Below are 130549 nucleotides of genomic sequence, written 5' to 3'. Positions count from 1 at the left end.
AATTAGGAACAGCTAGTGCAGATAGTCTTCGTGTAGCTTTGCGCGAAATTCAAAACAAACCAAACCAATCATACTTAATTTTGCCTTAAAATACACTTTTTTGTTTGCGTGTACCAAAAAGTAAGAAAATTATCTTCGTATTTTTTGAAATACTTCTTGATATATCCCTTTACATGTTCTTTGACTAGAAATGTGCACTTCATGTACGATTTTCCAACTGGATCTCTTCGTCAAAACTCCCATGACTTAAGCCTTTATATACTATTGATATTTCAACAAGCTTCGATTTTGTTATACTTCTGAAGAAAAATAGAGAATAGAATGGTTTCAAAAATTGTATTTTTCAATATAAATTCCTTCACCTGGATCATTACGGCTTTCCAAATTTAGTTTATCTGTAAGTTTGTTTTTGTTCTGATCAAGAGAAAAATTGCTTTTCTATCTTTCTAAGCTGTATAATATGTTTCGCTAAAGTTCTAATTTTTCAGTCTTAAGTTTTTATAAGGAATAAACACAGTCGGAGGTTTGAAATTTAATTTTACATTAAAATGCACTTTTTTCGTGTTTCTAAAAAATAAATTTTAAATCAAATTTATTAAGGCTGTACTGTATCCCTGGTATGTTTTAGTAATTTTGTGAACTTGTTTTTTTTTCATTTTATTAGACGAGAAAGGTGTACCAGATGTACTCTTTTCAAAATGGAATATTTTACTCGAACATCTTGTGACTCAAGCCTTCATTTGTCAGAAATATTCCTACTTGCTTCGAATTTACTTTAGTTCTGTAGTAAACACAAACGACACAAGGGCTTCTTAAAAAGTAATTTTCAAAATAAATTAGAAAATCATTACGACTTCTTTCCAAATTTTGCCTATATTTCAGCTATTTTAATTTTGTACAACAGAATTTTTTATCTGTGTACGTGATATAGTATATTATATTAAAGTCCCGAGCGATTTAACTCTTATATTGCATTAAATAGGCTCTTTTTTGCGTGTTTGGAAAAAGAAAATATATATTTTCGACAAATTTATCATGGCTATATTTTCCAAAAAACTGTTGGAAATTTTTTTCATGTTATTCATAGTTTTCAAAACAGAACTTTTTCCATTAAAACCCCAGGTCTGTGTCCACTGACTCATTTAATTCTTCAAAGATATCAGCATTTTTAATCCTGATCTCAATTTGTTAATTATTTCTAAATAATTTTTTGTGTCTTTCGTAACTACAATCTATTTTACTGTTTCTGTTTTATTTTCTAAGTATTTTTACTACTTGTATCCAGATTAAATTAGGATAACTGCTAAATTAGGGACGGCTAGCACAGATAGCCCTCGAGTAGCTTTGCGCGAAATTCAAAAACAAACAAACAAACATAAGGAGAAAACGTTATTGGTACGTTTATTCTAGGCCTTTTGTCTCTCATTAAAATAAAATTAGATTTTTGTGTTTACAAGCTCTCTTTTTTTTCATAACAGGTGCAAAAACAGTCAAGTGCTTCTCTAAAAATGTCTCAAATGAACTAAACATAAATTTTTATAGCTTAGAGTTTTTGACACTTGTGAAAAAAATGTTCGTGGAGACTCGGGTGGTGAAAAACGTCTTCTTGATTTACCTTGTATGTATTTATACAAAATAACTTGTAACGATTTTATTATTCTAGTTTAAAGATTAAAAAACAAAAATTAAAAGAAAGAAATCGAAAACGTTATTTGCTTCTACCATTAAACTAAGAATCAATAGGTAAATTAAGAATAATAAGGAAATAAATAACATGTTTAAGATTAGGTATTAAAGAAACTATTATCGATAAAGATTGTTCATGTTATTAATTTATTAGTAACAGATTAGTATATTACTTACATTTCTTCTATGTAGGTCATACTTCGGAGAGAGCCTCTTCAATTCTACAAATTACAATGGTTATTGTCATTTTACAGGTCCTGGCATAGCCAAGTGGTTAAGGCACTCGACTCGTAATCCGAAGGTCCTGGGTTCAAATAATCATCACACTAAACATGCTCGTCATTTCAGTTATAGGGGTGTTATAATGTGACGGTCAATCCCACTATTCTTTGATAAAAGAGTAGCCGTAATGTAGCTTTATGAGAAATTCAAATTTCTTCCAGGAGTAATAAATACATTTTACGACACATATAAAATCTGATATTTTCATGAAGCCTTGTCCCTTTTTCCAGAGACAATTCTCAATATTTTTCATGTCAAATAATTTTGAACAAGATATTAAATAAAAACAGCACTAAAACTTATTTTGCTCTAAAACTGCGTCATACGTCACCATGGTAACCAAAATCATTTTAGGCCGTTGGTAAGTCCTAAAAACGACATTAATTATTAATAAGTACAAACTAATATTATGAAAAACAAACAAAGACAGAATCCAGTATCGTAATTTATCTAACAAATTAAACGAATAAGCCCCGCTGTTACACGGTAAAAGAAAATAGACTGTAAATCACTTTACGGTATGAAGATTGGAAGGACTAACTTGAAGTTAAATTTTAATCACTTTATGATGCATTATTTTTAGAATAATAATTAACTTGAAGAGCAGTAAATAAAAAACTAACATATACTTTTGGAAGGAGTATCGATCTCTCCCTTCGACTTCATTTGAGTGGTAACACGTGAGCTTTTCGATTGATGCAAAGGTATTTGTGTTTCGCTTAGTGTTAAACGTCACTTTCATTTGGCGTCAGTTTTACACATTTTGGTGATGACTTCTTAACTTATCTGAGTAAAAACTTTCTAACTCAGTTGGGTTTTCGGTTCTGGCGTTAAGGCAGTAAAATTAAAATGGCTGCCGAACCTGATCCACTATTCTGATTATCCATCCATTTAAAGTAAATGTTTGAGTGATACCTCTGAGTACGTTTAACAGATGTAATTGAAATTTATTCAACCAATACTTTACAACAACCTGTGACAAACAAACGGATAGTTGTGCTTCATATTTATAGATGTATTCATACGCATTTCAGCATTATTTCACTGTTATTAGGGATTCTTATTCGAAGGGCTAAACCATGTTTTTTTAGAGGTTCTCTGTAGCAGTAAAACAGAAGCGATCACTTGAAACAGCTCATAGTTTTTACAAATACACATTCACTGACTGTAAGGACAACTAAATTTTCAAAACAAAAATTCAATTGAAAGGTAATAAATAAATTACTTTGAACGTCTACTTACGAAGGAATTATGATGATCCATAATGATTCTAATTTAAAGCTGTTTTAATTAAAATTATGATAAATTAATTAATTTCTTGTTGTAAGTATGTGTTGTTTTAAGTTAAAACATACCTGCTTAACTGTTCATTTCATAATTCAGCTATATTTGGATATTATACCCTAATTTAATTCATGGTTCATAATTACTTATTCTATTGTCCGTTTCGGGCCAGTATTTTGTGAATTTAATGTTCTCAAGATCTTTCAAATTTTACATAATTCACTAAAGTATTTCACTACACATTGGCTTCAGAAATTAGTGTTGAAGGAATAAATGTATTCCGAAATGTTCGACTCGGGTACGGATAAAATGTTTTTTGTCTTAACTACCGTTTTTGATTTCGTTCGTAGACTTCAATCTCCCAACTTATGAATATAATTCACAAATATGTGAGACTTACATAAAGCTGGTTTAGCTTTTTCTGTCCTTTTAAAGCGGCTTCTGGTGTAATTTTGTTTTATGTTTATTATGTATTTTAAACCCAACTGTTTAAAGAAGATAGCGAAGACTCTGAGTATATCCTTGAGGGTGGAAAGGTGTAGAAAGCTAAAGGCTAATGTAGTTCAGTTTTGACTGTATTGTTGCATGATAATACACAGCAAAGAAAATTTGTTCGGTATTCAAATTGCTAAGAAACAATCCATGGTTCATTCAAACCCTTTGTACACTTAACCAATAGTTATTTTTTTGTGTCAAGAAGAAACTCCTTTGTTTCTGCCATCATAGGAATCATCGTAGTTGTCAAATGCAGAAAGGATACGAGTTTGGAAGAACAGATAAATAGTTATATTACAGCAAAATTCTGATCTCGGGGAGTGAAATATGTCAGGGCAGCAAAGTTTAATATGGAGAAAAGTTATGATCCTAGGATTAATGGCCCATGAATCTACCTCTTCCCAGAATGGGAAATCTCCGAGAATTATGAATGTAGATGACAACTAATTCTATACTTAAGGTTATTAGGACCTGTTTGATCATAAACAGAAACAGAGAACAAACTGTGATCATTGCGCTAAAAGAGATGTGAGTAGCAATGACCTTCAGCAGCATATTAAACGAAATGTACATAAATGGTCCATAGTAGCTTAAAGTTGATAAAACATATGTCGTATAGATTTGAAAAAAGAGCCAATTCCTCCTGTGAATAGAGGTTACCAAAATAACCTAGATTAGAGGTTACCATAATTACCTAGATTAGAGGTTACCATAATTACCTAGATTAGAGGTTAGCATAATTACCTAGATTAGAGGTTAGCATAATTACCTAGATTAGAGGTTACTATAATTACCTAGATTAGAGGTTAACATAATTACCTAGATTAGAGGTTAACATAATTACCTAGATTAGAGGTCACTATAAATACCTAGATTAGAGGTCACTATAAATACCTAGATGATTTAAGTAATTTAGGTGGGAAGCTTTGAATTATTTTCCCCTTCGCACCATATTTTGTATTTCATGAGGTTTATTGGCTTTAATGACACCATTAATACTAATTTTGAGGTGAAAGACTGGTTGCTACCGACCACAAGCAATGTTTCCATTAGTGGAGTGACAAAGTTTCTTACAAACGAAAGTCAATACAAATTTGTCTAATGATATTTTCAGAGATGATAAAACATTTATTTGAAACAAGAAAGCCTCAAATGGTGGTACGACTATAGCTTCTGAGCCTCATCTATATCCTTGGAGTACAATACTACAAAATAACATTGCTTAAGACAGTGATAATGTTTGTCTTATAATAACCCCGATGCAAGACTAAGGACTGAGCTTTCTATCCTTTCTAGTAATACCAAGCTACAGTAAGACGACTTTTGTAACTACTGTGTATATTGATAATTAAATGTATTGCATTTTACAACAACCAGTGAAAGAGAAAGAAACTCGAGTAAGAAACAAGACATGAATATTTATATCCTCGAGGGATTAATAGTTCCTTAGCAAATATACACCAATGCTTTGGAATAGGCAAAAAAAGGTCTTTAAAAATATCTTTGAACAATCTGATTTTTAGTATTCTAAGGGTTTATTTTAATTCATTACCAGTTTGTTTGAAATGTGAAATATAACTGAACCATGACGACAGATAATGAGAGAAATCTGGTACATTGACAGTTATTCGGGACTCCATAGAACTACATGGATTGCTTGTAACTAAAACCATGAATATGCATATTTAGAATACAAGATGTTATTTAAGGTTTCGACTCATTATAACTCACAACGATAGAAACCGGGTTTCGATAACTGTGGTATAACTGTATAGCTTTGTGGTTAACTACAAACAAAGAAACTTATTACACCTCCTATGCATCCTTCTATTTCGCGTAACAGAGAGTAAGAAGGATACCAGCCTTAACAATGAACACCAATTAGGTTAATATAGCATTTATTGCTGTCATCGTCCTTGCTTCCTTAACAAGCAAAAGTAAAAGATCCATGGTGAGAGCCCTGGAATTCTGATTTTGTTGGCAGTTGAAACATATACACTGAAATTATAAATATATATACAAAGTAATTAAAGTATCCCACTTTAACAATGACAGAGAAATAGGGTGAAAAGAAACTAAGAAAATACTCTGGTTGGTTCACACATATATATATAACATAGTTTTCTGTTGTTGTTTTATTGACAGAGATCATGTTGACACTTGTGACATTTTAAAATTGCAACTTGGATTGCATAAATGATCTTTCCAGTAATAACAAGAACTCAGATTTAGTAAGAATCATTTTGAGGAGTATAATCTGTTATAAATGGTGACTTCAGTAGGAATTCATGAAGATCTTGAAAGACAAAAACAAAATATTTTAATATTTTCTGGTTTAGATGTTTAAATACTGTATTTTTAATAGTTTTCGAAGATCCATTGAGCCCCTGTAGACCTTCTTATATATCTTTTATATATTTTGAACATGGAATAAATAATCTAACCACACTTGTCTGCAAAAAAAATATTTGAAGGAAATTCATAAGACAAGTCTTTGATTCGAGGAGTTTTCTATTACCTGCTCAGGGATTTAGAAATAAAAGCTTCCATATAAACATAAAATTATTTTGTACTCATCATGGAGTTTACGAAAATTTAATTCTGACTCCAGGGCGTATTGCATACGTTACTTAAGCAGTAATTGAAAGATAAATCCGTTACAAGTGTTCATTTGATCCATCTTCCAGTTGACTGACCTTGCAAGGATCAACTTAAGGCCACCAACCCTCAGGAATTGTCAGGACTTGTTTATAGACGTTTCACTCAACTGTAAGGAACGTCCTTTTCCTTTTATGTCATGACATACACAGCAAAAATGTGGATATAAATTCGGATCTCAGAGAAAAAAATCGCAACAGTAAACAAGAGAAAAACCTTACCACAAACAAAAACCCGTGACAGGGGAATGAAAGCATTGGTAAACTAAGCTCACTGTTAGCTTAAAAGTGACCCTTGGATGAAGTATATGAGCCTTTTCTAACTTTAAAGGAGTGACTCAAGATGATTGTTATGGTTTAACTTATTTTGCCTTTTGAAATGCTTGTAATCCAAGACAGCTCACACAATATCTACTTGTCAGCCAGGAATCACGTTGAGTGATAAGGATTTGCAATAAAGTACATTAGGGGATGTGTGCTGTGTGACAAATTAAGAAGATGTCCACCTAGCTAACTTTTAAACGATGTACAAGCCAAAGACGTGGCGTTTTCACTAATTCCAACCGAGACAGTACTGATAGCTTTATTTATATAGTACGAGATGGCAACAGGCAAGAAATTTTTTAAGTTTTCAGAAGCGGTCTGAAATGTAAAGATAAACTAATCTTTTGAAATAAATTTATGGAAGTTGCAAACGTGCTAAAATTTGGTAAACCAGCCACTGGGTCTTTTAGTGTTTTAAAAATTATAATTAACAAAATGGGCATTTGGACCAGAAACAGTGATATTTTGCACCCAGATGTAGAATTTTTGACAGGAAGAGTACTAGCTTGAAAGTTGTTTCTTTTTATGTCGTGTTATTATTGAAAATTTTGGCCAAAATCCGAAATTTAGTAACATTTTTGTTTTGCACTCACTAAAATGGTTCAAAGTTTAGGTAAATTAAAGACTACAGTAATACATTTCAATCAATAGTTGATGCATTATGTTTAGTCTTAAACTAGACTGTACGTTCATCTCAGATACTGACATCAGCGATAACGGAACTGGCACAGTGTTGTCACAACATTTTATAAAACGGTACATGTTTTATAATTTATCTATATAAAAGCCACTCTGTATTTGTAACGCTTCCATTGTCGGTTTACACTTAACTCTCTATTGATATTCCCACACACCAAACATGCTCGTCCTTTCAGCCATGAAGGCAATATAATGTGACAGTCAATCCCACTATTTACTGGTAAAAAAATAACTTAAGAGTTGGCGGTGGGTGATGATGACTAGCTGTCATCCCTCTAGTCTTTCACTGCTAAATTATGGAGGGCTAGCGTAAATGGCCCTTGCGTAGCTTTGCGCGAAATTAAAAACAAAAACTATTAATAACGTTCGAAAAAAACAACAGAATAAATAGTAATTTACTTTACGGATTGGAATTATTTGTTAGCATTCGATTATAAAAGCTGGATGGTACAGTGGTTGTGGTGTTCAACTATCATGTTGAAATTTCGGGACTTTATGTTAATTTATTTGTATTATGTATTTATTTCTAAAAAAATATGTTTATTTTATACATATATATATATATATTACATATATCTACAAGAAGCAATATGAATGTCAGGAAATATACGAATATAATTACAGATTAAAAACAGGAATATTATCATATTGCATAATAAAAATCAATGACTATATGCGTCAAAACCGACTTAAGTATCTTTCAAAGATAATACATGACACTGCAATATATTATTACTGACGTTTCTACCATCGTTAAGAAATCTGTAAAAAAATTATTCAAAAAATGTATAAGCACCTATTATGAAATGCTTTATACCTTTGTTTATTTACTTTTCTCCATCAAATATTTGCCTTTGACATAACAGTTGCCCCCCAAAGGCACAATGATATGTCTTCGAACTCACACCGCAAGAAACCAGATTTTGATACCTGTGGGGGAGATATAAAACAGTTAGCTCATTGTATAGCTTTGTGCTTAATTCCAAACAAACAAATACACATAACAATTAATAAAGAGCGACTTCAGATATTTAGCCATGCAGAAATATTTCTTCGATAACCAATTTTTGCAAGGTTCAGTCTATAAGGTTTAATAATAAAGCAGATTTAAATAAAGCGTAAAAATATACAAATTTCAAATTTTAATCAAGGACAACTTATAAGAAATAGCCAAATATACACGACAAATGTTGTTTTCGTGGAAGACTAGAAAAAAAGATAAATATTCTTTATACATATATTGTTACTATAAAATAATTAATTTTTAGAAAACGTACTTATAAAATATCTATTTAGATTTCACTTTCAGAAAAAAATGGTTATCATTTACCTTCCTATGACGAGCATTCAGCTAGTTACTTACAAAAGTCACACACTGATGCTGCGGTACCACTATTACACAACAAACAACGAAACGTTGTTTCATTTTTCAAGCACTTGAATGATTATATACATGGTTAAAGGTTTACAAGTATAATGTGCCTATGTGTCACTGTAATGACTTATGAGATTTAAAGTATAGCACGGTGTAATATTATTTTGAAGAAGAATATTCCAAGAGTAAAATTTAGTGCAAGTGCTGTCCGTATTATTACTTTGGAAATACTGGTCATATCATATCTATTTACTGAACGTATTGCCCTAGTAAATAAGGCCATTGTGAAAGTAAAAGCTGCTTAAATGAGGAGTAAACAAAGTGGGAAGATACTAGTAATATTTTACTCTAGGAATGTCTAATAAATAGCTCATGAACGAGCAACTAAAGGACTCACACGTAGCTTTGGTTCTATCTCCTCTATAGCAAACAAATGTGTGACCATTACGGCCTGAAAACAGAAGCCCACAATCTCTAGAATTGTATGAACAATTTTATATTAATTCAACTTGTAGCTTTGTATGCCCCGTTAGCTCGTCACCACTTAAGCATGATGTGGTTTAAGAGAAGGTTTTCAGGGTGGCTGAACCCGAACCTAACATTGTATTTTATATTTTTTCACCCCCTCCGGGATCGAACCCGTGTTTAAAACTTTTCGTACCTCAACTTGGCGCGCGTGCTCTGCTATGCTGACGAGGTGTCGTAATCAGTATTTTTAGGTATGGTCCCTCTTGGGATAACTATGGAAGAACATGAAGACAACACAAGAGTTTTATCAGTTCATTGGAACCTTTGCAGAGGCTGTTCTGTTGAGATGGCATGGAGAGAAAGTTTGACCTCAGCTGGAGAATTCTGCCACCAGCAGCCCAGTCTTAAAACATAGCATTTTGACATTTTTTAAAATTCCCATTAACATGAAAGTGTTATATTTCTGCCCCCCAGTTAATTCTTTACCACTTTATACTCCTAAATAAAAATCCCAGAAACATCACTGAGTTTATGTGAGTATTTAAGGGACATTTGAACCTCATAGTTCTGTATGAGTATTTTATGCTAGCTTCAGATAAAAGAAGTGCTCTACTATTTTATGACTCATCCAGTGCGCACACTATTTTTAGTCAGTGGTCCCTATAGTTGAAAGATTCTTTATATATTACATATATATACAAGTTTGTTTCTTTGCTGAGTTTCTACAAAACTACTCAAGAACTATTGTAAGCCTTCCCTAATTCTGAAGTAACGATTGTCCAGAAAGAGGACAGTTATTCAAATCATCCGCCACAAACTATTGGCTACTCTTCACTGACGAATAATAAAATTGCTTGTCACATTATAACATGCCCCAGCAATAAAAAGGGCGAGAATGTTCAGTGACGGGACTCAAGCCCAAGACCTGCAGACTGCGAGAAAAGTGCTCTGATCACCAGGCTTTGCCAGGCCTTGCAAAAGTTGGAAAGCACCAAAGAGTGTCACACACGCTGTGTTCGAAATGCGGAGGTATTTTTACTGGATACAATCTCACAAATACGTGGAAAGGTAGTGTAAACACTGTATAATGAATGTGTTTTCCAGAAAATTGAAACAAATGGTAATAGGTTCTCTAATGCATGTATTAACTATAGACACTGTCAGACATTCTCACGATAAACAACTTGCTGGTTACAATTAGTTATTATTTTTCCATTGATGTTTGAGCGCAGTTCATGATTTAATAAGTTATCTGAATAATTGCTAATTTACATCTAAAGAAATAAGAAAGATCATGTTGTGGGTCTTAACATATTACTGAGTGCTAGGTTGTGTAATATGTTAAATTTAATGAAAGATGTGGGCTTTAAATTATACTATTTAACCTGAAGGCTCTGTTGAATAACAACTAAGAGGTAAATGTTCTAAAGTTTGATAGGTTAAGCAAAATGGCTGAAGTAATCACTTATCATATAATAATGTAATATAAAGGATAATCTATTGGTTGGTTTCTGAATGTATCGACGTTTTAAGGAAAGAGAAATTGTACTTTCTGTGGATCTAAAGTATGTTTATCCATGTTTCTGCTCACATTCAGGTGCACCATAGTTATTGATGTGCACTAATTCACACGACAACACACATGAAAAGTAACCATGTGTCGGAAAAGATGTCATGATAAGAGTGAGAAAAACTTCCATCATCGAGACTGGATGTGACTATGATTTGTGTAAGCAGGGTAACAAACTCAGAAAGAACGAAAAAATATGGACAGGATTCAAAACAAAGAAAGTTAATGTTTCCCATATTTATTTATGGCAATGAAAACACTCAATATCATTTGATTTACTAACTTAAAATATGTCTTTGTCAAAAATGTCTCTGTTGACTAATACAGTGGGAGATGGTAAGATTGTCCATCCCTAGATGGCAGGAGGTTAGCCTACACATTCTAGCTGCAACAAGCAGTCATCAAGGAGCAGCTCTACTTACTGTTTATGTATTGTATATTTTCCCCCACTTCTGTGTCCGTGCTTAGATATGTGATGTGAAAACAAAAACAACGTGTTTTTTGGCATACTGAGAGATTAACTCTTTTTTTAAGTAGGTTCAACTGACTAGTTTCAGTAACACGATTTTTATTTTTTATTCTTGTGTTTGTTTGTTTTCTAATAGCAAAGCCACATCGGGCTATCTGCTGTGTCCACCGAGAAGAATCAAACCCCTGATTTGAGCCTTGTAAACCCGAAGACTTTCCGCTGTCCCAGCGGGGAACTTTTTATTCTTAATAAACAGTACCACAGCATACGTAAAAATAAATTATGTTATTAGTTGGAGACTAGGATTTTAGCCATTCAAAAATTCAATATGAAACACTTGTTTCCATTTTCTACGTTATAATTTAATTCATATCAGGCAGGTTGAGTTAGAGTTATGCATTATTGACTGGTGTAATGAAAAATGTAATTTACGTGTGTGTGTTTTTCTTATGCCAAAGCCAAATCAGGGTATCTGTTGTGCCCACTGAGAGGCAACAAACCCCTGATTTTAATGTTGTAAATACGAAGACTCGCCACTGTTTTAGATGGGGACGTGTAATTAAAGTATAAATGAAAAAAGGACGAAAATAACTTAAAATCTATTTTAGTACGTATTTGTTCTTAATACTAAAAAGGCCTGGCATGGCCTAGCGCGTTAAGGCGTGCGCTTCGTAATCTGAGGGTCGCGGGTTTGCCCGAGTCGCGCCAAACATGCTCGCCCTCCCAGCCGTGGGGGCGTTATAATGTGACGGTCTATCCCACTATTCGTTGGTAAAAGAGTAGCCCAAGAGTTGGCGGTGGGTGGTGATGACTAGTTGCCTTCCCTCTAGTCTTACACTGCTAAATTAGGGACGGCTAGCACAGATAGCCCTCGAGTAGCTTTGTGCGAAATTCCAAAACAAACAAACTTAATAATAAAATACAATGTTTTGATCAACTTACTTAGACTTTCATCAAATATGAAATAATGGCTCTTTAATTGAGCCGAGGTAATGGAGCAAAAGAATGTTGTAATCGCAAGAAATAGCAACAATAACACGAGCATTTACTATCACTGTTATTATGTTCTAACGCGTCTCTCTACTTGGTAGTTTCGTCTGGTAAACATAATCCCATGTCAAGTCCTAACATAACAATGATGAATAAATTTATTTCTTCAATAAACCTTTGCTGCGCTCACGTACATTTTTAAGCTTTAGTTTATAAATAAAATTTTCAACTTAAACTTTGAAACAAATATAGGCCTAACTTCAAAAACTGCTTTTTAGCAAAATTTCCGAAGATTAATGTATGCCTAACTTACTTATATATTTACTTCTTAGGATTCCTCACGAATCAGTGAATCAAAAATAAATTTATTAAATGGACTACATATAATAAATGAATTAACACTTACATAATTAAATAAATTTCTTACTGATACATCATTAACACATTAAATCCTATATTTATATTTTTACTCGTTTTGTACTTTACGAAATTTCTAGATTATATAATAATACATTCTCTAATTACCAAATACTTAAATTTCAGTATTAAAATACAGCTTACAATAATATCGAAGTGAATGAAAACAGGGAATTATTTAATCTTTAAAGTTTATTCGGACCTGAAAATTGCTAACTAAAGTTCTTTTAAATATGCTGTTTTATTCTGTAATTGTGCTTTATGATTTAATAATCAGTTTTATTTATTCCGTTGTGCATTTTCATTCTCTTAGGTTAGTGCCTGGACTGTGGGTCTAATGGTTCGTGGTTTGTACTTCGCATTTAGGTGCCAAGGTTACATGTTAGTATTGACAGTCTAATTATTCAGTTAATCAAGCTTTACCTAAGAGATGACAGTGGGTAATTATACCTAACTACATTTCTCTTGATCTACTAGTTCAAAATAAGAGAAGAGAAATGGTTATGAGCAAATAGTCTGTATTACATGGTAGCTCTGAAGAAATCAAACAATTTTAATTCTCAGTAGTTCTCTTTTAATGTCCTACCAGTAGTACACCTATGAATCTTTGGACTAAAACCGAAGCACAACTCACATAGCCCAATGTGTAGCTTTGTGCTTAACTATAGATAAATCTATTTTAATTTTGTAAATATTATCATTTTTGTATGCTATTAAATTTGTATTAAGTTTATCCTAATTTGTGGTTTTATTCAAAACAATTATATTTATATTACTAAATGTCTAATACAATTTATGTGTTATTAATTACATTATGGTTGATTTTCATTTTTATTGAGTTTAAATTTTCATCGTTCTTGTGAAAATAACTAAATAACTGTTTTCTTAGTTTGTCTTAATAATTTCATCCTGATTTGGCTTAATTCGTTATGAATTACTTTGGAGCACATCTTGCTTTAATAAAGGTTCTATATAGTGTCATTTTCCTTGTGATCTAAGAAAATGTTACGAAACTTATGAATTGAACTCATTATTTGGTCTTTATTAACTAACTTCAACGCACGGGCCTAAGAAAAAAAACCTTAAGCTAATCAGTGATGACGAGAAAACCCACTTGTAGAGAAAAATATATATGTAAAAACGGCTGGTTTGGGTTGAGAAAATTTTTTTTATGTAGAGGAGCAAACAACATTTCAACCTTTTTCAGTCATCGTCAGGTTCACAAAAAAAAGAAAGAGATAACTGACGATAGCTGACCACATGTTTGAAGAGGATTGTGTAACTGAGTGTAGGAATGTAGAGGGCGTGCTTAGATGTTTGGTTATATTTATTAATATTGGTATAAATATAGGTATTAATATAGGTTGTTAAAACTACTGTGCATCATCCTTTCGTTACTAGGAAAAATATATATATTTATTTGAAGGGGATTGTGTAACTGAGTGTAGGAATGTAGAGGGCGTGCTTAGATGTTTGGTTATATTTATTAATATTGGTATAAATATAGGTATTAATATAGGTTGTTAAAACTACTGTGCATCATCCTTTCGTTACTAGGAAAAATATATATATTTATCTACACATATTCAAGTACTTTTTTATGCAAATGTTTACATGCAGTTTGTTAGCGTTCGTATAGGTATAAAAAGAATGTAGAAGATTGCAAATTTGAACCGATCGTGTATCTTAGAAAGTTATTGCATATTAGACAAATTGTTTTTCAAAAGGAATACACTTCTTTGTACTTTCCACTCCCAAATGGCTCAGCTGTATGTCTGCGGACTTATACTGCTAGAAACCATGATGGACAGAGCATATATAACCCTTTGTGTAGCTTTTTGCTTAATAAACAACATCTTATCTATAAAGTGGAAAAGTGACAGTGATACAGAGACTTATACATTTAAAACGATGTAAATGACCCCGAATTGGCCTGTCATGACCAGATGGTTAGGACGCTTCAATCATAACATGAGGGTCGCGGGTTCGAATCCCCGTCCCACCAAACATGCTCACTCTTTCAGCCGTGGGGCGTTACAATGTGACGATCACTCCCACTATTCGTTGGTAAAAGAGTGGCCCAAGAATTAGCGGTGGATGATGAAGTCTAGGTGCCTTCCCTCTTGTCTTTCACTGATAAATTAAGAATGGATAGCTTTGCGATAATTTCAAACAACATCTAGAAATGTGGAATATTGCACAAAGAACTTTTCATTTGATTTAACATGATTTTGGTTCTGGTATCTGTCAAATTAAAACGTTTTCTTCACCCACCCCAGCAGTCAATGTGTTTAAGCAGATATTGAAGCTTCCTAATATACCAGAGCAGGTAGGTAGCCCTCGTATAGTTTTGCAAGAAATTCAGAACAGACCAAATTTAATATACCACCTCATACGTGTTTTGATAAGATTTTTCTGCACTTAATTACACTTTTGTGGTTAAGTTTTGTTGTGTATTTTCGAGAAATGTTCCTCACAATGATGTTTTTTTAAATGAACAGTACTATTCTTTTTACATACATCAGTATAACTGATCACCAAAAAAACATAATATTTATAAGCCTCTTTTTTATTTTCCCCCTCCCGAAACAATAAAGTGTTTTTGTTTCAGATTGAAGCCAAGACGTTTTCAAGACAGAAAACTTAGTCACATTCTAATGTTCGTTTTGGGTAAAAATATTATATTCTGATACACCTATTTTTTTTACTCATGTACTAGCTGTTTCAAACCAACTATATTTTAAGGACCAAACTTTGTATAAAGGCTTTGATACAAAGAAACTATTTTAATATTCTTCGAGATCTATTTCTGGGACACTATATTCCACAGAATATTAATATGTTCGTTTAACGTTAAAATATGGGTTAATTAGGTTTATTTGCCTCCTCTCGAATTCTCAATTTTTACAGTGTACAAAATCACGACATCAAAGTAAAACTGATTATGAAGCTAAATGAATTAATTTCAAAATGAGTAAAGATTGCTTGTTTTGGGGTTCGAGCAAAACTACACGAGGGCTATCTGCGCTAGTAGTCCCTAATATAGCAGTGTAAGACTAGAGGGAAGGCAGCTAGTCATCACCATCCTCCGCCAACTTTTGGTCTACTCTTTTACCAACGAATAGTGGGATTTACCGTCACATTCTAACGCCCTCCCCCCGGCTGAAAAGGCAAGCATGTTTACTGTGACGGGTATTCGAACCTGCGACACTCAAATTACGACTCAAGTGCTTTAACCACCTGGCCATGCCGGGCCCAAATAGCAAAAAGAAAACAAAACAAACACACACAACAACATTGTCTAAGTTATCTTAAAATACATCTAGATAATTATAGCTACTTATAGGTATATGATTCCAGACTTGTCATAGAACACCTACTTAAGTAGGTTTCTGGATTTGTATTTATAGTACAATAATTCAGGATAGGCTTATGAGTTTTAAAGAGTGAAAATAATGTATACAAAAACTACCTGTCTCAACAAATTAAAGTTTTAATTTAGGTCCTTTTCTAAAATTTTATCTCGAAAATCGTCGGTGGTTAAAAAGACATATAATGTGCTATATACTAGTAATAAGAAAAATCAAACTCTAGTGATGTCGCAAGGCACTGTCTTTTTATTCTACTATAAATAACAAAGCGATTGTAACATTAAACAATTCATTTATATCAACTATTTTGTAATCAATTATTCGTTTATTTTAACACTAAATTAGATACGTAACGTGTTGTATAAGTAGTCTCACCAACTATTTAGTCGCAGCAAGTATCTTGATGGTGAACGAAATAGCTGTATAATTTAAAGTAACGTTATATCCACATTTTATTCCAACGTTTACTTAATACGACTTGATTAATCAGAAGCGAAACGTAATGTTCAAAATTTTTATTTTTTTAAGTTTTGAGATACGTGTGTTTGCACTGTGTAAATAAACCGATCAGCGATACCTGCTCAGTTATAAGTATCTAATCATTCAGATCTATGTACCACCACTAACCAATCACATCTGATCACTCAGCATTTCTTCTTGTAACATATTATTAGGTTTAAAACCAAACTATGAATATATTGAATCACAAAATTTATCCTTAATTACATATTATTTATGTTTAAACCAGCAATTTAGCATAACATACAGAAATTGATTAGGAAATATTTTGTTCTATGATTTAAAATAAAAGGATTTAAAAGGTATTGGAGATTTTGAGAAAAGTGATCTTGGATATCAAGTTTACAGAAGCTCGTTCTGATATAGCATCTTCTGGACACTGGCACCTTGAAGTTTCAAATAATAATTCAGTAAGACCTCATGATAAAGATGTTATCAATGATAACCTACATTTTTCTTGTTTTGATGTTTCTTTTCGCAATTGGAGTGACTTCTCAAGAACCAAAAGGTAAGCTGGTGTAATTTAAGAAAATCTGTTGTAGCCATGTTAGTCATGCCTGCTAACATTTCTATAACTTTATTTTTGTAATATTTTTTGCTTCATGTAATATTTTTGGACTTTAGTTAGCTTTAACTTGACCACTATGTACTAGAACTTTGAGACTGTAACATTTGTCGAGAGGACAACAACCTTGGATATGGCCTTCAAGTTATGGTACTGTCTGGAAATGGTTAGAAGTGTGTAGACGTTTATAAAACAGCCACAGACTTCCGAATCGTATTTAGTTGCTCAGAGTAAATGAAAATACGAGGTATTTATCCTGGTCATTACGTGATATTACACCATGACGCGTGTTTGGTCAGTGCGATGTAAAGCGGTATGGTACTCGTCCATCCATACTGTACTGTAGGGTTGGTCAGTAAGTTTAAATCTTTATAGTTATATTCTAGGATCATAAGAGTGAAGATTAGCATATATTTATTATTTGTTGACCAAATAACTGAAGTATCAGAGGAGTGAGGAGCAAAGATATTTGGTCTAGTGAGGCCAGAGATAGTTTGTTTTGTTTGTTTGTTTTTTGAATTTCACACAAAGCTACACAAGAGCTATCTGCGCTAGCCGTCCCTAATTTTAGCAGTGTAAGACTAGAGGAAAGGCAGCTAGTCATCACCACCCACCGCCGACTCTTGGGCTACTTTTTACGAACGAATAGTGGGATTGACCGTCATATTATAACCTCCCCACGGCTAAAAGGGCGAGCATATTTGGTGCGACGGGGATTCGAATCCGCGACCCTCAGATTACGAGTCGAACGCCTTAACCCACCTGGCCATGCTGGGCCTGACCAGAGATAGCTAAGAACAAATATATGAGGAGAAACGAGGTTATAGATACAAAGTTTTCTCCAATTATGGAACATGGACTTTAGAAGTTTATTGCTTGTCTATAAGTAGACGACGTCCGAACAACTGCTGTAATCAGTAAGACGAAAGTAAAACAGTTACTTCCTGTTATGATATGACCAGTTAAGATAGGACTTACCTACATATAAGTTTTTACTTTGGGAATGCTACATGTTAGGCAACACTAGAATCTATATTTGAAAAAAAAAAACAGCACATAACAAATAATTTTTTTAAAAAATAAGTTTAACTGATGTACGATCACTTACATAAATGGCATAAATTCGTTTTTGTCACGAAATAAAAAATGTTGCACCTAAGTAAGAATTTAAGCTATAAAAATGAAACAAACTTCAGCGCTTCTCAAATAATAAATTTAATTCTGTGATTGCTAGGCAACGCTACACTGTCAGCCAAATCGTTGATCACTTACAGTTCTTTAGCTTACAATTGTTTTAACCAGTTACTTGTATTTACAGATTTTATCTTGCTGAAGTTACACTTATTTATTATTCATGTCACTATGTACAAATATCAATTTAGATTAATAGAATAAAATACTAAAAATGTAGATACTTAAGTATAACTCTCGATTAGGGACCGGCCATTGCCTAGTGGTCAGAATTGCCTATCTGTGAAATTGAAAATACATGATTAACGTACCATTGATTCAAAATTAAGCTGCGCTCGCTCATTCTAACCGTAGAAGCATTATAGGATTGACAACCAAATTATGCTCTCTGAAGAACTGACATTGGATAATTGTAATTAGCCCCATTCTCTTTTGCCCATTGGTCCCCAGTCGACGGTCCACCGGTCACAATGGACCTTTGAAACACGATTTGAACTACACTATGACTAGATATTACAAAAGTAAACAAAACTGTATTTGGCGAATAATTTATTCCTAAACTATCTCAAGCCCACTCCTCAGCTTTACTGGTCTCACCTGAAGTGGCCCTGCTGTCGTCTACCAGTCCACAATCAGTTAGTAATTAAGAAACAAAAATCTAGTGTATATTTAAGCAAATATCCAAACTTCATGTTTCTCTTCACCTTATAGTGACCTTAGCCAGGTATTTTAGAATTATTACATAAAAAAGTAGTACTACGGAAGTTGGATATATATAATTATTTTCTTTTTCGAGTAGACCAACTCGAACTCAAATCTCACAGTGTTGATAGTGAAATACCAGTAAAGTACCAGCCTTTATTATGACTTTCGTACAGTACAGAGTGACTGAGGGATCGGACGTAGTCTTATGGTTAAAGTACCCGACCGTGAATCCGAGGTTCACTTTTCTTGTCCCTTTGTAACAAAAATGCACTCTTCACTAACGAGATGTGATTGTGTTATGAGAGTAACAGTCAACTCATATAATATGATAAGAGCATTCCAAAAATTCAAAGTTAGAATCTGCCACGCTCAGATAAACTTATGCATCTTTGTGCGTGACTCTCAAATAAATGAATTTAAGTTAATTTATAATGTTTTTAATTAAAATCGTGTACCTTAAAAAACTATACACTATGTATACTTATTCCTAACAACCAAATAAAATCTCTGAGAAATGTTGTTTATGTTATGAAAACTAATAGTCAGTTTGTTAAAATAGTAGTTCTAATTTAATTTGTGAAAATAAAATACCATATAGTAAATATGTTAAAGAATAAATAATTGGGTTGTGACACGCATGCTTACAAGGATCTTGTGCTGGATATCTTGGAATGTTTGATAACTCATATATATATATATATATTTTGCTTTGTTTTCTTGTTTTAACTTCAAATCCAGCTTGCTTTAATGCTTCAATTTTGTTCCAGTCTACATACTGCTTGACTGTAGTAAATAATATTTAAGACTTTCTTTAGCACTCCAATTACTGTAATAATATGCCATGATCTATTCATTTTGATAATGTTCTTCTAAATAACACTCATATTGGATTGGGATAGTTCGTTGGAGTAAAGAATTGTCTTTCTTGTATTAAAACTAAACAATGGACTATCTGCGCTGTGCCCTCGACAGATATCGAAACTCAGTTTTTAACTAATAACTTATCAAGTTTCCGGCTGAGCCACTGGAAAGAGAGAATTATGATCTGGACTAGCGTTTCCAAAATTCTTCCATCTAGCGATCGGTTTATTTTTGTGATTTTCCATGAGGCCCAACCACCTCAAATACCTAATTAGATAACCCGCTAAGACATGACTAAGTCTTAATTGGAACCAATAGTTCTATCAACACATTATCGATTATAAAATATATAGCTGTTTTATAATACTGCTGTGTAAAAAGAAATAAAATAACTTATACTTCATTATTATGTAATATTTACATTAACTGTGAATTTATTAAGTTTTTTTTAAGAAATAAATTATCTAATGAGAATGATGATGTTGTTTATCATCACACAACAACTTCAAACCAGTAAGAAAAGAAGTCAGTTTGATCCTCAAATCTAGCTCAACATCTGATCTGTTCCTGTATTTGTTTGTTAAGAAAACCAACGTTCAGAAGCCTGATTCGCATTCATATGTCGTGACAAGTTCTATAATAAATTTCACTGCTTTTTCTGATAAATTTGGATACTCAATACGACAGAATCAAAAATTAATTAACGAGACTTTGCTAAAACGGTCGTTCAGTACAGCGTCACAGGACAGTTCAATAATAGAACCAATTTCTGATTCACTGAGTTGTAATCCTTCCTCATTTTCCGTGTCATCAGTAAAAGGATTTCTGATCTACATTTTACTGCTGTCAATTGAAAGAAAATATTTCTTCAAGCTTAATTTTAGCCCTAAAAAATGATCTTTGATTAATGAGAAAATCTCATCTGGAATATAACTTCTTCATTTTGGTTTTGTAACTTAGTTAAAGTAGAAAAAAACATAATTTATCTCCTCAACTCGATGTATCCACATGTTATTTTTTATAGCTGCTTCTATCTTTTCCTGGATTTTAAAGATATTTATGCTAGCACCTTGTAAATTTAGATTTAATGCATTTGATACACCCAAAATGTCACATAAATAGACCATCTTAATTAACTTATGCAGATTACGAAATATGTCTCTAAATTCAAATATTGCATCCTTTGCTGATGAGGGATGTTACTACTAAAATAATATAACTTTTTTCTTCATTTCGAAGAGTCTTTTTAAGACATTTTCTTTTAATAACCACTGAGCTCTGTGTTCACTTCTTAATTCTTTGGACAAAATAATAAAATTTCTGGAATCAAACGTTCTAGTTTCTATATAGTTTATGAACTTAACACAGTACTGCACAGTTGAATTCAAAACTAAGGGCATTTCCTTCACAGCTAACACCTCTTTGTGAATGCTAAAATGCACCCATTCACAGTTTGGTGCCACTGCTTGGATCCTCTTTAAAACATCTTTATGAAAACCTACCACTGAGCGTGCACCATCGGAACTCAATCCAACACATTTTTTTCCATTGAATACCACACTGAATTATCAAATTATTGATTAAATTAAAAATTTCTTCAGACATTGTTTTTGACTGAAGGTGTTTGTAAAATAATAAATCTTCATGAATTGTGTTGTTATAATCCTAGCTTACAAAGCGCATTCAATTAGCGTTACACTATGTAATAAAAATTTTACTTTTTCCTGTTCCTGGGCCTAAAGTAAATAGAAAAGACCTATTTTTCTCTTCAAACTTTGCTTTTGTGACCTGGATAATGAAATTTTTAAATTTACAGAACATTCCAGGTAGATGCAGTGCTGAGTAGCTGATAGAAAACTTTTTCGAACTTACAAGAATTTTCAAGAACTTTCTAGAATGTTGTCGAACTTACGAGAATTTTCAAAAACCTTTTAGAATGTTTTAGGATTTTCCATAGTAATATATATATACAGGGATCACCACTCATCACTTCAGTTTAGTTCTAGCTGTCTAAGTGAACACATAGACCTACCTGAATTTATCAGAGATGGCATCAAGAAGCTGTAAGCATTCTCCAGGCGCATTCTGCTATGTATGTGGTCAATTTATCAAGTCAAGAGCAAAAAAGTACTCTATGACAGCATCTGCTAAAATGTGTGAAGCCTACAAGGCATATTTCGGCATGCCTGTCGGGATTCAAGACAAACTCTGTGCGTCTCAATTTACCTGTAAGCACTGCAAAAAACCTCTAGAAGATAAGACGGACAATTTGTGTTTGCTTGAATAATAAGATTTTATATTATACAAATCTTAGACCTTTTAAAATTCGGTGCACCTCAAGAGAAGAATACAACAGCGTCAAGACCTTGCTAGAAGCCTTGAAGTATGATGAGAATGACTGGGAGGTTATCAGAGCCTTCAAAATGGTGGCATTCCTGATAGGTCTTCAAGTAGGTTTTACCAAGTTTTCTGTTATCTTTGGCTTTGGTACAGCAGGGACATCGCAGCGCACTACAACAGGAAGCACTAACCACAACGGAACGAGTTCTCTGTGGGGAGGCACTATGTAAAAATGGACAAATTTGCACATTTTAATTTACATAAGGTCCGAATAAAATAACATATGAATCAAGATTTACATGTATTTATACCAAATTTATACAAAAATGAACAAAAACGTTCAGAAGTGAGTAGTTTTCGAGATTTGTGACTGTAATGTAAATCACTTATCAGTCCATAAATATAGTCTCCCATCATGTTTTCGTTATATGCTCCTTGGTAGCGGCGTTTAAAGTCCAGTATATTTTAATGGAAGTGTTTGCCTTGCTCCTCTGAGTATGCTCCCATGTTTTTCTTCAATTTATCAGGATGATCGTCAAGGATATGGACTTTCAGAGACATCCTGCAGCCCTTTTTGCCGTAGTTCTTCACCAGAACCTCAACCAGTTCCACATTATATTCGGCCATGTGATTGCCCAAGAAGCCCCAAACCACTGCAACAAAGCTGCCTCAAGCTTTTTTTCCCTTCCTACTGAGCTTTTTGGGGAATTCTGTGCACTCCAGGATCTTCTTTATTTGTGGTCCAACGAAAACACCAGCTTTGATCTTTGGCTCAGACAGCTCAGGGAAGAAGTCTGGAAGGTACTTGAAAGCTGAAGACTCCTTATCAAGCATATGACAAATTGTTTCATAAGACCCAATTTTTAATTATTAGATAGGGATAGTAAGTTCAAATGATTTTTCTTGTTTTATATAAATACGAGATGTAATTTTTTAGTGTAGGAAGTATTAACGTTTCACCAATAGTATGCAGATAACCTATCTCCGCTATTAGTTTTCAAATTTTATTGGCCATAACCAAGACTACATTGGACGATCTCGTGGAAAAACTATGTGAAATTATTTGTTTGGAAAATTATTTCATTTTTCTTATTTATGAAAAAATCCATTGGCTCAATCGAGTTTTATGGATGTCTGGTAACCAAGTGACGTTTGAATTTCGATTGCTTCATGCTCTCATTTTATAATGTTGAATAAGAAAGAACACAAATTGACAAGTCATTATTGCTTCCACCACTTAAAAACCTATACTTCAAATATTCATCACAATACTGTTGAGTCCAATAGGTCTTTGTTTTCTTTTCTCTACTACCAAGCTGCATATCACTTAAATGTTTATAATTAGGCATATTATTTTCACTAACTTCAGTTTCACTAGAACTAGGCTGCATTTGCACATCACTTGAGGTGTTCTTGTGTGATGCACGTTTCTTCAGTTATCTATCCTAATTGGAGAGGAGTTTTCTTAAAAACGAACAACTTAAATATTTAGTTAGCATAAACTAAGTCACAAACAATTCTCTCTCTTCTCAGAACAAACTGACGGTTCTAGCATCGGCCACCAGCAACTTATCTACTTATCTGCTGCCACCTGGTGCTACCAGAAGTAAGACTCAAGTCTCGCATGCCTGTCAGTTTTCATTACCAGAGTAAGCAAATTTAACACATTTGAAATAAAATTTGGTGTTGAAGAACTGGTTAACTTGAACTAACAGATGATCCTTTTATGTGAGACAAAATCTCTTCTTTGATCTCACCTGCAGCCAGTGGAAGATCAGCTTGGACTGAGAACACATTTAGCTAACATGTGGTTTAAATTTACGGCATTTCGCAGAAATCGCAAGGTTATCAACACCGTAAAATTTAACCATAGGCTCTCTAAATTGCAATAAGTGAGAAAACTTTAATTCCTGAGGAACTGAAGGTATGAAGGCAACCGTCAGCTTGTGAATTCTATAGTTTCGTAGTCTTAAGTACAAACTTTCACTTTTCTTTTCTGTTATATTAGCTAAGAAACACTAAGAAATCAAAATTAGACGAAATAAAGAGATAAATTATAATGTATTTGAAAATATTAATTTTATTACAATATATTAATATTAACTGATTTAATACATTTTTTTAATACACAACAAAGGTTTGTAGAAAGTTTTAAAATGGCGGTTAGTAAGTGAAACGGTTAGAATTAATTTAATTTAACTTTTTCAGTTTTCTGCGGGCAGGCAAGTTTTTTTTTCTATAGACCAGTACCAGTCCGTGGACTACACTGTAAAACACGCTAATCTGGACAATGAAATGTGAACCCTTTGATTTTTTCAAATAATATTTTTGACAGGCCATAATGTTAAAAATCGTAGCTCCTGATGGACAAACACAAAATACAAAATATGAGAGAATGTTTTTGCTTCCATTACGTTGCTACCTGTATTATGGAAACATTTACTGCCGATACACAGTAGGTTACGTTTTCTTGAATGGCTGAATTTAGATTTTTTTTTAAACATTCGTTCTCTTAAGTTGCTTAGACTTAGTTAGTTGTGAGGTTCAACTATGACGTACTATTAATCTATATCTTGTACACAAGCTTTAAAATAAATAATACACTTTAAGAAGGGAACAATCATCACATCAAACTGGGGCCACAGTTAAACAGAAGACAAATATTTGGCTTATCACATTTTTTATAAAAAAAAATAATTTTCTCGTGAAATTAAATAAAACAGATTGTGTATAAAATTTCACGGACCCAAAAATGTACTTTCATACATACACACAAATATGTCTCTTACATCAGTAATTGGATAAACCACAAGCAAGACTAACACAAAATGAAATAAAATATTAAAAGAAAATCACGTATTTTACATTTCTCTTTTGCTTCATACCTGGCTCTTAGTATGACACGTACATTGAAGAAAAAACAATATACCAAATACTTTATATACCAATAAGTTCCAGTAAATAAACTGAATAATTCTTTCTTTTAAGCCATGTCTAATAACACCAAAACAAAATAGTTCTGAAACCCAAAACATATGTAACACTACATGTTATTGCCCTCCCACGATATATAGATAACAAAACTCTATTCTCTTTAATCTATTTTTGAGGCCCGGCATGGCCTAGCGCGTTAAGGCGTGCGCTTCGTAATCTGAGGGCCGCGGGTTTGCGCCCGAATCGCGCCAAACATGCTCGCCCTCCCAGCCGTGGGGGCGTTATAATGTGACGGTCAATCCCACTATTCGTTGGTAAAAGAGTAGCCCAAGAGTTGGCGGTGGGTGGTGATGACTAGCTGCCTACCCTCTAGTCTTACACTGCAAAATTAGGGACGGCTAGCACAGATAGCCCTCGAGTAGCTTTGTGCGAAATTCCAAAAACAAACAAACAAAACTTTAATCTATTTTTAGTGTAATATTTATACGTATATATTTGTATAGCTATAAATATACACGAATGTTCAATTCATTGCCAGGGTTAGAATTTACTATTCAATACTTTGATTAGTTCCTGTATATATGAAGAGCCGTTGACTGAAGAAAAGTGCTAAAGCTGCGAAACTTCTACAAGTCTAGTGAAAAAAAATATACGACATTCAGAACCTGGTAATACTTGAATACTTATATATAGTTAACACACTATAGAAAATTACAACCGTATATACATATATATCTTCTTAAACTAAACATCCTAACACATATAATCTTCATAGACCTTCATTTTAGAACCTAATACGTTCTGTCTAAAATCTAAATCAAGAGAGAAATTATCCCTGTGTATTACATTCTATACTAAGAACTGGTTAAGGATGTTATCTACTGTTTCACGAGATGTTTGTATTGCATCCATCAGTTCCCTGGGTGTAAGGTTATTTTATAACTATCACATGAGAAATGAAAACTTATGAATTCTTGGGTTTCAGTTTTGTAATTCCCCATTTAAAGAAAAAATTGTGAGAGTGTTTTTTTCCGAGGATCTCTTTTATATTTCTGAATTAGTTAGGACGTGTTATGTCTTTCTTTTTAAGTACTAACGTTTCTGATGTTTTAGTGTACATCCAACATTGCAAACATTATCAGATGCGTTCTAAAATTCAATTTGCTTTTGCCCCTAAAAACTGATTTTAAAAATTCTAACCACCTTGTTTTTTTTTTATTTCAACAATACTGACGATCAGCAACAGTTTCAGTGTGATCCTCACTAGTAAAGCTATTATATTCACACTGACTTTTGAAGCTACCATTCAACCTGCACACGTCACAAAGTTTACCAATCAGCCCGTTGTTATTGAGCCAGATTTCGACATGAAAGAGTTTTTCCTTTTTTCCTTAATCATAAAATGGAACTAGTAATTTCATTCTTAGATTTTATATTAATATTTCATACTGGTGTGTTTTATCTTAATGCAATTAGTGGTTAATTGTTGTTGTTGATCTTAATTTCTATTCGTAGACGTAATGTGATTAATCAAACCGTAGATGGGAACTAGAGTGGAGTGTGGATTGTTCTCGGTAATGGAGTTACCAACATTTTTTTACGTCTTTTAATCCCTTAATTTATAACGGCTAGCAAAATATGTTTGATTCTGGTCACAAATTCCAAACGTAATTCAAGTAACTAAAATATTTAAGTAACTTTATAATCATTTATGTTTTTATAGCATTACTTTGATTCGTTTGTTTGTTTGTATTGAATTTCGCATAAAGCTAACACGAGGACTATCTGCGCTAGCCGTCTCTAATTTAATAGTGTAAGACTAGAGGGAAGGCAACTAGTCATCACCACCCACTGCCAACTCTTGGGCTACTCTTTTACCAACGAATAGTGAGATTAACTGTCACATTAAAACGACCCCACAGCTGAAAGGGTGAGCATGTTTCATGCGACGGGAATTCGAACCCGCGACCCTAAGATTACGAGTCAAACGCCTTAACCACCTGGCCATGCGGGGCCAGCACTACTTTTAATATAATATATAAGAGAACGTATTGGAATTTAGTATATAGAAGATCTATGCTACAGAAATTCTATAAACAGGCTTTAAAATTGCAAAATATACTTCCTACAGTTGAACAGTTTGATAACATTCGTATTGTATCTTCAACTTCTTCCAAATAGCTAAGTCTGTAAGATAGTATTACTTGCTTAAGGGAAGATCCGACGCAGAGAAAAGGTAAAAAAAAAAATTAATTACAGCTTCATAGCAAGTTGTGTGCTTAATAAAACTTTTCCTATTAGTGTAGTGATGCTTAAAAAGATAGTATAGAATCAAGGAAAAACAACTTAAAATGTAGACACTACTAAAGAGAATATTAATCCTTTCCATATGGAAAGACTTAAAAATAGGTACTTCTTAAGAGGAGGTTACCTACCCGAAAAAATGTACATCATAGAGGAAGGACTGAAACAAAATGTGTTACTTTTGTAAAGAATTAGATACAGTCGGGAAAGAAGTGAATAATGTATTCTTCTTTAGGGGATGTTACCCCCAAAAAAACAGTTGCCATAGTGATAGGATTAAAAAAAAGTCTTAATTAATATAACACAACTGGCTGAATGTTTTACTAAATTGTTATTGTTGGTCAGCAGATGATTATTCAACAAGATAACAGCAGTAATTACAGTGTACAAAACGAAGTTCAACACTTGAAAACAGGCTGAATTTACGACGCTATTAGTGTTTTAACTGCTAGAATATTTTACTTTCCCCATGGAGAAATCCAAGAAGCTAGAAGATTAAATAAACAAATGATTTCCTTTGATCATATATGATTATGTATATATTTCAAACCCAACTGAGATTCTTCTCTTTGATTTCATTAGAGCAATAAACTTATATTATTAACAGCTTTTAATAAGAAATAAATAAAAACTTTATAATCCGAGCGCTTTCAAACAGTGAATCTTCCTTCTTCAGGGGCAAACGCAAATCATTTTTCTCTCTAAAGAAGAAAGGTCCATCTATATAAAACGCTAGATTTATATCATTAGTATCAAGGCTTCTTGAACCTACGTTTTTTTTCTAACAAATTTTGATAATTATGCGAAACACCACACTGATATTTGTTGCATGTTAGTTAAAGTTACTCTGTACGTGTGATTCTGTTCAGTGTTGTATCGTTATAACAGGCTTTAAGCCTCACTGAATATTTCTATGACAGAAATTACCTTGGAAAAGACTGAAAAAAAAGTGTCTGTTTTGGATACCATAACATAAACAGCAATTTTTGATTCTATGAAGAGATAGCTAAAGACATATAAGTAAAAACTGAAAACATTAATTGTGTGCAGTGTGAAATGATTCACATTCAATCCAGTATTTTGTCAGATAAGTAACAGCTTTACTCCAAACAATCGGATACGAGTTTTTCACATCAGTAATAGCACAGCTTGTGCTCGTTAAACGTAACACAGTGTACTATACGTTAAACTAAGCCCAACGTTACATGGGTCTTTAGGTAAAACTTTCATTCATGCTACTGAAGGCAGAGCAGAGAATAAAATTAACATTTTTATCTTGCAAGTTATTGTTCAAAAGTTTGAAATTGATAATTGTATGAACTTTATCTATATCAGTAGGTTTAACATACTGCGTTTTTTATCAATATTGAGTGACTATTGTAACTAGATTGCGTGACTCTTTGGAACTCATTATGTTGTTATATGTAAAATTCCATCTGTACTCGTTTAATATCTGGTGGCTCCTAACAGTAACTTCACAGATTTGTCATTAAGTGAGAATTATAACAACTTTGACTAACTGTGCTGATACCTCGAACAGTAGATGTTTGTTTACAGAAAGGTAAATAATAACTCTTACAAAGTAACTATCAATGACAAGTTTCAATTTGAATATGTATGGTTTATCATACTAATATAAATCCCGTGAACAATTACTGTGACGTCACGTACACAACAGATAGCGTGTGGCACACGTAAATCAGTTTAAAATTACCAAATACGAAAATGGATTTTGGATTTCGAAAACCAGATCTATATTTACTTTTGTATCAGTGATTAACATATAATTTTCAGAAATAAACTGACAGATTGAATAATAGAAATTTACCAGATTACAATTCATATAAAACTTGTATATCAAATGATACTAGTTCTCACCAATTCAGCTTTGTCGTTGGTAAGTTTTTATTCCCTCATATGTATTTTGGTATAAAAGAACGAGTAGGTAAATACAAAACAATATGTCTACAGCAGTGGTTCTTAAGTGTTTTTACCTTGGGTTCCTTCTATAACCAAACACAATATCACAGATCTCCAAACTCGGATAAGTCCACCTGATCCTTCAGTGTATAAAAGTAGCACTAAAATAAACATATAACTCAAAGAAATTTTCAAACAAGCATTACTTTTAGATAACTGATCCTAGAATCATTTTATTTTTTAGCTGTAATATAGGAACTAGGTCTTTACCGTCGCAGACCAGTTTTAAAATGCCATTAACTTCTTGATGTCCGAGGACTACCTATAGACGTTAATAATCAAGGTTCTACAGGGATACGCAAAATTCATATTTTATGTAATTATAGTTTCTATACATTTTGTCCCCAGTGGGTCACTTTCTAGTACAGCAATGAGTCTACGGACTTACAAAGCTAAAATCAGGGGTTCGATTCCCATCGATGGACTCAGCAGATAGCCCTATGTGGCTTTGCTATAAAAAAAAAAGGACAGCATGTTGAAAGTAGATACAACAATTATATAAATATTATGCTAAATAAATCTTTTGAGTCATTATTTATTTTGAAGTAATGCCACTAACAGGGTAGTTTTCTACCTATAATAAGTTAACTTTTATTTTAACAATTATCCAAACGTTAAGAGGAGGCCTCATATTATGTCGGATTCAACGAGTGGTATATTGAAACGTTTTCTACTTCTTCACTAACAGTGTAGTCTGTAAATTTCAGTGGCATGTCTGTGAACTTACAACGCCAGAAATCGGATTTCGGTACTCGTGTTGGAAAGAGCACAGATAACCCATTGTGTATCTTTGTGATTAACTACAAACAAACACTATAGTTGTTGGTACTAAAGACATTAAACTGACGTTAGGTAGTAAAACAATTCTACATGAACTAATGACATGGAAAGTTTAAAGTATAATGAAAACTTCACTAGAGAAAATATGGCATAAATCCAACTACGGAAGATTTAATAAAAGATAAACAATTTGTATTTATCACAAAGATACTAAGGTTAACTTTAGCTGTCCCTAATTTTGAACTATTGAACAGTGAGAAGGTAGTCAGTAACTTATAACTCTTGAGTCTGTGCCTGCTAAGCTAATATTGGTATCATAAGTCTTAAAATATTTACTATGATAATACTTGTGTGACATAGTTTTAAAGAATAGATAAGTTTTACTAGTTTTATGCTGGTATGGCAAAGTTTAGCGTCTAAAGAAGAGCTAAACCATCTCAGAGTATTAAGTAAACATAGTTTATACATAATGAGCAAAATGCGTAAAGAGAAAACACTACAATGGTTTTGTGCGCTATATTATTTCCATGGTAGTAATTAATGTTTAAAAAGAGATAATTCTTGATAAGTTAAGCTAGTATGACAACGTTTAAGGGAAATATTAGACTAATACAATAATTTTCAAAGAATAACGGAGTCTTTCTACATTACTATTAGTTATTGAATTATAACCTATTAGGTTTTTTAATCTCACTATAAAGACACTAAGAATGGTTTTAATGTCTAATAATTAGCAATATTAATATTTATGTTCAATACATCACGTTGGTGATTATTATATTATTGTTCATTTGAATAACTAAGATACAAAATGTTACAATTGGTTGACATCTGAGCAAATCCTACGTTGATTTTTGGTTGTATGTATAGGGTGCGCTACGCGTTTTGTTAACATGAACAAATGATAGTTTGTGTTTTAATTTTCCTCAGTTTTGAGGAATCTGAAACACAGCTACCATTTTTGTCTTTTATTTCTCAGGTATTTCCAGTAACAGCTGCTCCTTCTGCCATAACAACCTCTCCGTCAGTTTTGTGGCACATTTGACGAAGTTTTTACCCAAAGGTGTAATTCCTATTTTCCTGCTTAACGACAGATGCAGTAAGTACTGACGTTTGATTGATTGACTGATGTATTTAATCGACTGTAACTATTGATTTAGGCTGTCATAGTCTAATCTTAAATTGTAAATCCGTGAAGTATTAATCTTGTATCATTTCCTCTACATTGTTAAACCTATTCAGTTGTATAACATTTGTATGTAACTGAATGTAAAATTATAAACTTTGTTTTACTATTAGAAAAACCTACTCTAGATAAAAGGAAAATCATAATGTAAGCCTATTAAACGTATTTGGCGAATTATCATACCAAGTAAGGCTCAGTAAGTCAATTATGTAATTATAGTTTTACATAAATGTAAATATATAGGAATCACAAATACAATTTTTTGACATTGTATTACAAGGTAAATTCTTTCAACTCAATATAGTGGTTATTCAATCAACACGATAAAATTACAACGAATCAGTAAGTTAATACGCTATGACCAACACTATTTTTTTATGCTTAACACCATAAATATACGGCGATAGAGTGCGTTACTCACAGCGCATTCCAAAATCAGGTAATTGTGCACTAGGATTATCACAATTACCTGATTTTGGAGTATAAGAAAGCTTAGAGACCTATCATGTAGGCAGGTACAGTGATATGACCCAAATTAACGAAATAATCTAAACACGATGGGAACTTAAAGAAACAAATGCTTTATTTTCAAAAATTACACAAGCTAATCGGCTGAAAAAGAGTGCGCTTCAGTTGTGGCCAGATTAAAACAAAAGGATTAAACTGTTTTTAAACACGTAAAGTAAATAAAGCAATCCTGTGTTTGACTAAAGATCAGCATGTATTAAGACAAGGTCTCAACAGCGAGTTTAACTCTTGAAGATCAGAAACAGATCTAACAGAGATCGTCAAATATGAGTTCACAGTTTAGTTTTTCTCTGAAGTTTACTAATCATAAAATTATATCACATGTATCTGAAACTGTTTATACTCCATGTTACGGTCCTGGCATAATATCCTTATTGGAAAGAGTGAATTAACGGAAAATCTGTTTTGATAATATTCAGTATCCCTAAATTAACAAACCTATATCGCTTCATATTCCTTTCCATAATTCCTGAAACTGTTTTATACATCACGGTGGTGGTTTTCACTCATTGTTCGTTAGCATAAGTATATTTGTTTGTTTTGGATTTCGCGCAAAGCTACTCAAAGGCTGTCTGCGCTAGCCGTCCCTAACTTAGCAGTGTAAGACTGGAGGGAAGGCAGCTAGTCATCACCACCCACCGCCAACTGTTGGGTTACTATTTTACCAACGAATAGTGGGATTGACCGTGACATTATAGCGCCCCCAAGGCTGAAAAGGTGAGCATTTTTGGTGCGACGGGGATTCAAACTCGCGACCATCGAATTACGAGTCGAACTCCTTAGCTCACCTGGCCATGCCGGACCTTGTTATAATAAGTAAGATACAAACTTCCATAATTAAAAATGTATTTTAATGGTCTTTTTTTTCAAGTTTGAAATAAAAGACGAAACGTCGTAAAAGCAGTGATTAAAAATAACGAAATATCATAGCTCAAGTCACTGTAGGATAAGATAATTTAACGAAAAATCGTCGAATCAAATATTTAAGTAAGAGAAAGTCGTAATAATAAAGTAACAGAATTACATTACCTCACATAAGTAGTGTGATAACATAGACAGGTGATCACAGTCTTCCCGACGAAAATTTCATAGACCCAGATCATAAAAATGCCTTTAAATTAGGGATTTAAAATTTCCAAGATGGAGGTTATCCCTTGTATTTAATGACATTGTTAAACCATAAAAAAGATGAAATTTGAGTACCAGGACAATTCCTACCCTCAAAAAAAAAAACAATAAGAAACAAACAAGGACTGCAACAAATTGTACCGTACCCGTTAATCCACGAGCACAAAGGTTAGAAGTAAAAGCCTTTTACCTGCTGTGGAACAGTGCACAACCTGATCCAGAGGGATTTTTATCCGAAAGAGCGGCACGAGTTTCGTGTGTACAAGTTGCTTCCAACTCTGAGAATGAAACGGGTTTTCACACTATTCCATACGAAGTCTCCAAACCAGCCCATTTACGTGCTAAGAAACCATCGTTCCTGCACACTAGATGGATTGAAGAATGCATGGAGGAAGAATAGTGTGCTTTCAACATGACACTCTTAAGAAGAAACAGTTTGCGGTGGAAACAACGCTGCAGGAATATCTTCATGATGCAAAGTCATCATATAGACCATGACCATACATGTCGACATGAATTGTAATGATATGGTGATACTCCAAACTCGTTCTAATACAACGTACCCAGTTTTTGCGTACACTGAAAATAAAATATCACCATCCGAAGTGACAAAAAGAGTGAAGAAATTACCAGATCAAGAATTAATATATATATATACATATGTAACTGCATGATAAGGGTTAAAAAAAATCAATAAATCTAGTGTAACAAAATCCAGGAATTGGCACGATAAGAAAAAGCTATAAGAATCACAAAAGAAAAACTATTTAAAAGCGTGATAATTTCTACACTAAGTTTTAATCTGTGTAACAATCTTTAGGACAAGTATTGCACCCAGAAGTATAACAAAAACTGAAAGCGATAAAAAATCCCAGTGTTGGAAGATCTCCAAACCCTAAAACTAAGTGTTACAAAACAAAAAAAAAATCGCTGGATAAACCGTTGCAAAATGAGAAATAACCAGATTAATTAGTGAAAATTAAGGAATTGTTCATGCAAACATATAAAAGAGAAAACATTTATCTTATCATTTGTTGAATTTAACTAAAAGAGTAAATATAAAAATCAATCATTGAAAAATGTACAAAATACAGTATCGAGTTTACAAATTGGAGAAAAAAAAATAGTATTGAAGATATAGAGCCAAATCTTAACGATTGTTTATTTGGAATTTCACACAAAATTCCATGAGGAATATGTGCGCTAGCTGTCCCTAATTTAGCAATCTAAGACAAGTGGGAATACAGCTAGTCATCACCGCTCACCGCCAACTGTTGGGCTGCTCTATTACCAACGAATAGTGGGATTGACCGTCACATAATAACGCTCTCACGACTGAAAGGGCGAGCATGTTTGTTGTGACGGGGATTCGAACCAGCAACCTTCGGATTACGAGTCGAGTGCCTTAAACATCAGGCCATGCCGGGCCACAAACGTTAACGAAAGAAAACAAAACAATTGTAAAAATACTATTATTACCAGAAAAAAATTAGATAATTACCATAACAAGAATTAGAAAAATTAAATAAGAATACTAATCAAGTTGTTTAATGGTGTAGCATATGAAATCAACAGAAAAAATGTTGAAAAGTAAAATATCCCCAGTTTGCAGTGAAAAGCAGAAAATCAACTTTTGAAAGATGAAAACTAACAGATTATATACTGATGAACCCCACCCCAGTGGCACAGTGGTATGTCTGGGGTCTTACACTGCTTAAAACCAGGCAATCTGTGTTCCGCCCACCACGGGTATCAAAACTCGGTTTCTTGAGTTGTAAGAACAATATATTTAAAAAAAAATGAAGTTTTCTCAAAAATAATAATTTTTAAATTTAATTTCAAAATTACAAACAAAAATGGTTCCTCGCTAGTACAGCGGTAAGTCTACGGATTTATAACGCTAAAATCAGGGTGTCCGATTCCCCTCGGTGGACTAAGCAGATAGCCCGATGTGGCTTTCCTATCAGGAAACACACAAATAAAATGGAGTAAGTTTCAGATATGACCAATCGAAAAACAAATATTTGTTTTTCTTTAGTGAAAATCTCATGAATGTTTCAGAAGAAAAGCAAAATACTTCCATTAATAACTGTGACCACAAATAAACATCTTAATAAAACCTATTGTGTAGCGTAATGCTGTGATGACAACTCATTTTGAAAATAAATATTCAATAGATTTTTTTTCATAAATGGCGAACATTATTGAAGGTAAAGTTTAAGTACATTGTTGTAAAATTGTCAGACAATTCCAGAAAAGGTCGCAGGTCCAATAACCCTTCGTAGAAGCTAGCATTATACCTGTCCGGAGGGCGGGTATTTCTGCTAGTGTGTTAAACAAGTATAAAAAACAGTATAATAATGTAATGAAGAATTAAATCATCTCAAAAATTAAATAACGAAAAGGCAGACCGAATTTGAAATAAATCAAAGTGTTCTGTATAAATCTGTTAAAAGGGACAACATGAATCTGGTTAATTACTTGCCACTGAGAAAATATCTGTTAAAGTTTCAAAGGATGAAGTTACATAAATATGACCCCGGCATGTCCAGGTGGTTAAGGCACTCGAATCGTAATCCGAGGGTCGTGGGTTCGAATCCCCGTCACACCAAACATGCTCGCCCTTTCAGCAGTTGAAGCGTTATAATGTGACGGTCAATCCCACTATTTGTTGGTAAAAGAGTAGTTCAAGAGTTGGCGGTGAGTGGTAATGACTAGCTGCCTTTCTTCTAGACTTACATTGCTAAATTAGGGACGGCTAGCGCAGATAGCCCTCGTGTAGCTTTGCGCGAAATTAAAAAACAAACAAACAAGTACATAAACATGAAAATATTTTAGAATGTTTTGAGAAGTAAAATGACAAGATTAAATATCTGATACAATTAACAACATTAAAATTTCACAAAAAAGATAAGAAATACACCAGCTTAAATGTGAAGATATTCAGAACAAGAGCTTTCCAGATCAACTATTAAACTGTTGACTGCCAAGTATTTCAGCTGCTACTATACAACTCTAATGCTTCTTCATTTTGTTAACTTTTTTCGTGACGCCATTTTGGATCGAAAGTGAAACAATTTGTAAGTAGGTCAAATGCATGTATGGTACTGAAATATAACGTTGAAGTTAGGTATTATTGAGAACGAATTAACTCGTCCGTGGCACTGCGTTACCGATCGGCTTGGACGAGTTATCTCGTCTACGACACTGAACAGGTTAAATAATGGAAATATTAAATTAAGTGCTTAATGTTTCAAGGATCAAAACAATGAAAAAAACTGTTGTGAGATGAAGAAATTCCCTAATTAAGAATATATGAAGAATAACAAAATAAACTCATTGGATAGTCAAAAGTATGAAGATTAAGAGATTAAAATTTGAAAGACAAAAACTTATCTTTAAGATTTATACCAGAACTAAGTAAACGTAATTGATACTACAGGTATATCAGGCTTAAAAAAGATAAAAATTAAAGGAGTAAATGTTGAAAAGCTAGAATCTACTTTCATACATTAGTTCTAAGATTTGTTTGTTTCGGAAATTCACGTAAAACTATAAAAAAGAAGACTGCCATAGCCGTAACTAGTTATTAACTGATAAATTAGAGAAAAATTAACTAGTGAGGCCTGCATGGTCTAGCGGATAGGACTCTCAATCTGTGAGTTGTGGGTTGAGCACCTGTCACTGTCATAAGGCATCATTATGTGACGGTCAATCCCATTATTCATTGGTAAAATAGAAGCATAACAGCTAGCGGTGGGTAGTGTTAATTAACTATCTTGCTTCACAATAAGTGACGGCTACTGTAGATAACCCACAACTAGCGTTGTATGATTAAAAAAACAAACAAATAAAACAACCAGTATTTAGCACCTACCGCCAACTTTTATGTACACTAAAAAATTTGACTCTCACTGTTATATCGCATTATTCACTCCTCAAAGTGCGTGACACGAGTTTGGACGTAAACTTTGGACTCTCGGACTCAGAATCGAAAAGATAACCACTTGCTAACTTGATAACAGAGAACAAATAGCTATGTAGCTTTGTGCTTAATAACAAACAAATATTACGAATACAATATATATATATATTCGTGTACTATATTAAGAAATAAAAACAATTACTATACAAAGCACTAAACACCAAAAATTCTTTAGTTTAAGCATTAAAACCTAAAATTTAGGCAAATCATATGTTGAATATACTTAAAAAAATAGAAACTCAAATATTTAAAACAAAATAAATTCAATTTGATAATGAAATGACAAATTCGGCATTTAAAATAGTGGATTTTCAAAACAGTAAAAAACAATAATAATCCACTTTAAATTCTGAGTCAAAAATCCTTTGGGGAAAGTGTTTAAAAATTCACACTTAATGTTGAAAAGTCGCTGGACTTAACAGTCAAAAACTAAAAAAAAAAAACTACAGAATTCAAACTAACAAAGATCGTTATCAACTTAATCGTTGACAGACAAAAATAATCTGAAAAATATTTAGATCACGTGATAGAAAAAAGAAAGTGTAATGGTAAATTCAGTTGAGGGCGTGTACTAATTCAGCTGGGTCCGATATAAACACGTTATTAGGGCGCTTGATTCGTAATCTGTGGGTCACTGGTTCAAATCCCCCTCACACCAAACATGTTTGCCCTTTCAGCCGTGGGGGAGTTAAATTGTGACGGTCAATCTCACTATTCTTGGTTAAAATTTTGAGTAGCACAAGATTTGGCAGTGGGTGGTGATGACTAGATGCCTTCTCTCTAGTTTCACACTGCTAAATTATGAATGGCTAACGCAGATAGTTCTCGTATAATTTTGCGCGAAAGTTAAAACAAACAAACTAACTAATTAAAGCAGCAATTACTTTATATGGCAAAATTTGGTCAAGTAAGTTATTGAATGTGGGACTACAATGCTGTCATACAGATCAAAGATGTATCCAGATACTTTTTAATCAATTCTATGACCGCTCATTACAGACACGGTATGGATCATGAACTGTAAGTGTAGTTTTCATCGTGAATAAGTTAAACCTTTCTACAAAGTCTTCACTTTGTTTCCTCTTTTTATTTTATCTACTGCTGCACGTGCATATTTATATTAAATCTGATTTTGGCCCTAAAAATTATTCTTGTGGCTTTAAATACAGTTTTACTATACTTTTATCATATAAAATGTAGCTTATTACTCTGTAGGAAAAGACGATTTATTTTTGTATGGTATTTAACTATGATACAAGTCCTTTCCAGCTAAATTATCAGCTAATATATGATTCATTATTCTAGCTTTTTATTAATGAAGTGTTCATCTTCATTTAGTTTACTGAATTCTGTTTCTTTTCTTCCATCTGTAACAAAACACTCTAAGTCAAAATGATGGGTCCAAGAATCTCCTGTTGTTGAGGGGATTAAGTCAGTGTGTGCTTGGTAAAACTTGAACTTTGAAATAACACCCAATATTTTGTAAATGTTAAATATTTTGATTCATTGGACAAGCTTATACTCAATATATGAATTGCTCATTCAGCTGATCAAGGTTCAAGTCCATTAATGGAGCAGTTACACAGGACGTTAACAGGAATAGTTTTGCAGTCCATCTCATTCCGATCTTCTGACGAGATTGATTCTGCTGTTACTAGACTGCAATATGTTATCCTAAGATTTTCAGAGCAAACAGAAAAAATTTACATCTTCTGTGTTTGTTTAATTCACCCGGAGCTCGTGCCACTAGTAAGTTATTTTCTCTTTTTCTTCTAATATTGTTGTTCATTCTATTAAGCTATTCTTAATTCTAACTTTATTCAGAAAGATAACAATCCAAGTGGGCCTTTCAGTATTAATGATAACTCATAACTCTACATTGGCCTACAGTACTACATAATCATATTTGACAAAAAATATCGTTACGATAACGTAATGTTAGGTATAACTCTAAGTAATATATCATTAATTAACTAAGAATTAATTCCTATGGTCTAAGGTTGGAATACCACATACGTTTGTGAAGTAAGTATTTACGAAGATAACAAATAAATCATTTTAACAAAATGTCTTTTTCTGTTCGTCTCTGGCATTACCAAGAGGCTTAAAAAATCTATAATATCAAAAAGGTTTAAGAATCACATTATAAAATTTAAAAATAGAAAGTCACTAAAGCTGCATCAAGCTATGAATCATAACTATACTTTTGAAACAAAATCTATTTCCTAGGCGGATCAGTTCTTTTAACGTTAAATTTCAGGGTACGATCCTCAAGTTGGGCATAGCAGTGATAGCATATTTTGTAGTTTTGTACTAAATATTCATTAATTCGAAACAAAATCTATAAACCTGTACAGTTGAGCTGTATATTAAGTGTGGCTGTAGTAGTAGAGTCAAATGACAACACGAAAGCACTTGATTTAATACCCATGACTAATACTTAAAGCACATTTCAGAACGGTTTGATTCGAATAATGTGATCGCATATAAAGTATAGCACAATCCCTTTTAGCATTCTAATTTCTAAGACGAAGTTGAGGCTCACGTATGTTAAAATGGTATAATAATAGGGTTTAATTCGTGGTTTTCACCCGATATATGTTTACCTATCAACCTATCAATTTCAAAATATTAATATTTTGTTTTTATTAATTGCTTATGTTCGGTACATAAAACTTGTTTCAACTATTTATTAATTTGTTTTTGGCTGTTTTTCATATTTAAACGTGAAAACTTTTAATTATTATGAAATTTATTATGAAACTTGATATGATATTAAAGATATTCAGTGGTGAAACTGATGTTTACATATCTTTTCCAGATTGACAAAATATCATTCCAGTTCAAATGGGTAAGATGGGTATTGTTATTACTAGGTCACAATCATTCTTCTATACCCGATCCTGCGTTGTTCCAGAAATATCCAGTGTCAGCTTGCAAAATCGCTATGATGTATGAGGATCCTTTGGACAATATATTTTGTGCGACTGTAAGTATTCGAATTTCCCAGTAGATGCCACTAGTATCATTACCTGATACTGAAAGTTCTGTTCAGATGAGTTTAATGTAAAAAACAAACAAAACACTAATATTTATCAACTTATTAAATGAACAAGCTTTGATAAACGAATCACCTTAAACCATTATTAATATTATTATTTATCTTTAAATATATTCAATTCTTCAAATATATTTCCCTTTAAACTTATATTTATACTTAAATAAATGCTCTCACCTCTGGCTCAAGGGTAAATCTTTTAGCTTATAACACTATAGGCTTGGTTTCTGTAGTTGTGCTGGGCACAATACAGATAGTTCATTATGTAGCTTTGTGCTTAAAATAAAAAAAAGCCCTTAAGTATACGGGTTATATTTCTAAGAATATTTTCCAATTAGCAGTTTTTTTATAAAAATGAAACAACTTTTAAAAGTAACAAAACAGGATACTTTTTATGGACATATTTCTTTTTTGTAAATATTTCGACAACTGAAACTAACTCGTATTCGAACAAAGACTGTTGATAATAAATAAAGAGCAAGTAAAAGAAAGGTTAAAATATACTACAACTATTAAAAGTTACATTGAACTGATATGTAAACTTAAATCCATTTTTCTGCACTAAAAATGTCATTTTGAGTCTAGTGTGGTTTGGTGGTTAACAATCGGGCTATGTGTTGAATCGAAGGTTCGAAGTATTCTTTCGTTTAAAGCAGCCCTCGTTTAAACTGTGAGTGGGTCATAAAAGTAGCAGCTGATTCTATCATTGTTTGTTTTTAAATTTTGCGTAAAGCTACACGAGAGTTATCTGCACTAGCCGTCCCTAATTTAGTAGCGTAAGACTAGAAGGAAGGCAGATGGTCATCACTTTTACCAACGAAGAGTGGAATTGACCGTGACATTATAACGCCCTCAAGGCTGAAAAGACGAGCATGTTTCGAACCCACGACCCTCAGAGTACGAGTCGGGTGCCTTAACCACCTGACCCTGCAGGGCCAACTTTATCATTCGCTTTGAAGAGTCAAACAAAACATTTATAACGACAAGCGCTACTAGCAAGCTGTCTTTTTTTTCTGATTTGTATCTCAAAATTTGGAATGCTAAGCCTGAATCATAGATATAATCCCTGACCTGGAAATTAACCAACGTGTGCATGAGTTGACGTCCAGATAGAAAACTTGTAATTCTACACACTTGTCTATTCAATAATTAGAAAATCTCCAGTGGCTTTTATAACGTTAATTTTTTTAACCCGAGATGAAGTTTCTGATTAATGAAATTTGGAGTCTTGTCAACTAAGGAATTTACCTTTCCTTCTCTTAGAACAGACTTTATTACACATACAACCTGTAAATATCACTCCTGATGTTGTCATTACGATTTACCTTTCCTTCTTTTAGGACAGACTTTATTACACATACAACTTGTAAATATCACTCCTGATGTTGCCATTACGATTTACAAAGGACAGATCTGTTTGTTTATTGTCATGCACAAAGTTACACAATAGACGATCTGTGCTCTTCTCACCACGGGTTCTGTCATTGTAAGTCAGTAGACATCCTGCTGTGCCATTGGTGGCAGACGGATAGGGATCTGCAAAAAAACCACAAATACCATTGAAAGTGGTAAATATTTTGTGCTCTTACTCTAATGATTTAATGACTATTGAGAACAAAAATAACATGATTTATTACTAGAGGACACTACCTTTATTAAAATAACATATTTTTATGGTATATTCATAATGACCACTATTTAGTTGTCTACGATTTATATATTTGTTAAAAATTCGTTTGATTCATTTAGACTGAAGTCTGATTACAAAAAATAATAATAATTTTAGGTTTATAGGTTGTATAACTCCTCAGCTTTGATAGACACAATCTTCTATAAATTTATAAACTTGTCATAATTGCTGTGAAAATCAGCAAATCTTTAATTTCACAAACTGGATAAACTTACACAATAAAGCAGGATTTGTGTCTGAGTGACACAGATACTTGATCACAACAGTCTTTTAAATATTGTCTAAATCCTATATTCCGTTTTTGTTTCATTCAGTATCATTCATAAACAAACACTAAAGCATTTAATACATAAATTCAATCTATACCGGAAATTTTTCTAGGGACGATGTAGAAACATTCAAAACAATGTCATCATCGATGGTCCTGATATTGAACATAATAGTTGTAGCCAACGGGTACAAATAGGAAAGTGGATTTCCAAACGTCAAAAAATTATACCCGGGAAATCTAACGACTTCTTCCGTTTTACAAAACGCCCTCATTTTATTGGACGAGAAGTAGCTGTAGCATCAATTGATGTAAGTTTCAATTTGTATGTTATACACGTTGAAATTTAGTTGTCATGTTTTATTATAAATGTATCTTCTTTATATATACACTTAAATTTAACCAATTAATATATTTACCATTACCTAGAATCTAAGAAGATATTACTTAATTGGTAACGATTAGAAAAAGTTACATACTTAAAGTGAAACTAAAATTGAATCTGGTAATAACACTTTGTCTCATCCATTTGAGTGTCCTTGTTGTTAACGGTATTTTCGGTTATAAACTCAACAATATCTAACTAACCAGCCGTTTCGGCTAGCTAAGGAGACTGAGTTAACAAAGACAAACAATATTTAAAATAGAAGCATAACAATTAAAATCAAAAGTAATAAACTAATTTTATTTAACATTATAATCGATATTGTTAATGAAAGTAACATTAAGAAATAATTGAGTATATTTTACTTACAAGACACACAGACCCTAGCTATGGACTTCAAATACTGTCTCGTACTAAAAACCATATTTGTTGGAAGCAAAATATTTAGAGAGGAGCTGAAGTTTGAAGTGAATCAAGCTTGTCAGAAGTAGAATACAGGAGACATACTTGTGTGGAATGTGTCTACCATCGTAGTAGCATCTGAGATAAGAGATATGCTGGAAATCATGGAAATAAAAACATAAGTTAAATTAATGTGAATAAAAGCAGTTTAATGATCAACTTATTACCTTTCATTGTTTTTAGTATATTTTTGACATTTATCTATAATTACTAAATTGGTTTAAACTCTTCATATTGATCCATCATTCTGAACTAAAATCTCAATTGAAGTTGAGTAAATTATAAACTTGTTAAAAACTATAGGATATACATAGTGGGCGTTAGGTCCGTAACGGTTTAAAATAACACATCGCTACAACCAGGACTCAACAAAAAAAAAGAACTTATTAAACTGTAACAATAGAAATACAATTTGGCACTTGTCAAAAACACGGTTAGTAAACACATACCTGGCCAGGACGTGATATTAATGTGGATGAGCAATAAAAGGTTAAAATCAATATCAATTATTTCAAATTATGGAATCAGGAAAAATAAAGAGAAGACGAACCAATATCTTAGAAAAACTGTGTTTGAAAATCACTTTTGTATATTAATAAAAATAATGAGCGACAAACAACAATAATTCGCTAAACTATCTCGTGACTAATGAATAAAACTTTGTAGAATGGACGGCACTGCCTGTTGTGGAGACACTTGTGTTGAGGAAGACGAAAGGCGGAAGACTTTCGACTCTGCCTAAACAATATATCAAAGAATCTCGTGACTACGTTTGTGACGTTTAAGGCATGAAATTCATAAACTTGTTAGGTCACGAAAGCACACCCCACGTGCTCATAAATTTACATAATCTTTCGCTACGTTAATAATATTTTGCTAGGAAAACTGGTGTCAGTTTCGTAACACGTACATACACAGTCAAAATGAACGTGATTAGCAAGAAGATGAATTAGGGTTTTATTGTAACTAGAAGTTCATAAATAAAGTAAACGATAGAAGGAAAATAAATGAGTGATAAATAAAAATCATAACAAAAAACGATCCGTTACCTCAAAGGCGTACTGGAGATGGAGTCCTGTTTTGACTCCTATATGACCCAGACAGCCACATACATACCTAATAAAGCTATATCCACCATTTATGAAAAAATTAACTATTATTGTTTTTAAGTATGTCGGTTATAAATGGTGAGGTGTGAGAAATGTTTATAACTGTCTGATCTGTAAGACACAACGTTTCCTTTCACTCCTCGAGTCTTTCTTTTTCAAATAATTCTTATCTTTGTTCAAAGAAAAAGTTCATCTATTCACATACAATTTTAAACATTATTTTGACAGACTCACAGAGCTAACGTTTCATTATTTTCATCTTTTTGAGACGCTTCATTGGATTAATGTGGTATTATTGGGTTATTTACATGAAATGTTTAGAACATATATTTTCAGAAGATTACCGCTTTTTAGAAGTTGTAAAAGCAAAATATAAATTTTATGATTCTGAAATTCAGGATCAATTAATATTTTAAAGCAAACTGTCCCTGGTTTTGTTAAGCCACATAATCAATGAGACAGTAAAGGTAAAAAAACAACAACAAACGTTTAGACTCCTAATGTTTAAAGCTAGAATTAAAAAAAAAATAGCAATCTGAAATCAAATTAATAATAATACATTACTCACCTGTATTTCAGACTTTTCCATTTTTTGACCATGAATATGACTCAAATGGCAACTTGCATGCAAAAGATGGTATTGATTTAAAAATTGTGCAAGCTTTGGCTCAGAAGTTTAATATGAGGTATGTTTGCAATTCAAAATTTTATTCATATAAAGTATCATTGTGTTAAGTTTCAGCGAACAAAATATTGATGCTAATTTTCATTGTTAAATGGGATCGAGAATGTTAGAACATACTGAAGTGGTTAACATGTCAAACTGGGGATATGCTGATCCAATGTTTGCGTCTCTTTACCGACAAAATACTGCTCTGCATTTCGGCTCCATGCATGCGTTATAAGAGTGACGATCAAACTCATTATTCAGTCAGACAAGAGTAGCACAGAATTTGGCGGAGAGTAATGTTAGGTAAGTTGTCTTTTGTTTAGTTTATCAATATAAAATGGGACGATTACTAAAAATTATCTTCGAATATCTACACGAAACATAAAAAAAACTGTAAACATCTATAAAATTACTTGATTCACATTAGCTACTAGGTCTATATTACACTCTTACTGTGAAAGTCAAACTTTCACTGTCATATATATAAATGTAAGATTATAATCACTGACACTTGCTATTTGTATGTAGATTTCTGGATGGGCCTTGACCGAAAATCAAACATCCACATTTTATTATAAATTTCTCTTCAATTTCTCGAGCAGTTTATTTGAAAACAAGAATATGTCACAAAAATTAATAAATATTTTAGCGAAAGTAACTGAATAAAAAATAAAATAATTGGGATAATGAAGCAAAAAAATGATAATCGATTTGTGATACAAAACTTGCCCAAATACGTTAATCTTAGGATATCATGTGTGGAACTTTATCTTTCTATTACCATTTGTATGTTATTTGTATCTTATCGCTATCACAATGGTTTGTTTGTTTGTTTGAATTTCGTGCAAAGCTGTACGAGAACTATCTGCGCTAGTCGTCCCTAATATTGCAGTGTAAGATTAGATGGAAGGCAGCTAGTCATCACTATTCTCCGCAATCTCTTGGGCTACTCTTTTACCAACGAATAGTGGGATTGACCGTTACATTATAACGCCCCCACGACTCAAAGGGAGAGCTTGCTTGGTACAACAGGGAGTCGGACCCGCAACCATCAGATTGCGAGTCGAGCCCTTTAATCACCTGACCATGCCGGGCCTCTATCACAATGGAGCTGTATATATAATACCCAGCGATATGTTAGAAGGCTCATAACGTTAGAAATCGGGTTTTGCTACCTGTTGTGAGCAGAGAGCAGGTATCCCATTGTGCATCTTTTCGTTTAACAACAAATAAACAAGCTTATTATGGATTATTATAATGTGTAGACATTACGAGGTTGTTAGTACTGTATTTATGACAGCTAACAAATGTCATTTTTATAATCACCTCAAACAGAATTTTCTCTTTTAAAATATGTATTTGTTTGAGGGTTAGTGATCTTTGGATCCTTCTTCGATATTTACCTGATATTTTGTTTAAATTTTCTTAACTTCTTTATTCTTAAATTTGTATATAATTACTTGCTTTCTACGAAGGGAATGAGTAACGATTTTAAAATATTTTGAGCGTAGATATTTACATGAGTTTATCGTACTTTTAAGTTCAAGACGTAAGTTCACTAAGTACAAAACGTCCGATACATCCAACTTTTACTATTTCCCTATGTTTAGGCTACGGCATGTGACATCTTCAGATAAACGATTTGGTTCAAAGCTGTCCAACGGAAGCTGGAACGGTCTGATTGGAATGGTTGTAAGACAGGTTAGAAATGTTTGGCACGTGCCATTATTTAAAGCATGACATCTTTGTCTTAATTCATTTCTGTTGTTTCTGTTTAAAATTTATTATTTTTTAGATAAATCTTATCATGTTACCGTTTCTCCTACAGGAAGCTGAGATCGCTATAAGTGATTTAGGAATGTCAAATTCACGCGCAGAAGTCATAGACTACACATATCCTTACGTCAATGATCAGATTAACTTTCTTGTTCAGGCTCCTCGTGAGAAGCCTCGCGCTTTAGCTATTATCAGACCCTTCAGTTTGGAGGTAAGTAAAAATACTATCATACGGTTTAAATGTCTGTGCAAATATTGCTTTTCAAACAAAAATTACGAAAAATTATCCCCAAATTTAAAGAAAAGTAAAAACCATATAAAGTGACTTAGCTCTAGTGAACAGAAATAAATCCTTCATATCTGATTTGTTAGCGAATTATGTTTTAAGCATAATTAGCTAAAAACTCTAACTTTCAGTCTTAGTTATAATGTTTTATTCTATTATCATTATACGTCAGCTGTGTTATCGTATTTATAATATGGATATAATGTGAAATACCAAAAAAATGAGATGGCGATCTATACTCGACTCCCAGCCAAGATGGGTTATAAAGAAAAATATTAAACATTTTTATAACATCTATTTAACGCTATTAGAGTACTACATAATTTTGGATGCAAAAACACCACTTCGTTAACATCATTGCAGTTGATGTCGCTTCATGCAGTCATACTCTGATGTCTTCGTTTTTGACAATACCTCTGCACTGTAGTTGCCATTGATAAATGTTTCAGTGTAGTATTTTCATGTCCAAATCATACCATTCGTCCTCACACGCTTTTTATAATCAATCTAGTATTCAGTGATAGTATTCCAGCGTCAGTATCAACATTCCGGTTGCAAAGAAATCTATTAGCTCTGAATTAGACAACTAAACGCTATGTGTTTATGTGAAACAGCATAGCTACCAGGTTCTTCTTCCACATGTTTGAGGTGCGCAACTTCGGAAAGATTATGTTCCGAAGTAATGTTGTGTACGCGTAACTTGTGTAGTGGTTTCAAAAGTAGATCCTTTTTTTATTATGGTGCGTATTTTTGTCTGTAGAATCTGGACGGCTTCTGACACTGAACTTTGTATTTGTACATTCTAGGCTGGACTAATACAATTGTAGTCCTTGCGCAAAGGTTGAAAGTAGGCCTCTACACGCAACTGTATATAGATATTTATAAAGAAACTACAAGTCATTAGTTAAGGAATAAAACTTTAGGCGTGAATGTATTTAGGAAATAAAGTCTGTGACTCAGCTAACACAATTATGTACGTTATTCAAACAAGGAATATATAAATATGAGGCCATTGTATGTTGTAGCCACCGCATATACAAAAAAAGTAAGACCAAAACACGATACCATTAACACAATTAATTTGACATTTAAATTTTATCCCTGTTAATTATCTAAATGCAAATACACATTACTCAGTAAACATTAGTTATTTAAATTATGTAAGAGAAAAGCTAGTAAGAAAAAGAGCAGTTCCTTGACCCAGGTTCTCCATTGTTACAAAACGGCACATTTTGCTTACCACATCTGAGATTCGACTTGTTGCAGGGTTCTTTTTACATGGACCTGGTGCTTCTCAAGTTGATCAGTATTCTTTTATTTTTCCAACACCTTTAAGTTCAATGTGTATCCCTGTATTAGAAATTGTAAATTACCTATATAAACACATTTTAATTATTTGAGTGTGGAGTATAATGTGTTGGTAAAGAACGTTACATATTCTTTCAAAAAACATCAGCTTTCGATGTCATCACAACACCTACGATGTGACAAACAGCGTCAAAAAGTAGTTTTGATACAAATTGTTTCACCGAGACTTTACGTCTGCTGCAGTTGTCATGTGTCTTACTTATCTGCGTATTCACAATCGTTTTAAATCAAAGTTATCATCGCTTTCAGTTTTAAAATCTCCATGATAATACTATCAAAAAGCTTCAAAGTTTGATGTTTACTTTATTATTTACAGTATGAGAAAGTAAGGAAGATTCCACATTCAGCATATTACCTGACGACGATCAATTTACGACAAAAATCATTGAGATGTTTGACAATAACATCGTTATCGTGTTGATAACAGTTTGGTACAGTAAACCTTACTCGCATGTTTGACCTAAATTGTGTTACTTCCGAAGGGAGAATTCATAGTTTTCATTTTAGTTATGCTAGTAAGTTTTTTTTTTCAACTATAAAACTCATAAGTGTTATAAAAGTCCCATTACTCGCATTTTCAAAGTAACTAAGTTCGCATGTGTGTTTTAAATTTCACGGAAAATCGGGGGGAGGAAAATGTGTTTTTGCTGACTTTTCATGTCTAAGAAATCAGAAAAAAATACTATTTTAAAAGGTACTCCGTGAAATTGTGGTAAAAAGTATCCATCAATACAAAGTCGCAATTTACGTTTTTACTAATTCAAATTCGGTGATTATAATTGTTATGTTTGTTTTGAACTTTTGGCGCAAATCTTCAGGTAACTGCCCCTAACTTAGAAGGGTAAGATTAGAAGGAAAGCAGCTAGACATTACCACCCACCGTCAACTCTTCGGATACTCTTTTACCAACGATTCGTGGGATTGACCGTCATTTTATACCTCCAGAGCTCAAGGAGCGAGAGTGTTGGGTGTGACGGAGATTCGATTCCACGACCCTCAGATTACAAGTTGAGCGTTTTAACCATCTAACCATGCTGGGCAGTTTAGAAGTGTTTGTTTAAGATTAATATACTTAGGCCTGATATTGACTGCACATTATTTAATAGTATCCTCATGTATTAAGTTTGTTCCCACGTTTTAATTTGAGTCACCAGTATTCATAACTATTTAAAGATGTTAAAACTAATTAATGATTAAAACAAATAATTACTGTTATCATCAGTTTTATATAACATAACAAAAATTAATTTTAATAACATATATTTCATTATAATTTTCACAATTAAATTTGATATGGTGAAGCTGAATGTTTCAGATGTGGATCACTATCCTAGTGGTGGTTTTTGTAACGTCATTAGTGACTGCCTTGGTAGCAAAAGCGTCCATTGGACCTCAGAAAAACAGTTGGACATTTGGACAATCTCTCTGGCAATATTTTGGTGCTTTGACCTTCCAAGGTTTGATTTTTTTTTCTAATTTATGGTTTAGTCGCTTTCCTTTAAAATGTAACGAATACTGGTTGTGCTGTTTGAGGTAATGTCGTCATTATTTGCAACGGATTCTATTTTTAAATTACTTACTGAGATGTAACATTAAATTTATTTTTGTATTATATGTGTTATATGAAATAATACATCTATAACCTGAACATTTGAACATAGGCCTTCATTTGTTTTATTTTACCATTTGTATATCCGACATTTACAACTTACAGGTCTTAATAGTATTTTATGAACCATGTAATTAATATTAAATGTGTTATTTTAAAAATCAAAATAACTTTCTTTAGGGACTTATCAATGTCGTAGGACTTTTAATATTATAATGGTTTGTTTTCATAAGCCCCCCACTCATCCCAGTGGCACATTGGTAAATCTGAAGTCTTATAACACTAAAAATCAGGTTTTGATTCTCCCATAATGGGTAACGAATACATAACCCATTGTGTAGCTTCGTGCTTGACTACAAACATACATTCACTCACTTTATTCATCTCTTTCTTACTTTTGGACTATGTGCAATAATGTGCAATAATGACAGTTTCGTCATTATTAGGTATTTCCTACAAGTATCACTTTGTAAAACTGTAACAGCCGCAAAATTATTCATTCTCTGTGACCATATTGTTTTAATTCTTCTATATAGAGTGATCATTTTGGGTTCCTTGAACAAAATTGTTGCCCAGTGACATTTTCTGATATAGTATCACATGACAATAACATTATTTAGCGAAAAGAAAAAAAAATCCTTAAAAAGTATGTGTTTATACCTTTTCAATGGTCTTAATCAAATGCTTGATAGTGGTGAAGAACGTCTTACGGTTGATCCATCATATGATTCTTCCTAGCAATCGTGTTATTGTAATATGATTGAGTGTATACAGTTTATTCACGGTTTTGATAGTTATCAATGTTTAACAACCATAAATAATTAAAATCATTCTGTAATGAATTATTACTATTTACGTAATTTGAAATACACGTAATTACAATAAACAAAATCTCCATATGACAACTATGGTATGCGTAGTTTTGTATTCTACCGAAGCAAGTTTTGAGGCCGATGTTTAAAAAACATCAACAAAAACAAATATATAAAACAAGATTAAAACTCCTTAGGTATATGAAAATAAACCTTTCAATAAATATTTTACAATTTGCGTGCTAATATTTTTCGTTTTCTAAAAATTTCTTGTTTTTAGTGACGATACACACCGTAGAAAATTACTTTAAAAAAATAAAAAAGATAAGAGATTTGTAATTTTATAAAAACAAAATTAAAGTGTTAATAATCATAATGGAATTACCACTGCAATTAAATTACATCATACGTAATCAACATAATGCTATCTGGATAAAAAACTTTGGAAAAAACAGTAAAAAAGGAATGCAAGAAAGTTTATGTAAAAAAATCTATCAATTTCTCAGAATCCCCTGGAAAAATAGTTCAGTCGTTTCCAGCGTTAGAAAACTAAACCTAATTCAAATTAATTATTTCAACGTTTTGTACTATCGGTAAGAAATATACTTTCAATTCTTTACCTGAACGAACGCCAATGGCTCAACGGTAAGTTTGAAGGTTTACAACACTAAAATACAAGTTCGAACCATGACAGGTACAAAATAGAGAGCCTATTGTGCAATATTGAATGTAACAATAAAGCGCTATTCGCCTGAAAACTATGATGTAAATTTTAACTAGAATACCAATTGAAAGTTCGAAATACTATTTTATTACCTTATTTTTCTTGGAAAGCTTTTGTACTATAAAAATAATCTATTACAAAATAGTAAACTATCTGTAGTTAGGTGACTTCGGATTACGAAAAAAATTATAAATCAGTTTATTTATTTAACTTTTACAGGTCACATAAAACATATTCGCTAATTAACTGAACAACCATTTAAGCTTTCACATCAACTTAACGACCTAATTTTGCTCACAAAAGTAGAAATAATATAGTTTTTGAAATAATATAATATTTCGAATGTTAGCCATGTGCCTACATGTACATGATTACTTTGGAGTGCTGCAATATTTCAGGCTAAGCTGGACTGAGTTAAGTATTAGGTGACAGTTTCAGAGATTGCTTCTCTCATCATATGGAGACCAGGTTCTTGCAGGAAGCAAAAGAGTGTTCCTTTATTGGTGTTACCAGTAGCCTTCTGGCTGTGAAGTGGTTCATTGATTCCTTGCATTTTGTTTTTACTAACAATAACATACAACACTAATGAAGGCTTTCCGTGGTTGATACGTTCACATTACAAGTGCAAAGGTAGTCGATGTCCTGCCAGAAGAGTTTTGCTGGATTTGACAAAAGACCTTACCATATGAACTTGTCATTTTTATCATTTAACTTTACCGCCCTGGTACTTGAACTATAAATATCTAGGTGATGGTCTTACCATGCAATTTTTAGCTTTCCTCCATTTATCTGAGGACTAACTGCACTGAATGTTATTCTTTACTGCAAATATGATGTTGGTACGTCTGTCTAATTAGGCTTAATTTCTTTCATCTGTCTGGAATAAGCTTGCTTTATGACTTCCAGTTTTGTCCTTGTCCTGTATTAGAAAACTTGAATGCCCCACAAGAAATTCTCATCCAGCTCTCCAACTATATTTAATATGGTAATTGTATGTGTCTATGATGACAAATGATTAACAACCATGGTTTTCAAACAGATGCTGATATGATTTTTTGTTTACTAAAACATTGCCTAGTATCTAAAATTTTGTTTACGTTGATTTACAAGTCCAAGCTGCATCAGATCTTCCTCTCACATGAGGAAACTTGAAATCTGGTGCTGACGAAATATTTCATTGCCTGTCCATCTATGACTACTCTTCAAGCACATTATAGGCAACCTCCTGCTTAGCTACTTTATGCAGCTAGAACGTTCCAGTTTATATTACTAGAACCCTTTTTAAGAATTTTACTTGTAAGTGCTGTTAGTGTTCTGTCTTGCTGCTGCTGAGGCTTGTAAGGTTTATTATATATGGTTTGGTAACTCTCTTTGCACTACATCCAATAATCAGTCTTACACAGGTGTTTGTATCATTTCAATCTTAAATACATACGTACTTACATACGTAGCCCCTATGCTGGATGGAGTGAATAATACTTTGTAAAAACCTATGAAAGTGACGTTCTTTAACTTTATTTTCTGCTGCAACTTTTAATTGATGTTTTTGTTTGCTCTTATTATCATGGTGCTAATACAGCTAGAAAATTAAGTTATGTTTTAAAGATTACCCCTGGTTACGCCCATGTTTCTTCCAAAGTGATGAAAATGACTATCAAAATGGTGATAGCTTATCCCCATCAACAAAGCCCAGAACATGACAAGATATGGGTTTGGTGACTATTCTAGTGCCATTACATTATTGGATAAATCTGGTAAGGGATCAATGTATCTTGCTTTTAATTTTAGCTTTTCTGGAGCATTTGCGATACACAGAATGTAGCCAGCAACTGTTAGTAAATGGCAATCGGTTGAGATAAACTGTGTGGCTAGTTACACCTTGTAGATGTTGAAGCCAACTGGTGAGAGCAGTGTTGTTAGTGATCCGATATCATTGTCTTCATGATGCATTATCTGGTAGCTAATGTAGCAGCAACTCATCATACACATGTAACACTGATGATTATTTTGAGCATTTTATCAGCAAGAATGAATAACTGGATTATACTGTAGGCATCGTCTAGGTTTAAAATTATTACCAGGATGTCCAACTACAAACCATTCTCACGTATCACCTGCAAAATCAGTTGTAATGACCTAGTTGTCTCTTTCAATTTAATAACAATCTAATGATGACAGTACTAGTGGCTCAGTTTACTAAGCACACATTTTATCTGCAGCCCTCTCAGTGATCTCGCCAATGATTTTAAGAAAAGAGTGATTCTTCATATAGTTGAAGAGAGATTGGATAAAGAAATCACTCTGTGTTTCAAGAATGTTTATTGTTACCAAGCTCTGTTGATACTACAACACTGGATTCAACAACTTGTCTTTTTAAAAGTAAAGATTTTCACATAGTCTGAGACAAAAGCTCCATCTTTTAATTTTTTTATAGATCTGTGTATTTTTGCATGCTAAAGATGGTTTCCATATTAGCAAGTAGTTGTAGTTTACATAAGGAGATTTCTGTAACATACCACCATGGTAACATTTATTAGAATAATTAAAATTAAAAAACACGCAAGACAGTTTTCATTAGAACTTCTAATGCAACGTCTTATGTGAGAGGGTCATGCTAGAGACATATAATCATAAAAAAAATCTTTTCAGGAAATACAATATAATTACATAAGAAACGCACACCTGTTTATAGATATATATGCTAAAGTAAGTAACAATAGTCTTCTCCATATAATAAACAAAGCAACTGCAACAACACAATTACACCAGGACGCAAGTTACAGAGTGAAAATAATATAAATATATCTTGGTTTTGCAAGTACCTGAACAAATAGAACTCACATTGTACAGAGATGCACCACTTACTAACCTTAACTTCTTTTCGCCTGTCTTATACAGTACCTCTAGTTTTTTATATATGTTATTTGAATAATACATGTATTCATGTTTAATTTAGAGATATTATAAGTATTCAATTAGGTCTACGGGGGTCGAACTCAGCTTAACATGACCTTAGATTACAAGGCATCAGATGACTAGATTAACAATATGTACTTTTCCTTAAGGAGCTGATGAACTCCCTGACAGAGATTCACAAAAAATCATCATCGGAGGTTATTGGTTGTTTGCTATCATCATCGTAGCTGGGTTTAGTGGAAGTTTAACATCTTTTATGAACGTGCCTGGGAAAGAGTTACCTATAGACACCATATCCGAACTGGCCAGACGGGTCCAAAACAAGCAGATAAAAGTTGGAACAGTACCAAACTCCCTAATATACATAAATCTAATGGTATGCTCTGATGTTTTATTCATGGTTAGTTTCATGACATAAAAGAGTTTTTAGTTTAGATATTATTAATGTTGTTTATTTTATGAATGAATGTGTTATTATTGTTTAGTTGTTTAGTTTTTTATTTCTTTGTTGTTATTATAAGAGGGTTAAAAGCAGACCAGTATTGGAAGTTGCGTTTGCAAGTCATTGATGTTGAGAATATAGTGAACACGATGGGATAATAAATATATAAATAGTATGAGATGAGCAAGAAATAGCATACAGATGAGAAAGTAAAGTTACAGGATGAGGCTCGGCTAAAGTAAAGGGAAATACCTTACGGTTAATACAGGACTAACGATTGGTATGTTTGAGCAAAACTAACAGTAGAAGCAAAAATATATAAGAATAGTAATTTATTTTGTCAAAGATAATTCTAAAGTAATCGAACTAGCCTACGTGGACTTTGATAAATAGATAGACAATTCTGGGAAATTCTAAAAAAGAAAACGGGTCAGGCTGTGGTAACACGACGATAAATTAAGTGAACTATATTCAAACTATTTGAATAGTTTGGGGATAGTTATGGCGAAGATAGTTCAGCTTGTAAAGTGAAATTCTAAAGTAATTAAATAGGCCTAAGTGGACTTTTGACAAGAGGAAGAGTACTATATAAATATAGTGTTTATGATATGCCTTTTATCTCTATTGTGTGAAGAATTTGTTGTACATACGTTTAACTTGTTCCAAATATATATTATTTTGAAAACAAGTGAAGTACGTGTTTTTCAGTTATCGTTGAATTTATCGTCAACAAGGTACAGACACCTACCGTATAAAAATCCCAAGCCCAACAACAAGCATTATATATTTGTACTGTTAAGAAGCATAAGTTAAAATATTTTCATTCTGACAATTAAAGAAAATAATTAAATTTTATACTCCAAGAATTAGCAATATTGTTAGTATTTTCTCTGAACTCCAGTGTGAATAATTATAATGATTATTTCCCTATTTCAATTTTAACATGTTTTTGATCATAAAAGAACACTCTGAATTTTAACTGGTGCCTGTTATAATGTGCCACTTAAATAACATTAAACTTATGGCTTAAAACTTCAGGTCTACATTTCGCATCATATTGAGCAACTGTATGGTTTTCGTATGCTATACTTTTTTTTTACTTTTATGTCACAAAAGACTCTTACCTCATCGTAAGTCCATAAACTTCTTAACTGGCCGGTTCTATTCAATGCTAGTATAAACTTAGCTATACTATAATAAGTTTCATAACTCTAAATATAGATATCAATAGGCTGTAGAACTTCCTACAGAAAATAATCAGGAGACGTGAAAAAAATGTTGGTGGTGACATATGTCAACAGAAGCGTTATGTATTGTGCTTAGCAGAATGATTACTGTGAATTTTGACAAGACCAATTCTTAAAAGAGCTTCATAAGCAGCTTTCTTATATTTAATTTGTGCAGATGTCAATGTATTTTATCTTTCAGGAGAAACACAATAAGCCAGCGACCTCACTATAAAATCCTATCAAGCAATGTGCCACCAATGGTTATGTCTTCTCAGAAAGACATACTATTCTTATACTGTTTCTTCTTCTCCGAACCACTTTTCAATAAATGGTTATTCTTTAATTTCTCGGTCCAATATCCATACACTTTTATTTATTTCCTATTTAGACCTTTATAGTTAATTTATGAAGTTAAATAAAAACAACCTAAAAATGTATATGCTGGGCTCCTGCTATTAAGATAAAAATGGGCATATACAATCATCACATTCATCTAAAAAAGTTGGACTGTAATCATTTTAAATGGGTCAGAGCTCACGAAAAGCATAATTTTGAGTCAAAGTACTCGGTCATTATTTGACCAACTTACATGAAATTTAGTAAAAAATTACTTTTCCAAAGGTCCCAGATATTAATATACAAAAATGGTGGACTTGCCTATTTTTAATATTTATAAGGGGTCAGGATAACATATAAAAATATAATTTTAGGTTCTCTTATTTGCGTCTATTTCGCCATATTTACAAAGATATTCTTTGCATATTCTTTCCTAACAGAGATATAAACAATTTTGATGTGTCTGTATTTGGCTAAATTTTTCAGCTAGAAAAACAAAATTTGGTGTTTCCGCGAACTGTTCGAGTGTGTGCCATTCAATTGACATGGAATTTGGTATGCAGATAGAAACATGTAGATTTTATTAAGTTTTCCGTTTTTCCATTTTTCATTATTTTTATGGTGACAAAATTAGCCTTGTTGGGATTGCATAAAAGGGACATGATGCATTCTCTGTGAATGTTAGCCTCTTTAATTTTGGTCAGAAAACTGAGTGCAAAATTTAAACGTTTGTTTCAATTTCCTGGTTTCAGCACGAAAACTCTCTGTGTTCTCAGTTGGAACGGATTCAACATGACGTGCCCAATCTTAAAGACTGTCATTTATGAGATTCAGCGTTGCTTGTTAATCTTATTAGAACTGCATTCCTCGTATGAATTTTGTTCTGCAACATCCAGTGCTATTTTGTTACTTTCAACTGGCATTGAAGGGCGATCACTTCAATTAAAACCCTAACTTGTTCTCCTCGGTGTAGATTTCTGTTTGTGGTGAGGGGACCTCCTAGAGAAGGGTTTGTGCTTTCAGTTTACCTTTTCTGGGATTTAAACATCCACCTACGTGTTTGCCATGTGTGGCGACCTGTGAAGGGGAGGAGAGGATCCTGGTAGTTGAGGGGTCCAACCGTAACACACCACTTTTCCTTAAATTCCTGTATACCGGCAGTCTTGGGGTGGCCTCCCAGGGTCAATTGGCTGGTCCACTTGTGCTATAGTAAATCAAGTATCAGTATTGAATGCTCTCAGTGGGTGTTGTGGACATTGTGTCTGATGCTGGTGTTTGGGTATAGTGCTCACGAAACCGTAGCACTGCTATAATATCCTTGTTTGGCATTGTAGTGCGTTTCCTGGTAGGGTTCCACGCTGGGTGGGGTCAGTGGGCATCTTAATATTCCTTCTTTATTATGGATTAAAGAAATAAAAATAAAATAGTGAAAAACAGACTAGAAGTAAATGACCTCTTCTTGAAGATTTTGAAGAGCACTCTTCAACTTCTTCAACAACTGTATCTCATTTTCTGATATTATATTCTTTATCAGACAAAAGCTACGTTCTGGGGACATCTTGATAGATTTGTTTGTTTGTTTGTTTTGAATTTCGCACAAAGCCACTCAAGAGCTATCTGCGCTAGCCATCCCTAATTTAGCAGTGGAAGACTAAAGGGAAGTCAGCTAGTCATCACCACCCACCGCCAACTCTTGGGCTACTATTTTATCAACGAATAGTGGGATTGACCGTCACATTATAACTCCCTCATGGATGAAAGAGCGAGCATGCTTGGTGCAACAGGGATTCGAACCCGCGACTCTTATATTACTAGATGAATGCCTTAACCCACCTGGTCATGCCAGGCCCCATCTTGATGGAAACAACTGCTCTCAAACACAGTGAACTCCCCTTATCGTCGAAAGTCATTCGGGATATACCCATTGAGGTTACTCCCCATGCTAGTTTGAATTCAGCATGAACAGTTATTGTTGAGAGAGATTTAGAGAACATCCCTGAGTTAGAAATTCTCACTGGTTTCTCCACCCAAACAGTTTATTCAGTGAGGCATATCTCCACTCACAAAGATGAAATTATGGAGCCGATCAATGTGCTAATTTTTACATTTGCATCACCACGTCCACCTACTATCATCAAGGCAGATTATCTAAATTGCAAAGTGTGTCCATATATTTCAAACCCACTCAGATTTTCTAATGTGAGCAGTTTGGTCACTAAAAAACATCATATCGTGATTTTTGACGTGTGTTTGTTGTAATGGCAAGGACCATGATGTGAAATGGATCTTCATTGTGTTAATTTTAGTGGCTCTATCCCATCTTACGTTTATTCATGCCCTAGATGGGTGGAAGAAAAAGAGATACAGTATTTGAAAATGGTTCACAACATTTCGTACCCCAAGGTTCGAAAGTTACTGTACATCACTCCATCTCGGAAGTATGCCACTGCACTTTGTTCTACTGCTACAGTGAGAATGCAGAGAGATCTCTCTGTGCCTCCGACAGAGTCGTATACAAACCATGTGAAAAGTCTTTTGCCCTCTGTGCTTGAGGAATCAACGTCAATACCCATCTCCGTGCCCACCACCCCTTCCAACAACTCTCCAGATCTACTTCTTTTGGTTCTGAGTTTGGGCATTTCCTTGGGTCCATCTTCTTCTCCTGTCTCGAGATGCAGCATCTATCCAGGACAGAATCTATGGATATCAATAGACCTCTTTCTTTGTATATACATATATATATTAAAGAGAATAAAGAGAAAAGACGTGGTTGAAAGAACTGTCCGGCCAATTCTCCTCCACGTAAATAAAAATGGCTACATTGATAGAGTGGAACCATCAAGGTGTTCGTTCTAATTTAGACGATATTAAGGCAATGATTGATTCCTATTATTCTGCATGTCTTTCCTTACATAAAACGTTTTTGAAACGTACCAATGTAGTCGTCGTTGACAGTCGTTGTTTTTATACTGCAATGGCAGGTTGTGTGATGAACGAGTGCATGGAGGTGTGGCAATGCTGTTTGACTAGTATGTGCCCGCTCTATCTTTGACAATTGATACTCCCTTGGAGGCCATAATCATCCCCTTTCTCTTGGGTCATACTATCGTTGTCTGTTCTCTCAACCCGACTCCTAGAGAGGCCTACGATCAATCAGATCTTGATGCTCTTATTGAATAGTTGCTGTCTCCCTTTTTAATCCTGGGAGACTTTAATGGGCATAATCCCCTCTAGAGAGGTGCTGATATTGATGGGAGGGGTTGTGACATGAGAGAATACATCCTATGGAGCAACCCCTCCCATCAATATCAGCACCTCCCTAGAGGGGATTATGCCCATTAAAGTCTGAACTGCATCACTTTTCAGCAGGCCCATGTACATGCTTGGCAGGTTAAACTTGAAAGTCAGAAGGGATCTTAGATTAAATTCACAACCAGTATCTCTTTTACCACCAGTTACAAAGTTATATGGAACAAGATTCAGAATATTAGTGGGTAGTATACTTCTGTCCCCTTTCGATCTTTCTTTCTAAAGGCTAAGAAGTTGGTGGTGCCCAAAGCATCGCCAATACTCTCAGCAGAAGCTTTTGCAGGGTATCTAGCGCTTCTGCTTCATCTCCACCTTTTCAGTCATCAAAACTTGGATAGAGTGATTGTCTCTTCTCTTTCACGCTGATCATCCCTATGACTATAATTGCCCTTTACACAGGTGGAACTCAAGCTTGCTTTTCATCAGTGTGGTAGTACATAAGTCGGATCTGATGACATACACTGCAAGATGCTACACAATCTCTATTCTACTTCTCTTACTGTTTTCTTCTAATTGTTTTTAACTGGAGCTGACAGGAGGATGATTTTCCTGGTGCTTGGTGCCAAGCTACTGTCCTAGCTTTTCCTAATCCTGGGAAGGACCCCAAGATTCCTTTAAACTACTGCCCAACTGCGTTAACAAGCTGTCTCTGTAAGACCTTAGAGAAGATGGTTAATGCTCGTCTTGTTTGATTCGAGGAATCAAACAATCTCCTCTTGCCCACTCAGTGTCAATTCTTACGACAGCACTGTACTGTGGGCACCTGATTCGACTTGTGACGTCGATCAAAAGAAGCCTTTCTCAAGCGACATCTTGTGCTTCAGTAATCTTGAGAAAGCTTACAATACTACGTGGAGATATGACATTTTGTAGGACCTTCACTCATATGGGTTGTGTGGCCATTTACCCATTTTTATTAGAAACTTTTAATGGGCCCAGCAATTACAAGTTTGTGCAGGTTCGACACTTTCCCATTCCTTCGTGCTCTCATTCGATTAAAACTGAACTATGGATCTTTGATCAGTGGCTCTGCCAAGACATTGGCCTTGAAGATGCTGGACCCCATTCACCATCAAAGGCTTCGAATCTGCACGGGAGCTTTCTGCATTTTCCCAGTCCAGAGTCTCATTAACCTACTCCATTTGTAACTGTCTTCACTGTATGCTTCAAAACTTCGATCCTTATTACAGCATCTCACCTTCCTCAGTGGGCCATATGCTTTCAAAACAAATTGTCTGCCATTGTTCCTCTTCGCCTTTGTATCCATGTGCAGTTGGATGAATTTGGTTTATCCTTGGATGAGATTGCTGTATCCACTGGTCAACCCATTCCACATTAACTTATTACTATCCCCAAGTGTGACCTTCTTTGAGTCATCTGAGGAAGACGGACACTCCCGATTGAAAGTATCGTTTTTTATTTGCCAAACAACTTTTAAACCATTTTTCACTTCTATTTATACGGATGGTTCAAACTCAGATGACTCTGTGAGTTCTGCCATGGATTGTTGTGATTTGGTGGTTGTACACAGAATTCCCTCTACAGTTTCTGTGTTCACCGCCGAATATTATGCTATTTTTCTTGCCCTGGATTACATAGAAGTTTAAGCAGTACATGAACGGTACTATTTGTACCGACTTGCTTAGCTCTCTTCTGACCCTGAAATCACTTCACGTTAGTTTTCATTCTGTTCTCTCCAATATTCAAAACTAACTGGCTAATTTCTCTTTAACATCTACTTCTATTCAGTTCTTCTGGATAGCAGGCCATGTTGGTATTTGCAGGAAAGAGGTCGCTGACATCGCAGCTAAGTCTCTCTTTTCTGGTACTATCGCTACCGTGCCTGTTCCATCCATAAACTATGGTCCTGTATTGAAGGCTCGGCTCCATACCTGTTGGCAGTCGGCTAGGGGTAAGCAACGTTATAACAAGCTTTTCCAGATAAAACCCTCAATTGTACTTCGGCCGTCTTTTTCTCATAAGGATCGAAAGTTGTCCTAACTGTACTACGCATTGGTCACAGTTTTTAACTTACTGTTTTCTTTTATCTGGGACTGATGCATCAATGTGTGGTCTGTGTGACACTCAAGTCACAGTAGTTCGCATTTTACTATCGTGCCATCATTACGACTGTGGACGACAGCAACATTTTAGACATGTTTGTCAACAGGTTTACCCTGGCCCTGGACAGTGTCATTGATGATGGTAACAGTGTACACCTTACAAATGGTTTTAGTTTTGTAAGGATCATTAGCCTTTTTAACGATATTTAAGTTTTAATTAAAGACTTGAGTTTTCTTTTGTTTTAACATGATTCTATTTCACGAATTTTAATAATTTTGTTTTAAATTCTTTTACCGGTTGTTTGGCACAGGCAGCCTAATTACTTTGCGTCATAAAATGCCAATCAACCAATCATGCTGTAATATGCTGTAATAAAGCTTTACAAATTATTTTCTTAGTCATTTCAACAAGCGTGGACGAGAAGCGTTTATTTCTGCTGCTTTTATACTGCCCTATATACTACCTACATGGAGGCAGTTTATATAGAAAAAAGATGAGTTTCGATCAGGGACTTAGAATTTCCAAGATGGTAATATCGCCTGTACTTAATACTTAAATAAATTTATATGGATCAACTTCGTCCATTTTAACTATAACAATAATTTGAATAATGAAAATCCACAAGCACCAAATTACAATTTGGATGGTCCAAATGGACAAAGATACGAATTATCGTTGGTATAAAATCTTAAACAAAAGATGATGTTGTGGTGATAAAAATCACTAAAGTCTTTTAAACAGTGTATTGTAGCTAGAAATAAGGTTAATAAGATTTTGTATAGCATCTATAGACATACTGAAAACAAGATATGGGATAGTACTGTTTCATTGTGTATATCACTTGTAAGGCCTCATTTTTTAATACTGTACACTTCCTCATGAAGGACATTGAATTGTTTGAGAAGGTTTAGAAAAAAGTCATTGGGATGATACTTTGGATGGTGGGATTGTCCTGTGAGGAAAGACTAAAATCTGTAAAACATGTTTTCTCTGGAGAGAAGAAAGGTTAATGGGGATTTGGTTGAGGTGTTTAAGATTGTTAAGGGTATTGATAATATAGAACCACCAATTGTTTATATTTCTCAGTGAAACCAACAGGACAAGGGGTCACAAATTCAAATGTTACCAGTTTAGAAGTTTTTTGAAATTTAAACAGTAATACTTTTCAAACAGGGTAGTGAGCTGCCTTCAAGGGTGGTGGAGTAGGAAAAATAAACTTAGTTTAAGAAAAGATTAGAGGAATACACGAGTAGTAAGGTGGAAGATAGAACAAACGTCCTTGATGAGTTAATAAGTTTCTTTCTGTCCTTTTAAAACTTTATGAAATTTATAAAATTTATTTAGCTGAAAAATTTGGTTACTACGTTTTTATGTATCAGCATGAGAAAAAAGAAGAAATGGATGAATTTCAACCACCAATTATATTCGCTGCTTACAGATGTTGGTGTAACTTCACAAGTAGTTTCTTGTATGAACGACTAAGTTCTTTTGACCCATAACTTGTTTGCACGAACTTGCGCCTTTTCTAGTGTCGTCATTCCTATAGGCTTTATATTGGCAGTCACTTTTTTCTTATGTGCCTTTTCTACATAGACGTTCATTACCGTTTTCATCAATACACACACATACACCAGTATCAAGATATTTTATTTTCATGACCTATAATTATTACCCTTATTTTTTTGTAATATTTTATCACAGAGCGCAACGAAAGGGGACCTTGCAATAATTGGAAATGACATAAAACACGACAACGAAGGGACGTTGGTTCAGAACAAGGAAGAGGGAGCTATCAAAGCTATGAAAGAACCCTATGCTTTTGCTTGGCCCAGCAGCATTATGGAAGGTGTTCTCGTTAACTTCGGAATCACAGAATATCATTTTGGCAAGGGTGTTTTTTCTGACATCTTTTATTCAGTTGTTTTGGCTAAAGGATCGCCAATGACGAGACCATTTTCCAAGGCGTAAGTAGATGTTCTTTTTCAATCTAAATAAAGGAACAGATTTGAACTACAACTTTTTTCCAGACAAAAGTAATAAAAAAACTCTTTTCATTTCCACACTGATTTACTAACCAAATAGATATTACATGTAAAACTTTGGTGTAAATTGTAATTATTATTCACAACAATTTCCAATTTTCTAAAAAAATGGAAACAAGCGACTTTTTCTTGGTGTTGTTCGTATAAAGTTATTCAATTAAATAAGTCCAATAAAAACTACAGTATTACCAAGATGTTGGTGAACACTGAGAGTATAATTCACATAATTGAAATATATGTTATGTTACAGAGGAATAAGTTGACTTTATAACCAACTTGATATCCTGGAAGAAAGCTTGACATAACAATAGAAACTAAAGATACGAATTATCGTTGGTATAAAATCTTAAACAAAAGAATCATTAGCTCTTGTAAATGATAAATCTGGTTATACCATATTAAATTATGGCAGAACAGGTACACAATAATATATGTATCTTCCACTTATACATGTTGGCATTTTGTTATTAATAAGATACATTTTATTATTCTTTTATAATTTATCTTTTACGAAACTAACTGATGAATGCACAAGTCGTTGCGTTATAATTATTTAAGCTATCATTACTGATTGTTTTCCTCAAACGAAATTTGACAATAATGTCATTGTTCAGAATGTTAATTTTAATAATACTCGATGTCACTTTATTGCGAATTTTTATTGATTATAAATGCAAAAGATATCAGAATGTATGTTTGCGGGTTTAACTTTTATGACTGTGATTCTATAATAACCTATATAACATGAAATACTTAATTAAACGCATTGATCTTTGCACATAACCATCTTAGAATACATCCTTATAAAAATAAAAATAGTGTTTGTTTGTCTACGAAGTGTGTCATGGTCTTTTGACCAATCTCAACCAGCCTTGGTAGGAAGATAGATTAGGCCGAGCATGTCATATGGTGGTTGTTACCCAGTCTTGCCTACCGTGGGCCAAATATTTATTATGTTTGTTTGATGCATTTGCACAATATGGTATCACCTGTTGGGAGTTATAATACAGTTACAAAAGAATGTTGTGACGTATATTATCATTATCACAATACAACCGTACAAAGTTACATTTTCAGAATTTAAGTGCACTACCATTGTGTAAATTATATATTTATAAAACACAAAACAGGTTCAATAAAAATATTGAAAACTGAGAAAAAATTAATATAAAGATTAATATACGAAACAAGAGCTGAAGTACATGGCAACTTAGAACTTTCTAAAGTAAACAAGGAAATATTTAGAAAAACGTTATTTGTACCAAGCACCAAAATTAAATAATAATATTCCAAATAATGTAATACCACTGTTCAGTAAAAAAATATTAATTTAGCATCAAAGAAATAGAGAGCCAATGTAGAATAACCAGAAATTATTATTTAAGGTTTATGAATAATACAGAAAATATAAATAGGTTAAAACGTAAAAAAAACATTTTGTAAGGAAATTTAATGATTTATTTATTTTGTAATAATATATTTATTAAGGATTCACATTTGACAAATCTTGTGGATATTGCTAAATTTTATATATTCTTTGAATTACTTGTATGTATTTTGAATTAAATAGAATTGAGTTTCATGTTGGCTGTTCAAGAGACGGAAGAACTTCTTGAGTGGTTTATCAGGAAGTATTCAGAATAACAACAAATACTGATGCTGCATAAAGGGATTAGTTGTTGTTTGTTTGGAATTAAGCACAAAGGTACACAATGGGTTATCTATGCTTGCCCATCTTGGGTATCGAAACCCGGTTTTTAGCAGTGTGAGTCTAGAGACGTACCGCTGTGCCACTGGCGAGCTATGCAAAGGACTGTTGATGTTTTGCCCACCACAGGTATCGAAACCTGGTATAAGTTTGAAGACATACAGCTGATTTAAGTTATTAATTCAAGCCTAACATTCAATCTTTACGCCTTGAACGTAGGATAGGTTCCTAAACTTGTATTCTAAACTTTGACAACCCTTGATTGTACATTATTCACAATTATAGATAAAACAAATTAAAGACTGAGATCTTATAATACAAGCAGCCTATTGCGTAACTTTGCGTGAGTAGCAACTAAACAAAAGGTGGAAAATAGCTGAAAAGTAATATTTATCTACAGAAACCCACTTGTTTTTATTCATAAGATTTTTTATCAATGTTTGAGTTATGAAGTATATCAACATTACTAGTTTTAAATCTAGTTACACAGGATCATATATAACTTTTTTTTTACAAAACATATTTATATATTTTAGTGGATTTCATCAAATCCAGTTACCTCCAGACTTAAAATCTTTTACATATTTGTTTCACAGGAATATTAATGCACCTAGATAAAATCACGTTTGCTGTTGTCTTAGCCTTGAATTTAATGATTATCACGTGAACCCAATTTTCACGTTGGGGACAGCGCAGATAACTGTTTATGTAGTTTTGCCATAAAACAATAAAACAAAGATAAAGTTAACATGAATCTATAATGAAGCTGGCAGAAATATTATTTATAACAATAGACACTAATTTATTCTTAATCAGCTTTACAAGAAAAAAAAAAAAAGAGATGCGCAGAGTTCTAGAACTTTATAAAAGAAAACTGATCTCACAGATGGGCATAAGGAATTATTTAAACCAAACCTTTCTTCCAGGTTGAGACAGTTGAACGAAGGAGGCTTAATAGATAAATGGAAAAGGGACGTACTGGATCGACGAGCTCGTGAAAACGCTTTCTCTAAGAATAATAACAGCTCACCAGTGCTGATCTTAGTGAATCAGGGAGGACCGCGTGCTTTAACTCTAGAAGACGTACAGGGTAGTTTTATTCTTATCTCGGTAGGCCACGGGTTATCCATTGTTGTGTTTCTGTTGGAATTGTTTTATTCTAGACATAAAATGAAATCCGTAAAACAGCTAAAATGAGTACCACCCAAAAACAACCTGTTGGAACGAACAGTAAATATAACAGAAATTATGTGGTTTTGATTCACCATTTACTACATAGCTTTCTAGAAGACACCATTAATATTTGTATTGTGAAAACTTTGAACCGTATAGGGTAAATAAGACAAAACTAGGCGCTCTTGTTTTGCGTTCAATATTATGTTACCATTAATTTCTGTTATGTACTTCTTTAAAAATAGTCCGATAGTGGAAAGCATACAAACTTTATAAGTCACGTGGTACAATAAATAGTTACATTTTACATTGTTGATGTCGAATTAAACAAGCTATTCTCAGATAACTTATTATAGGTTAAAAGTTTATACAAGCAATTTGAAAACAACTATCGGAGAAATCTGTGTCACAAGAAAACATATTAAATATTTGAATGGATTTATTTCTTTTTTTATGATAAATGCATGTTGAAAATTTCAAACAACTTTAGTTTAAATTACATGTGCAAAACAGAAATTCAGTAAAATAAACCAAATGTACAAGTTTGTGTCAGACAATGTTTTATATTTAATTGTTTCAAAAATACATTGAGTTTGATCCATTATGTGTCTAATCTAAAATATGGCCTATTTAAATAGCATGCTGTTCATATCAAAATTTTAACAACATAATTTTTGTACTAGCTAGAGAAAAACCTTCAGTTTACTAAATTATGTTTTTATTTTTCCCATATTACATTTTTCTTGAATTTTTTATTCAGATGTAACGTAAGAGTCTGTAATCTTGTGTATCGCTAAATTTGTTAAACAGTAAATTTACCGCTGTTTCACAGCTTTTAAAGCATAACCCATTCTCAGTAAATTTAGTTCTTAGATTTTTATTGCATTTTAGTCGTTTATTGTTGGTTATATTTTCTGAGCATTTTAAGGCATTATTGTATTGCATTTTCTCTTATTAAATAACTTGCAGTTAAATTATTGAGTCATGAAGATTATTGCTCCTATCACGACATACGTAATTAGTAGACTACATCTCCTATGTCGTTCAGACCTTTGGAAAAACAGTTGCCTTTCACTAACAAAAAATGGTTATGAGAATGAAATGGATTAAACGTTGTCTCTATCTCTTTCCTTTTCTGGATTTTATCTTTTTTCTCTCTTTTGTCATCATTTGAGGTCGTAGACAATATTTGTTAACTTTGCTGTGTAAAATATGAAAGTTGAAAACGTCATCTTTTTTTTTAGATATTTAAAAAATAATCTTTTATAAAAAAAAGAAGAGCAGAACATAACAGTATTTTTTAAATATGTGTTTTATGATTTTTTCATAATGTTTACTATTCACATGAATGTAAGGGTCCCATGTTCTTAGTAAACAGCAGTGTCGATAATAAAATGTTCAAGAATCCATTTTGTGTGGAGATAAACAATAATGAAATTTTCTTGTTTCATCTGATATGGAAAATTAACGTAGAAACACTTTTAACTGAGATTCGAGTTAACTCTGACAATAAGTAATTGAAGCAGATCTTTGTGTGCATTTTATTGTGTTTAATTCAGAAAATAGCTAAGAAAAAATCTTAGCATTGCTTAAACGAAATTAATTTCATCAAGTGAGTGTAGAAACAATCGAGAACTTTGTTTTAGTTTTTAAATGAGTGATTAAGGTTTATAAAGGTGGTGAAGAAAAAATCAACAGGAAACAGTTTTAGTAAGTATGATTATGTAAATCATCAGCAGGAAACAGTTTTAGTAAGTATGATTATGTAAATCATCAGCAGGAAACAGTTTTAGTAAGTATGATTATGTAAATCTTCAGCAGGAAACAGTTTTAGTAAGTATGATTATGTAAATCATCAGCAGGAAACAGTTTTAGTAAGTATGATTATGTAAATAAACAGCAGGAAACAGTTTTAGTAAGCATGATTATGTAAATCATCAGCAGGAAACAGTTTTAGTAAGTATGATTATGTAAATAAACAGCAGGAAACAGTTTTAGTAAATATGATTATGTAAATTATCAGCAGGAAACAGTTTTAGTAAGTATGATTATGTAAATCATCAGCAGGAAACAGTTTTAGTAAGTATGATTATGTAAATTATCAGCAGGAAACAGTTTTAGTAAGTATGATTATGTAAATCATCAGCAGGAAACAGTTTTAGTAAGTATGATTATGTAAATTATCAGCAGGAAACAGTTTTAGTAAGTATGATTATGTAAATAATCAGCAGGAAACAGTTTTAGTAAGTATGATTATGTAAATTATCAGCAGAAAACAGTTTTAGTAAGCATGATTATGTAAATCATCAGCAGGAAACAGTTTTAGTAAGTATGATTCTGTAAATCATCAGCAGGAAACAGTTTTAGTAAGTATGATTATGTAAATTATCAGCAGGAAACAGTTTTAGTAAGTATGATTCTGTAAATCATCAGCAGGAAACAGTTTTAGTAAGTATGATTATGTAAATTATCAGCAGAAAACAGTTTTAGTACGTATGATTATGTAAATAATCAGCAGGAAACAGTTTTAGTAAATATGATTATGTAAATTATCAGCAGGAAACAGTTTTAGTAAGTATGATTATGTAAATTATCAGCAGGAAACAGTTTTAGTAAGAATGATTATGTAAATCATCAGCAGGAAACAGTTTTAGTAAGTATGATTATGTAAATTATCAGCAGGAAACAGTTTTAGTAAGTATGATTATGTAAATAATCAGCAGGAAACAGTTTTAGTAAGTATGATTATGTAAATTATCAGCAGAAAACAGTTTTAGTAGCATGATTATGTAAATAATCAGCAGGAAACAGTTTTAGTTAGTATTATTATGTAAATTATCAGCAGAAAACAGTTTTAGTAGCATGATTATGTAAAAAATCAGCAGGAAACAGTTTTAGTTAGTATGATTATGTAAATCATCAGCAGAAAACAGTTTTAGTACGTATGATTATGTAAATAATCAGCAGGAAACAGTTTTAGTAAATATGATTATGTAAATTATCAGCAGGAAACAGTTTTAGTAAGTATGATTATGTAAATTATCAGCAGAAAACAGTTTTAGTAGCATGATTATGTAAATAATCAGCAGGAAACAGTTTTAGTTAGTATGATTATGTAAATCATCAGCAGGAAACAGTTTTAGTAAGTATGATTATGTAAATAATCAGCAGGAAACAGTTTTAGTAAGTATGATTATGTAAATTATCAGCAGAAAACAGTTTTAGTAGCATGATTCTGTAAATAATCAGCAGGAAACAGTTTTAGTTAGTATGATTCTGTAAATCATCAGCAGGAAACAGTTTTAGTAAGTATTATTATATAAATTATCAGCAGGAAACAGTTTTAGTAAGTATGGTTATGTAAATTATCAGCAGGAAACAGTTTTAGTAAGTATGATTATGTAAATCATCAGCAGGAAACAGTTTTAGTAAGTATGATTATGTAAATTATCAGCAGGAAACAGTTTTAGTAAGTATGATTATGTAAATTATCAGCAGGAAACAGTTTTAGTAAGTATGATTATGTAAATCATCAGCAGGAAACAGTTTTAGTAAGTATGATTATGTAAATCTGTGAAGAAATACTGAAAAACCGAATAGTCTAAAAACTGTGGTAAAGTAAAGGGTTAGGAAATGATCTTTAAAAAAAAGGCCAAAATAAAAGCACAATTTTGGGAAATGACAAGATTTAAGATTATATCGAAGAGGAAACTAATTTCAAACTATAAACATAATTCATGAATAAATATAATATTGACATTATTTTCGAATAAGCGGCGTACGTTTTTATTTTTATTGATATCTAAGTTCTTGATATTAAGTTATCGCTTATAACTGATTTAATTTGTCATGCTGTTACTATATAATTTTGCAGATTTATTAAAAAAAAATTCAGATTTTGATGGTTTGATGTAAGGTAATTTAAAATACTCATCTTTAATAATCTCAGTCTTTATATGTATTTTATAAAATATTAGTTTCTGTTAATCACAAAACACAAGGGGTTATATGTACCCACCATGGGCTGCTTATGAGGGCAACAGATCCTTTGTTTTAACTACCCGAAGAAATATTCCGCATCTTGTTTTTAAGATGGAAAATACAGAATCAAAACTAGCTGTCCAGCTTCGATATAAAAAACTACCACAGGACAACTTACACCCCAGTTTATTACGTTTTCTTGTGTATTTTACTACATTATTATGTATCAAGCCAACTCAAATCATGTGGAATAAAGTTCATCTTCAGATTTATGAGTAGTAAAATATAATAAAATTATAAAGCAATTCTTGATGACAAGAAATCCACTTGAAATAAAAATGTATCTCAGAACGTTGTTCTCTCCTTATCAATAAAAGTGTTAATACTCATACCAGCCGTTCTGAGACACAAATAATAGAGAAATTGATTTTAGCGATGTTCACACCCAGTAAAATTTCAAGTCTGAGTTCAATTTTCTTCAATTCTGTGCATTCTAAAGATGGTTTTGTCGCTGTTTTTGTGGTCCATTTTATGAAAGTTATATTTCTTTAAAAGTCGTCCTCGAAAAAATATTTCTTTTTTCATTTTTAAAGAAGTGTACAACCCTTTATCGTATAAACACAACTAAAATGCACTTGACTGCTAGTATGAAAAACATAAATCAATACGGACAAATCGTTATCGACTTTTAATAAACTCTTGGATTGTGTTATCTGCTAAAACGTCCATTGTGGATAAAACTAAACCAGCCTAAATATCATAGGTTTTGTGGGCAACTAATCTTCTCACAACAATCTGATTATCCTTTTTAATCCGTGTGATGAAAAGAGATATCGAGTTTTCGTTATTGTTTTCTTACCTCTAAAAATGAAATTAATTTTAGTTTCCTATTTTTATTTAGCTCATTTAAATTATTTATTACATTTTAACCAGTATACTGGGAAAAACTTATTAGTGAGATGAAAACTACTTGTCACAACATTTGGTGCTGTTAAAATTACATCAACCGTATCAGTTACTACACGTATAGGTTTTTACAGTACAAGATAACCTACATTATTTTCCATCAAGATCTGTCCTTCCTCTTTGTTGTCCTACTTTTCATAACGACATTAGTGCCTCATTTTTTTATACTGGCTAGAATTTTAGTCATTTTCGATTTAATCATTATTATGGGTACACCTAATTGGCTGTAGATTATATCGTAAAAATGCTTTGGAATTACAGGGAATTAAGAATGAAAACTTGGATACTAAAACAAATAGTAATAACAACAATTTCAAACATAATGAAAAACAAAGGGTTATGTAAAACATGAAATGAATTATACTGTAAAACAACATATACAGTTAAGAACATAATTACAGTTATATGAAAACAGCGAAAAACGTCATAAAGAAATATATAAAACATACTTGGTTTGTAGTAACTGTAAATTTTCATGTTTTATTGTATATTACCGACAACGAACTGTCGTTATAGTTCGGTATTTAAAGGTTTTTCACGAGGAGCCTGAAAGTAAAATACTGTAGTAAAACACAGACACGGTAATTTGTTCATTATGAAAAAAATAATAGAAAGTATTACTGCAGCAAATGCACCCTTAAGTCTTGCAAGAATTATGTTTTAAGACTTACGCTTCAAATCAATATAAAGCATACAAAATTGTATTTTATGACATCAATGAAAACTACCATAAACACTCTTTGAAAATAGTTAAAGCAATAACATGTTTATAGTTTCAAATAATCATCTTTCTAACTGTTTAATTAAAATATTATTTAAACTGTGTATAATCTAATTTAGCATCAAAATAATGTCGTAAGAAGATAATTCTTGCAATCTACAGAATTATACTTAAAGTATAGTTTAAAATATACAATGACACATGAAATATAAACTGGAGTGCAGGCAATATTGTGAAATCAGAAGATAAACTTTGCATATCCACAATATTATGAGATAAGAAAAGATGTTTGACACGTAACTAATGTTTTGACGTACAGTGGTTAAAACGTATAAAAACAATTACAAACTATATAACAGAAGGTACTTCAAAATTTCTACAGATATCGGAGATCAGGAATAGAATACTCAAAATGAAAGATAGAAAATGTTGTTACAAACATGTGTTATATATTACTTTCAAAAATAATATACAAATATAATAAGTTATGAACCCTTTGGGCTAATTGAAAAAACCAAAAAAATGTACAGTCTCCGACTTAACTCCAATGGAGGTAGTATGAGTAAGTCTTCCTATATTTGGTAACAGGAAATTCTTTGTTTGAGAAGCAGAACACAAAAGCAAGTAGCTAATATACCAAATCTGAACAAGTTTGTAACTTGCATAAATTCATCTCAGAAAAAATGTTTATGTGTGTACCTATACTGTTTCTGGAAAGTAGAAATGGCGTTTGAAACAGGACAGGTCTTAAACTAGGGAATACTTTCTTATGCACACAGAAGTAACATGTTTCAGGAAGGAGTCTGATTTACCTCATTTCAGTTGAATTGCGAACTGTAAGAGGTCATACCAGTCACTAAATATTCTTTAGTTCAAGCACTATGGTTAGAAAACTAAGGTATGTCTAACAACTAATCTAAGATATAGAATTCCTCACTGATCAATCAATCACAGATATTTCGTTTCAAGAGTTAGTTCACTTAATGAATCACGGATGACAAACGAAGCATGGCTACGTGATTAGGGTCCTCGTATTGCTATCAGAGGATCGCAGGTTCGAATCCTCGTCCCACCGAACATAGTCGCCGTTTTAGTCGTGGAGGCGTTATAATGTTCCGGTGAATCTCATTATTCGTTGGTAAAAGAGTAGTCCGAGAGTTGGTGGAGAGTGGTAATGACTAGCTGCCTTTCCTCTAATGTTTTACTGCTAAGTTAGGGACGTTTAATGTTTACTTATGAAATTTCTAGATCATAACGTCACGTACCCTCTAAAAAAACTAATACCTAAATTTAAATATCAAAAATATAGTTTACGTCAATATCTTTAGCAACAATATCGAAGTGAATAAAACAGGGAATTATCTACGCTTTAAAACGTGCAGTTTAAACACCGAATTTTAAATACAAAAAAACATCTGCTGTTAAATTTTGTCTACAAAATGATATAAATTAATAAATAATAAAACAGAAACACTATACACTTAATAGCATGTAGAACATTTACATACAATGGAAAGGTGTAAATAGTCACTGCGTTAAAACAAATACAACTGGAAAGAAGATTTGATGTTGTTCAATGAAGGTTGTTTTAATACAAAAAATATTTTATCAAAATCTTTGTTTGTGGTTTAGCTGTTATTAAGATTGCTAAGTTAGAAAGAGTAATGCTCTGTAGTTTTGTTTTGTAGAATTGTTTTATGCAAAGTAAGTTTTACCGACCATGCTGAGTGTTTGAAATTCTTCGATATGGCGTTTGATATCTGGACGTAGTCGACAAGTAGTTAAGTTACCACTCTCTACACAGAAGTGTGATGTTATATGTAAGTAATACGCAAATTGACAGTGAATTAAAAGTTGAAGAGATGCAAACTAATAATTAATTAAATTAATGATTATTATACAGTTCATCCCTGAAAGAGAAACGTCCATCTTTCGAAAGCTCTCTGGTTATAGAATTTTTATTTCATGAAAATTAATAAATATGTGTCCAAATAGTGTGCAAAATAAGAGTAATAAATATCTAATTAATCTTTTTAATTAAGTTTTATTAGTATGCATTCAATATTATGCAAGTCCTTCAAGTTGTTTTTCTAAGAAATGAGGTTGTTTTTGCAGTTAAATGTAATCTATTATACTGGCATATCCGTTAGGTTTGCATGTGGCTCTACCTATGGCTCAATAAAAATATTATATTTTTTATTAACAGGGTATTTATTACAATTTCATGTCTGAACAAATTACAAAATTATTATTTTATAAAAAATTGTTAATTACTATTTCAAGTCAGAAGATGATTATCCGACAAATCAGACTATGCTTTGGCTCTGGTGATGGAAAATATACTTTTTGTCTTTTATTAATGTGGCATTTATTACTGGTTGAAAACAATGTACGTACGACAAATAATAATGTTAAAAACTGAATTTTACAAGTGTTGTGATTTACCTTTTTTTGTTTCAATAATTAATCGTAATACAATCTCGAAAGGTTTAACACTTTACAAAATAATATCATTACTTGAATGAGGCGTGTCAAGTATTCACAAACAGTTTGTAGTTTGTTTTTTCTTTCGTTGATCCCATCAAACGTTAGTTACTTTACACTGTTCGTAGGCTCTTTCTTTTTACTCATGTACTGTACACCGTTTTCAATCAAACTGTATAAATAAACGTATTATTTCGACTACGATATAAACAAAGTAATAAATGTGTTTAATGGTCACTCTGGCTCTAGAAATGTTTTGTAGTATCTATCCTTCCTATAACGGGTCGAGATGGTTTCACTTATATAAAAGCCTAATATGTTTTAGGAAGACATCATTAATATATATTTATTAAACAAGAGTCTCAACGAGCCCAAACAACATACGATTAACGATGGTGGGTGGTGTTTTTATAGGTGGACAGTGTCATTGTACTTATGTGGGACTGTATACAAAATTCAATTTGTTTCAGTATATATTACGTGTTTAACAAAGGCAGATGGGTGTTTCTACAGACAGATAATGTCATTAACATATTTAACATATTGTGTTTTGTTTGAATATAGGTTTCACTTTTATATTTAATTTACATGGCGCACTTTTGAATTTTCTGACGTTTTATATGTCAAGCACTTAATGTCAGTTCACTGGTTGTTATTTCTGTAATTATTACTTTGTATAATAAAATTTGTTCACTCTGATAAGGATATTTACTTAATTGTTTGGCCCGGCATGGCCAAGTGGGTTAAGGCTTTCGACTCGTAATCTGAGGGTCGCGGATTCGAATCCCCGTCACACCAAATATGCTCGCCCTTTCAGCTGTAGAGCCGTTATAATGTTACGGCCAATCTCACTATTCGTTGATAAAAGAGTAGCCCACGAGTTGGTGGTGGGTGGTGATGACTAGCTACCTTTCCTCTAGACTTACACTGGTAAATTAGAGACGGCTAGCGCAGATAGCCCTCATGTAGTTTTGCGCAATATTAAAAACAAAACTTGATTATTTCAATAATTTAGCTTTCGTGTTTAGCTTTATAGGATATTTTCTTCATTAAGCTTTAAGTGTAAAAAATTTATATCATTATATATATATACTACTAACAATGTACACAACTGATATATATGTATATATATATATATATACTACTAACAATGTACATAAGTAAAATTACATCTGATATATATGTATATATATACATATATACTACTAATAATGTACATAAGTAAAATCACATCTGATATATATGTATATATACATATATACTACTAACAATGTACATAAGTAAAATCACATCTGATATATATGTATATATACATATATACTACTAACAATGTACATAAGTAAAATCACAAATTCGAAGTAAGTCTGTTGTCATACATACTGAAACATCCATTCAACAAACTTCAAGTATTACAGTTCGGATGTACAGCTAGTCATTCATTGAAAACGTGCAAGAAGTATCAAACAATATATTAATATGTTCATTGTAATGTTGAGGTGAAATGTGGAAACATAACTTTCTATTCATCAGAATGTATTGACCCTGAAAATCACCTTTAAGCTCAGTTGTTTTAAAATAGTTGTTTTCTTTAGGTTAATATTCATTGTCTTTTCTTATTATCTGTGTGTTTTCATATAGCAAAGCCACATCAAACTATCTGCAGAACCTAACGAGGGGAATCGAGCCCCTGGTTTTGGCGTTGTAAATTCATAGATTTACTACTATACCAGCGGGGGGGGGCTTTATTATCTGTACGTATCCTCATTTGAAAAACACGAAGAAGCTGTTTTTCGATATGGTCACAATCTACTGTAATATGTATAGTATATCTAAGTGTTTTAGCAGGTAAATAATCAGATATAATAAATCACCGTCAACGAAACATGGCAGGCATTTAGCAACATGATTTATCTCAAATGGACATAAAATGTTTATTTTTGTAGAAACTCTACAAAATATGTCATGTACTTGAATTATACAAATGAATTTACTATCCACTTTATATTGGAATTTTGGGCAGTAGAACTTTTGGCCTTCTTACTTAAAATCTTATACTAAGTCATATTATTATGGAGAACATATAGCTAATTTTTTAATCCTGGTAGCGATGCGGAAAATATATAAAAAACATCTTATTTCGCTGCTTTTTTGACGTATTTTAAGATAACGATATAAACAGTTCTTGACAAAATATCTGATTTCTGCATATCAATTAGTTAGATTTATCTTTTACGATCTCAGTTTCTGGACTCAAAAAAAACTAGTTTATCGACTATTTTGCATTTTAAAACAAAATATTTTCCTCAGATACGTATTTTAAGACTAACAGTAACTGAAACTCGAATTGATTATACAATACTGGATTGTCAAGATTACCTATTATAGAAGTCTAGTATATATCAGAATGTGTACAATTCTAAAATGCTTTTCTAATCAGTTAGGCCCGTGAACTGAACGTATCTAACGGATAATAACAAAACTTTATGTATTAGATAGGGGCTTACGGTCGTAGATCAGTTGCTTAGGTTTATAATTGAATATATTTATATATTCACGATATTTGACGAGATATTTCAGCTAATGTACAGTTCTTGTATTCAATTAGACTCCATGAACGTTTCTACAACTTGACTATCATTAATGTATGTAAATACATTACAAACTCTAAGTAAGACTGATATCATACGTACTAAGACATTTATTACAAAACTTCAAGAACCTTAATTTATATAGTTTATAAATAACTGAGTGCAATTCTAACATACTTTACAACATTGGGTTAAACGTTCAGCCAGCTTACATTAATTTTTCGATGTTTGATTCATTTCTAATTTTAACATAACATATTAAAGATATTGGATTTTCATTATACAATAAATGGTAATAATTTGGATATTGCCTAATCACAGATTCAAACTACAAAAGTCAATCTAAAGAGAAAATCTCGAGTTTCATCCTCCATCATCTACACCTGACCATCCATCTTAATAACAAAGCATTTGACAAACCTCCAGAACCGTTAGTAGAAAACGTACTTTCTTTATAAAATTTAAATTCGATCAGAATACATAAAACATTTTGAACACAATTTTAACCTAATAATGGTCTAATATGGAATAAAATCTTATTATAGGTTGCACAGAAATATCTTTGTCAAATGAAGCGTTTATAACCAGATCTTTTTCATTCATATAAAATGCGTGAAAATGAAAAATATCATGATTTTCATCATAATTCGGCCTAACTTTATCATCACATGCACAATGAAAGCAATAATTTTAAACAATTCCGTACACTAATCAGTTATAATAATAATACCTTTTATGTGTACGTGTAACGTTCAACTGGAGTATGTTTGTATTTTCTTATAGTGTGCATGTGTGTTTTACTATAGCAAAACCACATCGAACTATCTGCTGTGTCCACCGATCGGAATCAAACCCCTGATTTTAGCATTGTAAATTCGAATACTTACTGATGTCCTTGGCCCGGCATGGCCAAGCGTGTTAAGGCGTTCGACTCGTAATACAAGCGTCGCGGGTTCGAATCCCGGTCGCACCAAACATGCTCGCCTTTTCAGCCGTGAGGGCGTTATAATGTTATGGTCAATCCCACTATTCGTTGGTAAAAGAGTAGTCTAAGAGTTGGCGGTGGGTGGTGATGACTAGTTGCCTTTCCTCTAGCCTTACACTGCTAAATTATGGACGGCTAGCGCAGATAGTACTCGAGTAGCTTTGCGCTAAATTCAAAACAAACAAACAAACAAACGGATGTCCTAGCGGTGAACCATTCAACTGAAAAAAAAAAATTGTCTTTCTTTATATTGTTGTAAAGCCAATGTACCTTTAACCTTGAAAATGATATTAAAGGTCCTAAATAAAATGAAATTCGATAATATTATTCTGTTTCTAAAGGACGCTAACCATTTCACTATTTAAAAAGATCTTACTTTGCTTAAAACATACGTTGTCATTAAATCTATCAATATTCGTAATTTTTAAAGTTCAACCTCAAAAATCACTGAGTAACTTACTTAATGTGTGTGAAATTTCGGGCTATGTCCTCCAGAGTAATGGTCTTGAATAAAAAGTAAATATTAATAATTCAGAGATGAAGTGCTAATCTGATTTTAGTATCAATGGAGTTCTCATCCATAAGAAATATACATATACGACATGTGACAGAAGTTTGGGAGCCACTGGGAGCTGGAGATATTTACTACTTTACAAATAGTATAGTCGAGAAAATAAGTAAATATTTATAATCTAATTGAAAACGGTTTACAGTGAATGAATAAATAATAAAAAATGGCACACGAATGGTGTAAACTAAGTAACATTTGATGAGGTAGTGTGATCAACATAAGAAGGTACGTAGTTTGTTTGTTTGTTTTTTGAATTTCGCGCAAAGCTACACGAGGGCTATCTGCGCTAGCCGTCCCTAATTTAGTAGTGTAAAACTAAAGGGAAGGCAGCTATTCATCATCACCCACCGCCAACTCTTGGCCTATTCTTTTACCAACGAATAGTGGGATTAACCATCACTATATAACGCCCCCACGGCTGAAATGGGGAGCATGTTAGGTGTGACAGAGATTTGAACTCGCGCCCCTAAGATTATGAGTCGAACTCCTTAACCCACCTGTCCATGCCGGGCCGACAGTAAGTAGAAAACTAGACATTGTTTGAGGAAAAGGTGTGATACTGTCTCGATCTAATAATGATTTTAAAGTATTCAGGTATTCTAAAATGAACAACGATTAATTATTGAAATGAATGATGAACGGGCGAATCAAACTAATTGTAAAAATCGTTTATTTAACTTTATTTTTTGTCATACTTATGTTGTTTTCAACCTGTAGTAACTGTCTCATTAATGAAAGAAAAACATATATTTTGCATGATCAGCGCCAGAATATAGCCTGATTTTTCAGAAAATCATCTTCTCACTTGAATAGTAATTAACAATGAATTATTATAAAATAATATTATTGTAATTCGTTTAGACATTAAACCGTAATGTTAACACAAAATATAATATCTTCGATTGATACCTGTAGGTAGAGCCACATGCAAACGTAACGTGTATGATAATATGATAGTTTATATTTAACTGCAAATACAACCTAGTTTCCAAGAAAAACATCTTAAATATTATTAAATGCACATTAATTAACTTTGCATAAAAAGTTTAATTAGATATTAATTAATTAAATTTCGCAAAACACTTATGTGTTTATTAATTTGGATATTAATCATTCAACTATTTAATTACTTGTAATTAATACATCATTAATTATTCATTTGTGTACATCTAATCAGTTAGTTAATTATTAGTTTGCATCTAATTAGCAATTATGTAATTATTAATTGCATATTGATTACGTATGACATCACACTTCCATGTCCAGAGTGACAATGTAACTACTAAGGTTTTACAGTGTTTACAAATGTATAGATATAAGACTCCGTGCTTCTGGTAATAAAGCCTGATTTATCAAGATGTGAACTACAGAAGTAGAAAGGACATTTAGAAGCAGTGGATGCTACTGTGATATTATTTTTTTCTCCAGTGTGTGGAGTATAGCCATTGTTGTCAAGAGTATTCTGAATAAAAGAAATTTCGGAATAGAATAAAAAGAAAGTTAGTAAATCACAGGATGTAGGCTGCAAATTAAGTAAATCACAGGATGTAAGCTGCAAAGTAAGTAAATCACAGGATGTAAGCTGCAAAGTAAGTAAATCACAAGATGTAGGCTGCATTAAAAATGTATGTTACAAAATTAAATTTGCTAGATAATAGGTATATAAATCAAAGTGGATGAAGTGGATGCTTTTGCTTTTTTATAGTAAACAGAAGCAGAGAATACAAAGATGCTGTAATCTGAAAGTACGTGTGAAAAGGGTAGAGTGTTATTAGATTATATTTCGTATGTAACTTCAATGTAAGAGCATTGGTCGGAAGAGAGATATGTTATCTTTCTGGCAAAAGAGAATGAAAATGTGATAAATATATCTTGTGTACAATATTGTTTTCAACTCAAGAGAAGTTTGGTTGTTTTGTGAGAATAATATGTTAGCAGTGAAAAGTTTACAATATTTTTTATAGAGCAGGATAAGGGAATGTTAAATAATGCTATGACTCTTTGATAACCTGAAGGGATGTTGATATCAACCTCCTAAATATTTAAGTTGAAATTAATTGATTCTCAACAGTTACAATGGTCAGTTGATTGAAAAAAAATGGCTTTCCTGAATTTCTAAGCTACTGCACTGTGAAGTCTCACCTTTGTTTCAACATGCTGCTCAGTTGCTTCATTTCCACTACTCAATCCGAAATGTTCTTGTCCTATTAAAATAATGTATGTTAATTTGGTATCAACTTCATTCTATCCACAACAAACCACTACACTTGCCCTTATGTACACGAGGTTATTGATCTTCTAGATACCCAAAAATCAGATTTTAACATTAAAATTACCATGCAATTAGGACAGTTGATTGGTGGAACAACAACTCTGTGGTTGTTGCAGTCCTTACTTTCTGAGCTATTATTAGAAAGTTGGTTATAAACAATAATCTGATTTTTGTAATAATTGCTCAATCTCTTTAGTGAGTTGAAGTAGCTATCTATGGAGTAGATAGTGCAATACTGAAATAGGAGAGATGATGTAATCAGATAAAATCCTAGAAAATAAAAGGTAGACATTTATATATGTAAAAACGGCTCCTTTGGGTTGAGAAACTTTTTTACGTAGAGGAGCAAAAAACGTTTCGACTTTCTTCGGTCATCGTCAGGTTCACAAAGAAAAGAAGAGATAACTGACCGGAAGCTGATCACTGAGTGTTATTATATAAAATTTTATATCATTGTATAAGATTATATATTCAAACATCTAAGCTAACGTTGTTCGCTCCTCTACATAAAAAATTTTTACAACCCAAACGAGCCGTTTTTACATACATATTTCTCTACAAGTGGGTTTTCTCGACATCGCTGAAAAGGTAGACATTTGCTTTTAGAAACTTCCTTTGTAAAACTTGTTATGTATTATAATTTCAAACAGCCTAAAACTAAGTTAAATTGTAATTTAAATTTAGAAGCTAATTTTATGTCCATATGTATCCAATTTATGATACTTGTTCACAAGATTAATAACTAAGTTTTCTTTCTTAATACAGATATATTTAAATATACAAACAATTATACAATTTATAATAATGATTATTATAAATAATGATTTATGCATAAAAAATTTACAAAATAAACAACATCAAATGTTATTTCCGGTTTATAACTCTCTTGATATCTTATCGAACGTTCACATTGAGCAAATTAATTTCTAGTTGACGTAGGCACAACTGGAGTTATATATTATCATCCTAAAAACATTAATGTCCAATGTGAATCCACTGAAATTAAATGGTTTATATTGTTCGAGATTTATACACTTCCTGGTCAAATATCTTAAGTTCCCAATTAATAAATGTTGATCACAGTTATACCTTCCAAAGTTTATAGTATACCAACTGTAACAAATGAATAATAGATACTCTCTCTTGGGGCGTAGCGTTGGTTACATTTATAGGCATGAGGAGAATTTCTAGAAACTTTAGGTTGCATAACAATAGTGATGATGCACTATTGTTTACATACACATGCATATTGCTGATTTTTACACTCGAGGATATTGTATAACTTTATTGAATAGATGGGAATTTCGCAAGACAATTTTAATGGTGTAAGTTACGTACATTTTTTTTTCTAAATATAAATTTAACTTTTACATACATCGATAGAGGAATAGATATATAATCGTAAACCTGTCACAAACTGAAATCTTACTGATAAGCCACTCCAACCTCGTGAAGTTTCGTGATATTTCTTTAGCCAGTGTTGGTCTCGCTGTTTAGGCCATACATGCACTTTAACTGACAGTACTTTGACTAATACTGATGTTGGTTGCCATAGCTATCGCACTTTGTGTTGAATGGTGATGTCATGTATTACAAAATCATGAGGAAGGACTGCGTTAGAAACAGCAAACCCCAACTTTTGATTAATTATATTATAACCATAATTTTAAGCCAAAACAAAATAAATTAAAATTAAACAAAATAAGCTGCATTAAAAAAAAAGATCTTAAAGTACAAGCTACAATGTGGGATTATAAAATGTATCCTAGGTATTGGAGGTGACTGCGATAGGTCCCACATTGCGGTGGAGATACACTGTCTATCATTCTTAACTTCCAATTCGCTCGTCTTACATACGAAATAGACACAATTAGACTAGAAATTAGGAGAGCGAGATATGTGTGCTGAAGCCCACAACGTCCCACATCTGTATCACCCTTCACTGCCTGCAGATAGTTGTTAAAATAATAAAAAGAAAAAGATAAACATAAAAAAATAAAAATAAAAAATAAGGAAAATAAGGTAATAAGTTATATTTTAGCTTATGTAACTATAAGTCTGTCTTGGTTTAAGAATTATGGTTATAATATATTATATGAGAGTACATTTGTGTTTTCTACATACCTCATTAAACATTTTCTATATTAAAAATATTAAGTTTTGAAATTATAACTATTCTACTGATAATAAAAAAACGTGGATTTTATATGACAGTCGCCATAGTTTGTGAAAATAATGTGGATTTAACTGAAACATGTTTTCTATGTATGTTTTTACTATATATTCTTCTAATATTTCGTCGTTTCAAATCTAACTAAACTCTTGTTTGATTGTAATTTGTTTATTATAATGAAAAATAGTTAAAAACGGATACTCTATGTAATTCCCAACTCTGACGTTAGATTTGAATCTTGTCTTATTATTCTCAATTTTATCATGTGAATATTTATGCAATTTACCAAAGCCTCTCCAGAGATATAGTGAAGCGTACTTATCACATTGGTTTGGAAAAAAATATATATACTTATTTCTGTTATGCATAGTTTGAGATTCTGTAACCAATTTATACAAATCTGTTGAGTGAGTATGTTTTACTCTCTTCATTTATTTTATTTATATTTTGAGCAACTTTCTTTTGTTATTAGTTTTAAATCATCGTTTTGCTATTTTAGTTTAGCTTACAACTGAGAGTTTGTTTATTTCTGTTTTGAATTTCGCGCAAAGCTACTCGAGGGCGATCTGAGCTACAAATGAGAGAATCAGTAGTTTGTCGTTATTACATAATATTTTAATTACATTTTTTTACTTATTTTTCACACAAACTTCAATGTCTGCACGAGATAATGATTGATAGTTATATATTTTTTCGTACGTTCCTTTCAATAAATAAAAAAACACCTAAGTTAACTGAACTTTTTTCGATATTGTGACTGATTAAAACGCTGTACAGAAACAAAAACTCTGGTTTAAGTGGTTTAAACTGTATACCTGTAATCACAGTAGGCTATAAGTATATCGAGCCTCATCAAATATTCAATACCTTCTTTAAGTAATCTTTCAAAATTTTATTTTTAGTACACAGTTTATAATTCAGAGTGCGTCTAATAGCCTTAGCCCTTTCACAACTAACTGCCTGTTAAAATATTAAATATACGTCACCATAAAAAACCTGGTTTTAGTGTTTAATGAGTAAAAATAAATATTTATTTAAATAATTTGTGTCAACAAAGTTAAACTTAGGTTTAAGTTTTTTGTGTTTTTTTCTACCTTAAATTAACGGGTAGAAATGCATGTAACGTAATATAATAGTAATAAGAAAACGAGAAGTCAAAGTGTGATGTTACTAAATATTCCTTTTTAACTCCCATATAAAACTTTTTAACCACTTTATTTCACGATCAACTGCTTTTCTTTATTCGATTACCACAGTAAACATGCTGTATATGTAGTCTCACCACATGTACAGTTGCATAAATATTTTTGATGTTTAACCAAATAGCTGCACAATTAAGAGTAGCTTTACAACCACGTTTTATTCCACCCTGTACTCCATGATGTGGCCTGGCATAGCCAGGTGGTTAAGGCACTCGACTCGTAATCCGAAGATCGCGGGTTCGAATCCCCATTACATCAAATATGCTTGCCCTTTCAACCGTAGGTGTGTTATAATGTGACGGTCAATCCCACTATTCGTTGGTAAAGGAGTAGCCCAAAAGTTGGCGGTGGGTGGTGATGACTAGCTGCCTTCCCTCTAGTCTTTCAGCCAAATTAGTTGACGGCTAGCGTACATAGCTCTTGTGTAGCTTTGCGCGAACTTCAAAACAAACCATCCCAAACTTCATAATGCTTGTTTAACAAGCAGTGAAACGTCGTGATTGATATTTTTGAATTGTTCATGAAGTTTGAAAAAAATGTTTAGTTGTTCAATAGACCATCGTTTATGAGAACGTTGTAACTGTTGCTTCTAAAACTAAATGTTTTAAAGAAAAAGACGCGAGGAAACTCCAATCCACGACGCACCTAACCATATAAATACTTTAATCAACGAAACCATTTATGTAGAGAAATAGTGATATAAATAGATTAACCAGGTTGAAATCAAATTCATACATATAAGAAAAAATAATGATTACATATTTTACACTAAGCAACAACAACAAAAACAGGCACCGATTCCGACTCAGTAATAACTACCCAATCATTTGGATTTATGTGTTATCACTAGCCAGTCACCCACTGATCACCCAGTATTGCTTCTGGTAACATATCATTGGTACGTTTTCATTCCTCGTTTGAAACTTAACTGTAATTTCACTAAATCATAAATTTCTTCTTTATCACATCTGTGTTACTCATATGTGTTTAAACTACTAATTTAGCACAGAATGCCGAAATCGAGTAGAACATTTTTATTTTATGAGTTGTAAAAAAATATTTAAAATGTGTTGGAAGTTTCATAGAAAAATGATTTTTCCATACTAAGCTTTCAGAAGAGCATTCTGATTTAGCATACTGTGGACACTGGTGGCTTGACGTTTCTAACTAGAATTCAGTAGGACCTCTGATAAAAATGTTAGCAATGATAACTGACGTATTCCTTGTTACGATGCTTCTTTATTTCACAACTAGAATAACATGTCAAGAAACAGAAGGTAACTTAAGAATGTCTATTGTAATAATGGTTATCACTTATATGTCTTTAGTTCTATCATGTATTAAATTATCTCCACTGTTACAACCATAAACCTATAATTTAGTGTTTTAACATTTATCGAGAGGTTACAACCTTGAATTATTTTCTTCAGTTCAATATTATTATTATATAATACAAGGTAGACATACTATCATTCCAATCCTTCAACTTAAGCAGTGTAAGGTACTAAATAGAAGTGAATAAGAGCATACAGATGCGCACAAACAGACACAGCCTTTTGAAGCATATTTAGTTATCCCAGAATAAATGAGAAAATGTAGGTTTTATCCTGCCAATTACGTGAGTTTACAGTATGACGTTTGTCTGGCTAATACGGTGTACAAAAGTATGTCACTTACCTATTCACACTGTACTAAAAAGCAGGATCGTTGGCTGTCCGGGAGATTTCAATACTTTATGAATACGCAAAGGAATGTATATGGGAACACATTAAATTAATACTTATTTATAACTAAAAATATGACATGACCCCTGGCGACGCTTCTGATCTCTATGTTTTATGGTGTTATTTCACTAAAAATTAGTTAATGTCATTGTTACTACCCCAATATTCCCATAGTAATACAGTGATAATTTTACAGTATTGCGTATATTTGGTTAGAGCTAAGAAGGGTAATTTATTTCTTTTCTGACTCCCACATCTATAGTTGATTCTCTGTTTTAAGTTTATCTTTATCTGGTCATCATAAATTCCAGATTAAGTCGAAAACAGTTTTGTTGATCTCTTAACATTACAAAACGTACAGACAACTATTTGGTCGTAATATGCTGTCCCTGCACACCAAGTCTTTTAAAAAAATTTAAAAACTTTAACTAAACACCTTATTGGGAGCGTTATAAGAGTAAACATTGAGTGGTCAGTGGGTTCACGCCAAATTCTTGGAATAGCGAACTTCATGGCTCTCTTTTCACCTCTGTACCATCCTGCAAAAGAGCAAAATAAAATTGTTATTATGAAGAATACATTTATTTCATTCACAGCTAATGTTTAAGAGGTTCATGCAAAATATTTTATATGTGATATTTTTTCTATACTATATTTTTCTGAAATTTGTATAGTATAGAATCTTACTATTCAAGCAAGCAACAATTGTTCGTCTTACCTTCTAGGGCCCGGCATGGTCAAGCGTGTTAAGGCGTTCGAGTCGTAATCCGAGGGTCGCAGGTTCGAATCCCGGTCGCACCAAACATGCCGTGGGGGCGTTATAATGTGACGTTCAATGTCACTATTCGTTGGTAAAAGAGTAGCCCAAGAGTTTGCGGTGGGTGGTGATGACTAGTTGTCTTCCCTCTAGTCTTACACTGCTAAATTAGGGACGGCTAGCACAGATAGCCCTCGAGTAGCTTTGTGAGAAATTCAAAAAACAAACAAACTTACCTTCTAGTATTTTTTTGTGTGTTTTTTTTTGCAGTGCTTACAGGTAAAATGAGATGCCCAGAGTTTGTCTTGATCCCCGATAGGCATGCCGAAACATACCTTGTAGGTTTCACACATTTTAGCAGATGCTGTCACAGAGTACTTTTCGCTCTTGTCTTGATAAATTGGCCACACACATGGCAGAATGCGCCTGGAGAATGCTTGCAGCTTCTTTATGCCATCTCTGATAAAATCAGATAGGTCTATGTGTTCACTAAGGCAGCTAAAACTAAACTGAATTGGTGAGTGGTGAGCCATTTTATATATATTACTATGGAAAGTTCTAGAAAATTCGAAAAGGTTCTTGAAATTTCTCGTAAGTTCTACAACATTCTTGAAAATTATTGTGACTTCGAGAAAATTCTCTGTCAGCTACTCAGCACTAAATCTACCCGGAATGTTCTGGAAAATTTCGTTACCCATGTTACAAAATCAAAGTTTGAAGTAAAAATGGGTATTTTCCATTTACTTTAGGCATAAGCAATTGGGAAATAACACTTTCTGCCCAGGAAGGTTTGGTTTTGGAATTTCGCACAAAGCTACTCGAGGGCTATCTGTGCTAGCTGTCCCTAATTTAGCAGTGTAAGACTAGAGGGAAGGCAGCTAGTCATCACCACCCACCGCCAACTCTTGGGCTACTCTTTTACCAAGGAATAGTGGGATTGATCGTCACATTATAACGCCCCCACGGCTGGGAGGGCGAGCATGTTTGGCGCGACTCGGGCGCGAACCCGCGACCCTCAGATTACGAAGCACACGCCTTAACGCGCTAGGCCATGCCGGGCCTTTCTGCCCAGGAACAAGAAAAAGTAAAAATTTTGTAACATAATGTTATTCTCCAACCAGCTCAGGCTTGATCTTTAGTTTTATGGTCATCATCTAAACTGATCCAGTTAAATAAATTGAGTACAACTCGTCTAGTCTATGAAGCAACAATCTCTTCAACTTACATAGACTTCAACCAATTCTTTGTGTTTTATGGTAAAATTGCAATTGTTTATTACTTATGTTCATATATGTAAATATCAATTTAGGTTAGACAACTGAAATACAAGAAAAATAAATACCGAAGTATTAGTTTTGGTCAAGAGTATCGAATGCTACACAGTTTGGATTATTGTGTGAAATACATAAAGATTTGTGTTATTGTCCTTGAAACTGGAAGTCAAAAGTGACGGGAACCAAGACTTTAAAAAATTATGAAAGTCTAGTGCTGGAATCAATAGTTAAAATAAATAATAATGAAATTAAAATTTATTTTGTAAAAATTGTAATATATACAGTTGATGAATGACTTTACTTAAATATAATAAAAGCAAATACTATAACATCAACTTTTAATTACGAAGGTCGTAAAGTATATCTAAAGCATTATCTAACAAATTTCTGTGTGTGTTTTAGATTATAATTACTCTACCAATCTTCACCAAATCTAGAATGTACTCTTATAGCCCTCAGAGGAGATATATATAAGATATGCATTTGTATTTGACTCATTTATGTCACCTCTGAGTCCCATATATCTTCTCGTGAATTGTCTCAATCCATAATTGCTAAACCAAGTGTCTTGAAATTTGGAATGTATCCTTAAGATCTCCCCGGTGTGACATATTGGTGTGATCATATTTCAGATATAACACCTATCTTTCTTCCTCGTGCGTTGGAAGGGACAGTAGGCTAATATAATAAGGTGATACATAAAACTTTAAGTTTAGGATATATATAATATATAAATTATTATGTAAGTAACATTTATGGTAATAAATATCATCGTCTTAGTAAATGCATTTCCACCGTTCAGTCTTAAAAAGTTCATACAAACAGACTTATTAGAAGTCAAGTCTTGTCGTGTTGTTTTCGAAGTACCAATAGGTAATGGTATATGACTTTCGAATAGTACAGATGACTATCTAAATTGGGCAGACATGGCCTCCTAGTTAGAATACTGAATCCAAGAATTAATGTTTGCGTCTCTTTATCACAAAAATGCAGTTCTGCATTATGAAGTCATGGGTGCGCTATAAATGTGACAGTTATATTCTACTAGTTGATCACAAAATAATAGTTCAAAAGCTTACAGCTAGAAATGGTTATATTTAGGTAACCATTGTGTATGTGTATCTTTGCGTGTGAGTTTGAAACATGTGAGTACAAGTTAATGAAAAAGATTTGAATATTTTTTAAATTAAAATTGTGTTTGTTTTTTTAAACCACACACTATGTGTACACATTTCTAAAAACCAAAGGAAATTTCTGAAACAACCTTTTATATAAAAATAATTAAGAGTAAAATGGTTGATATAAAATTTTCAATTTATATCCTTAAGGGGAGTGTTAACTGTCCAAGGAAAAAGCCACTGTATGAAAAGGGTTGAAACATTGTTTCTTCTTAAAGGAATAATACCTGTACGAGAAAAACCACGTATGAAAATGATTTTAAAAAATAATATTATTTAAGAGGATATTACCTGCATAATGAAAGAAGCTCTTATGGTTTGGACACATCACAAGAAGGCTGGACACCCTTGCCCACACCGTAAGAAAAAGAAAAGAAGAGATAAACTTGAAGCTTCATATGATAGATTGTTTTGAGTTTTGCGCAAAGCTACACGAGGGCTATCTGCGCTACCCGTCCCTAATTTAGCAGTGTAGGACTAGAGGGCAGATATCTAGTTATCACCACCCACCGCCAACTCTTGGAATACTCTTTTATCAACTAATAAGTTGATTAATCATCATATTATAACGCCCCCACGGCTGAAAGGGCGAGCATGTTTGGTGTGACGGGGATTGAAACCCGCGACCCTTGGATTACGAGTCGAGTGCCTTGACCATCTGGCCAAGCTGAGCCCAGCTGATAGAAAGCAGAAACCTAGCCAACAACATGGTGGAGCGGAGAAGGGGTGTTGAAACATCTAAGATATCCCAACAACTGCAATGGCCTCGGGACTGATTTGATCTGTATGGAGAAAAGATACAGAAGGAATATGATTTTAAAATACATCCTTATTAAGAGGATATTATCTGATTAAGGGAAATGGATTGGAGAATAGACACTTCTTAGGATATTTTAGGAAAGTTAACCGTCACAGGGAAGGGACTGACGAAAAGATGCTCTTTAAAAGGATGTTAGCTGCCTAGAGGTAAAGTCATCATAGAGAAAACATTGGAAAATAGATGGTCTTTTTGGGGATATTACCTGCTCAAGGAACTATATCTTAGATAAAAATTGAAAGGCATATCTTATTTTAAGGGTATATTATCAACCTAAGGCAAAAGACATCGTTGTGAAAGAACTGAAAAACTGTGGTTCTAAATACGATATTACCTGCCTAGTGGAAAGACCATATTTGGAGAAGGATTGAACAAAAGATATTTTTAATTGCATTTTGTCTACCTGATGGAAAAGACATCATCGAAAAAAAGTTGAAGAATAGATGTTTCTCAAGAGGATATTTTCCTCCCAAAGAAACAGCTAATGTAGTAATGAGATTGAAAAAGTGTAAATTAAGATCTCACAACTAGCTCTATTCTAACTGAATTTTTATTGTTAGTCGACATACGATTATTACTCACACAAATAAGAACAATAAGTACAGGATGCAAAACTGAGATAAAGTTTAACACTTGAAAACCAGCTGAACTTTAGAGGTTACTTTTTACACTATTCGAAAATGCTCACCCTCTCAAAAAAAAAAACACCCAAGGACCTAAAAGTCTAAATAATAAAACTACTTCTGATCATATATAGTTGTGTCTATTTCTAACCCAGTTGTTATTTGGTTTTATTATAACACTAAATTATTAATAATAAGTAGCTTTTAACAATAATGCTATATAGTGATATGTGTTAAATGTTAGTTAAACATGTGTGCTCTAGTTCTATTCAGTGTTGTTTTATTCTAGCAAGCTTAAAACGTCACTGAACATTTCTGTATCAGAAATTATCTGACAAAATTGTCTCTTTTATAAACATCACAGCATAAACCAATAAGCCTAAAGTTTTTGCACGGAACAGATAGTTAAAGACATACTAGTAAAATTCAATACTTTAGTTGTTTGTACCTCGTTCAAACAATATGTTGTCAAATAAATAGTATTTTAGTTCCAAACAGCTGGATGCGAATTTCTCTGTAATGGTTTTTACATCAATAATCATACAGCTTGTTGCCAATAGCGCAGTTTACATTGAAAAGTAACAATAAAGCTTTGAACTTCAGAGTAGTTACTAAACTCAACGCTATGCACTAAGTGATTGTTTTAGTGTGTTAGCAAAGCCCATCTCCATGTTTAGTGAATATAAAGCTGTAAATAAAAACAGTTTTTTTTACATCATGTGAAATATTTTAATGTTTTAAATTACTGATCATATGAACTTTTTTATATATCATTTGGGTTAAATATTTCGTGTATTTTTGTAAAACATTAAGTAAGTATATTAATTATATTGACTGTTTATTTGGAAACTATTATACGATTATATATATACAATTTTCATATGTTCTGTTTTAATACCTAATGGCTCTGATCTTGAATATTTTGTAAAAGCCCTCATTCACATTACACATTTCTGTCATTAAATAATAGCACTTACACACTAATTTTCATTAGCATGTTTCAGTTTCAACATGTACAACTTTTCATAATAATATTAAGCTTGAAATATATATTCTAACGTGACGTGCACGACAACACGTGATATGTGTAAATCAATTTAGAATTACTAAATACGAAATTGGATTTTAGATTTCGAAACTTAAATTTGTCTTTACATTTGTGTTCAGGATACTGATACACTGGATAACAAAAGTTTACTAACTATCATTTTGTTATCAGCTTCACCTGCTCAGCTCTGTCGTTATTAAGTTTTATTCTACTTACGTATGGTGGTATAAAAGAAATAGTAGATAGGGTCAAGTTACTTTTGCAGCAGTAGTTATAAAGCGTGTCCCTCGCTGGTACAGTGGTAGGTCTACGGACTTACAATGCTAAAATAAGGGGTTATATTCCCCTTGGTGGACTCAGCAGATAGCCCGATGTGGCTTTGCTACAAGAAAAGAAACACACATTCTAAAGTGCTTTTTTTATACCCCAAACCCCTTCTAGAACCAAAGATAATATCACAGTCATCAGTGACTTACACCGAACAGAATCTAAATTCAGTTTTACAGCACATGAATAAAATGATGAAATGTTAGTGATTCGAAGTTGTTTTATTTTGCTATATTTACGAGATAACACCTACTGTTTGAACTAAAGCAGACATGTAGTTTTTGTTTCACACAACTGTTTTTAGAAGGATTTCATACAGTCTTATGTGTTACATTAAAACAGTCACACTTACTGTAACAACTATTGTTAAGCTGTACCTTTAAAGGAAGCAACTCATGAAGAGAGTAATATGCATTTTACGGTGCTGTTAATATTACAAACAGTACCAAATAAATTTCACTGAGAAAAATGTGTTACAGTTTTTAATGAAAACATGTGAGAAAGAGCCGGAAATAATAATGACACCAGATGACATTGTGCTAAATAAACTATGGGTAGGCAAGTGGCCGGATAAAATGGAACTGCATGTATTTAACTTTTAAGATAGAAGTCCTTTGTCACTCACTACTGATGAGAAATGCTTTCAACAATGAATGAATGTTTACATTTGTCAAGAGGTAGGTAACTGCCTTAGCTTTGTACCTTTAGCGTTAGAGTAAATATATATCGTAAGACATGTGACAAATAATGTATTTGTTAGTCGTGGTCGTGAACAGTCAGTTCACTCTTCGGTTCTCCACTTGGCATTGCTTTCTCTTTTAGTGACGAATTATTTTGAAATATTTTCTAAAGCAGATTTAACATTATTGACAAAGAATGCTTTGCAAAAGATATGTACAGGGAATTTTCCTTTTCACACATTTTTCATTTTTCGTTACAAAATTTTACTTACTGCACCTTTTGTGTATGTTTTCTTTCACGCTGTAAGAACCATCAATAATCTTCCAGAATCACAAGATTCCATCGTCCTTGATATCGCTGTCCCATTGTTTGTTTGTTTGTTTGTTTTTAATTTCGCGCAAAGCTACACGAGGGCTATCTGCGCTCACCGTCCCTAATTTAACAGTGTAAAACTAGAGGGAAGGCAGCTAATCATCATCACCTACTGCCAACTCTTGGGCTATTCTTTTACCAACGAATAGTGGGATTGGCCATAACATGATAATGCACCCACAGCTGAAATGGTGAGTATGTTAAGTGCGACGGGGATTCGAATCTGCAACCTTCAGATTACGAGTCGAGCGTCTTAACCACCCGCCCATATCTTGGTGGAAGAATGCATCACGCTCATCACTGTCTGCACCTAGATTATTTGTAGAAAATTCTAACTGAGCGTGTAAGGAGTGCATCTTTAGTGGCATCCTAGACCACATTTTCCTGTAGTCCTAGACCATGTCATAAATCATCACAGTGCAGTTTTTATCTCCGTAATTTCCTAGTAAAGTTTTGACATTCAGATTGAATGATTTCTAAGCAAAAGGTTCTCCCTGATTCACTACACTTTCAAAACAATCATCCATCACTATTTGCCAAATCTGTGGCCCAACAAAAATACTTTCTTTCATCTTTACTTCACTGATTTGAAACGTGTCAGACAGATATAAAAAACTATTACTTTGTTCATTCGTTTTACAAAATTTCTTCATGGGAGTTCTGATTTAATATGAAGTTGAAAAAGTACATTTTGAGAATTCACTAAAGAATTCTAGTCCAGGTGAAGATAATTATCTTTCAATGGCCATTCCTTCTTTTTTGGAACGATTTTTATCATCTAGATTGTCTTGACGATACTAAAAACAGTTGGTGTACCCAGTTGCAGACCTAGATAAGTAATAATGTCCTTTAGATCATCGCAGGAAGAGTAACCGGTATGACAACGTTTAAGGAGATATTAGGCTAATATAATAATTTTCAAAGAATAACGAAGTCTTTCTACATTAATATTAGTTACTGAATTATAACCTATTAGGTGTTTTTAGTCTTGCTATAAAGATATACGAGTGGTTTTAATGTCTAATAATTAACAATACTATTGAATTACGTTCAATACATCACGTTGGTGGTTATTATATTATTGTTCATTAGAATAACTAAGATACAAAATGTTACAATTGGTTGACATCTGAGCAAATCCTACGTTGATTTTTGGTTGTATGTATAGGGTGCGCTACGCGTTTTGTTAACATAAACAAATGATATTTTGTGTTTTAATTTTCCTCAGTTGTGAGGAATCTGAAACACAGCTACCATTTTTGTCTTTTATTTCTCAGGTATTTCCAGTAACAGCTGCTCCTTCTGCCATAACAATCTCTCTGTCAGTTTTGTGGCACATTTGACGAAGTTTTTACCCAAAGGTGTAATTCCTATTTTCCTGCTTAACGACAGATGCAGTAAGTTCTGACGTTTGATTGATTGATTGATGTATCTGTAACTATTGATTTAGGCTGTCATAGTCTTATCTTAAGTTGTAAATCCGTGGAGTATCAACCTTGTATCATTTCATCTACATTGTTGAACCTATTCAATTATATAATGTTTGTATGTAACTGAATACAAAATTACAAACTTTATTTTACTATTAAAAAACCTGCTCTAAATAAAAGGAAAATCATAAGGTAAATCTATCGAATTTATTATACAAATTGTTACACTCATTAAAGCCTAGTAAGTCAATTATGTAATTAAAATTTGTGCAAAAATGTAAATATATAAGAATCACATTTTTAACTTCTGACATTATATTACAATTTACTATATTATATTATATTATATTATATTATATTATATTATATTATATTATATTATATTATATTATAAATTCTCCCAACTCAATCCAGCGGTTTTTCTATTAACACAATAAATGTATCACTAGTTTGTCCCGTAAGTAACACTATTTTATAATGTTTGAAATAATAAATCAACAAGGAATTAATGTGCTGTGCATGTGTGTGTTTTCTACTGTGTCCACCGAGGGGAATCTCCAGAGAGGGACTGTGCTATGCGTAACGCTACTTCATGACGTTGTATACATTATATATATATATATATATATATATATATATATACAATAATTGAAAGTACTTTGAGTAACAGTATTTTATCCAACTGAAGATAAAAATACGACGATTTAGTGTACTATGAGTCTTATAATCCTCAACACGCTAAATGTACGGCGCTTTAGTGTACCGTGATTAATGCTGTATTAAGTTGCTCAGCGTGATTAAGTTGCTCAGCATGATAAATGCACACGCGTTATATTAAAACACGGTAAATCCCGATAGTCGCGACCGTGTACTCAACCTTATTAGTTGCTTTATATGACAGGATTTGGTCAAGTATGTTGTTGAATGTGGGACTACAATGCTGTCATACAGATCAAAGATGTATCCAGATACTTTTTAATCAATTCTATGACTGTTCATTACAGACACGGTATGGATCATGAACTGTAAGTATAGTTTTCATCGTGAAAAGTCAAACCTTTCTACAAAGTCTTCACTTTGTTTCATCTTTTTATTTTATCTACTGCTGCACGTGCATATTTATATTAAATCTGATTTTGGCCCTAAAAATTATTCTTGTGGCTTTAAATACAGTTTTACTATACTTTTATCATATAAAATATAGCTTATTACTCTGTAGGAAAAGACGATTTATTTTTGTATGGTATTTAACTATGATACAAGTCCTTTCCAGCTAAATTATCAGCTAATATATGATTCATTATTCTAGCTTTTTATTAATGAAGTGTTCATCTTCATTTAGTTTACTGAATTCTGTTTCTTTTCTTCCATCTGTAACAAAACACTCTTAGTCAAAATGATGGGTCCAAGAGTCTCCTGTTGTTGAGGGGATTAAGTCAGTGTGTGCTTGGTAAAACTTGAACTTTGAAATAACACCCAATATTTTGTAAATGCTAAATATTTTGAAGTGTGGTCAGACACTTGATTCATTAAACAAGCTTATATTCAAAATATGAAATGCTCATTCAGCTGATCAAGGATTAAGTTCATTAATGGAGCAGTTACACAGGACGTTAACAGGAATAGTTTTGCAGTCCGTCTTCGGACGAGATTGTTTCTGCTTGTAATAACACCTGATAAACACCCTGAACCTTGTAATAACACCTGATAAACACCCTGAACCTTGTAATAACACCTGATAAACACCCAGAACCTTGTAATAACACCTGATAAACACCATGAACCTTGTAATAACACCTGATAAACACCCTGAACCTTGTAATAACACCTGATAAACACCATGAATCTTGTAATAACACCTGATAAACACCCTGAACCTTGTAATAACACCTGATAAACACCCTGAACCTTGTAATAACACCTGATAAACACCATGAACCTTGTAATAACACCTGATAAACACCCTGAACCTTGTAATAACACCTGATAAACACCCTGAACCTTGTAATAACACCTGATAAACACCCTGAACCTTGTAATAACACCTGATAAACACCATGAACCTTGTAATAACACCTGATATTTTTTAAATGCTAAATGTTTTGAAGTGTTGTTAGACACTTTGTTCATTGAACAAACTTATACTTAATATATCTAGCTGAGCAAGCTTCAAGTTCAATAATGGAAGAGATATACATGACGTCGAAAGGAGTAGTTTTGCAGTCCATTACATTTCAGTCATCTGACGAGACCGATTCCACAGTTACTAGACTACAAGACGTTATCCTGACGATGTCCAAACGAACACAAAACATCTACATCTTCTGTGTTTGTGTCCTCCATCCCGGGCTCGTGCCATTAGTAAGTTGTTTTCACTTTCTCTGTATATATTTTGTTGTCCATTCAGCTAACATGTTCTTGAGGTGCAGTTTTAGCTGAAAAAATAACGACGCAAATGAACATTGCTTCATTTTAGCTAAATGAGAACTGATTACCATACTGTATAACATAATCTAGTTCCAGGATGGCTCAGCGCTATTCTTCGATGGTTATAAAGGTTAGATAGCCAAAGTGAGCAAATTAATGATAGCCTATTTTGTAGATTTGCACATCTATTTATTCGAAACAAAATCTTTAACGCAATAAGACTAAATTATGTTTTAGTGTTATTATACTAGTACAACCAGATCGCAACATATTTTTATAGTGAGATAGTTAAACGAGTGTAGAGCCAAAGGACAGCTCACGTCGAAGATTAAAGCCTTTAAATGTTTCACAGAGAAAATAACTTGAAGAGAGCTTTGAGTAAGGCTAGAGTCTCTCAAACTGAATTCCAGCTCATTCTGCAGTATGGTAAGATGTAGATTATGGTTACAAAAGAGAATCATCCAATCCAAAGTAATAATTAATTAGAAATTGGACATATCGTTAACAAAATAATAAATATTTTTTTAAATGTAGATAATTTACAAGTATTTGTGGGTGAGGTTAACCTCTCTGGTAACTAAACTATCCAATATCCAATAAATTTCAATGAAGATTTTCGTGTATTTGGTGGACAAGAAGCTTTATTGGTGTTTGTGGGTGAACTAGATTCCTGGACCAAATACTTTATAAACATAAAAGAATAAAGCAGAGTTTTTCAGCTACTAAGGTGGACAAAGTTTACTAGAATTCGTGGATGAAATGTCATAATTAGGCTGAAAGGATACTTTACAAATATTAACTTATAAAACGGATAATTTTTGCCGTTTTAAGGAAAAGGTATTCTTCAAGTTATTGTGAGAAACATTTATTCTTTCCATAACTACGTTGGCAATATATTCTACAAATATTAATATGTTGGGCGAACATTTGTTCCCTATTTTAGGTTTGTTAAATCATAAAATTTATTTATGTGTGAGAAGTATTCGTGTCCTAACTAAGCTGAGAGAGTTTCCTATAAATATGAATGAGTAAGTTGTGATGTTTGTCCATTTTTACTGATCGACAGAATATTAGTAGGTGAGGTGGATTTGTTCTTATCAAATAAAGTGCTTGCAGTGATTAAAATTGGAAATTTTCAGATCAAGCATTAAAGATAAATGTTTGAAAATTAGAAACCTTAAGTCAATTATTGAAAACGAGAAAATCCTCTGCATTATGTGTTAATAAAAACCAAGTGTTGTAAAATAAGAAAAATCTTCAAATTAAGATCAGATGAAGAATAAGAAAATGAGTATATCAGCCGTTTAAATGTATGTAAATCAACAGATTAATTATTGGGAAGTAAAAATCTAACTTTAATTAAAAACCTAATAAAAGCAAGCATGAACATTTTTTACAGTAAAAATATTATTTATAAATATCGAGAATTGTGAACTTTGTTTATTATAAAACTTGATATTATTTTAAATATCCAGTTGGGAAATGGATGTTTACTATCTCTTCCAGATTGACAAGATATTCTACAAGTTTCCATGGGTCAAATGGGTGTTGTTATCAGCAGGAAAGACTCGTTTTTCTATGTTCGACCCTGCGTTGTTTCGGAAATATCCAGTGTCAGCCTGCAAAATCGCTATGATATATTATGAGTCTTCAGCAAATACATATTGTACCAGTGTAAGTTCCTAAAGATTCTGGTAGATGTCGTTACTGTTATTATCTAGCATTAAGAAAAAATCCGTCGAGAGTGGTTAGATTTAAAACATTCATGTTTACCAACTCAATAGACGACTTTAAACAATAAATCACTTTCTAAACAACCTAAGTTACTTATCCAGCAGTAACTAATAATTTATATGTGTAAACCTTTTGCAACAAGTCGGATAAAATATTAATACAATCATTAACTAGAAAAAAAGTGTCTATTTTACGCAAAATACTAACAGACCAAGAGTGAGCTTGAAGTGGTCTAGTGAGACTATAATATTGATTAAAATGAAATAAGAACCCTATAACTCGAGTGCTTTCCAAATGTGGAGTTTTATTCTTCAGGAGATGACTGTTTGCCTCTGAAGAAGAAAGGTCTACCGTTCGAAAGCACATGGATTATAGGGTTCTTATTTCATTTCTATCAAGATTTCTTGAACCTATGTGTTTTTCTAACATCATGAATATTATATTAATTATTTAAACAGTTGTGATCTCATTTAAAAGTATTGCGTTTTTGTAAATACACGTTAATGTTTTTTTAAAAACTTATCCTTTTGACACGATATTTTTACTTGAATATTAATATTAATATTAAATATTAAATATTTTTATATTAATATTAATATAAAATTAATATTACTTGTATTATATATGGATCATATTTTCAAGGAAATTTGCTAACAGCAATTACTTTAGAAAAATGAATAATTTTAAATTAAATATTACAACAATATAAAAGACTTATATTATTATATAAATGTTTGTTTGAAATAAAGCCCAAAACCACACGATGGGCGATCAGCGCTCTGCCCACCACTGTTATTGAAACTTGGTTTCTAGTACTTTGAATTCACTGGCATACCGCTTTGTCACTATGGACATTCTTACGTTTCAAGAAACGCTGTTAATAATCAATATACATCAATTAAAATTAATGTTGAAAATATTTAAAACTACTTAATAATTACTACATTAATGTGTGAATTTAATAACATTTTTACATCTTTATACAACGTACTAAATCAAATATTCTATATTCAAGATCACAAGACTTAATTTATTCGTAATGAACATTACACTTCTAAAAGATCAGGCCGGTTATCAGTAACCTCTTCTGCGGCACAAATACGAGTTTGAACTTGTTGTGACTTGTTGGTTAATTGTCGAGCTATATATCGAATGGTCCAAGGTTTAACGCTTGCTATCGCTGAACACAGTTTTCATTTCCAGTTTTGGGTGCGTGTTAAAAATAATAGCCAATCCTGTGATTTTGTTCAAAAAATTGTTAAAATATTTATGCCGGAATATCCTACTTGCTGCTGCTTTCCCCCTGACCAGGAGCTTAACATTCAGGTAGAAAACCTCTAATTCTACATACTTGTCTCTTTACTAATTACAAAGTCTTCAGTGGCTCAGCAATAAGTTTGGGAGCTTATATAACGTTCAAAATTGGGATTCTTTTTAGCATAGCTGCAGTTTTGGATTAATTAATCCTAGGATATGTGTAGAATGGAAAATTTATCTTTTCTTTTCTTAGAACAGGCCCGGCATGGCCAAGTGTATTAAGGCGTTCGACTCGTAATCGGAGGGTCGCGGGTTTGCATCCCGGTCGCACCAAACATGCTCGCCATTTCAACCGTGGGGGCGTTATAATGTTACGATCAATCCCACTATTCGTTGATAAAAGAGTAACCTAATGAAAATCAGTAATGTAATCATTAAATGTATCTAACTTTCTTACAGACAGAACAGCCGCAGTCAAAGTTAACAACACGTTATCCAAAACTTTTAATATCTCTGCTGACGTTCCACAAGAGTCCGTCCTGTTTCATTTGTTATATATCCTTTTTGTCAGTAACATACCCTTCCCGAGCCTGCCTTACACATTTTTCTTACAGTTCGCAGATGATGTTGCTGTTTGGAGCATCTCGTGGAACCCCGTTATAGCTGCCTCTAGAATTACAAATTCTTTAGATACCATAATCAGAGGGTGTAACGAGTGGAGAGTAACTCTATATCCACTTAAAACAACAACAATTTTATAAAAATATGCCCTTCAGCCAAGTTTCTTGGTACAACCTAAGACAGCCGCCTCACATGGACCGAACACTTCAGAACCATAAAAAAAATCCATCAGGAAAAAAAAAGTTCACCTAAATGTCATTGCAGAAAAGAATACAAGATGCAAATCCCAAACACTTATCAAATTTTACTCAGCGTGTACTCGGCCTCTAATAAAACATGGAATATCAATTACCTTCAACTGTTCAAATAGATTTAAAACTAAGATCCAGACACAACAAAATAGAGCCTTAAGGCTAATATGAAGACTTCTCAAATTCACTCCAATAAATTATCTACATAGAATATGAAACACTGAAGCAACTACTACAAAAAGGCAGAGTAAAGAAACTCCCTGATTGCTGTGCTCCACACATTAACAAGTGTACCATATTAAAGATTACCTTATAATGCATACCTAGCCATGAAAGTACACTAAACATTCATAAGAGTTATTACTAATGTATTAATATGTGTTTTTATTTGCAGCTCTGGGCTCAGGACAAGTACAATATTCGGCGCATGGCATGTGAAAATTGGTTTTTTCAGGGTTCACCCGTTTTCTCCCACATCTAATTCACTGGCTCATTTGGATTGTACGATCCCAGCCACAGCATTGGATTTATAGATACCAGCCACCAGGTGGTCCCATTAAAGTCCCCTTTGGTTTAATGGTTTGTCTGAACACTTCCAACTTCTTCTATTCTTCTAACTACCTTATCTACGGCTCTAGCCTCGACCGTCGCCTTGGTAGCTCCGTCCGGACGTTTGACGATTCCTGTGACAGATACTCACCAGATCCTCCGATTAGCAAACACTAAAAAACATAGAGATTCTAAGCATTAAATCTCTCAAAATCGCTATAACACATCCGCGTGCGGGTCGAAGTGGGATAATTCTATTCCTGAACACCCCAGTTTGGGAAATTGAAAAATCTCTCCTTAAAATTTAATGCCTGCCATGGTTTTGTTGTTATTATTATTGTTGTACGAAAACACAAAACAAATCAGTTACTACTTTATAGGACTTTGGAAGTTATTCTTTACTGTTGCTCTCCAGTATGTCGGCGGACTCATACTGCTAGAAACCGGGTTTTGACACTAGTGGTGGGCAGAGCACAGCCAGTCAGCCCACTACGCAGCTTTGTGCTTAACTTTAACAAACAAACAAACAAACCTCTTATCTATTCTTCGTAAGCACTGACTTTCCACAATTTAAATATTATTTTAACTAGAAACTTGTCAATTTTCACCGACCAGAATCATTTCCAAGTTTACTTTCTTGCTTATTTGAAATAACCGATACCATTCTGTAGTTAAGTATGATAAATAAAAATTAATCTACTACCAGTACGTATAACATTTGTTTATATCACATAATGTTGAAAAGATCTGATGTTATAGTACATTCACAGTGGCCAATATCCACTAACTAGCCTACCATTTAGATACTTTTTAAAAGTTCATCTGATTACTTCAGATTAATTTCTATTCTTCAATCATAAACATGAACTAATACACTCACTCTCACTATTTTATCCATTTCGTTGTTAAAATTATCTTGTTCTTTAGCAATGCTCACTTGTCTGGAAAAAAAGATTGAAAACACAGATAATGTTCATTTTAAAGGTTATATAACTTTCAGTCTTCTTTGATATAAACTTCTGTATATATCATTGTATATATTCTATACAAATATATAGTTATATATATATATAAACTAGTTATGATAGTTGTGGAAATAGCAATAATGTATGATTTTTAGCAAATTCCTAATTTGACGAACACACAACACTTTATGTAGAGATACTTCATCATGTCAGTGTGTTACACATTATATACATATCCTGTTTTGTTGGTTTAATTTTTCATTCTGTACAATTCACGAACAAATACTTGATACATAAGTTCGAACTCTACTTGAAATTATACTAGAGAAACTGTAGAAAAACTGAAACCAACTTCATAATCGATGGACCCGATATTGAGTATAATAACTGTAGCCAACGGATAAAAATAGGAAAATGGATTACCAAACGTTGGAAACTTCTTCCTGGGAAACCGAACGACTTCTTCCGTTTCACAAAACGCCTTCATTTTACTGGACGAGAAGTAACTGTAGCATCAGCTGATGTAAGTTTCAAGTTGTATATTATACACCTTGGAATTCATTTTTCCAATTTGATTATTGAATTATTTTTCTGTAAAATGTACAATTAATTTTAATATAAACAATTAGCAGCTGTGTTCTTTTTTAGTCATTATTAATCACGAGGTTTCAAAGTACATACCCTGAGAGTTTAAACTGTTAAATATATTCAACAAGTTTTCTGTGTTTATTTTGCTTTCAACAGCTAAGACTAAACCAATTATAAATAAAGCTCAAACCACCGACTGTCTGAACCCATCTTTTCACAGTATGCCGAAATTACGTACCACATCCTAGAGAGCGGCCCGGCATAGCCAGGTCGTTAAGGCACTCGACTCGTAATCTGAGAGTCACGGGTTCGAATCACCGTCACACCAAACATGCTCGTCCTTTCATTCGTGGTAGCGTTATAATGGATGGTCAATCCGACTATTCGTAGGTAAAAGAGTAGCCCAAGAGTTGGCAGTGGGTGGTGATGACTAGTTGCCTTCCTTGTAGTTTTATACTGCTAAATTAGAGACAGGCAGCGCAGATAGCCCTCGTGTAGCTTTATACGAAATTCAAGAACAAACAAACAAACAACCCTAGAGAGCAAGAACCCACGTGCAAAACAGTAAAGTGTCATTCATACACGTTCTTGATCCAAGAACACAACATTGGACAAAGCAGCTTATGTGTTATGCAACACTAACAAAAGATAATTCCAAGGATAATAAAATTGAAATTAGAATGTATGAAAACATTTATTATACGATTCAAAGTTGCACTGGGCCAATAATCACTACAGGTTCTGAGCTTCGCAGATCCATTTACACAGAAAGTGTTACAGTACTAATGCTCATCTATTTGATGTCTGTCAAATTTCGCAGTACATGTGTATGTATGTATGTATGGTGTTATTTGGTCACTTACTTATGACATTTACCACCCTCTTGATTTAAAGTTGTCTGGTTTCGAATGTAGTTTTAAATTTACCTCAGTTTAGACAAACAGAAGAGCACACATGCAGTAGGCGTAACTATGTATTGACCTGCAAAAGTATACAGTTTCAGCTACCGTATAAGTAAGTATACATATTAATATTTACTCATAAATGTTTAAATTTTGGTTATATTTCTTAAAACATAGAAAGTAAAGAGAAGTGCGTTGAAAAACATTGATTTCGAGTACGTACCCGTGTTACGAAATTCTGCACTGATGCGTACGTACTATCACCAAACCTTGTCTACAGTAAGTCTACAGATTTACAACGCTAAAATCAGGGGTTCGATAGCCCCTCGGTGGACTCAGCAGATAGCCCGCTGTCTATCTGATATAAGAAAACACGCACATTGTCTAGACTTGCGGATGGGGTGTGTAGAGATAATACTTTTTGTAGGCTTCAAACATTAACTTTTGAAAAATAAAAAAATCAAATGAAAGTATTAGTACCCTCAAAACCTCTGTAATTTAGTCGAGTCTCTGAGTAAAATATATATATGGATTGAAAGAAATCCCATTCCTATTCAGAGAAATGACTTATTGATCACACATCTAGAGTTTGGGCAAAAGTCTTTCTTTCGCCTTCAAATCACTTATAAACAACTCCCAGAATTACGTAGAGGGGAAAATTCTCTTGGTTATAAACTTGAGCTACTTAGTAGTAGGTGGTGTGTGTTTTTCTTATAGCAAAGCCACATCGGTCTATCTGCTCAGCCTACCGAGGGGAATCGAACCGCTGATTTTAGCGTTGTAAATCCGGAGACATACCGCTGTACTAGCGGGGGACGGTAGAAGGTGGTACTAGTTAAAAGTTTCATATGATGGAAGTAGTAGATTTGTTAAATATATTGATATATCAGCAAATCATGAGGTGGGAGGTTTTTATTTTGTATTAAGCATGTATATATTTTAAATTTGAGTTTCTAATTCGTTAGATACTTGTGCATGTTGTATGTGGGTCGTAATAAAATAGAAACTGAGCAATGAGACAACTGGATGTTATGTGACACACAAAACCAATACTAAGCATTTTTTCTTTACATTTCCTTTCAAATTAAAAAAAATTAAAACATATATTATTTTAAACTTAAATTATAAACTACTTTTTGATGCCAATCTCGTTAACGTAGGTAGTAAAAGTGTTATTTAATAAAAATTTTGAAAATAACGTTCTAAAAAAACGTGCACTTTATTCTCCAGGAGGGAGCAGGAAGGAAAAAGTTTAAATAACAATCAGAAAAACAACTATTTAGTTGATGTTGATATTAAGTATTCTGTTCTTTTAAGTTCTTACGTATAAACATTAGAATGTATTGTTTCGTCATTTGGATACCCTCATTATTAAATACATTTTTTTTTATCTTAAAACTAATTATATCTAACAAGGTTCGGTCACCTTAAGAGACTTAGGTTAATCATAAATACATTTATTAAGCTAACAGTGCAAAACAGTCTCTACAATAAAAGTCTAATAATTAAAATAGGAAATGATAAAATCAAATATATTAATCATTCTAACAAATAATAAATTAAATATTTAACAAACAGTGTGTGTTTTGTTACAGTAAAGCCACACTGGGCTATTGCCTTATTCCACCGTGGAGAATCGAATCCACTGATTTTAACGTTATAAAGCCGTAGACTCACCGCTGTACTAACGCAGATAGTAATTTAAATATAAGTATTCTAACAAACAGTAAATTAAATATAGACATTCCAACGAATTGTGAATTAAATATATTAAATATTCTAACAAAGAGTAAGTTCTAAACAATAGTGTTGATGAAAGTAACAATAAAGATTTAGAATATATATATTACAATATGGCTTTTAAAATTCGGAATTTTAAAGTAACCTCCATAATTAGAATGGTTTGAAGCCTCAGGACCTAAGTTCCAAAACTACGAAGATCGCCCGAAGTTTGGATACTTTCCTCCCGATTGTATTTCATTAATTTAGTCCATGGATTAGGGAGTTATCAGATCTCTTAAGGTTGGATATCAAAAAGATTTCGTCTTGTTAGTTACTGTTCTACTGGTGGATGGACAGAGGAATTTTAAAAAAGCAGTTCACTATCAAAGATGAAATATAGTATCTGGCTGATAGATGGAGGAATGTGATTCGGTCCACACTTGAAAATGCATGGAACAAACTGTGTCTATCAACAATATTTGAAAACGAAAATAACTCATCTCATCAAGAGTTTTTCATAGCAACTTAGAGCCAGAAAGGGCAGCAGAACTAAACTATGCTAATAGTATGATAAGTGATTTTGCAAAGGATTCAAGTGAAACTGGTATGTAGCCAGTCTTAAGCAAGGCTTAACTGTAATCAATATGCACCATTTTCTGACGCAGTAAGAGATCTTGAAATAATGGATTCAGTGATAAACCCAGAAATCTGAGAGTTAAGACAGTGAAGAGTAAGAGTTTGAAGATGTGAAAACTCCATTGGAGGAAGGATTTCAATACAGTGCTTACTTTATTAAATTTCTTTGTAATATCTTATGATCAGAAATTTAATAAAGTGAGCACTGGTGTTGGTTTATAGAGTGGCAGAGGTTGATGCGACAGGCACATTATCCATTCTTTCATCTACTTCTGCCACTCCAAACCTACACTAGGTTCGATCTCTTCTTTATCCTCTTCACTTTCTATAATAAGTGATTCTCAAGTGGTTTATTTACCATTTTTTATACTGGATGAGCTGCATAAGTAGCCTAACTTCTGTTTCAGCAATGTCTATGGCCCATACTCCAATACAGTTGTACCTCTTCATATGCCCCATCAATGTGCAGTTAAGAAGCAGGAACAAAGAATTTTGTTATACAAGATCAAAAATATTTTTTTTTGCTTTTGTATTTTTTTATGCATTTTAGTTGTATTATACTACAACTATATATACTACTTTATACACAACATTCATTGTTTTATCTGTTTATTTGAAGATTTGGACCTTCCTCTTATGCTATACTTATGTACGCTATACTCATAATTTCTTTTTGTTTATCCCAAAATTCTAGAAGGTCTAGGTCCCAATCCATTCGAATTTTGGAAGCTATACTGTACAAAACACATAACCACTAGTTGTTGGCTTAAGGTACTGTCCTATACTGTAAATCAAAGATGTCGAAAGTAAAATATCTGGGGATGAGTCAAAGTTGTATGTGAATCAACATTGTCAGAAATAACATACAGAATGTACTTCAAATTGTATTGATCAGAAATAACATACAGAATGTACTTCAAATTGTATTGATCAGAAATAACATACAGAATGTACTTCAAATTGTATTGATCAGAAATAACATACAGAATGTACTTCAAATTGTATTGGTAACTTGGGGTATAAGATATGCTAGAATTACTTTTTAAAAATGCAAGTTTAATCAATGCAAAAAAAAACACAAAAGTTTGTTGATCAAGTAATGGCATTTTATTTTTTCTTTAATACATTTTCCATGTTTATTTGTAGCTATCCATTCACTTTAGAATTTTTATTTATTTGCTTTTACATTTTGGGCTAAAATCTCACCCCTAATTTTAAATCTAAATTATAAGAAATAGCAAACTGAAATCAAACTGATAACAATAATAACATGCTTACTTACTTTCTAGACTTTCCCTTTTTTTGTCCATGAATATGATTCAAATGGCAAGTTGCATGTAAAGGATGGTATTGATGTAAAAATTATACAAGCTCTCGCTCAAAAGTTTAATTTCAGGTAAGTTTGAACCTAAAATTTATATTCATACAAAATATCATCACATAAAAATTTCAGTTAATAAATTAGTGATACCAGTTTTAACTGCTAGCTGATATCTAGAAAACTTGAACATAGTATAATGATTAATATGTCGGACTGTGAATATGATGGTCCGACGTTCAAGGTCCCGTATCGCAAAACAACTACACAATTAATGCCCTTGGGATGACGATCAAATGTTACTATGTCGTTAGAAAAGACCTAATCATTGACTGTAAATGCTAGTAGCTGAAAAACAAACATCTACATCGACGTTAATTGTTTAAAAACAACAATTTACCTTAATTTAACAAGTATTTAGTTAAATACATTGCAGCAAAACATTTTACAAATATACATGATACAGCATTATCTTTTGTGAAAAATAATTTTTTTTTATTATCATCAGCCTAATATAGTTCACACATTAGAACCCTCTGGCCCGGCATGGCCAGCTGATTAAGGCGCACGACTTGTAATCTGAGAGTCGTGGGTTCGAATCTCCGTCACACCAAACATACTAGCCCTTTCAGACGTGGGGCAGTTATAATGTGACAGTCAATCCCACTATTCGCTGGTAAAAGAGTAGCCCAAGAGTTGGCTGCCTTCCCTCTAGTCTTACACTACTAAATTAGGGACGGCTAGCGCAGATAGCCTTCGTGTAACTTTGCTCAAAATTCAAAAACAAAAAACAAAATAGATCCGTCTTGTGCCTAAGGGAAAAATCTCGAGAATTACAAGCAAGAGCCTGCAATAAAGAGAGCACAGGTAACACATCATATGACATTGTAAAAAACAATCAAGAAATTAAATTTATTGTGTATTATTATATTGTGTGGTCTTCTAAAATCTGTTATTACGTGGATGTATGGTAGATAAATGTAATTTTTATAGTCTTCTCTAACACAACCTTCTGTTTCAAAATCCTGTTTATGAAAGCAAGTGACCTGTAGCATGCTCCAAATCAATCTGATCGTAGCATTTTGTTTAAAATCTCTCAGTTTTCCTCTAGTTTTAAATCTATGCACAACTCCTTGTTTTCTTTAAAATGAATAATAGCTATCTTAAAGTCTCTTGAGCGCAGATATTTACGTGAATTTATGAAGAATTTCAGTTAAAGACATAGGTTCATTAGGGACAGAACGTACTACATAACCAATGTTTACTATTTCTCTGTGTTTAGACTACGTCATGTGCCCTCTATAGATAAAAGATTTGGTGCAAAGCTGTCCAACGGAAGCTGGAATGGCCTGATTGGAATGGTTCGTAGACAGGTTAGCGATGTTTGACACTTATCATAATTTCAAGCAAGACAGTTTTTTACTCGATTTAACAACATAAAAATTGATTTTAATCACTTTCTAACATGTTCAAAACTCGATTTGGTTATATTTTTTAGCTAAATATTAATATATTATCATTTCTCCTCCAGGAAGCAGAAATCGCTATAAGTGATTTAGGAATGTCAAACGCACGTGCAGAAGTCATAGACTACACTTACCCTTACGTCAAAGATCAGATTAACTTTCTTGTTCAGGCTCCTCGTGAAAAGCCTCGCGCTTTAGCTATCATCAGGCCTTTCAGTTTGGAGGTACGTGCCAAGATTTCCACGTGATTTAGAGATCTGGGTAAATGTTGTTTTACTACCAAAACTACATTGGAATTACTTCCACATTTAAGGATATGAGAAAAAATAAATAAATTAATTCAATTAAATAGAAACGATTTCCTTCTAGCTTGATGTTTTAAGCTAATTGTGCTTTGAGATTTGTTATATCATTTGAATTATAATGCTTCGAAAGTTACTTATTATCACTATGTGGGGATAGCATCAAATACCGAAAAGATGAGATGGCGATCTGTGCCTAAACTACAACCCAATTTAATATTAAAGAACAATATCGAGTATACTTTTTTATTTTTGGTAATCGCAGTTTCGAGAACATTTACTGCTATAATGTTACAGCTCAGTTTTTGAAGCAGAAATAACAGCGTGTAAATCAAAGCTGATGATTAATCATGACATCGTTCTAAGGTATTTCACCACATCGTTACGGTCTACGTCACTAAGTGCTGTCATGATTTATCAGTCGACCGTATTTCTTGACTATAGCTCTGCAGCGTTGTATCCGCTGCAAAATTCTCCGTTGAAAAATGATATTCTTCTTTGCATGTTTTCCATAATCCATCTAATGTATAATGGCGACGGCTTACTTGCGCCAATTTCAAAAGTGCAATTGGGCATAAAAATTCCTCGTAAGGTGACTTGGCCGGTATGTGTTTACATGAAAGAGCATGAATACCTGTTTCATCTTATAGCTGTTCGACATATGCTAAACTTGAGTGAATGTATCGTCGAAATATGTTGTGTACACGTAGCTTGCTTGTGTCACCTTCCCAAACAGAGAACCTTTTTGATCATATTACATATTCTTTTCTTTAACACATGGACTGTTTTTGTCACCGACCTTTCTGTTTGTGAAATTTTGGGCCGGATTTAAACAACTGCAGGCCTTAGACAAAAGTTCAAAGAGCATCCCCTCCACACACACACAGACATAAAGAGTTCAATATATCAACACTTTTAAAAATAATATAACTTATAATTTAATGAATAAAATGAATATGATGAATGTTTCTAGGAACTAAAACGTGTGATTCAGCTAATACAATTATATGTATGTCTGTTATTCGAAGAAGGAATAAATAACTAAATGTCATACACAACATGAATACAATTAACCCTGTTTATTTAACATTTATATTATATTCATGACTAATCAGGGAAATTCAACATGAAAATACACGTTGCTATAGTAAGCATTAGTTTCTTAAATTGCATAATATGGGAAGATGTTAAATAACAGCAATTCCTTAACACAGGTAAGCCTAAGCCCTGATTCATGTATAACTACCCTACTTGTCTGTGCAGTAATCCCCTATTTGTGGATTCTCGCTTGTTACGAGATATCATTCTCTGCACATTACGGCTGAAATTCGACTTTTTATAAGGCACTTTCTCAACAGTCGTGGAACCCAAGTTGGCCTCCCTACCAATGGCTTGCAATGCTAAGAATCGGGATTGGTGGTTATTAAGCACAAAGGATCTTCCTGTTTTGATCATTTTTAATCCCTGATCTGAACACATCTTTACACTTTGAGTGTATAAACATTATGGGTAGCTAAGGTTTGTTGCATATTCTTTCCAAAAATTATCAACTTTTGGTGGCATCACTACAATACCAAACAGTACAAAATGTAGTTTCGATACATTTATTCCCATCGAGGCTTTATATCATTAATAGGTGTCACATGTGTTGCTGATACACGTATTGAAAATCATTTTAATATAATTTACTCTGCATTTACAACTTTGGTTCTTAAAATCCGTATGATAACACTGATCATTCTGATGTTAAGCTTGTTACAAAAATCTTCAATATCTGATCTTCCCCATATCACTCACAATATAAAAGAATAACAGACTCATCAATTGAGAATGTCACCTGGCAACAATCAGTTCGCAACAAAAATCGTTCGTGTGTTTGACATTAATGTCATTACCATGCTGATAAGAATTTCATATGACGAACACAAAGGAACATCTGTGCAAATTTGACCTCATCTGTGTTACTAAAGCGTTACGCTTTAATATACTTAGGCCTGATAGCAGGATGATATTGCTTTTAATCATCTAAGTTTCCTTGTGTCCGAGTTTAAGCCACTAATATTTTTAACTTTATCTAAACAATTAAAAATTAATAAATGGTTAAAATGGCTTTTCGACAATCAATCTGATGTCATTCTAGTTTTTAGTTCCATATAATAAAACTAATGTTAGTGACATAATTTTAACAACGTTCCCACAAATAAATCTAATTTGGCATAACCGAATTTTCAGATGTGGATCGCTATCCTAGCGGTGGTTTTAACAACATCATTGGTTACTGGTTTAGTAGCAAAAAAGACCATTGGACCCGAGACCAAAAATTGGACATTCCAAAAGTCTCTTTGGTATTATTGTGGAGCTTTGACTTTCCAAGGTTTGCTTTTACTCTATTTTATGGTACAGTCGATCTTATTTAAATTATTATGGAGAATACTAGTAAAACAGTTTGTTTTTAGATTATTTGCACAGATGCAACATTAAATTTATTGTATAAGTACATATTTTGCAAGAACAAAGACACCAATAACTTAAACACTTGAATTTTGGACATATATGCATAAAGGGTGAAAATGAGAACTTGCTTAGTGAAAGTAACGTTGTTGAGATGACAACAATATTTAAAGCGTTTTTTTACATAATAACTAGATGACAAGACTCACTTGAATGGGTGCCTAAACCCATGCTAGTATAGATACTGGGCACCTAGCTGTATGTATAGGTCTATGTATAGGCCAATTACAATCACAAAACTGAAAATAATATTTCTTCTAAGAAATCAAACATGTGCCCAGGGGTAACAACACCCTACGGATGACTTCTCCTATAAAACGTTTTGGCTTAGGGTTCGTCGCATTAAAATTTTTCAATCTCTTGTTTAGCGCATCAGCAAGAAGTCTCAGATTTTGATCAACAAGTTACTTACTGTAGAGACATGTGAATGATCACAATTGTTGCCCATTGAAAATTTCAATACAGATGTTTGAAAATAAACAAATATATATAATAAGTTTATGGCTTCCGAAATATATAGAATGAAATATTTTCTTTTATTATTTTAAAAATTGATATGTTAATATTTTGGAATTGTAAAAAACTACTTGTTTTTACGTGATAAAACGCATATTTTAAAGTGTCATTTTACAAATCGAAACAAAGACAAGAAATTTATAATTATATATAGTAAAATTAATTTTTTAATGAATATCGTATAGCCACCATTACGATCAAATTGCATCCATGGCCAATTGACATTTATTGCATCATAAGTAGTCATATAAACGTAACAGCAGTATTACGGGGAGTTATAGCATTGATAACAACAGCAACAAGAAGGAAAACAAGAAATTTTAAACGAGAAAATCTATCAATTTCGTCAATGGCTTAAAAATGAAAGTTAATATTTTATACCTTTCGTACTATTGGTTAAAATGTGCTCTAAGCCCTTACATTTGTGTATAATTTAAAGAAATTATAAAATCTGTAATTTATTAAGTCTACAGGGATCAAACATATCTCAACATAACCACAAGCTACTGAACATCAGATTATTATTTAAAGTATTTATATATTATATACATATATATTTGTTTTTAACTTAGAAGAATTATAAGTTTTCAGATAATACCATAATGATCATGGGTAGTTTAACATGACTGTAGGCCACCAGGCATCAAGTGAGTGGACTAACAACATGTACTTTTCCTCAAGGAGCTGATGAACTCCCTGACAGAGATTCACAAAGAATCATCATCGGAGGTTATTGGTTGTTTGCTATCATCATCGTAGCTGGGTTTAGTGGAAGTTTAACATCTTTTATGAACGTGCCTGGGAAAGAGTTACCTATAGACACCATATCCGAACTGGCCAGACGGGTCCAAAACAAGCAGATAAAAGTTGGAACAGTGCCAAACTCCTTAACTTGCACAAACCTGATGGTAAGATCCCCCCTGTGAAATTCATGATAATATTATCAGTATTTTCTCTAGATTCCTGTATACAGACTTGCAATGAATATTTCCTTATTCAATTACAGCATGGTTTTGAAAGTATCTAAAACAAACTGTCGTATGATCATTTTGTCTATGGGAAGCTACCCAAGATTTTGATCTGTTACATATTATAAGGTATGACTTAAATGATAACTGATATGAAGACGATTGATAAAACACAAAACATTTTATTTACATGGTTCGAACATTTCGCAATACACGCATTCAGAGAAATCTGAAAACTATGTTACAAAGACGAGTATCAAATGTAATGCTAGTAAATAAAGTGTTTTGTTTTTTATCAATTGTCTTCATATTCATTATCAGACTTCTCTTTTCCTCATCATGAACCCATTGATTTAAATAAAATTAGAAATAATACATGAAACCTTAACTTTGCATTTAGGGTTATACGGGATATCCATCTTGCATAATACTAAGTTTTTTGTTGTTTTGCTTTTAAATGTTACGATAGTCAGTATAAATAACCAAACAAAAAATTCGTTTGTCTTTTGAATTTCGCGCAAAGCTACTCGAGGGCAATTTTTGCTAGCTGTCCCTAATTTAGCTCTGTAAGACTAGAGAAAAAGGCAGCTTGTCATCATCATCTATCGTCAATTCTTCGGCTACTACCGCCCTCCAGTGGCTCAGCGGTATGTTTGCGGACTTACAACGCTAAAGACCGGGTTTCGATACCCGTGGTGGGCAGAGCACAGATAGCCTATTGTGTAGCTTTGTGCTTAATTCAAAAAACAAACACCTTCGGCTACTCTTTTACCAACGAATAGTGGGATTGACCGTCACATTTTAACGCACCCACGGCTGAAAGGGCGAGTATGTTTGGTGTGACGGGGATTCGAACCCGCGACCCTCATATACGAGTCGAGATCCTTAACCACCTGGCAATACCGGGCCAAACATATTGGTAACATTGCTTATATTCAGTCTATAATACTGTGACAATGGTAAGTCTACGGATTTATACCGCTAAAATAAAGGGTTTAATTTCCTTTGGTGGACACAACAGATAACCCGATGTGGGTTTGCTATTAGAAAAACACAATCACACACCAGTCCCAAATATTAACTGATTAAATGAACTTTAATATTGATGGTGTTTTTGTTTGTTTGTTTGTTTTTTAAGTTTGCGCAAAACTACACGAGGGCTATTTGCGCTAGCTGTCTATAATTTAGCGGTGTAAGGCTAGAGGGAAGGCGGCTAGTCATCACCACCCACCTCCAATTCTTGAGCTATTCTTTTACCAATGAATAGTGGTACTAACCTTCACATTATAACAGTCCCACAGCTGAAAGGATGAGCCTGTTTGGTGTGAGGGGGATTCGAACCCGCGACCCACGGATTCGAATCATGCGCCATAACCACCTGGCCATGCCAAACCGATGGTGTTTTGTTTTTAATATTTTGTGTCCTTTACGTTATCAAGAACTTTATATACGTATCACTGACTCTTGAAGGGAGAAGTTTTAATATATGAGGTTAGTATTAACTTAACTGGTCTCTTATATATAGGATTAATATAAAGTCAGGTGACGAATTCTAAATATCATAATACTAAATATATCGAATTTCATATAGACACCAGCCAGATGATGAAGAAATTTTGGACATAAAATAAGTCAATTTGTTTGTTTGTTTTGGAATTTCGCACAAAGCTACTCGAGGGCTATCTGTGCTAGCCGTCCCTAATTTAGCTGTGTAAGACTAGAGGGAAAGCAGCTAGTCATCACCACCCACCGCCAACTCTTAGGCTACTCTTTTACCAACGAATAGTGGGATTGACCGTCACATTATACGCCCCCACGGCTGGGAGGGCGAGCATGTTTAGCGCGACGCTGGCGCGAACCCACGACCCTCGGATTACGAGTCGCACGCCTTACGCGCTTGGCCATGCCAGGCCAAAAATAAGTCAAAGAAGAGGTTATTTATTATTCATAGCGTGATGATATTTGTGATTTATGACGTGACCATTTCAAGTATGCAATTATTGATGCATAAATCATTGATTTCCAGCATTATGTAAGTCACTTGGTGTTATTTTTAAGGGAAAACACGAAACTCCAGCGATCTCATCAGCGTGTAAAATGTCATCAACAATGTGTCATAAATTACTGTTCTATTCAGAATCTTGAGTGTAAAATATGGAAGTCCATTACAATCTTGTGGTTCCAGTGGTGGACTATGTGAGTGCAGATTCAACATTTCACACACAATCGTCCAGACTGTCGAATGGAAGATTCGGCAATGCTTGGTTACTTTATTAGTGCTGGAGTCTTCATGTTAATTTGTTTTTAGAACATCTAGCAATGTTTTCCTAAGTTTCGTGACAATTTCAACTGGTATTAAAAGACGACTACTTTGATGAGCATCAGTGATGTATTCTGTTTCTTTTATCAATTTACCATAAGTTCTAGGATTACATTGCCTGTGCTGACTAGTGTTTTAATTATGGTGTAATAAACGTTTACAGATTCTGTTCCTAGACATCAGAAACAAAGAACGACAAGCATTTGTTTTTCCTTCTTTTATAATGTTCAGTATATTACCAGCATTTAGAAAAATTACAGTGCTTTACAAAAGTATTCACTCCCTGAAAAGTTTCCACATTTTTTTTGTAATGACGAGAAACCCACTTGAAGTAAAACTTAAACCAATATATAGGACCACCATTATATCTAAACTAATTGATAACCTAGCATCTAACTGTAATGCATCCTATAATCCTGTACCCGTTTACACTCTTGTCCCTAAGACATGTGCTTAGCAACGGTCAGTTGCAAGCTCTCTCTTTGTTAACCCGAAGGTGACCTCAGAAGGTCGAAGAGTTATTCTGTCCTTTATCGTAATTAAAGTTTTAATACCAGCTGTCTTTAGAATACATTTCCACATTTTGTTAGCGTCTGCGTTTCCAATCATGATATGTTATGTGATGTTATAATTACAATATGCGCAATCTACTTTAAACTAAGAAAGCTAAAAAAGACGCTGATATTATATACGTAATTTATATTTTAAAACAAAAAAAAGATATTATTCTCTGTTGCATAGACGATAAACCCTTCAATAAGTTTAGGTGCAAAAAGTTAGTTCAAAGGTGGTTACAAAAGTAATGTAACGGTCTCTGTCTGTATGTAGTCAAAGTAGTTGAAACTGACTTCAGAGTAAATGCATTTGTTCAAACCACAACTCACATAGTGATACAAAAAACCTATCATGAATATCTTTCCAAAAATTAAGGATAAAATGGCAGAAAAGCACAGATCAAGAGTAAGTTACAAGAACATTTCAAGTCATCCTTTTGATTACGGTGAAGTATATCATTCAGACGTGGAATATGTTTCACACCACCCAGTCGCTAAACATTCAGGATGTTCTTTTAAACTAAGCAGACACACAAACAGGAAGCTGGTCAGGGATGCCAGAGTGAAGCCAACAGTGACTTTGAAAGATCTGCAAAGATCCACGTTTGAGATAAGAGTCTGTGTTCGTACAATGACAGTATCCGTTCCTACACAAAGCTGGTCCGTATGAGTGAGTAACAAGAAAGAAGCCATCGCTGAGAAAGAATCATCTAATGTCTCGTATTGAGTTTGCAATAAAGTATATAGATGATACTGCAGACATGTGGCAGAAAGGTTTGCGGTCAGAAGAGAACAATTCACCCAATTAACACCGTCACATCTTTCATGCACGATAGTGGAAGCGTCATGGGGATCATAACTAGTGAAGGAGAAGCTTTTCATGATTGAGTGATGCAAAGTACAAACGAACCTTGAGTGAGCCATGAGTCTAAACCTGAATCAAAAATTCACATTCTAGCAAGATAATTACCTGAAGCATAAGGCCAAAGCCACACAAGGGTAGTTTAAAAAGAAGTGAAGGACTTGGAGTGGTCCAGTCAAAGTTATGACTTGAATTCAATGGAATATGTGTGCAATACTTGTAGATTACAGTACATCAACGATCTTCAAGAAATTTGTCAGGATTGGAACAATTTTGCTTGGAATACTGAGCCAAAATCACAGCGTCCCCATTGTGCAAAGCTGGTAATGACCTTTCCAAAAAAACTCACTGCAATAATTACTGCCAGCAGTGATTCCACTAAGTACTAATTTACGGGATTGAATACTTATGCAATTAACGATTTTACCATTGTAAAGCTGTTCAATTACGCAGCTATCTCTAGTAAGCTAAACCAAAAAACCATGTAATAATAGTAATACTTTAACTCTTTAAACACGTAAACATTCGGACGTTCTGTTGGAATTATTTTCATAACTACCTGCAATTGATATCGTACTTTATAAAATTAAAGTTTTTTTACTCTTTTCAAATTTTCAATTCAGCATCAGGGTACCCACATAAAGCATCGTTGAGTAAATAACCTCAAACCTCTCCCTGTTAAACATTTCGTATCACCATCTGATGGGTAAATCGGACGTTGCTATCATCCATTATAAGAAGTTAAAAGTTTAAGAGTTAAAACACGTAATATAATAAATGAATGAGCATGTGTTGTGATTAACTAATTTAATAATAGTTATACGTATTGAATATTTACCATTCTATTACGAATGGATTACAGTTAATAAGCCACAGTTCAGCAAGCATGTACATATAATAATTCTATCACAGAGCGGGACGAAAGGAGACCTTGCAATAATCTCAAATGATATAAAAAACGACATCAAAGGAACATTGGTTGAGAACAAGGAAAACGGAGCTATCAAAGCTATGAAGGAACCCTATGCTTTCACTTGGTCTGGTACCTTAATGGAAGGTGTTCTCGTTAACCTCGGAATCAGAGAATATCATTTTTGCAAGAGTGTTTTATCCGACATCTTATATTCAGTTGTTTTAGCTAAAGGATCGCCAATGACGGAACCATTTTCCAAGGCGTAAGTAGATGTCCGTCTTTTTAAATCTAAATAAAGGAACAGTTTTAGACTATAAGATCTCTGACGCCAGAGCTGACAAAATACAACCTTTTTTACAGGCAAAGAAAGAAGTAATGAAACACCTCTTATCGTTTCCACACAAGTTTACTAGCCAAATAGATATTACATGTAAATTGTAATTATTATTTATCAGTATTTTAACAGAAAATATCTAGCTTAATTACCATGTTTCTATGAGAAGGAAAACGTGACTTTTTGATGGTGTTTTTATTTTTTATTTGAGACATCACTGATTATTGTTTTCGCCAAACAAAATTTAGAAAGCAAATGCCGTTGATCAAAATTACAATTTTGACAATACCTTACTACGCCTGTACAATTAATTTTTTATTCATTGTAACCACAGAAAAGGCTTAAATTTCAAAACGTTTCCGAGGAGAGCTCTCTCTCTCACACTTTCCTCTCATGTGTAAATAAAATTTACGCTTCACTCTGTCACTGATATCCAATTAATTTTATGCAAATTATGCTGAACATTTTATTAACATAATTCTTCAATGACCTAATTTAATTTTTGTGTTGGAGTATAAAATGGATTATTTTCTCAAATGTCTTCATCTCCACGAATGATCATCTTTTCACAAAGCAGCAGCATTTACTGTATGAATTATAAATAAGATGAAATCCTCAATAGCAGCAGCATTTGAAATTCTTTCAAGTAGTATAATAATAGATCAATCTATGAGACTTTTTTTTACTTTTAATTACCTATATTTTTATGCGATTATTGTTTTAAATATCAGCTTGATGATTTGGAGTAAACCAGCATGTGGTAAAAAAATAATCTCTTTTAGATACATTATTCAGCACGTTTTTCGGTGTAACCATAATGAAGTATCGATTATTACAACTTTATGATTTTTATTTGGTGCATAAGTACAAATCAGACTACTTTCATTTCTAGAAAAAACAAACGTCACATCCATATTTGAAATATTTTCCTCAATATCATTAAATAATTCCAAGTAGGTTAATCATTATCCATAACTCTAGTGTACTCTTACTTTTATTAGAATCAATCTTTAATAATAACGTTCGTTGTAAAAGTAATTCATATAAGAAATAAGGATATAAAACAATAGCTGTTGAAAGGAAAATTCACGACCATGATAGTTTATTTGGAAACAACAGAGAGCCCGCAGTTGAAAGATGTAATATATTGTGTAGGCACTCTTTATTAATACCATCTTTTATTCATCTGTTTATAAAAGAATTAAGCTGGGACGATAAATAAATTGATCTAATTTCAAACACCGAAGAAAAATATATTTCATATATGAAAAAAATAGTAACTTGAAAAAAAAATTTATAGACTTATTTAAATTCATGGCTAGTAATACAGATATATTTTCAAGTAATCTCAAAAAAGGAGCAGTTCAAAAGTACAGAACAGCATTTTTTATGGTCAATATTGGACTCATTTGATAAATGTAATGAAACACAATTACCACTAATATAAACATTTTACAGTATATTGAATTTTTTCATATATCGGAACGATGGCTAAAAACATGCTCAAATTATTTGGAAAATATTAAAATTCAAAACATGGGAGAACATTCTAAACTTTTTGCAAAGATTGATACATTGATGTTATACTTTGATATAAATTGGATCCTGCTTGATTTTACACAACGCCTGGTCTGTCATTGGAAATAATTTTAAAGGTAACTGATATTGCGTTATAATTATTGATTGAATATGATACAGTCTTAACGGATAAGAATAGTGTTTGTAGTGGTACATCCTGGTCTTGTAATAAATAAAGTAGGCCCGGCATGGCCAGGTGGGTTAATCTGACTCATAATCTGAGGGTCACGGGTTCGAATCCCGGTCGCACCAAATATGCTCGCCCTTTCTGCCGTGGGGGCGTTATACTGTTATGATCAATCCCGCTATTCGTTGGTAAAAGAGTAGCCCAAGAGTTGGCGGTGGGTAGTGATGACTATTTGCCTTCCCTCTAGTCTTACACTGCTAAATTAAGGATAGCTAGCACAGATAGCCCTCGAGCAGCTTTGCGCAAAATTCAAAACAAATAAATAAAGCAAAGCAAATAACAGATACAAGAAAGATTATGATTGTGATAAATAATCTCTTTATTTAGCTTATCTAGAATAATTACTTATGTGTATGAATGATAGATGAATGGAGATATAATGTTTCTGGTGGCTTTACCTAAGTTATCAAATACTGATGAAACAACAGAACTTGATTATTATTAAATAGATTACACTTTAGAAATAAATTTGGATTTACGAATGAGCTAGATTACTTTTATTGAGATATACCTCTAGCGCCAGAGAACAGGAGGCGACAATAGTAATAAAATGAATACATTATAAGAACAATTCACTGTAAAACAGTGTTGCTCAACACTTTAACTAACCCTGTCATTCCATTAACAATGCTACTCTCGTTAGCACTGAAACAGGATTCAAAACTAAAACAGATAGAGAAATAAAAGAGGTTTATTGGATTGCGAAGCTAAACATTGTTCAACCTTTCGGAATTAATCTAGATCCAGGAATCAGTAATCTCCGGTCATTGGCTTCATCTCTGTCAGAAAGAAAAATAACTTTATTTCTTGCTTATATTTTTATAAAATGATCAGTATGACATACATTTTTCAATCATTCTCCAGGTGTCATCCTTTATTTAACTTAAAAACTTATGTATAGTTTAAATATACATATATTTAGTCATTTCTAAATTAAAATATCCCTAACACCTTTTCACTTTCATTCTAGCTTTTAGATACATTATACCGGAAATGAGACGTTTGCAATCCTACATAGAGAAATAAACATATTGTGGAAAACCGGATGGCCTTCATGGTGTCACTAAACTCCTTCACTATATTTTTCACTTTTTTAATCACACTCCTATTCTCAGTTTGCCCCTGAAAAAAAAAAATCTACCTTTCAAAAAAAGCCTGAATTACAGGGTTTCTGTTTCGTCTGAATAGTCAGAAGTAATTAGCCATCAACCTGGTGTTCCACCTTCCATAATACCTCATCTCCATTCTTCTGATGTCTTGATGAGACCTTTCCGATTGAAAACAATTCCTATCTTCATTTCTATTAACATTCGACTCTGTATCAAGAGTCTCTGGTGGAGTAGGTTCAGGTGCATCAGGTCCATGAGCAACAGGTCTTACAGCAGATTCAAAGTTGGGATAAGACATTTTATATTTATTTCGAATGTCACATCAAAAAATAGCAGTCATTCGCTTGGTTTTTAGGATCATGCCAGACCACTGTAATTCCAAAAGGCAAAGACCTTTTATTACCTTTTGTCTATTGTCTCAACTTTTCAACACAAATGGTGCAAATTATGTCTTGGATCTTAAGTTTTATTACAGAATACGTATAATAAACTTGTGTGACACAAACAAACACTATCAAGAAATGGCACGTCGTGCGGCCTGTTAACCGTTTACATACTAGTGGTGTATTTCGTAGGTTCTTGAACGATCGATAAGACTCTTAGGTCGCAATTGACCTGGAGAAATCTATTGCTACCGGTTATCAACATTTTAATAATAATAAAATGTGATCTAATTTCAATGAAAAATGATTCACTTACGTAAAGTAAAAGAAAATGTGATATTTTGTAAAAAATCTTCACGTGATGTAGAAGACGGATGCCATTTTCGGATTCTACATACAGGAATTGCTGTACAACAATAAAAATGTCAAAGCAATAAAACCATTGCAGGCCTGTGTTATTAGTGATTCACGATGAGAGCTTGTATGTTTCTAATTTTTGCTCAATTTCTATATCTTATGTGGTTGATTATTTGTTTGTTTTTGAATTTCGCGCAAAGCTACGCGAGGGCTATCTGCACTAACCGTTCCTAATTTAGCGGTCTAGAGGAAAGGCAGCTAGTCATCACCACCCACCGTCAACTCTTGGGCTACTTTTACCAACAAATAGTGGGATTAACCGTCACATTATAATGCCCCTACGGCTGAAAGGGCGAGTGTGTTTAGTGTAACGGGGATTGGAACCCGCGACCCTAAGATTACGAATCGAACGTCTTAGCCCACCTGGCCATGCCGGGCCTATTGAGGTTATAAAACGTAAATATGGTAAACCTATATTGACACTTTTGTAAAAAATCGAAAATATTTCTTTAAATATTGTCCAAAAATAAATTACATTTTTTTATTTTATGAATGAATGTAAATAGTTAAGATGACCTTCTCTATCGTTCTTAATTGTGTCACTTCGATTTTCTAAGAGATGTCATAGAAATATATACTATTGCACTCTTTAGGCGGTAGGAATTATCTCTTCAAGCTGATCAGTAATTTGATAGTCTAATGTAAGAACTGAATGACCTCTGGTTAAAATGCAATAATAATATTAAAATATTCAAAATTCGTTATTAACCACAATGGTTCAGCTGTAAGTCTTGATTAAAAATCAAGTTTCGATCCGTGATAGATGCAGGGCGACAGGTAGTTCGTTGTGTACCTATGTTCTTAAAGACAATCAGAACTATTAATAAATCCACTGATTTATTTTTAGCCAGCTTTCAAATAAAATAATAAAAAGTGATATACAGCTATTTTAATCAGACTTATAGAAGTATTTTGACATCATAGATGTGCACAATTTGTTTGTTAAACCAAACCTTTCTTCCAGGTTGAGACAGTTGAACGAAGGAGGCTTAATAGACAAATGGAAAAGGGACGTACTGGATCGGCGAGCTCGTGAAAATGCTTTCTCTAAGAATAATAACAGCTCACCAATGCTGATCTCAGTGAATCAGGGAGGACCGCGTGCTTTAACTCTAGAAGACGTACAGGGTAGTTTTATTCTTATCTCTGTAGGCCACGGGTTATCTATTGTTGTGTTTCTGTTGGAACTGTTTTATTCTAGACATAAAATGAAATCCGTAAAACAGCTAAAATGAGTACCACCCAAAAACAGCCTGTTGGTGCAAATGGATTAATGTTATGGAACAAACAGTAAATATAATAGTAATGCTACGACTTTGATCCACTATTTACTACATAGCTTTCTAGAACACACCATTAATATCTGTATTTTGAACAACTTTAAATCACATATGGTAAATAAGACAAAATCTAGGCTCTCTTGTTTTGCGTTTAATATTATGTCACCAATAACTTTTATATGTATTTCTTTAAAAGAACAACAGAGGAAGTGTATCAGCTAAATAAAGACATTTAGTAGAATAGACAGTTTCACTATATTTTGTTGAAGACGTTATTCTCAGATAGCTTATTATAGGTGTTTTAGTCGAAATTAATAATTTGAAAAAGTAATCTGAATTCGATCTCTAGTGTATTTAATACAAAGTGTTATCTAATTAAACAGCATATTCTACATGTTTATATTTTTAGCAATGTTAACTGTTTAATACTTGATTGAAAGTTAATCTTTAGTTTACTAAACGTTTTATTCTTCCTTTGTTATACTTTATTGAATACTTCATTCAGTTTTAATGCAACAAATTATGTTTATTTTGTCGTAAACTCTACAGTAGACTACCTGTACTCTGTTTTAATGTTGAAAATTCATAAACTGACATCGAGGGATCAGTAGTGTGCACAGGTAGTGGGTATGTGGGATTAATTTCCTGCCTTCGTTCTCGCTCTCTTTCTCAAACAACTGTCTACAAGTAGTTCAAGTTCATCCCACACCTTGTATTATGCTAATTAGGAGAAAAAATTCAACTTTAAAACGGATGGCACAGGGTTATTTCCAGGTCTTTACATTAAAAACAAAATGTGATTGCTATTAAGTATTAATACCTAAGAATTCATTTTTTATGTTTTTCTAAAGTATCCATACGACCAATTAAATATAAATAAAAAGGATATGTTTTATTCTCACAGTCCCTGTAGTCTACCTTGATAACTGCTGCCTTTCCCTTTTATCCCAAAAGGTATTAACTTACGATGCTTGAAAAGTGTTCTTTGTTGTCAATGAGTCCCTGCCCTTTTAACAGCCTCTGCACTTCTGAGGCATACCTCATTCTCAAAAAATCCAGTTTCTTTGTTTTCTAATACTTTTTTGCTGAATATATTTTCTGAACAGTTTGGACATTATTATACTGCGTTCTTATGTTCTCTAAATAAACAATTTCCAGTAAATTAAGATTATTGTTTCCATGACGAATTTAATTAGCTGACTAAATTTCTCGTGTCGTTCAGATATGTTAGGAAATAATTAACGTTCACTAATAAAATATTTGAGAATATAATAGATCAAATGTTGTCTCTTTTTATTCATTTTTTAGTTTTTATTGGCACCTGAGATGCTAAACAATATTTATTAGCATTGTTGCGTAAAGTATAACATTAAAAAAACATTGTTTTTTGTTTTTGTTTCAAATGTTAAACAGATAATATTTTATAGAAAAGTTACTACAACAAAATATCAACAAAACTCTGAGTCATTAGTGAAACACTTTTCATGTTTTTGTTTTATTTTTACATAATAGATAAGGGTTGATTAGTTGATTCATGAAAACACCTTAGACTGTGATCTCTCACAAATAAAGCATTTTAACTTTATTTATGAAATACAGAACAAAAACAGTTTAGAGAAAATTGTTATTGAAAACAGAATGTATAAATATCACAAAGAAAAAATTTTTTTCTATGTCAAATTAGATAAGTAACATATAAAAGAGATCAATATATTCAGATACCTGTGAAGCTGGATAGGATGTGGTAAATATGATTGTGAAATAAAATGGAAAGTAGAACCGGTAACAGAAACATTTCTCAAAATGAAAAAGATACAGACAGATAGTAAATTTTTTATGAGGAGAATGTTAAGAGTTTTGGATTGTTATGTTATAACAGTTCTTAGGTATGCATCACACTGTAAGCAATATCACCAGTTATGGAAAAGAGAATTAAAGCAATTGGGTATTGGTTCTTAAGGTGTATCATAAAGATATATCAGGCAAGTCACTTCTCAGATGAAAGTATTTTGTAAAGAGCAGGTTACAAAATGAGGAGATTTACTAGCACTAGAAATAAACGGAGTTTCTCGAACACGTTATGGAGAAAAAAGAAATTGAAAGTCTGGTCACAAATGGAAAGATTGGAGGAAGGGAAGACCATGGAAGTTAGAAGCTGACTTATATAAAGAGTCTATTTAAATGGATGAATGTATCGACACCATTTTTACATCAAGGAGAAGAGATCTGTGGAAGACAATGGTCACCAACGACCAATTTAAATATGGTACCTAGAGAGACGATGATAGTAGATGATAAGGTATGTTTTCAAAAAACATACTGATGGTAATAAAGTGTGAATGAAACTATACTAACGTATGTAAAGGTCGATTTTTCAAACTTTAATGTCAAAGTATGTAAATTCAGTATGTACTATCAATGACGGGTGATGTCTCTGGTAGAGCCATTATAAGGCATGCTACAGACTTTTATCCAGTCCATAATCTTCTCACTAGCCATGAGTTTAGTTAGAGATATAATATGTCTCGCGCCCAAGTACTATTACATGGATTTATTAGGTAATTCAATTTTTATCAATGGCATACCACCTTGATGGAGTATAATAAAATATAGCTTTCTCAAGTTTAAAGTTAATATGAATATAACTTAATTTCGACATAAAATCTTCGTTATTTTTGCATCAACGCTAAGCCTAAGTTCAATAACTAAATGCCATATCATTTACTTCTGAGCAAGCAAGCTGGAATATAACGAATGTAGTAATAGCTGGAACACTATTTATATATGCTATTTGTTAGAACAACAGGTAAAATTAATTATATTCATTTTTCGCCAGCTTGTAAAAGTCATTCAGTTTTACATAAGGTCGCAATTATAACGTGGGAGCGTTATAATGTGACATTCAAACCTGCTGTTCGTTAGTAAAAGAGTAACCCAAGAACTGGCGGTGGGAGGTAAGACTACTTGCCTTCTCTCTAGTCTTACGTAAATTAGGGACGGCTAGCGACAAAAGCCCTCGTGTAGCTTAAGCGCGAAAATCTAAAACAAACAAACAATAAACAAGGCCGCTCTCTTTAGTTCCATCCCAGTGGCACAATGGTATGTATGCGGATTTATACTGCTAGAAATCGGGTTTCAATACCCATGGTTGGCAGGGTACAGATATTTCTTCGCGTAGCTTTGTGCATAACAGAACAAACAAACAAAACTCCTTAAAATACATGACATTGTTTAAGATACTTTAAGACATTGTTAGAGAGATACTACATTCATAAAGAGCTAATTTGTACAAGGGCATTTCTGTTGCATGTTAATTAAGGATGAGTTAAGTAAGTGATTAGGTTCATGTATATGATAATAATCGCAAAAGCAACATATTTTTTCAATACACATAAAATATGACCGCGACAACTATAGAGCCAATACAAAATAAGCACCTGTTATGTGTAACCTACACACAACTGATGAAAATAGCTTGTACATTGTCGGTAAATATAAATACAAAAATTATTTTATCAGGTCAGTATGAGAAGGTTTGGTTATTTTGAAGTCACACTCATCACAAAATAACATTAGATGTCATGCAGCTGTAGTCATAAATTAAAAATTTTAGAAAAATAGTTTGTTTTTCTCAAATAAATGAAAAAAACAGTGAAGTATATATGTTGTCTTTGCACAACAGTCATTATGATTACACTGTTGTGTATTGTGTATAAAGAATAGAAGACAAAGCATTTTATGTCCCACATATAAAACAAGATTTGATAGTTTGTTTGTTTGTTTGTTTTGGAATTTCGCACAAAGCTACTCGAGGGCTATCTGCGCTAGCCGTCCCTAATTTAGCAGTGTAAGACTAGAGGGAAGGCAGCTAGTTATCACCACCCACCCCCAACTCTTGGGCTACTCTTTTACCAACGAATAGTGGGATTGACCGTCAAATTATAACGCCCCCACGGCTGGGAGGGCGAGCATGTTTGGCGCGACTCGGGCGCGAACCCGCGACCCTCAGATTACGAAGCGCACGCCTTAACGCGCTAGGCCATGCCAGGCCCGATTTGATAGTACTTTGAGAAATAGTGACACAGCGGCAAGTCTGAAAGGCGTATAACGCTACACCTCACATTTCGTTACACATGTGTGGCGCATCACTAATACCCTTCTGTGCCAATTTGTGTTTAAAGTCCGAACAAAAGTTCTTTTTTTTATTTTAAACAATATCTGATACTGATCTACTAAATGTATTTTAATAAACGTCGCAGTACCTACAAGTGTATAATTTTGAGCTACTGCTGGTAATTATTGATGGAGTACCTTTTAATTTTTCTCCAGTTTTATCCACAGATACAAGCTTTAAGCTCAGGTAATGCATGACTTTGCAAAGGAGGTATTATCCTAGAGCTTAAGACATCCAAAGACATACCTTACCTTTGTCGGCTATGATTTTCAAATCCACCCGCCACCTGCCAACCTACAAAAAGTGATGCCAGCCTCCACACAACCTTTACTCAGAAACGTCCACTAGTCTTTCACCATAGAAAAAAATCAATAAGTCCTCGACATTTTCACCGCTTGAACCATCCACGACTGCTCTCTCTGACTTTAACTACTTTAGTACAGAAAACCCTAATGAGATCCTCACTCACACCAACCTTAACCAATACACATCTTCCCATTTCCCAACGACACCTGTCGCCTATCAGAATACCATATTCCTAAGTTTTATTAAGCAACAACAAAGGACCAACAAAGCTATAAGGCAAGTTTACTCAAACAACGAGAAGTTAGAAAGGAACCAACACCCAGCCCCATCTACAGACTTAATACCATCTCAAACCACTGATAAATCGCAATAGATGAGTAGCCTGTCCTATCTTACAATATTCTCGCCTATCAAGCCAGACTCGCCCCTCGTCATCAAACTCACCCAAAACGTTGCTTATTAACCTATCCGATGGACCATTACTCGCTTTTCACCCACCGACCCAGGAGATTCCACTCAGAACAAAACCCCTCTCGAAAAGAAACAAATTCCTCATCAATATCCACGGGCTCAAAGATTCCTCGAAGCTCTAATTACCCTGTGCCACTGTCTTTCACTTTGTATCCTTCCAGCTTATTTATTCGCGTTAACCAGTTACTTGTAAACGATTGATGTCTTACCAGTGAAAGTGTATTTTTTCAGGGTACTCCCGTTTCCTCAACATCAAATTCTGGGCAGAGAAGTGTTAGATCCTTGCCGTCCAGAAGAAACTTATGTCCTAAATTGATCGTTTATTTACTGAACAGATCAGTGTCTTTGCTCCAAACTGAAATTATTTTTATTATTCACTTAAACCCTTTACCCTTCTTCATACCAAATTCATATTTTTTCCAAATTCTCGAGCGGGATTGATCCTATCGAGGATTGATTAACCTTCAAATCCCCCAATAATTAATTACTTATTTTAATAATTAACTTCACCAAAATACCCATAGCCTAGCATGGCCAGATGAGTTAAGGCGTTCGACTCGTAATCCAACGATCGCGGGTTCGAATCCCCGTCGCATTAAACATGCTCGCCCTTTCAGCCGTAGGGACGTTAGAATGTGACGGTCAATCCCAGTATTGGTTGGTAAAAGAGTAGCCCAAGAGTTGTCGGTGGGTGGTGATGACTAGCTGCCTTCCCTCTAGTCTTACACTGCTAAATTAGGGGACAGCTAGCGCAGATAGCCCACGTGTAGCTTTGCGCGAAATTTAAGAACAAAAAACAAACCAAAATACCTACCAGCTAGTTAATTACATTATCATAATATCCAATTGAGTCTCTGTATTCGCAGCTCATTTTTCTCAATCCAGAACTCTTCAACCAGGCTGAAGTACAAAAACTACTTAAAGCGAGTATTCTCAATCCAGAACTCTTCAACCAGGCTGAAGTACAAAACAAAACTCTTCAACCAGGCTGAAGTACTACTTAAAGCGAGTATTCTCAATCCAGAACTCTTCAACCAGGCTGAAGTACAAAAACTACTTAAAGCGAGTATTCTCAATCCAGAACTCTTCAACCAGGCTGAAGTACTTAAAAACTACTTAAAGCTTAAAGAGTATTCTCAATCCAGAACTCTTCAACCAGGCTGAAGTACAAAAACTACTTAAAGCGAGTATTCTCAATCCAGAACTCTTCAACCAGGCTGAAGTACAAAAACTACTTAAAGCGAGTATTCTCAATCCAGAACTCTTCAACCAGGCTGAAGTACAAAAACTACTTAAAGCGAGTATTCTCAATCCAGAACTCTTCAACCAGGCTGAAGTACTTAAAGCGAGTATTCTCAAAGAACTTCAACCAGGCTTAAACTACTTAAAGAGTATTCTCAATCCAGAACTCTTCAACCAGGCTGAAGTACAAAAACTACTTAAAGCGAGTATTCTCAATCCAGAACTCTTCAACCAGGCTGAAGTACAAAAACTACTTAAAGCGAGTATCCTTCTGCAATCAAAATCTGTGGACGACATCAGCCTAATATGCCAACCATGGAACTCCAATCCAACCGATGGCTGTCAACCAGATTACATACAGTCTTCCTAAACTTTGCGCTAAATTCAAAACACTGAAATCACAATTTAAAATAGCATATTTATGTGTACGAAATTACCCTTAAACTCACGTTTTCTTTCTCGTTGTCAATGAAAATCAAGGATGTTTGAGCTGTTGAGTTTGTTCATTAAATATCATATTATTTTTCATTTTTTTCTCATCGATATAATAGGCCTGTTTCAATTTGTCAAGTATCTTATAGTAAGAGAATGAGAAAAAAAAGACAAACTTATGAATAATTGATATTGCATGTTATATTGATAAATATTTTAAGGATGTTTATTGAAGATTTTAAAGTTACATATCAACCTAAGCCTTAATTTATCTATCGAATCTTCTGTTATCATCAAAATGTTTTGTTGGGTTCTTTTTGTTGTTGTTGATTTGGAAAAACTGTCAATTCACATAGAAATCTTTAAGTAAACCTGAAGGATTACATATCAAAACCAAACAATTTTCTTTAATTCCACCACTGTATCAGACCTGCTTTGTTTATTTTCAAATTTAGAAATGAACGTTTCAAACAGTTTATAAACAATACATTTAAATCAGTATCGACTCAAATTTGATTTCAGTGTTTGTGTTTGTTTGACGTTTTACTGGA

At 33.1% G+C, this 130549-nt stretch overlaps 3 protein-coding genes and 1 long non-coding RNA gene across 4 annotated transcripts; 3 read left to right on the top strand and 1 right to left on the bottom strand.

Annotated features, from left to right (window-relative positions):
* The first annotated feature begins 22351 nt into the window (after nt 1–22351).
* Nucleotides 22352–46475, top strand: LOC143257679 (uncharacterized). Its single transcript, XM_076516721.1, has 7 exons — nt 22352–22487; nt 31246–31365; nt 38640–38842; nt 39915–40082; nt 42223–42420; nt 44645–44751; nt 46346–46475. The coding sequence occupies exons 1-7, from the start codon at nt 22352–22354 to the stop codon at nt 46473–46475; spliced, it is 1062 nt and encodes a 353-aa protein (XP_076372836.1).
* Nucleotides 46476–46581: 106 nt separating this feature from the next.
* Nucleotides 46582–67212, top strand: LOC143255729 (glutamate receptor ionotropic, delta-1-like). Its single transcript, XM_076511865.1, has 5 exons — nt 46582–46722; nt 49481–49622; nt 54376–54602; nt 63308–63570; nt 66283–67212. Exons 1-5 carry the CDS (start codon nt 46594–46596, stop codon nt 66551–66553), a joined length of 1032 nt encoding a protein of 343 aa, XP_076367980.1. The 5' UTR covers nt 46582–46593; the 3' UTR covers nt 66554–67212.
* Nucleotides 63459–107952, bottom strand: LOC143255730 (uncharacterized). Its single transcript, XR_013030804.1, has 3 exons — nt 107638–107952; nt 86633–86735; nt 63459–63593 (listed from the first exon to the last, which is right to left on the bottom strand). It is a non-coding gene; the product is annotated as an uncharacterized LOC143255730 (long non-coding RNA).
* LOC143257678 (putative glutamate receptor) lies at nt 89704–124632 on the top strand. The gene is made up of 11 exons (XM_076516720.1): nt 89704–89764; nt 94551–94670; nt 96862–97064; nt 102833–103030; nt 107645–107751; nt 108956–109046; nt 109205–109363; nt 111674–111815; nt 113150–113376; nt 118085–118347; nt 123058–124632. Exons 1-11 carry the CDS (start codon nt 89704–89706, stop codon nt 123326–123328), a joined length of 1842 nt encoding a protein of 613 aa, XP_076372835.1. The 3' UTR covers nt 123329–124632.
* The last annotated feature ends 5917 nt before the right edge of the window (nt 124633–130549 follow it).

The sequence above is a fragment of the Tachypleus tridentatus genome, chromosome 7 (assembly GCF_004210375.1).
Source record: "Tachypleus tridentatus isolate NWPU-2018 chromosome 7, ASM421037v1, whole genome shotgun sequence".
Taxonomy (NCBI): domain Eukaryota; kingdom Metazoa; phylum Arthropoda; class Merostomata; order Xiphosura; family Limulidae; genus Tachypleus; species Tachypleus tridentatus.
The sequence above is the reverse complement of the archived record's forward strand: the minus strand, read 5'-3'. Positions and strand labels throughout refer to the sequence as shown.

What these genes read in the sequence shown, in the direction of transcription:
- LOC143257679 (XM_076516721.1), top strand. Translation starts at nt 22,352, where the DNA reads ATGGTGGCATTCCTGATAGGTCTTCAAGTAGGTTTTACCAAGTTTTCT. An exon ending in CCTGCTTAACGACAGATGCA is followed by an intron (nt 31,366 to 38,639) that starts GTAAGTACTGAC and finishes TTGCTCATTCAG; the next exon opens with CTGATCAAGGTTCAAGTCCA. An exon ending in TAGCTGTAGCATCAATTGAT is followed by an intron (nt 42,421 to 44,644) that starts GTAAGTTTCAAT and finishes CCTGTATTTCAG; the next exon opens with ACTTTTCCATTTTTTGACCA.
- LOC143257678 (XM_076516720.1), top strand. Translation starts at nt 89,704, where the DNA reads ATGAAAGAAGCTCTTATGGTTTGGACACATCACAAGAAGGCTGGACAC. An exon ending in TAACTGTAGCATCAGCTGAT is followed by an intron (nt 103,031 to 107,644) that starts GTAAGTTTCAAG and finishes CTTACTTTCTAG; the next exon opens with ACTTTCCCTTTTTTTGTCCA. An exon ending in TCAGGCCTTTCAGTTTGGAG is followed by an intron (nt 109,364 to 111,673) that starts GTACGTGCCAAG and finishes CCGAATTTTCAG; the next exon opens with ATGTGGATCGCTATCCTAGC.
- LOC143255729 (XM_076511865.1), top strand. Translation starts at nt 46,594, where the DNA reads ATGTCAAATTCACGCGCAGAAGTCATAGACTACACATATCCTTACGTC. An exon ending in TCAGACCCTTCAGTTTGGAG is followed by an intron (nt 46,723 to 49,480) that starts GTAAGTAAAAAT and finishes TGAATGTTTCAG; the next exon opens with ATGTGGATCACTATCCTAGT. An exon ending in TGGTGCTTTGACCTTCCAAG is followed by an intron (nt 49,623 to 54,375) that starts GTTTGATTTTTT and finishes CTTTTCCTTAAG; the next exon opens with GAGCTGATGAACTCCCTGAC.